This window comes from Cervus elaphus, chromosome 10 (genome assembly GCF_910594005.1).
Source record: "Cervus elaphus chromosome 10, mCerEla1.1, whole genome shotgun sequence".
NCBI lineage: Eukaryota > Metazoa > Chordata > Mammalia > Artiodactyla > Cervidae > Cervus > Cervus elaphus.
The window spans coordinates 35363935-35471223 of record NC_057824.1 but is presented as its reverse complement, the minus strand read 5'-3'; the positions used below and the strand labels follow the sequence as shown (position 1 = coordinate 35471223).

Sequence of the window (107289 nt, the reverse complement as noted above, 5' to 3'; positions counted from 1 at the left end):
TCTGGGATTTCAGTTCCCTAATCAGGGATTGAACCCATGTCTCCTGCATTGCAAGGCAGATTTTTAACCACTGGACCACCAGGGAAGTCCCTGTTCAATTACATCTTAACAAAGCATTTTTAAAAGTCGTTTTCACCATTTTTCTCTATTTTTAATTTCAATTTTGTTATATTTTATAGTATGTACAGTTCTTCTATAAGGACAGGAGTTATGTATATAATTATCAATAATTTTACATATATTTGAGGGTGCATATTCAAAAACTTCCTCGCTGAGAGAACTGTATGATCACAGATGCGTGGGGGCCTGACTGGTTGAAGCCAGGGTTAAACCCAGCTACGGTGGCAAAGCCGTGACTTTTAGCCGCTACACTCTACTGCCCCCTGCTGTACGTGGGTGCTTTAGCCACCCTTAAGCCTCTCCAGGATTCTTGCCTGGAGAGCTCCGCGGACAGAGAAGCCTGGCGGGCTGCAGTCCATGGGATCGCAAAGAGTCGGACACGACTAAGCGACTAGCCTAGTTACCAAGAGTCAATGACCAGGAAAGATGACTCCAGGGGCAAAGAGTTTTTATCAAAACTCTGTATCTATAACCAAACTCTTCTAAATCACACAGACACACACATACATGTGCATGTGCACATACACACAAACATCTACAGTGCGTACATGTATACACACATACACATATACACATATACACACACATACACATATACACACATACACGTATACACACTCACACATATACACAAATACACATATACACACACACACATACACATATATACACATGTATACACACATACACATGTACACACTCACACATATATACACATGTATATGCACAAACACATATACACACATACACATATACACACATACACACTCACACGTACACATATATACACACATACACATATACACACATACATATATATATACACATACACACTCACACATACACATATATACACATGTATACACACATACACATGTACACACTCACACATATATACACATGTATATGCACAAACACATATACACACTCACACATATATACACATACACACTCACACATACACAGATATACACATGTATACACACATACACATATACACACTCACACAAATACATATATACATAAGTATACGCACATACACAAATACACATCACACATATACATATTTACACACATGTACCCACACACACATATACACACTCACACATATGCATATATGCACACATATACACACACATACACACTTACACATATACATATACACACACATATATGTACATACTCATTATACACACTCACACACACACACATATATACAAATGTATATGCACACACACATATACACACTCACACATATACATATTTACACACATGTACCCACATATATATATATACACACTCGCACATATATGTATATACACACGTATATGCACATGCACGTATACACACACATACACATATATACACACACAAAACCCTCATACATATATCCATGCATACACATATACACCCATACACACACACATACACACAACAAGAAGCAGTTCCAGATCTCTCTGCCACACCAGCCTCAAGGGAGATAAAAGAGGAACTATTCAAAGGCATGAATAAGAAAAAACAAAAGTGAAATAATCTTGCCAAAGTCTGAGCTTCAAAACACTTCCACTGGGAGGATGGGGGTGGAGGGGGGTCTCGGGCTCCTCTCGGGGCCAGCCCCCTTCCTTCTTTCTCAGGGCAACTCAAAGGCTGAAAACCCAGCCTCTCATCAGGCAAGGGGGCAAGAAAAGGTAACTATGAAAAGCAATCCTATAGGTGCTTGAAAAGGAGACCTGCGGTGAGGGAAGGAAAGAAATAGGTGAAGGAGAGAAAGAGATACAAACTCACAGATGCAAAATAAGTGAGTCCCGGGTATGAAATGTACAGTGTGTGGATTATAGTCAAGAACTATGTCATATCCTCTGTGTGGCCAGCACACCTCACCCTCAGTGTCTTTACCATTGTCGTGTTGTTCACCACTTTCCCTTCTCATTCCTCTCAGTTCCAGTCCTGATGGGCTGGAAGGACTTACTCAGCGGTGTTCGTTTCCTCTTCAGGAGCCAGCTTGAACCATGTGGATCCATCAACACCTCCAGAATCAAGTTATTTATTTCAACCAGCATCTGACCTGCCTCACTTTTCCAAAGTGCTAGAAGTCAGTAGGATCCAGAATGATATCTCAGGACACCCCAAAATTTAGAAAACACAAGTAAATAGGAGGACCAAAATTACTACAGCAGCAGCTTAAAATCAAATGATGGACTCCTTCCTAAAGTAGCATTTTCCAACCCCAAAGCAAGATTCCCTGATCCAAACGTCTCAACTCATGTTGCTGTGGCCAGCCAGGGGGAAAGTCTATAGGCAAAGGAGATAGAAGCAAGAAAGCAGAGGAGAAGCTTTCTTGCTTTCTTAGCTTTGCCAAGAAGCCGACTGTCCTAATGTATCCACCTCTGATTTTAAATTCATGGGGGAAATCCCCCATTAAGTGGTTAATCCCTTCTTCTTCTGAGTGTGAGGTGGAAAGAAAATCTACTATTCATGGCGTGTATCATCTCTGCGAGCCTGTGACATCTTACACACTTACCATGGTTCTTGAACCCTAGTGTGCCTCAGAATTATCAGGAGGGTTTGCTAAAACACAGATTGCTGGGCCCCACCCTCAGAATTTCTCTTTTTAAATTATTTATTTTTTTACTTTTGGCTATGCTAGGTCTTTGTTGTTGTGCACTGGCTTTCTCTAGTTGTAGCTAGAGGTGGCTCGGGCTTCTCACTGCGGTGGCGTCTCTTGTTGTGGAGCATGGGCTCTAAGAGCACAGGCTTCCGTAGTTGTGGCACACAGGCTTAGTTGCTCTGTGGCATGTGGGATCTTCCCGGACCAGGGATCGAACCCATGTCCCCTGCATTAGCAGGTGGATTCTTATCCACTGGACCACCAGGGAAGTTCCCAGAATTTCTGATTCAATAGGTCTGGTTGGGGGAGGGGTGGCAAGAATTGATCATTGTGACATGTTTCCAGATTCTGTACTAGAGACAAGACCCAGGAGACAAATTAGTTTGCAAGAGTTGAAGTAGCTCAGTGGGTCAGGAATCCACCTGCAGTGCAGGAGACCCCAGATCAATTCCTGGGTCAGGAAGACCCCTTGGAGAAGAGATAGGCTATCCACTCCAGTATACTTGGGCTTCCCCAGTGGCTCAGACTGTAAAGAATTTGCCTGCAGTGAGGGTGACCTGGGTTCAATCCCTGAGTTGGGAAGATCCCCTGGAGGAGGGCATGGCAACCCACTCCAGTATTCTTGCCTGCAGAATCCCATGGACAGAGGAGCCTGGTGGGCTACAGTCCACGGGGTCATAAAGAGTCAGACACGACTAAGTGACTAAGCACCAACACAGCCCACTCGAGCTGGGAGCTTGCCCTCAAAAAGTGGTACTACTCCCAAAGACTGAACATCCAGGGAATCTTAGGTAGGGTCCACCAGAAGCAGAGCTAAGAGAAGGGGGTCGCTGAGGGAATCTCGTGAAGGGAAACCTGTCAGGGAGTGAGAAAGAGGGTAAGGCTTGAGAAGAGGCGAAGCAAAGATGTGGTCTGTTGGTGGGGAGTGGCGGAGCATGAGTAATACTGCAGAATGGTCCCTCCTTGAGGCCAGGAGGGCAATGGAGAGCGGAGGGGTGGGGTGACTTTCTGGAGATGCAGCTCCCAGGAGCCCAGAGCGATGTTTTGCAGAAGGAAGACAGCTGTGATCTCTAAACAGCCACCACTTGCTGCTTTGGGGAAGCAGCGGTGGGACATCACAGTGTCTGATACACAAGACAACATCCCCTGACCCCACAAGCAGATACTGCTCAGCCGCATGGGTGCTCAACAAACCTTGAGCGGAGACTGCAAAGTTTTGTTTTTTGCTGGGAATGCGGTTTTCTTTTACAATACTATTAGATTTTCTTAAGGAAATTAAACAAAACTACTGTGAATGAGACCCATCACACTTTGACCGTAAGAGTGTAGATCCAGCTTTTCTATTTGTTTTTAACTTTTTATTGAAGTATCAGCAGCGGTGTGCTGATAAAATTTTAACAACCGGCTCTCTAAATGTAGTTCTGACGTGTACCTTGGTTGATACTCTTGTTTACACGGACAAGGAAGAGGGAAATGAAACAGCAAAGACCTGTTTCGAAACGTCACTCAGTCTTCTTTGCTGAATCAGATAACACACTTCAAATAGGAAGAATATTTCCTTGATTTCTTTTGCACTATTCACAGATGCAGAACAGCTTCAAATTTAACATGCTTTGAGAACATTTTCTTTCTAGGCAATCAACAGAACAATAAAGCAAGCCCTGGTTTATAGCATCTGCTGATTTCCATGGTGTAAATACTCCCGCTATGATGATTAGAAGCTGCTAATGTGATGTTCATGGTAGTGGAACTGGGTCGCTTCGATGCGGGTAGCAACCATTATGTAGTAGTTCCACCATACACATACCAAAGTTGTAAATAATCTCAAGGGCAGAGAGAAGAGTAGAATAGTTAGGAAGTGATGAGTTCTGAGTATTTATTATATTTGTCAAAAAATGTATATTTCATTGTAAGTTAATATAATTTCATTTTTTACAATGGCTGTGATTAACTGACGACTCTCAAAACTCTGGAAAATGTAACAGTCTGCTCTCATGAACAGGCTCCAGCACACCTATGAAATACACACAAAGAAAGAACACAGAGCATGATCAGATCTCCAGAAGACTCCCTCGGCCCTCCTTGTCACCTCTGGACTCCTTCCCCCAGAACCCTCGGTGGATCACCAACATACCCCGACTCTCAACCACTGGATCTGTTTGCTTGCTTTGTAGGTTATTGTTTCTGTTCAGTTGCTAAATCATGTCTGACTCTTTGCGACCCCATGGACTGCAGCATGCCAGATTTCCCTGTCCTTGAATATCTCCTGGAGTTTGCTCAAACTCATGTCCATCGAGTCAGAGATGCCATCCAACCATTTCATCCTCTGTCGTCCCCTTCCCCTCCTGCCTTCAATCTTTCCCAGCATCAAGGTCTTTTCTAATGAGTCTGCTCTTCACATCAGGTGGCCAAAGTATTGGAGCTTCAACTTCAGCATCAATTCATTTCAACTTCCAATGAATATTCCGGATTGATTTCCTTTAGGATTGATTGCTTTGATCTCCTTGCAGTCCAAGGGACTCTCAAGAATCTTCTCCAGCACCACAGTTTGAAAGCATCAATTCTTTGGCGCTCAGCCTTCTTTATGGTCCAACTCTCATATCCATACAAGACTACAGGAAAAACAATAGCTAAGACTATAGGGACCTTTGTTGGCAAAGAAATGTCTCTGATTTTTAAAACGCTGTCTAGGTTTGTCATAGCTTTTCTTCCAAGGAGCAAACATCTTTTAATTTCATGGCTGCAGTCACCATCTGCAGTGATTTTGGAGCCCAAGAAAAGAAAGTCTGTCACTGTTTCCACTGCAGGTTACACCAGTGGAATTGTAAACCTGCAGTTTGAAGTGTTACCACTAGAGGACTCTTGTGAGGCCCAAACAGAATGCCCTGCCTGCAGGACTTCGAAAGCTCCTTCCAACCTAGTCCCCTGGCGCTTACTCACCTCTCTCCACTAAAAGCATCTTCTGCTACTCACAACCCAAGGTGGGAGGAAATAGAGAAACAACTGAGTGATAAATCTGAGCATTGGTAAGTCTCTGGAGGACATCTGGGGCCACAGATATCCCAGGGGAGATGTAGGGACCAAGTTCTGGCCAAGGAGTCCCAAATAGGGCTTTGTCTTCGAGCCCTAGTGTGGTCTGCTCGTGAGCCAGCGGGCAAATGAATGAGGACTGCTTCCTCCCGGGTCCTCACTGAGCCAGCTGACCCGGTGAACCTGTGGAAAAGCACGTCGAGAGAATAGGGGAAAGGAAGTGTAACAGGGTTCAAGCTCACAGCGAGTGGGACAAAGCTAGGTTTGAATCACTGCCTCTTCACTCACCAGGTTTGTAAGCTTGGGTAGATTTTACTTCACCTCTCTGAAACCTAGTTTGCTCATCTACAGAACAGGAACAAGAAAACCCTCCTAGCTGCTTAGTTGACGGAGTAGTATATATGAAGCAACGGGAGGGTCATGTATTTTTTCAGAAGTACTATTTTCAGTATCAGAATGAAAAGGAGACTCCTGTTTTGTTTGTGAAGGTTATGCACAGAACTGACAAGTGTGGAAATATGGGGATTAAAACTGCTCTGAATAATATACAAGCAGCTATTTCATTTGTGCACGGAGTTAAATGCACATTAAAATGTATACACACATTCCACATATATACATCTACTTTTCCATAAAAGGGATAGATACATATTTTTCAGTTCAGTTCAGTTCAGTCACTCAGTCATGTCCAACCCTTTGTGACCCCATGAATCACTGCACGCCAGGCCTCCCTGTCCATCACCAATTCCCAGAGTCTACGCAAACCCATGTCCATCGAGTCGGTGATGCCATCCAGCCATCTCATCCTCTGTCGTCCCCTTCTTCTCCTGCCCCCAATCCTTCCCAGCATTAGGGTCTTTTCCAATGAGTCAAATCTTCGCATGAGGTGGCCAAAGTGTTGGAGCTTAAGCTTCAACATCAGTCCTTCCAATGAACACCCAGGACTGATCTCCTTTGGGATGGACTGGTTGGATCTTCTTGCAGTCCAAGGGACTCTCAAGAGTCTTCTCCAACACCCCAGTTCAAAAGCATCAGTTCTTCGGTGCTCAGCTTTCTTCACCATCCAGCTCTCACATCCATACATGACTACTGGAAAAACCATAGCCTTGACTAGACGGACCTTTGTTGGCAAACTAATGTCTCTGCTTTTAAATATGCTATCTAGGTTGGTCATAACTTTCCTTCCAAGGAGTGAGCGTCTTTTAATTTCATGGCTGCAATCACCATCTGCAGTGATTCTGGAGCCCAAAAAAGTAAAGTCTGACACTGTTTCCACTGTTTCCCCATCTATTTCTCATGAAGTGATGGGACCAGATGCCATGATCTTAGTTTTCTGAATGTTGAGCTTTAAGCCAACTTTTTCACTCTCCTCTTTCACTTTCATCAAAAGGCTTTTTAGTTCCTCTTCACTTTCTGCCATAAGGGTGGTGTCGTCTGCATGGTTTTACCTCTTTCTTAGTATAACATATCATCTCTAGCATACCGCATAATCCTTGTTAGCAAACCAGTGTATTGCATTCTGTGTTATTATCCATATTCATATAAGATAATTTACATATATATACCTATATATGGCTTTACAAAAATAGGTTCCTCTAATGCTCTTTCTGCACCTTTCTATTCTTTCTTTTTTGAGACTTTTTATTTTGTATTGGAGTAAAGCCAATTAACAATATTGAGATAGATTCAAGGGGACAGCAAAGAGACTCGGCCATACATATACATGTATCCATTCTCCCCCAAACTCCCCTCCCATCCAGGCTGCCACATAACCTTGAGCAGTTTCCTATGTTATACAGTAGATCCTTGTTGGTTATCCATTTTAAATATAGCAGTGTGTACATGTCGGTCCCAAACTCCCTAACTAACCTTTCCACCCCCCCACCATCTTGCTATTCTTAATACAACTCATAAAAATCTTTCTGAGTTAATAAATACACTCTCCTATTTTTAATGGTTGCATAATACTCCAAAGTACAGATGTTCTGTAACTAGGTCAGCTATACCTCAGTTAAAGGCTACCTGCTTTGCTTCTATACTTTGTACTGAGGACAGTGCTCCAATAAGCCCCCTTTTACTGCTACCATCATAAAGCTTTTAAACTATATTTTAAAATAATTTTATATAAAGATCTTTTGTTTTTATGGGAAAGATCCTGAGAGTGGGTTTTTCAGGTCAAGGGGATTATGCAATTCTTATTTTAAACAATTGTCTCCAGATTGCATCCCAAAAAAGTCTGTTACAATTTATATTTCCGCCAATGCCATATGAGAGCATGTTCTTCTCCAAATGCCTGGCAGCAGTCAGCTTTGCCTTCTTATTTTTGTTTGTTTGAGGATTTTCTTTTTATTGTGGACATTTTCAAACATCTTGAAACCAAATAAAATAGCATAATGAGCCCCCCAAATATTCACAACTCAGCTTCAGCAATTATCAACATTCTGCCATTACTATAGCTTTCTTTATAATTTTTGCAAATTTATGGACATAAAGTGATATACTTGCTACTTTTTAAAAATCTTGTTTTTGCATTTCTCTAACTGCTAGTGTTTCTGAGCACATTTTTCACATGTTTGGAGTGCATCTTATGTAAGTGCCTATTCATTGCATTTGTATATTTCTTGGTTGTTTTTTTCTTGTCAATGTATAGGAGCAGTTTGTATTATAGATGTTAATCTTTGTATTCTGTGCTGCCAATATTTTTGATGTTTGTTTACAATATCTTTTGCCCTTCTAAGGATTTTAAATTTTTTATATATTTTAAGTGTATGTTTTGTTTTCTTTTACAGCATTTATATTTTCTATATCACAAAAGAAACTTACCCACCACCACTACCAAATGTAAGCCGGTACAACCACTTTGGAAAGTTGTTTGGCAGAATCTATTGAAGATGAACATTTATATATCCTATGACCTAGAAGTTTGTTCCTAAGTATCTACACAACAGAAATGCGTAGATGTGGTCACTCAAAGATGTGTGCAAGAATATTCATAGCACTTCATCATAGCCAAAAACCCATAGGGGGAAAAAGTGGTAATGTTGGTCAACATTAGAATAGACAAATAAATTGTGGTATGTTCATAAAATGTAACACTATACAGCAATGAGAATGAACTACAACTGCACTTGATGACATGGACAATCTCACAAAAGTAGTATCGAAAAAGAAACCAGGGAATTCCCTGGCAGTCCAGAGATTAGTATTCCTAGCTTCCACTGCAGGGGGACTGGGTTCAATCCCTGGTCAGAGAACCAAGATCCTGCAAGCCGTGCAGCATGGCCAAAAAAAAGAAAAGGAAAAGAAACCAGACATAGAAGAGAATATATGGTATGATTCCCCTTATATAAACATCAAAAATAAGAAAACTAATTTATGGTGTTAGAAGTCAGGGGAGAGGTTAGTCTTAGAATGGGGTTTAAGGAACTTCGTGGTGTGCTGGTCAGAGTCTGTTTCTGGATCTGTGTATGGGTTTAACAGATGTGTTAACTTTATGACCTATGACTTGCATACTTTTCTCTAAGTATGAAGTATTTCAGTAGAAAGTTGACAAGATCCACTTGAAAACCTGCACATAGATCTTTACAGCAGCTTTATTCATAATTGCCAAGACTTGCAAACAACCAAGATGTCCTTCCGTGGGTAAGTGGACAAATAAACTGTGGCATATCTAGACAAAGAATGTTATTCAACCCTAAAAATAAATGAGCTATCAAACCATAAGAAGATGTAAGGAAACTTAAATGCATATTATTAAGTGAGAAAAGTCTATCTGAAAATGCTACATACTGTATGATTCCAACTATATGACATTCTGGAAAAAACAAAACTATGGAGACAGTAAAAATATCAGCAGTTGCCAGGGATTGTGGGGAGGTGAGAGAGAAATGAATAGGTGGAGCATAGAAGACTTTTAGGGCAGTGAAAATATACTATAACGGTGGACACATATCACTATCCATTTGTCCAAGCTCATAGAATATATAACATAAGCATCAACTCTGAACTGTGGACTTTGAGTGATAATAATGTTTCAGTGTAGGTTCATCGCTTTTACCATTTTAGTGGGGGATGTTAATAATGGGAACAGCTATACAATTGAAGTGTAAGAGGTATATGGGAAATCTCTGGACTTTCTATTCAATTTTGCTATTAACCTAAAACTGCTCTAAAAAATAAAATCTATTTTTCAAAAAAGAGTGAAAAAGATTTACTCTCTTCCTGATGGATAACTATGCCATGGCATTTAGTAAATTTTCCAATGAATTAAAATATTATCTTTATCATTTATTAAATTCTCACATATGCTGATATATATTTCTGGATTCTCTATTTGATCCCATTGACATATTTTTGTATTTGTCAATTCTTGTGCTGATATTCGGAGAAGGCAATGGCAACCCACTCCAGCACTCTTGCCCGGAAAATCCCATAGGCAAAGGAGCCTGGTGGGCTGCAGTCCATGGGGTCGTGAAGAGTAGGACACGACTGAAGAGACTTAGCAGCAGCAGCAGTGCTGATAATGTATTGATAACTCAAGTTTTACAGTATGTAAAATTTCTGATATCTGGTAAGACAAGCCCCCTTCTCATTACTCTTCATTGCCACACTTCTCTTGACTATTCTCAGGCATTATTCTTATATATAATCTCTATTTTAGTCCAGTTTTAAAGACCATGAAATAGATTTAATATAGCAATAATAGAATTTCATTATACTTACAATTTAATTTAGAGAATGGATATTTTAATCATTTTAAGTCTTCCCATACAGCCATATCTTTTTATTTATTTACATTTTATTTTATAGCCTTCTTAAGATTTTACAGTTTTCATACAGGTACTGTACCTTTCTAGTTAAATTTATTCCTAAGGACTTCCTTCTTACTGCTATCATGATTGGAATATTTTTCCCATTACTAATCCTGTTTCTCCATTCTTTTGCTAGAATGGAGGAAGGCTATTGGTTTATGTATGTGTCCAGAAGCAGAGCACAAACCGAGGTGTGGTGAATGAATGTTCCCTTTGTTCCAGGTGGAAGAAATTCATTTCCATCTGGCTTTTCCCAGCTTTTCTCCAGGATGGGTTTAAATTCCGTAGAGCTGACACAGTGCTGGGAAGCAGAGGGCTATGAATCCTTGTCCCAGCCGCCATCCCCTTGCGTCCTGTCTCTTGTCCTTACTGGTCTGTGCTGCACTGTCTGTCTTCTCTTTCTGAAGAGTCTTTCCCCCTCCTTCTCTGTCTCTCTCCCTCTTGCTCCCTCAGGTGTTTAGAAAACTCCCCCCCTTCACCTCCATATCGGGCTTCCCAGGTGGTTCAGTGGTAAAGAATCCACCTGCCAATGCAGGAGACGTAGGAGACGCGTGTTCAATCCCTGGGTCAGGAAGATCTCCTGGAGGAGGAAATGGTAACCCACTCCAGTATTCTTGCCTGGAAAATTCCATGGACAGAGGAGCCTAGCAGTCTACAGTCCATGGGGTCACAAAGAGTCAGACACTACTGAGCACACACACGCCCACACCTCCATATCACACTAGGCGGTGGGAACCTCCCTAGCGCCCCCTCTGCTCAGACACAGCACGCAGCATTTCTATCCAGGAAGTAAGACCCAGATCCCCTTGCACTTGGATCCCACGTGTCTACGTGGGGGCCTGTCCTTGAGTGAAGGGGCTACAGAGTGGTCCCCCTTTCCCAGGGACTGCGGCATCTTCTCATCCCTTGCTCCTCCTTGCTCTTCGTGTCTGGAGACTCTGCTGCACTCTCATTATTCATTCTCTTAAATCTAGGTTCATGCTACGAGTTACAAAAATACTCAAAAGGTAAAAGAAGCTTCTTTTTCTCTCTTTCTGCTTCCATATCCCTTCTCTGAGGCAATAGAGTCAGAACAGCCTCATTCAAATAGGCAAAGGGCTGTCAGGGGAAAAAGAAGCTCTGGTGGGGAAAACACTGTTAATATTTCAACACAGTACCCACCAGACACATAGGCACAGGGGAAAAAGTACTGGGGGAAATGAAACAGAATGTTAACAGAGATGCTGTGCTTCCGAGAGGTGAAAACATGAATGAGTTTTCTAATTCAGATATTTTTCACAATTTTGCTAAGTTTGGTGAATGTGTTACTTATATCATCACATACACAAACTACCTAAACCAGTTCACTTGTTTGTATTCTATGTAAATCAAATTTATCGCATGAGAAAATCCCACGAACCCAAGCATAATTAAGAAACACAATGAATATTTTAAAACTGATGTACAGAGTACAAAATATAAAGCATAAAGGCAGGCTCATTCACTGGCTCAGTAGCTTGGGTTGGTTTCTAGAATGACAAACAGTCACTTTTGTTATGACGTTAAGTTTATTATGCTGATTTGGGGGTCTTGGACCAACTAAGCATGAGGGAGTAACCAAGTGAACCAAAGGCTTCATGATGTACTTATTTCTAAAAGAAGTTTTGCACCATCAGGCAGTCGGGTTTTCCAAAGCTAACCATATTGATGGTTAGAGGATGTCTTAGATCTGGTAGGTTTTTAAAAACAAAGCCAGAGACAGGAATTCTTGCTCAAGTGCTGGGGATGGGAAAACTATATGAGAAGGCAGTGACAGATTTCCATGGGATTTCCCAGGCAAGAATATTGGAGTGGGTTGCCATTTCCTTTTCCAGGGGATCTTTTCGACCCAGGGATCCAACCCACATCTCCTGCATTGCAGGTGGATTCTTTACTCCTGAGTCAACAGGGAGGTCCATCTAACGCTTAGAATCGTTAAGTATTGTGAAAACAGGGACTTTATCTTTCCTGCTTCCCAGGCTGAGATTACATATTTAATTTAATTAATTTAACGTCATAAATATTTATTGAACGAGTAATTGATCTGTATTTCATCATCTCTCAGTAGAGGCCTCTAGCATAGTAACAAACCGCACAAGCTCTGAGGTCAGACGTCTGAGTTAGAATCCGAATTCGCAGCCTCAGTTTTTACCTTGGAAGTGCCGTGAAGAGTCAGTGAGTTAATGACGGATGTAAAAGCACTTAGTACAATACTTGGCGGGTGGGCAATTCTCCTTAAGGGCCTCCGTGGGGAAAATGCCTTTCCCAGGAAAGCTCGGAGCCATCCCTCGCGAGGTGTCCGGGGGACGCGGGTGTGAGTGCGATGGGAAGGGCAGGGGAAGGAGGGGAACAGCCGCTGAGGTTGCGCCCCGGCCCCGAGCGCCCAGCTGGCCCAGCCTGGGGCGGAGTCTCCTCCGGGCGGGCGGGCCGGGCGGTTCCCCGGAGGCACCGAGGGACCGGGCCAGCCGTGCGGCCGCCGTCTGCGCGGGCTATGGCGAGCGCGGCCCGGGGGTCCGGCCCGTGGCCCCCGCTCCTGCTTCAGCTCGCGGCGCTCCTCGGGACGCTCAGGCCCCAGGTGAGAAGCGGGCGGCCGCGGAGCCTCCAAGCTCGGGTCGGGGGCTCAGGCGTCCAGGGGTGCGGCGGGGCCACAGGGGGCGCCTCGCCCTCCCCCGGGTCCGGGTGGCCCCAAGTCAGCCCCTGCCGGAGGAAACCTCCTCGTCTGGGGGAGTTGCCAGTTGCCCCACGAGCTGCAGAGGAGACCCAGCACCCCGTCCCTTCTGCGGCATGGGGGTGTGGGTCCAGGAAACAGCCCGAGGGAGGGGGCCCTCGCTTTCCTGACGGGCCTCTTAAAACTTCTGGAACCCGGCTTCCTTGGAACTTTAAAGGTCCCCTGTGGAGACGTGCGCCCACAAACCCATTTTTACAGACAAGTTTAGGCGGATCGCAGCGCTCCCCCTTACCAGTGACTGGACCCCGAATTTACAACTTCTGGGAGAAGTAAGCTGGACCTATGGGAATCTGGTTCGACCGTGCCCAGAGCGGAAAAGTCCAGAAATGCAGTGAGAGGGAAAAGCCAGGACTACAATCCCCGAGTCTAACCTATAACCCCCAGAACAGTTACTGGGCTTCCAGAGGCAACTGTTCCCAAGTGGCTCAGCCGGTAAGGAATCTGCCTGCAACCGGGGAGACCCAGGTTTGAACCCTGGGTCAGGAAGATCCCCTGGAGAAGGGAATGGCAGCCCACTCTGGTCTTTTTGCTGGGAGAATTCCATGGATAAAGGATCCTGGCAGGCATGGGGTCGCAAAGAATCAGACACCACTGAGCGACTCACACACACACACACACACACACAGGCAACTACAGTTCATGGAGTAGCAAAGAGTCAGACCACTGAGCGACTCTCTCACACACACACACACACACACACAGGCAACTACAGTTCATGGAGTAGCAAAGAGTCAGACACCACTGAGCGACTCACACACACACACACACACACACACACACACACAGAGGCAACTGCTCCTTCCACCCCAGGGCCACTTCCAGCTTGGAACCCACCCCACGGCTGCCATCTAGGAATGTGAGCATAGTGTGGCCAGATTGGGTGTTTCCAGGGGAAAAAAATGAGAAAAAAAGCTAGAAACGACAAAAATTAGAAATCTTGACTTTTTGAGTCAAATCTTGACTTTTTCACTTTTTAAGTGAAATATTTCCAGTTGTTAGAAACTGGTAGCTAACTGTAGACAAAATTTTAAACCCACTGATGGTCAAACAAAACTCGACTGTGGACTCAGTCTGCAGCTTCTTGCCCAGGACAGTCTCCCTCCTGCCATGTCGCAGATCACAAAACAGGGTGGGAAAAGAGGCTCAGAGGCAGCTTCCTGACTCGACTCCAAAACCATTGGCTTGTCCCCAAACCTGAGGGTCTGGGGCAGGATGTGGCCTTTGCAGAGGTGCGGCGGGGCCACCCGGATGTTAGAGTTCCTGCTGGGAGCTCAGCTCCACCCTGTTTGCTCAAGGAAGGGCTGGAGCAGGTGAGTTAGCCCAGCGGGGGCCAGACGCTAGGGCAGCGCCAGCCTCCCTGCCGTGGCCACCCCCAGCCTTGGTCCAGGGGGCCCCCTGGAGGCTGGCACCAAAAGTAGCTGGGCCGGTTTGGGGCGGGGGCGCAGGGGGGTGGGGGGTGGAGGGGGGTGGGACGGGCGGGCAGAATGGGTCATCCCCAGAGAGGCAGACAGGGACGCAAAGGAGAAAGGTACCAGGGGCTGGAACCAGAGAGACGGTGGTTCAAGTCCCAGTCCTGCCGTTTATCTGTGTGGCTTTTGGCTAATTACCTAACCTTTCTGAGCCTTAGTCTCCTTCACCTACACAGTGGTAATAATAATAGAACCGCTTCTGGACTTCTGTGGTGGTCCAGTGCTGACGACTCTGTGCTCCCAATGCAGGGGCCCGGGGTTCGATCCCTGATCAGAGAACTAGATCCTGCGTGCCAAACCAAGAGCCCTCAAGTGAAAATGAACGTGTTAGTCCCTCATGTCCAACTCTTTGCGACCCCATGGACTATAATCCTCCAGGCTCCTCTGTCTGTGGAATTCTCCAGGCAAGAATACTAGAGTGGGTTGCCATTTCCTCCTCCAGGAGATCCTCCTGACCCAGGGATTGAGTCTGGGTCTCCTGCATTGTAGGCAGATTCTCTTCTGTCTGAGCCACCAGGGAAGTGCTCATGCTGCGACTAAAATCCAGCTCAGCCAAATAAAATTTTTAATAAAAGCATCAGTCTCTTAGGGAGGCTGTAAGAGTCACTGATGTCCTTTTGTAAAGGAGCCAGGCCCCCAACTCCCACTGTCACCCCTCTCTAGGGTCTTGGAGATCAGGGGGTGGAACCAAGAACTTTCCTAATCATCCAACCTTCTTTCTGTTTCCCTCTGGGGGACAGCGAGTCCCTGCCTGGAACAAAGGCTAGGGTGGTCCCAGGCCTCTCAGAGGAGGTGGCTTTGTTTCCACTGCAGGTTCAGAGCTTCACTCCAGAGAACCTCCTGTTTGTGTCCACCCTGGATGGAAGTCTCCACGCACTGAGCAAGCAGACAGGAGACTTGAAGTGGACGCTGAAAGATGGTAAAGAAGGGCTGTCACTCCTCTCTCCTTGGACCTCGAGCTTGGGGAGGTCACCTCAGGATAAGAACATGGGGTCTAGAATCCAATATGCAGGTGTCTTCAGGCAGCGTTACCACTTACCCAGACTGTGTGGCCTTGGAAAAGTCACTTCGCATCTCTGAGCCTCAATGTCCTCACCTGTAAAATGGGGCCAAGGGTGACGACCCTACCTACAGGAGAGGTACTGCATTATGCTCATGACAAAATGCTTGCCTGGTGTCTGGCACACGGTAAGCACCAATGTGAGGTATGCCTTTCAACGGAGAGTCTGGAGGGGATGCTCACGGCCGTGTCCTTGTCCCTGCAGATCCCATCATCCAGGGGCCAATGTACGTCACAGAGTAAGTGGACTGGGCTCTCTCAAGGCACAGACAGCTGGGAGATGGGGAAGCAGGGTTGCCTGGAGGGGCAGGTGGGCTGGAAGGAAGGGAAGAGATTTGGGTCTGGAGCTCTGCGGTGCCTCCTGTGGGGGGTGGGTTCCTACTGGCAGGGGAGTTGGAGGGAAGGGGCCCTCTTGGAATCAGGCAGCGTGCACCAACCTTCCCCCATTCCTCTGCCCCACAGGACAGTCTTTCTCTCAGACCCAGCTGATGGCAGCCTGTACATCTTGGGGACCCAGAAACAACAAGGATTAATGGTGTGTTTCACACAGTGCTTGGATGGGCGAGGGTCAGGGCTTCTGTTAGCCAGGGCACGGAGGGGGCTGTCGGGCCAGAATCTGAGTGTCCTGCGGAGGATGAAGTCTGAGAGCCCTAGGGCAAGGCTGTTTGGGGGGCCTGGCAATGTTGGGGATGGGGGTGACTCTGGCTGTATCTGTAGAGCAGGCTGACTCTCCGGTCTCTGAGAGTGCCAGGAGCTTCTCCAGGGGCTCTGAGGGTTTTTAGGGGAAACCTATGTATTAGTTGTTGTTTAGTTGCTGTCATGTCCTACTCTTTGCAACACCATGGACTGCAGCCCACCAGGCTCCTCTGTCCTTGGGATTCTCCAGGCAAGAATACTGGAGTGGGTTGCCAAGCCCTCCTCCAGGGGATCCTCCCTACCCAGGGGTCGAACCTGCGTTTCCTACATTGGCCAGTGGATTGTTTACTGCTGGAGAACCCATGTATCAGTTACCTTTTGCTAATAACACATCACCCCAAAACTCAAACTTCAAATGCAGACAATTTATTTAACTCACAATTTCGTGGGATGACGACTTAGGCTGGACTCAGCTGGGTGGTCTTGCTCAAGCATCTGTGGTCAGCTGTCGGTCAGCTGGCTCTTTTTCTGAAAGCTGGTTGGTAGTTGGCTGGCTTTTGACAGGGGCCAGTGGGCCAGGGGTCTCTCATCTTTAAGCAGACAAGCCTGGACTTGTTTACATGGTATCAGCAAGGGAATCAGAAGCAGCAGGAGGGGGCAAGGCCAGGGCCTGAGCAGTTTTCAAGTTTTGCTTATTCTCTTATCCCTTGGTATCCACAGAGGACCAGTTCCAGGTCAAGCTCCCATCACCAAAATCAGAGGGTGCTCAAATCCTTTATGTAAAATGGCACAGTATTTGCATATAACCTAAAGGTATCCTCCCATATACTTTAAACCATCTTAGATTACTTATAAGACCTAATACAATGTAAATGTCATGTAAGTAGTTGCCAGGTGTGTAGCAAAGTCAAGTTTTGCTTTTTGGAACTTTCTGCAGCTTTTTTTTTCCCCCCAAAAAAATATTTTCAATCTGCAGTTGGTTGAATCTGTGGGTTCGGAACCCCTAGGTAGGGAGGCCGCCTGTAACACATTCGCTAATGTCTCACCAGCCAAAGCTGGTCATATGGCCAAGAGCAGAGGCCGGAAGTGTCAGAGCTCTGACTGTGCCATGGGAGGCCTGCCAGGACGGGCTTACTCTGTGATTAGGAAACTGAATTGATAAGAAATGTTGGTGTGCCCATGGTGTGTCCTACAGGCAGGCCCCAGCAAACAGACAGCACACTCCTACTGGAGAGCTGAGGATGTTTTATTAATGGGGTTACTTACAAAGATGGGCCTGTTGTTGTTTAGTCATGTCTGACTCTTTGCGACCCCATGGGCTGCAGCATGCCAGGCCTCTCTGTCCCTCACCATCTCTCCGAAACATCTCCCGAAGCTTGCCCAAATAATATTGGAGTGAGTTGCCATGCCCTTTTCCAAGAGATCTTCCCAACCCAGAGATAGAATCCAGGTCTCCCTCATAGCAGGTGGATTCTTTACCATCTGAGCCACCAGAGAAGTCCAAGAATCTCGAGTGGGTAGCCTACCCCTTCTCCAGGGGAATTTCCCGACCTAAAAATTGAACCAGCATCTCCTGCATTGCAAGCGGATTCTTCACCAGCTGAGCTACCCAGGGGGCCGAGGGTAGGAGACCAGAAGGCAGGGTGCCGAGTCCTATGGCCCGTACCGTGGGGTGCTATTTATCAGCTCTAAGCCAATGGGGGAAGCAGTTGTCACTACCTGGAGCTGGGAGGGGTTTGGGGAGAGGACCACGTGCCAGGAGGCCTTTGGGGGAGAGGCACAGCCAGCCCACGATGACTCTGGGAGAGGAGCCCAGGGAACCCTCTCCCTGTCCCTGCCCCTTCCCTGATCCCCGCCCCACTGGAAGCCAGAGCACAGGGCGCCCATTGATGGAATCCACACCGTATGTCTCCCGGGAGAGAGGCAGAGAGCAGACCGCCTGTTCATCCAGCTCCGGGTCCACCATCAGGTCTTATGGGGCAGGTGTGGCTGTCGGTGACATCACTCCCCATGCCTCTAGGATAAAGTCCAGTCGCCCCAACCAAGCACATCAGAGCCGGCTCACTCCTGCAGCCTCTTCACTCACCCACGGGCACCTAGATGCACACACACGTGCACACACTCACACTGATTGATTTCTTGAATATGCCAGCTCTGGGGCTTCACCCAGATTTTCCCCAAAGGGTTCCAGACTGCCTGGGTTCCTGCTCGCTGTAGTCACAGCACACACATCCTCGTGGATCCACAGGGCTTGCTCTCTTGCTCACACCGTGTGACCCATGTGGGTCCTCGGGGGCTCTGTCCACTATGGTCTCCTGCAGACCCAAGCTGTCAGATGCTCCGTCTCAACCCAAGCTTCTCCCACACCGAAGAGAGTGGAAAATGACATGGTTTCTTCTGCGCCCTCCCTTTGGCTAAAGTGGGTTTCATGGCTGTGCCCACTTTAAGCAGGAAAAGACGGGTAATCTCACCAGGAGCCCAGAAGGAGAACCAGACTATTTGTGAAACATGCTCCCCCTCCCCAAGCTGGTTCCTATTCATCCCCCCAAGCCCAATTTAAAATCCAAACTCCTTCCCAACCTGTGATCTTGCCTCCAGCTTGCCTCCACTTCCGTCTGCCCTTCTCCATCCCCACTCCCAGTGCACTGGCTGTTCCTCAAACTTGCCACTTGGGCTCGCAGGTAGGTGTCCCTGCCGGTGGTCTCAGCATTCTGTCCCTCTGCCCTCCACGTGCTCCTGAGCCTCACTACTCGCTTGGCTGGAGTTCTCACTCTCTAACCTCGCTATGTGAAACAGCATCTCTAGTCACCCTCTATCCTAGTTTTCTGAGTTTGTTTTAATAACAGTTACCACTCCCTGGTATTGTCGTTTATGTGTTTTTGTTTATTATCACACACACCAGAAATGTAACTCTGTACAGATAGGCACTTGGGCCCCAGCACCCAGCTAGTAATAGGTGAAATGACTGAATGAATGAATGAACTACTGAACGTCTTCCTCCAGTCCTTCCGTCCCTCACACCTGCATCAGGTCCCCTCAGCGTCCGTGCTCTCCCATCACAGCACTAACCTTACACGCCAACTATAGGTGTATTGCCTTCTTTTGTCGTCCGTCCTGACTCAGTCCATGTTTGTGCCTGGGGCACTGTCTTCTAAGAGCTCTGTATGTGGAGTGTGGGGATTTTTTTCACTTTGATATAATTTCAAACCTAAGGAAAACATGCAAGGATAGTACAGAGCAATTCTTTATTCCCTTTACCCAGCCACATCAATTTTTTTAACGTCTTATCACTTTCACTTTATTATTTTCTCTTAGTAGATAGATATAGACAGATAATATTACATGTGTGTATATATATATATATATATACACACACACACGTATATAAAGGGCTTCCCTGGTAGCTCATTTGGTAAAGAATCTGCCTGCAATGCAGATCCCGGTTTGATTTCTGGGTCAGGAAGACCAGCTGGAGAAAGGACAGGCTACCCACTCCTGTATTCTTGGGCTTCCCTTGTGGCTCAGCTAGTAAAGAATCCGCCTTCAATGTGGGAGACCTGGGTTCAATCCCTGGGTTGGGAAGATCCCCTGGAGAAGGGAAAGGCTACCCACTCCAGTATGCTGGCCTGGAGAAGTCCATGGACTATCCATGGGTTCGCAAAAGTCGGACATGACTGAGTGACTTTCACTTTCATATATATAAAATTCATATTATTCTATCTTAATAGATATAGACAGATAATACTATAGATATATAGTTTATAGATATAGATAGACACTATTACATGTGTATATATAAAATTTCTTTTTCTGAACTCTTTGAGAAAGAGTTGCAGACATTCTGCCTCTTTATTCCTAAAGCATCATTGTGTATTCCTAAACAAGGACTTTCTCCTACACAACCTGAGTGTAAATTATCAAAATCAGGAGATTTAACATTGATGCAATAGTGTCATCTAACCCACAGTCCATATTAATTTTTCATTTGTAAAAGACTTTACTTACTTAATCATTTGTTTTTGGTTGTGTGGCAAGTGGGGCTACTCTCTGGCTGCATCTCACAGGCTCCAGAGCACTCAGGCTCAGCTGTTACAGGGCACGGGCTTAGCTACTGTGGAGCATGTGGGATCTTCCCAGACCAGGGATCAAACTCATATCCTTTGCATTGGCAGGTGGATTCTTAACCACTGGACTGCCAGAGAAGTCCCGTATTAATTTTGTCAAGTGTCCCAATGGTGTGCTTTATAGTTTTCAGTCCAGAACTTGAACCAAGACCACCCCTTGCACCTGGTCCTCATGTCTCTTGAAAGTGAAAGTGTCAGTCGCTAAGTCGTGTCCGACTCTTTGCAGCCCCATGCACTGTAGCCCGCCAGCTCTTCTGTCCGTGGGATTTCCCAGGCAAGAATATTGAAGTGGGTTGCCATGCCCTTCTCTGGGGGATCTTCCTGACCCAGCGATCAAACCCAGGTCTCCTGCATTGCAGGCAGATTCTCTACCCTCTGAGCCATCAGGGAAGCCAGCCATGTCTCCTGGGTGTCACTTAATCTGGCACAGTTTTCCAGCATCTCTGAGGCTGTCATGGCCATTGAAATTTTCAAGTCTCAGCAAGTGTTTCTGAGGTTATTAGTTCAGGAGCGCATGATCAGGTGGCATCTTGGTGCTGGGGGTGGGATTTTCTGCAGCTCCTTCGGAGATCGTGTAGCAGAGTGGTTAAGTGTTTGGGTTCTGGAAGCTGACTCTGCTACCTACAGCTGTGTGACATTAGCCAAGTTACTCAGCCTCTCGGGAAATGGATATGATCATTGTTGTGCCCAGAAAATAGGTTACATGTGTTTCTCTGCTCCTCCCGCTCCCCAGAGGCTGCCCTTCACCATCCCTGAGCTGGTTCACGCCTCCCCGTGTCGCAGCTCTGATGGCGTCTTCTACACAGGTAAGCACCCCTCCAGTCCCGTTGGGCCAGCGGGGCACAGCGCGGACAGGCTGCATGCCCTCTCCGGCTCACCTAGAGAGCGGGCACCCTTCCCACCTCCACAGGCCGGAAGCAGGATGCCTGGTTTGTGGTGGACCCTGAGTCAGGGAAGACGCAGATGACGCTGACCACAGAGCGACCCTCTACCCCCCGCCTCTACATCGGCCGGACACGTGAGTCAGACCCCAGCTGCTCCCCAAGCTCTGGAAAGCCCCTGCTTTGGCTCTGCCCAGGCCTGGCAATTGCTCTCCATGCCGAGTTCAGGCCAGTCAATCACTCTGCCAGTCGACAAACATGTCACTGAGCACTGAACAAGGAGCCAGGGGCACGGCAGTAACGAAACAGACCTGGTTTCGGCTGCAGTGATGCTCACAGAGTCTGGCCTCCAGGCTGGGTGCTCAGGAAGCCCCTGCCTCCACAAAATGATGTCCCCCGGGTGGGGGTGGAGGAGTGTCACGTGGGCATTCCTGGCAACCCTGCTTCTGGGTGTCCCCAGAGTACACGGTCACCATGCACGACCCCAGGACCCCGGCCCTGCGCTGGAACACCACCTTCCGCCGCTACTCCGCACCCCCCGTGGATGGCTCGCCTGGTAAATGTGAGTGTCCCCCTGCCCTGGCCCCACTTTAGAGCAAGGTCCCCAACTCAAGGAACCCTGAGTGGCATCCACGACCAAGCCCCACCACATTCAGGCCCATCTGACCCCCTGGGGGACCCCACATACTGAACGATGCCCCCTTGATGGACTGCCTAAGTCACCCACTCAACACGCAGCCTGACCCTCCGGTACCCTGAGAAGCTCTTAGCATCTTGACTCCTTCACACATCCCATGAGCCCAGCCAGGTCACCCCGGGTGCTCCCCAGACCCCAAGTGACCCCAAGCAACCCCCGCACACCTGAGCAGTCCCCGTGTGTCCCAACTGACCCCCAGTGTTGAAGGATCCCTGAGAGATGACCCTGAGTGACCGTCCCCAGAGTCACCACCCCGCCTTGACACAATGACTGCCCTTCCGTGTGTGGGTATGCTTCCTAAAACTGTACAAATGATAGATTTTTAATTTTGGGTAATATAATATTACAAAGAAATTGCTTTTCTTCTGTTATTGTTCGGCTCAGTCATCTTCATGTATGCTTAATCCATAGTAGTCACTGGTGTTATTTCATTTCCTTCTGTTTTTTGGGGTTTTTTTTCTTCATTTCCCTTAGTATATCAATATCTTTGTTACTGGTTTCTAAGAACTCATTTATGACTAAGGGTGTCAAACATTTGTCATGCAGTGCAAATGAAACACGGTATTTTATTGTCATCAGTTTACTCTGGCATGCAGTATTTTGGTTGTGTATTAAAATATAATCATGTTGTGTTTAAAAAAGTAATAGTAACTGCCCTACCTGAATGCCTGAATGACCCCGAAGGTGCCCTAGGCCACTCTCAGACCGTGACTCCACCATTCCACCTGAGAACTCACACAGGCGACCCTGACACATCACAGCTGACACCCACAAGGCCCCTAACTGAGCCCCCTTCACATTAAATGACTCCCATGTTACCCACGTGTCCAGACCACCCTGACTGACCAACAGCCAGACCATGACTGACTCCCCCACATCCTAAGTGACAAGGACTGATTCACACACCGGAGTTCCTTTGGATGACTCCAGCTCACCCCTACATCTTACACAACTGTCCCGTTGAGCCTGATCAAAGCGACCCAGTGAACGTCCCATGTCCTGATAACCCTGCAGGTGATCTCTCCCAACCTCCACACACGTGAGGGGCCCTGCGGACAGCCTGCCCTCAAAGCAGCTTCCCCACCCCAAGATGCTCCAAAGTGCCTCAGGGCAGGACACCCTGACCACACCTCTGCAACCATCTTTCCCGGCAGACGTGAGCTACCTGGCATCCTGTGGGATGGGCCTGCTGCTGACCGTGGACCCAGGAAGCGGGGCGGTGCTGTGGACGCAGGACTTGGGCGTCCCCGTGGTGGGCATCTACGCATGGCACCAAGAGAACCTGCGCCAGCTACCCCACCTCACACTGGCTCGAGACACCCTGCACTTCCTCGCCCTCCGCTGGGGCCACATCCGGCTGCCAGCCTCAGGCCCCCGGGACACAGCCACCCACTTCTCCGCCTTAGACACCCAGCTGCTGTAAGTACCCATGTCTGCGGGCCGGGGAGGAGCTTCTGGAAGCCCAGGTGTAGCCCAGGTCCAATGGGCAGGTGTGATGTCCAACCATGATACAACAGTACAGCTGAACCAAGGATCACAATATTTCAAACAGTTTGGTAAATAAGCAGTGCTCTGCATGCCCACCATGTGCTCCCAGGACCCCTGGATGGCCTCACCGTTCAGCAACTGATAGGGTAAAATCTGGCCAGGGAAGGGCCTCCATATCTCCACCGCAGTGCTTCAGCTGGCATCTGTTCTGATTGGTAGGTACTATGTGTTTATTGGGGCTTTCCCGGTGGCTCAGTGGTAAAGAATTTGCCTGCAATGCAGGAGATGCGGGAGATGCGAGTTCCATCCCTGGGTTGGGAAGATCCCCTGGAGGAGGGCATAGCAACACACTCCAGTATTCTTGCCTGGAGATTCCCATGGACAGAGGGGTCTGGTGGGCTACAGTCTACAGCATTGCAAAGAGTTGAACACGCGTGAAGGGACTAAGCACAAAGGCACATGTGTTTATTGATTTTTAAAAACCTTAAAAATGACCCTTCCTTGTAACACTGAATACCTTAGTGTCCCCATCTTGGGGAGCCAGGAGACAGACTGGGAAAACCAGGGATTATCCATTCATTCAGTTGGTTCTCCAAATATTAATTGAGCACTTGCTACATAGCAATCACTTGCTAGACTCTGGGAGTACAGTAATATAGCCAGTGTTCCGACCTACAGAAATCTCAGAATCTAGTGCAAGAGACGGGTATGTAAAGAGGTAATCATGATATGGTATGACAAGGGATGAGATAAGAGGAGTATAGTGTATCATGGGAATGTATAAAAGGGCACCTAAATCAAGACTGGGGGCAGGAGCCAATCATAGAAAGTTTCCTAGAGGAAGGGACATACAAATTGAAACCAAAAGGGTGAAGAGAAAACAAGAGACAGATCATGGCAACCAGGAAACAGAGTCAGTTAGCAAAACAAGGCTGGGGCACAGCTCTGGAGCAGAGAATAAGGTCTGAGGCTGTTAAACAGGGATCTTATCAGATCATTTGAAGGGTTTAGGGTAATGTTAAGGAGAAGCCATTGGAATATTTTAGATAAAGAAGTGATTTGATCATATTTTCATTTCAGAAAGATAACTGGCTATAGTGTAAAGAGTGTCTTAGTCTTGTGGGGAGGAAGCAGGCACAGAACATTGCATTAGTTCAGGCAAAAGATGAAGACACTCTGGACTAGGACAGAAACACTGGAGATGGAAATAAGTGGAGGCTAACAGTCAAGGCTATGGTTTTTCCAGTGGTCATGTATGGATGTGAGAGTTGGATGGTGAAGAAAGCTGAATGCTGAAAAATTGATGATTTTGAACTGTGGTGTTGGAGAAGACTCTTGAGAGTCCCTTGGACTGCAAGGAGATCCAACCAGTCCATCCTAAAGGAGATCAGTCCTGGGTGTTCATTGGAAGGACTGATGCTAAAGCTGAAACTCCAGTACTTTGGCCACCTCATGCGAAGATTTGACTCATTGGAAAAGACCCTGATGCTGGGAGGGATTGGGGGCAGGAGGAGAAGGGGACGACAGAGGATGAGATGGCTGGATGGCATCACTGACTCGATGGACATGAGTTTGAGTAAACTCCGGGAGTTGGTGATGGACAGGGAGGCCTGGCGTGCTGCAATTCGTGGGGTCACAAAGAGTCAGACACAACTGAGCGACTGAACTGAACTGAACTGAACTGAACAGACATAAGAGGAAAAGACAGTATTTGGTGATTAGAAAGTTTGATGATTGTGAGCAAAGAGTCACCAATTGTCCTCAGGTTTTAGAAGCACATGAGTGCTGTTGTTTTCAAAGGTAGGGCACACTGGAGGAGGAATTAGGGGAGGAGGAATAGAAGGAAAAAGAGGGGAAGAGGAAGAGAAGCAGGTAAGGAATGAGGTGATGAGTTCATATTTAGAAAACTGAGCTCCTGGAAGAGGTCTGGGCTAGAAATAGATTTAGAAGCAATGACTATAGAATTTGTATCATTAGCTTTTGCTATATAACCAATCACTCCCAAAATTTAGGATTTCAGAATGAACAGTCCTTATTTTTCAAGATTCTGTGGGTCAGCTGAGTGGTCTTCTGGTCTGGGCAGCCAGCCGGTGGCTTGGCTGAGCCTGGACAATCTAGAAGACTTCACTCACCTATCTCATAGTTAGTGGACTATTTGGCCTATGGGGTATCAATAAGGTCTCTCATACCCCCACACAGTAACCTGGTTTTCCTCTTGTGGTAGCCTCGGGGTTCCAAAGAACCCCATGAGAAGGCAAGCCCCAATGCACAAACATTTCTCAAGCCTCTGATTGTCTCATGTGGTATCATCTCATTGGCCAATGCAAGTCACGTGACCCAGGCCAGAGTAAGTGTGGGCGGGGACAATATAAGCACACCAGTACTATGGGACTGAACCCGCCCACCACCATCACTCATTCTCCCCTTTCCTCTCCCCCACTAGGATGACGCTGTATGTGGGAAAGGATGAAGCTGGCTTCTATGTCTCTAAGGCACTGGTTCACACCGGGGTGGCCCTAGTGGTGAGAAGGGGCCTCTGGGGGGCTGGAAAGAGGGGATGAAGCAGGAGAGAAGCCCCCCGCCACCGCTCATGACTCCCCATCTTCTGCCACAGCCTCGTGGACTGACGCTGGCCCCCACCGACGGCCCCACCACAGAGGAGGTGACACTGCAAGTCTCAGGAGAGCGAGAGGGCTCACCGAGCACTGCTGTGAGATACCCGTCAGGCAGCGTGGCCCTCCCCAGCCAGTGGCTTCTCATTGGTGAGACCCCTTCCACCCAGACTGGAGGGACCTGTGAACCCAGCTTCTGAGCTAGCAGGCTGAGGCCACCTCCAGCCCACTGACCCTGCCCCTGCCCCTTAGGACACCACGAGCCACCCCCGGTCCTGCACACCACCATGCTGAGAGTCCATCCCACCCCAGGGAGTGGGGCTTCTGGGACCAGACCCTCAGAAAGCATCCAGGCTCCAACTCTCTTCTTGGAGGTCAGTGCTTGATGGGCAGAGGGCCTGTGGGGAGATGCCACAGGCGTGGGCAGCCCTTGGACCTTTTCCTTAGGCTTCTAGGCATAACATTTGAGGTGGGTCAACTGACCTCACAATTTCTCAGAAGAAACACTTCTTTTGTTGTTATTGCCAGAAAAAGTGTTCCAAGTGTCAAAAAGGTACTGGCTATCTAAATTGTGAAACATGGGTCACGGTTTTCTTTATTCTTCAGTTTAGAGGTGGCAAAAGATTTATCAAGTGAGAAAATGAAAATGGAAAAGCTATAAAAGTATGCCCTCCTGGGAGAGGACTGGACAAGAGTCACTAATAGTTCAAGGTTAGAAGGAACAGACATGCTCTCTTCTCAAAATGACATAATTCTCAAATCTGCTTGCTCATCAGAATCACCTAGGAGCCCACTCCAACCTCACTGAATTCAGAATCTCTGGAGGTAGATATTTGTATTTTTTGGTGAAGTCCAAGAGTATCAGGTTTTTTAGTGACACCCCAGGTCTCCTGGGGCACCACGATTTCCGGGCACCACGGAGAGTGCCAGGCTTACCATCATGTAGCCCACTCACTCTCCACCCTTTCAAGCTAAGCCCAGCCCTGTACTACATGATGAAGAGGGGTTAGGGGTTCCATAGCAGGAGAGGCTGCTGAGAGTGAAAGCCCCTTGGTCCTCAGCTCCTGAGCCTGAGCCGGGAGGAAACTCCGAACCTGGAGCTACATCCTGAAAAGAAAACCTCAGAGCTCTATCCAGGCCTGGGACCCCAAGACTTGCTGGCAGCCAGTCTCACTGCTCTCTTCCTAGGAGGATGGATTCTCTTCCTAATGAGGCAGGTAAGCCCATCACCTCTGACCTCAGGTACATCTTACAGTCTTCCCAGAGGGACTCTGCTCCTCTCCAAGACCACTTAGCGAGTTTCTCCCTCACCCAGGTCCAGTTCTGTCCCCTGCCTTCCTCTTAGCAGCTCCCAGGGCCCTCGATACTGTGCTCTTTATGCCAATGCTCCAGGGACTGGCCATCTCAGGCACAGCCTCTGGGCCCATCATGGGGCAGGGCTGGCCAGCGAGAGCCGAGCCCTCATAGGTCCCCATGTTTCAGCAGCAGCAGCAGTTGGCAGAGAAGCAGCAGCACCAGGCCCCCCTGGCACCTGCAGGCCCTTCTCACATCTCTCAGGATGCTCAGCCCCAGCCCTCCAACACCACCCTTCAGAGCCAGAAGAGGCTTCAGAGTCCCCCAGAGCAAGGCCAGCCACTGGAAGACCCTGAAGGTGAGCTCACGTGAACAAGAAAGGACAGCATCAGGGACAGAAAAGAGAGAAGCAGGTTTAGCTCTAAAATCAGATTATTGGAAGGCCCTATAGTGGGACTGCTGTTGTTCAGTTGCCAAGTTGTGTCGACTCTTTTGTGACCCCTTGGATTGTAGCCCACCAGGCTCCTCTGTCCATGGGATTCCCCAGGCAACAATGCCAGAGTGGGTTGCCCATTTCCTTCTCCAGGGGGTCTTTCCGACCAGGGATCCAACCCACGTCTCCTGCCTTGGCAGGTGGATTCTTTACCACGAAGCCACCAGGGAAGCCAATCCTAAATGAGTTAATAGGAGATAACTTTGAATAGTGCCTGCTGTGTAGTTGAGCCCTCTAGAAATGTTTGCCATCATTTTTACTGTTGTCATTATGTTCAGGGACCCTGGATACAGATAGAACTGGTATAGATCTAAGTCCACTAACTGTTAATTTTGATAAATTGCTTGACTCCTCTGAGCTTCAGTTTTCTCATCTGTCAAGTGGGAATGATAACACCTACTCCATTACATCACCTCATATGACAGGTTTACCATCACCACGATTATTAAATCTTGCCAAGCTGATGTTATTAATATGTGTTAAAATAATGTCATATTTTGTAATAATAATAATAGTAAATTACCTAGGTACCCTTTGGTTCCTTTTCTCTTTAGGGCTTTTTATTTTTTAAACATTTTCCCTCTCTTCTCTCAATTTCATCCTATAAAGAAGCCCTTTCAAGCTTCCTCTGGAATCTGTGGGATGCCCCAGGGGAACTTCGTGTGCTTTTATTGGTCAGTTCAGGCTACTTTCCTGCTTCTTTGGCACTGCTCAAGCTGCTGCCTTCTACCTTGGAGCTACTCTGCTGCATCGCTAACTCAGCCTGAAGTCCGCCCCACATTTGGTGGGATGCTCCCATGCTGCTTCCAAAGTTGCCCCTGTGTTCGCCACCCCTCCCCCACCCAGTGCTGAGAGGAAAGCAGCTTCCTTCCTGGGGGGCAGCTCCTGTAGAAAGCCCCCCACGGCAGAGTTGCCTGAGCCCTGAAGGTTGCAGTTCCGGTCACCTTACTGGCTCTGGGTGGTTCCACATAACACTCACCCCATTGCACCCTGAAACACTCCTCCTTGGACCTTCTGACTCAAGCCGAGTCTTTCCCCAGAGGACCCAGACTCCACATCGTTCCAGTTGGTTCTTGTCAAAAAACCTTGCTGTCCCTCCCCCCATCATCCCGAAGTTGTCCCTCACCACCACGGTCTACTAGACCCAGTTACTGACGGGATGGAATTCCTTCCCCCAGACATCATCTCAGTCCCCTCGTGGGTCTGTAGATACCACTAACCCACAGAGGAAGAGAAAACAGGATGTTGAATTCCAACCCTGGTTCATCCAGGCCCCCCTGTTACATTAAATACCTAAAGTTCTTTACTCACTGTGAGAAAACAATCAAAGTAATATCAGTGCTTCAGGACAAGAATCCAAGGAAATAAAATACCCAGCTGGAGCGTGGTCGTTTTGTGACAAAACTCAGTGGTAACAATCTCTATATAGTATTGAGTTCCCTCTGCACTTTAAAAGAAACCTTTCTATTTCTTTACTTTCTTTAAAGTTTTAGTAAGCTTTCCTTTGGTTTTTTCATAACTTCTAGGAAAGCATGGAAAAGACTGGTAATTATTAAGTGCCGTGATGAATGCTGTGATGGGGATGGGAGGATTCAGGGAGCTGTAGGAACATAGAGGAGGGTCATGGAGCTCCAATGTGGGGACATGTGAAGTGTCCTCAAAGTGAAGTCTAGGCTGTGATCCCAAAGAGAAGAAGGAATTACCCAGGCGAACAGGGCGGAGTGGAGCAGGAGCCTTCCAGGTGGCCCCAAGAGCACAGGTGAAGGTTCAGAGATGCGAGAAAGCCGGGTGCACATCCTGAAAGCTGAAAGGAGGGTTGCGCACTCATGCTCACAGGGGGGTCAGGTGAATAAAGCAAAGAAGCGAAGCAGTCACATAGGAGAGAGAATAGGGAGTGGTGGGGCCTGTGGCAAACCGGAGGACGGGTGCTCGGGCTGAGCCTGCCTTGCTTGCTGCTGCAATCTGGACCCAGAGCTTGACCCAGGAATTACCTGTTGAGTTAGTGACTGACACTGGCCACCAGAGATTCCTAAACAGCGCTCTCAACTCAATAAATGTATGCAGAGTGAATATGTGCTGAGCAGGTGTGAGGGACAGACGGAGTTAATGGCTGGGACTTGCCCATCCAATATGCAGCAATTTGGAGTCCAGTGTATTGAAATCTTTCATTCAGGGAGAGTCAAATAAACACATGTGGCAGATGGCAGGAAAGCTTCGAAAACCACTCTCCAAAAAAGCCCTCTACACCTGTGGCAGCCCCTAACGTGTTCTCAGGACCTCTATGTCAGGAACTCTGACTTTGGAATCCTTGGTCCTCCTCTTGGTGCAGGGAAAGGAATGTTCCTCAGGACCTTTTCATGGTTCACAAAATCTGCAGTGGAATTCTGCCCCACTCTCATGTAACCTCTACAAACGCATCTACATGTGCTTGGCAGAGTGTCCTCTAAGACTACTAGCCACATGGTACATTCAGCAGCAAGTGGGCACAATCAAGCCTGAACCAGCTAAAACTGAGAGCTAACATTTATATAGCACTTACTGTACACTGGGTCCTGTTGTAAATATTGTGCATGTATGAACTCATATTCATGAGGTGGATAATACTATCATTATGCTGATTTTATGGAAGAGGAAATTGAAGGCAGAAAGGTTCATGACACTCCCACCCCAGACTCACAAAGCCAGTAAGTAGCAGCTCGGGAACTCAAAAGCAGGTCAACTTTGGGATGGTATCTCTGTTTGAATTTTGGCAATGCCCATGAAGTAGGTAACCGGCTTGAATGGTTTCCCAACCCGTGTAAAAGAAGCAACACAGTGCATCACATATTCCTGGGGATCTCAGAGGCGATTCTGACCATACATCACTTCCCCACCATATGATGACTTTTAATTCCTTTAGAACTCCTCCTGTGTTTGTTGCTTGTCTGTTATCATCATATAGAAGGCTGAGCAAATGATGGTGAATATGTGTGTGCAGGCCGAGCCTCCTGATTCATTATTTCTGCATTCAAGAACTTCATGGCCGGAAGTCTGGCTTCCCTCCCAACACTGAGGGTCCTCCTGAATCTAGAGTTAGTTCTGAATCTAACCCAGAAAGCACGTAGTGAGTGTTCACCTCACGTGGAGGGCATCCAGGCAGGGGAGGCAGACATGCAAAAAGACAGGAAACCAGAACCAAGCGAGTGGTACAGAGTGGTACAAAAGAGGAGCCGGAAGAGCTCAGGGACCCTCAGCTGGAGCCAGCTGAGCAGGGTTTGTTCAAACAGGCTTTCCGACAACACTGCCCCTGCTTTCTGAGCTGCCGGAGAGACAGGCCCAGCTTACTGGTGTGTGATGTGCTTCCAGCAAGCCTCAGGACCACACTCCTGAGAGTCCAGGGTATACACATTTCACTTACTGCTTGCATTTCATCAGCAGAGAGTGTTTAAGCAAATAACCTAGAGCAGTGCTGAGCTTAATACTTAATACTTTGCTCACAGATCCCTGATGCTGATTTTCTTTGCTTTTCCTAGAGCCGATTAGAGAGACTAAAGCTGGCAGCTCTTCCTAGGGAGAGTGTTCTCAGGGCCACGGAAGGGCACACAGCTCTAGGGGCACCAGATACACTTAGCTGTGTGCATGGGGCCCCCTGGAGCTGAGCAGGAGCCTGCCCCATGCCTGGGTCATTGTGAGGGGTCTCTCCCAGGTGACCCAAAAGGAAGAGCAGTAACTGCCCAATTCCTCCACTCACCTGAGCCAATCCCATCCACCCCTTTAAAAAAAAAATTATTTTTGGCTGTGCTGGGTCTTCATTGCTTCTGAGGCCTTCCTCTAGTTGCTGCAAGCAGGGGGCTACCTCTCTAGTTGCAGTGCACAGGCTTTTCATTGCTGTGGCTTCTCTTCTTGCAGAGCACAAGCTCTAGGTGTATGGGCTCCATAGTTGCAGAGCGTGAGCTTACTTGTCCTGGGGCATGTGGAATCTTCCCAAACTAGGGATCAAACCCACCTCCCCTGCACTAGGCAGGCGGAATCTTAACCGCTGGACCACCAGGAAAATCCAACCCCACCCTTCGTAACAGGAAGCCAAGGCCTTCTGGGGGCTCCCTGCTGCCCTGGAACTAATTCTAGACAGTTCAGCATCCACATGCCCACCGCTCCCCGCCCCCCTCGATCCCCGCCCAGGACAGTCTTTTCTGCCACAGCCTTCACCTTCATCATGCTTCTGGCTGCCAAAATTCACTTTCCTATTTGAATCTAATACCTCAGTCGAAAGGGTTTATATATTAGTAACTGATGGAGGTGGGGAAAGGAAAGAAACCTGGGCAGAAAATGCCAGAAGAGGGAAAATGATGAAAGAGGACAGCAGAATAGACCTCGTCCCCACCCTTTTTTCCATTAATCCTCACAGTAATATTATGCAGGATCCTTGACATAGTCCCACTTTACAGATGAGAAAACCGGGGCACCGCGGTTAGGTCACTTGCCTGGAGTAAGCAGTAGCCTGAGGCAATGGGCCCTGTCTGGCACCCGGCGGGGCATGGAAGCGGGAGGCCGGAGAAAGACCGAGGTTGGGGGGGTGGGTCTGGACTGGGCGGGGTGGCGGCTGTGGGCAGAGTCCCCCTGAGACCCCCGCTCCTCTCCCCCAGCCGAGCAGCTCACCGTGGTGGGGAAGATCTCCTTCAACCCCAAGGATGTCCTGGGCCGCGGGGCCAGTGGGACTTTTGTCTTCCGGTGAGTGGCAGCCAGGAGCTGGGCTGAGGTGGCCACTGTCCCTTGGAGAGCCCCACTCTAAAGAACCCCAAGGCGGGCGTGGATCCTAAGGATTCCCTTTCCGTCTGCCCTCTGGATCTCCACCCAGGGGACAGTTTGAGGGGCGGGCGGTGGCGGTCAAGCGGCTCCTCCGTGAGTGCTTCAGCCTGGTCCGGCGGGAGGTGCAGCTGCTGCAGGAGTCGGATAGGCACCCCAACGTGCTCCGCTACTTCTGCACCGAGCGGGGACCCCAGTTCCACTACATCGCCCTGGAGCTCTGCCGGGCCTCGCTGCGGGAGGTGAGGCCTGCGCTCCGGGGTGGGAGCGGGGCCGGGGGTCCGGGGCTGCGGGCTGACGCTCTGCCCCTCACTGCTCCCCAGTACGTGGAACACCCGGAGCCGGACGGCTGGGGCCTGGAGCCCGGGACGGCGCTGCAGCAGCTGATGGCGGGCCTGGCTCACCTGCATTCCTTGCACATAGGTACCGTCGCCTCCCGGCCTCCCTCCGAGCCCCTGCCTGCCCCCCTCAGCCCTCAGCTCTCAGCTCTGCTCTGCTCTCACAGTGCACCGCGACCTGAAGCCGGGCAACGTCCTCATTGCGGGGCCCGACAGCCAGGGCCTGGGCAGAGTGGTCCTCTCAGACTTCGGCCTCTGCAAGAAGCTGCCCGCCGGCCGCTGCAGCTTCAGCCTCCGCTCGGGCATCCCGGGCACAGAAGGCTGGATGGCGCCCGAGCTCCTGCAGGTCCCGCCTCCGGACAGCCCTGTGAGTCCTGCCGCCCCAGGCTGCAGGCAGGCCTCCCCGCCCAGGGTCTCTGCTGCCTGGGCTCTGGATCACCCGCTCTGTGGCCTTCAGTGACTCCTCCTGGCCTGTTTCTTCGTCTGTAAAGTGGGGATAACGCCTCCCTTTTTCCCCTAGGGCAATGGTTCTCAACCAGGGGAGACTTTTGCCATCACTGGGCAATGTCTGGAGACATTGTGGATCGTCCCACTTGGCGGGGAAAGGGAAGTTGCTGCTGCCACCTGGGGGCAGAGGCCAGGGATGCTTGTGAGACACCCAATGCGCAGGACGGTCCTACAGGACCGAGAATTATCTGGTCCAAAATGTCAAGTCCTGAGGTTAAGAAGCACTGAGCTAGAAAATGGTTTTCATCTCTACTGTGCTGTAGTCACTGAGGAGCTTGAAGAAATTCAGGTGCCCAGGCCCTATACCCAGTAACTGACCCCCAGTGACTTTACTGTGAAGCCAGAGTGGAGAGCCACCCAGATTGGAGGGTTTGGGGGAGCATCAGATGAGCTAATGGTTTTCCCAGGTGGCGCTAGTGGGAAAGAACCTGCCTGCCAATGCTGGAGACTTAAGAGATGCAGGTTCAATCCCTGGGTCGGGAAGAACCCCCTGGAGGAAGAACTGGTAATTCACTCCAGTAGTCTTGCCTGGAGAATCCCACAGACAGAGGAACCTGACAGGCATTGCAAAGAGTTGGACACGACTGAAGTGATTTAGCCCACACACACACACACACGAGCTAATGTAACTGTCATAGAGCAGTTTCTGACCTCCGGAGGCACTTGGAGACCCAGGATCATAGATTTTTGAGTCAGTGTTCAGAGGGAAGTCGTAGGCATGGATGAGAGTAACACACAAAGAGACCAGAGTCACCCCCACTCCTGAAGTTGAGAGCTAGAAGTGGCAATGTGGAGGCCGAAGAACCAGGGCGCTCATGTTAGGAGCCTGTGTGGGTTTTAAATTTTTAAATTTGCAGCCACCATTTTAACTTCTGGGTTAAAGTCTAGATTTCTGGATTCTTTCACAAAATCAAAAGCTCTGCCACCCTAGAAAGTCCCCTGTAGGCAACCAGCTGCAGCTGAGTTGCCAGTGGCCACCTATGGACAGGGCTGGTACCAGATCACAGTCCCCAATGCTGCCTTATTGCCTCACGCCCAGCCAGTTTCACTCGAATGTGTCAGCATCACCCACCAGACCTGGAGGAATAACGCATGGAGAACCTAAACTAGAGGCTCAGTGGGGGCAAAGACTCTGGATGAAAACCACGCATCCCTTTCACCAGTGCAGAGGGGAGGGAATGTAGGGTCATGAAGATGCCTCTTGGGAAGCATCCTTGAGTTCTAGCCTGAACCAAATCCCGGGCTGCCGCCCCAGCCCCAGGCAGGGTGCAGCCAGGCAGACTTCCTGGAGCAGAGCCCTCCTCCTCATCTCTGTCCCTCTGGCCCTCAGACCAGCGCAGTGGACATCTTCTCTGCAGGCTGTGTGTTCTACTATGTACTTTCCGGTGGCAGCCACCCCTTTGGAGAGAGTCTTTATCGTCAGGCAAACATCCTTGCGGGGGCTCCCCGTCTGGCTCACCTGGAGGAAGAGGCCCACGGTGAGGGGGACCTGGGCTGGCAGAGGAGGGGGGTAAGCAAGGCAGAGGCTGGCGGGGCTTGAAACCACTCCTCCCTCTCGCCCCTGCAGACAAGGTCGTCGCCCGGAGCCTGGTGGAGGCCATGCTCAGCCCCCTGCCGCAGGCTCGCCCCGCCGCTCGCCAGGTGCTGGCCCACCCCTTCTTCTGGAGCAGAGCCAAGCAGCTCCAGTTCTTCCAGGTCAGTTGGAAATCTGGAGAGAGGCCGCAGGGAGTTTGGGTTCTGAGCAACAAGGGAAGCCAGATTGGCTGCAGGAAGGAGACTCATCTATGTGTTCCAGGCAGCCCAGCTCCTTGATCTAAACCAAGGCAGAGCCCAGACTCCCACACGCTGCCCTCGCGGCCCTGCACGGTCTCCTCAGCACCGCTTTCCAGGCCCAGCTGCCCCTGGTGTGAGGACATACACCATGCCTTTCAGCCCTAGTTGTCGCTCATGCTGTTCCCATGCCCAGACAGCGCATTCCATTTCTGTGACCTTGAGTCACTGAGCCTGTTTGCATGTCTGTAAAATGGGGAAAACAGCAGCTCTGTCACAGGTTGGATTAGCCCCTGCATAGCAGAGAAGCTCCACTCAACAGGAGGCAACAATCCTTTACCCTGAGCCAGGCAGCTCTGGCTGCTGCACGCCCCCAGCCGTTGGACCCTCCTGGCCTGTGGCCTCCAATCCCTGTCAGGAGGCTCAGAAGCTCTGTGGGTCCTAGGATGTCAGCGACTGGCTGGAGAAGGAGCCTGAGCAGGGGCCCCTGGTGACAGCGCTCGAGGCGGGAGGCTCCGAGGTGGTCCGGAGTGACTGGCACAAGCACATCTCAGTGCCGCTGCAGACAGGTAGAGGCCAGATTCGGGGGGCCCGGGAGGCCGAAGGGACGCCCCAGCAGGGACGGCTGTGCCAATGCCTTCCCTGCCCACAGATCTGAGAAGGTTCCGGTCGTACAAGGGGACATCGGTGCGAGACCTGCTCCGTGCTGTGAGGAACAAGGTGTGTTCCGGGGCTCGGGAGGGGCCTGGCCAGTGGGGAGGCCTGAGGCCTGGCCCGGCTGAGCCCCAGCTCTCTGCTCCGACCCCCCAGAAGCACCACTACAGGGAGCTCCCGGAGGAGGTCCGGCAGACGCTGGGCACTGTCCCGGACAGCTTCGTCCAGTATTTCACCAACCGCTTCCCGCGGCTGCTGCTACACACGCACGGCGCCATGAGGAGCTGTGCCTCCGAGAGCCTCTTCCTGCCTTACTATCCGCCGCCCACAGGGGTCGGGGGGCCGAGCCCGGGGGCAGCGGGGAGCTGAGCCTTCCCGGGTCGACAGACCAGCAGAGGCCAGGCCGCTGGGGCCACTGGAGCAAAGGCGTGCACGCCTCAGGGAACACAAGAAGGAAAGGAAGATTCACGTATGTTTAATGTGTATAAAGGCAAGGACAGTCCTGAATTCAACAGCCACATTCTGTACAATTCATACGGTGGGCCTGAGGGCAAGGGGCGAGACCACAGAACCCACACCGAACATGTACAAAAATAACTTACACAGCAGCTCCCACCTGCAGGGAGGATGAAGCTCTCGCCCCGGCCCCCAGGGCTGGGGGACACACTATGAAACAGCACCACGGTGCTAACCAGCGTGGGCCAAGGTGCTAGTTGCGGGAGGAGGGCGTCAGTCCAGGGGGTCGGGGCTATGAGGAGGCCTTGAGGCGGTTGGCGGCCGAGCGCGAACTCAGTAGCTTGTCCACCATGGCGCGGGCGTAGCGCAGCCGGCTGGCCAGCTCCTTGGAGCAGCCGTACTCCTCCAGGAGGCTCAGGCGGTACGTGCGGAAGTCCCGCTTCTCGTCGATGTAGGTCACGGCGGCCATCAGTGGGCACAGGATGAGTTTGGTGTGGTCCTGTGAGGGAGAGGGCGAGAAGATGGACAGAGGGGATTATTGGTGATTGAAGACCCAGCTGCTACTGTGTGTTGGCAGGAGTAGAGGGAAGATGGGTCAGCTGACGGGAGGGGGACACATTTCATTTCTTTCTACTGCTGCTGCCAAGGATGGGTCCATGTCCCCCACTCTCCACCCAACTCCATGGGCCAGCAGAGAGGCACAGACACCCCACCCCAACCTTCCAGGGCCCGCTCACCTGGAAGAAGTTGATCTGCACACAGCCATTACTGAGGTGCAGGATGATGGCGCTGCGGGTGCGGAACCAGGTCCGCAGGTAGGGGAGCCGGGCCAGCTCGTCACCTTCCCGAGGCGTGATGTTGGCTCCCGCCTTCAGCAAGTGCTCGCTCATGTAGTTTCGGAAGTACTTCAGGAGGGTGATCTGGTTGGCGGGTGAGAGAGGGAGTCCGGAGTTAGAGCCTGTCCCCAGGCACAGCCCTCACCCCGGCGACACAGGGCCACGCGGGCCAGCCCGCACTCACCTTCTTTACCAAGGAGGTGGGGTGGGAGCTCACGGTGAGGTAGGACTCCGCGCCGTCCCGCTCGATGTACTGCAGGCTGTCGCCGTCACTGTAGAGGATGAGGCGCGTGGAGTCGTTGAAGAGCACCCCCACGCTGTTGTCACACAGCTGATACCCTGGTGGGAGGTAGAAGGAGACCTCAGAAAGGGGGAGTGAGGAGCAGGGAGGGCACTGGGGGCTGGAACTAGGAGGCCTGGGATGGAGACAGAAGAGTGTTGAGGGAAGCGAACCCAAGAGTCAACATAAGCAAGTGCCTGTAACAACTCAGAGGGTCATGAGCTACCCACCCACCTGGGAGAAACCTACCGAGGCCGTACTTGTCCGAATAGTCCACCCACTTGCTGACCCAGAAGATGGGGATGCAGGCAGGGTCCTCGGCCTCCTCTGGGACAGAAACAGACAAGACAACCAGTCAGGACCAGCCTCTTCCCCTCTGATCCGCTCGGGTGGCCCACACCAGGGAACTCGGTCCAGCGGCCTGGGGCCCCAGAGGAGACCAGAGTCGGGCCTCTGCCATCAAGCAGCTTAGACAGGCAGCACTGAGGCAGAAAGTCAGTGCAGCATGCCGAGTCTACTTGTGCGTCCAGCTGACCCATGCATCAAAGGCCCACTGTGTGCCAGGCGCCATCACAGGCACAGTGAACAAAGACAAAACCCACTTCCTGGAGGCTGCATACTGGCTCCAGGGCTAGAGACCAATCAAAATAAATATGCACAGAATATGTAAGTTACTTGTAACTATCATGGTGAGAATCACTGAGTTTTGAGTGATTAAAAAATTGTAAGAGAAGCTAATTTCAGATGTATGAAAATGTGATGTTCTGCACATGCAATAATCCCCTCTTTTAAATACAATAAACCAGTGTGGAAACTTTATGTTAGATGGGAAGTGTTGTGGAAAACATAAGGCAGGTAAGGGGGAGAAGAAATGCTACGAGTCAGGGGCAGGGAGATGCTCACAGAGGTAACGCTGGTGGAAGCACGTGAAGGGGTGAGTGTGAGCCATGCAGGGATCTGGATGAAGCACGTGCTGGGGGAAGGCAACGGTGTGAGCAAACGCCCTGAAGCTGCAGCATGCCTAGGTCTGTTATTTCCACTGTCTTGAGGCCACAGAGGAATTCCCTGAGCAGAAGAGACAGTGTGTGCAGAAGCACACAGGCAGCATATGGGGCTGCTGAAAGGTGCGGCCCTTGCGGAGACAGAACAGATGAGTCACAAAAGGAAAGGAGAGGCCTGACCATGGAGGGCCTGAGCCAGCAGGCCAACTTCCCTGGGCTGTAATGGACAGGAAACGGGAGAAGGAAAGGCACTGTGGAGCCGGGGGCCTGAGGCCTCCCTGCCCACTCCCGGTGCCCTGGCCCGGTGCCCACCTTGCCTCACCAGCCCCCGTTCTGAGGGCTTGGAGGCGTTGACACTGTGCAGCTGCTGCAACATGTCGCCGAGGTGGCAGTCGACGGGCTCACTGGCCTCTCGCACCACTGGTTCCTCTTTCTCCCGGGGACGTTCGGGCATGGGGTTCTCCATGCCTGTAAAGAGAGAACGGTCATTAGTTGGGCACAAAGGCTGCAGGATTTGAGGGCCCAGGACCCCTGACCACAGCTCGGGAAGCTCTTTGAAGGAGCTGCCCTGCTCATGTGACAGCAGCTGAACTCACTCGCTGATACCTCCAGAGCCAGGCCAGGCCCTGTAGACAGGCTTCACGGCCACACACAGACATAACGCTTTAGACACTCAGGCCTCTGACGCAATGCTGGGCCCTGCTGGGCACCTCTGGTCTTGAGCAGCTTGGAGCTGCCTGGTTTCAATCTAAGAATTAAAAGCATCTTCTGTATCCAGGAAAATGGGAGGGCTCAGTAAATTGCAACCCATAAGATGGCCTAACAGACATTTAATGAAAACATAAGAGGTTTTCCCCCTAAAATCTGCTTTATGTACTTATATGTGACTGAAATCTAAAAAGATACACCCTGAAATTTTAAGACTAAGTATATTTGGGTGGTGGAATTATGGATATTTTTATTGCCTTTTATGCTTAAAAGTTTAATTCTTTCATGTGCTAGCTCCCCTTGTATAATACGAAATTCTTACAATATTTAAAGATCTGAATTTTCAATTAAAAATATCTGTGCTATGATAGAGACTTCAGTTTGAAAGAATAGAATATTTGAGACTTGCTTTAAAAACTCTAGCAAGAGAATTCCCTGGCAGTTTAGTGGTTAGGACAAATTCTTTCACTGCCGTGGGTACAGTACCTAGTTGGGGAACTAAGACCCCACAAACCACAGGGCAGAGCAAACAAAACAAAACCTCCCCCCAAAAAATCTAGCAAAAAGAAGAGGAAGAAGGTGGAAAAGATAAAAACAAATATAGGCAGATGATGATAATTTATTATTAAAAACAGATGAGGAAAAATGGGGATTTATGTATTCCCCCAAAAGTTCACTCTACTTCTGGGTTTTAAAAAATGCTTTATATCTAAAATTAAAAAAAAAAAAGCAATCCTTTAAAATAACAACATTACCTTATAGCTCTAAGAATAAATATCCATGAGTCCATACCAACCAAATAAATGAATGGGAGAGAAGTGACAGTTCTTCCTTACAGAAGAATTTTGATTAATAGATTTAGAGGGAACAAGAAAAGGGGAAAAATCACCATTAGAATACCACCATGCATCCACCATGGATGTTAACATCAGTGAGCTAAAGTCTGAGAAGCAGTATTTTCTCAGAAAAGCTCCCCACAGGGTATAAATTAATCACCGAAGGGAAAACAGTAACTATGCAGTGGAGGCACCCACTTAACCAAGTGATCGCCAATCAAAGGAAGTATTAATATAACCAGAGAAAATAGCCAAAAGAAAAAGGTAATCCTTAAAACAGCAGTGTCATAACTGAAACAAATGAACTTAAAGTTGTGCTATATCCACACAGAGAAATAAAGTATTTCAAGTGGCTTTTCTTGGGTTTTTGTTTGTTTGGTGAAATATAGTCTAAGGACAAAAAGAACTGCATGCATGGAAATAAACATAGTTTCATAACATACTTTATATATGTTGAAAATTCATGTATACAGTGTAAGCAAACAAGGTTTTCATTGTAAGAGAAACATAAAATTAAAGTAAAAATCCTATAATATTAAATTAGACACTTACAGATTACCAAAAGAAAATTAAAGTAGTAATTTCACAGTGGAGAAAAACACTGCTATAAGACAAGTTTGCATCAATTTCAATTTCCTGAACTTGATAACTGTGTCCTGTGTTGTGGTTATGTAAAAGAATTGCTTTTAGGAAACATACACTGAAGTACTAAGTAATAAAGGCCAGAATGTGTAAAACTTACTATCATATTGTTTGGGACAAAAACAATACACTCACACACATAATGAGAGATAAAGTAAATGTAGAAAAATGTTAATTGTGGAGAAAAGAGGGTACAAGATATAGGAGGATTTTGTCTATTCTTATACTTTTCATATTTTAAAATAATATCAAAATAAAACATTCAAAAATGTGAATCAGAAATAGCATAAATATAAGGTCACCCCCCACCCCAGTTATGTATTTTCAAATACTCCTCTCTGAAGAGACCTAGAAACAGTGGCAACCCAAGCAATGAGATGTGGTTTTGTAAGAAAATGTTCATCCTTTTAGAGAGATGTGTACAGAAGTTCCTGGGGGTAAAATGGCAAGATGTCTGGAATTAACTTCAAAAATACTTCAAAGGAACAAACAAGGAGTGATGAAGCAAACATCACCAATCTTAGTAAGTGTTGAATCTGGTGGCAATGTGGGGGTCCCACATACATTGTGCTCTGTGTATTTGAAACTTCTCAACATTTTTTCCAATGAACCATGCGGGGCGATATTAGTGATTTTTTAAAAAATGTTAAGAATTGTTCAGGCATGGCATTTAGCCACTCTCTTTTTTCAGGACATGATAGGTCTGATTCACTCATGGTAAGGTCTGTCTTTCCCGACAGAGCTATGGGGAAAGGCATTTGCCACATGAGGATGGGGACCATGGACTCAAAGACTGGGGCCTGTCCGACTGCACACCTGAGCTTTGGGGACCAGCCATTCATACACTGAGGCAGGCAAGACCATCTACCCACACTCTGGTTTACCTTTATTGAGGACGGTGAGAGGCTTCCGGTTGCTGGGGTCCAGGCTACTGGGAGCGATGGAAAACCTCGGTGGAATGGTGAGGCAGGTGATGGGGAGGCGGGCAGGGATATAGCCAGAAGTGAAAAACTCATCATTGAGCAGCTCGTGAATGGTTGGGCGGGCAGTGGGATCTGGCTGAAGCATCTTCTTGATGAGGGAGGTGGCCACGGGGTTGATGTGCTGGAGGGGAGAGGGGGAATCATAAGCAGGATATGACACGGGACCTGGGTACTGCACCACCACCCCCCCCCCCCCCGACCTGGCCTCAAATACATGTTCGGTGGCTCTAAATGTGCCAAGTTTCCACTGGCAGCTTTACTAAGTTGACAAGTTGCTCACCACTACAACAGCACTTGAAAACACAGGCTTGAAAGTCACAAAGACCTGGTTTAAGTCCCACTTCTGTCCCTTAACACCAGCTATGACAACTAACCCAACTTTTTGGGCCTTTGCATCTTCATCTATAAAGTGGAGACACAGCACCAAGCTTGGAGCCCTGGTAAGGAGATCCAACCCAGGGTAGGTCAAATGCACAGTAAAGCCTAGCATCAACTATGTACTTACTATGTACCAGCAAAATACTGTTAAGCACTTCATGTAGATGAACTCACTTAACCTTCACAGAAACACCCAAGGAGTGAAGATCTCTAGTACCATTCCACTTTTGCAGATGAGGAAACAGGCACAGAGAAGTGAAGTGCCTAAGATACATCCTGAGTGAGTGGTGGAGTCAGCACCCACACCGAGACAGAGTTAGCTGCAACACCCACACTCGGAACCACTCTGCTCTGCTGTAACTGACCCTCTGTAACAGATTCAGCCCATCTGTTCTGATGGAGATAGGACTCTTGGCTTCACATAAGACAAAGACACCAAACTGGGAAGCAGCTGTGTGCCAGACTGCTGCAGACGATCCCTCTCAATGCACTCTTGCTGGTGGTTGCAAAAGCACACCACTTTGCCTTCACGGTGGTTCGAGATTCCATGAGCACTCACTGTGCGCAAGGTGCTCTAGGGCAGGGACTCCAGCTCAGAAGACTCAGGCCATTTGTCCATTGTGATCTGGCTAAAAAGTGGCAGAGCCCATCTGAACCAAGACAGTCCACTGCCAGGATAGGCAGCACTTCTCTGTCTGCCCCCATGCCTGCTGTCTCTCTCTGTGTTTTACATGTCTTTTGGGTTATCTGCCCAACTGTTGAGGGCCTACAAACTCTCATCCCAAGAAAAACTGTTTCTGTGCACATACGTCAGACTCTGTATGCAATTTCAGACAGGACCCTCTAAAGCTCTTACGCTTACCCTAGGGGTGGCATTGACCCGTCTCTGTCCCCACAATATGGCTGGGCTCAGTAAATCGCTTGGTGGGGGAGGGAATTAAATAAAACAAATCTAAACTTAAAGTGGTTTTAGTCACCTTAGGAATACTGTATTCATTGTTCTTGATCCGGAGGTAGGTCTCTTTTAGGCAAGAGGTCTCAAAAGGTGGCTTGCCCACTAACAAGGTATACCTGTAAGCACAAGGAGGAATTTGGCTCAAGGTTCCCAACCAAAACCCAGATGCAGGGAGGAATCCTCTCAGGGCCAGAAAGGAAGTCAGACATCTTTTGGGCATTCACTGTGACTCTGGGGTCCCAGAGGACAATTTACAAGTTCACTAAGTAGCCCCAGGAGCCACAACATTGGCAGGGAGGAGCCCTCAGTAGAACACAAGTGATGAGACTGGGTTCTAATGGATCAGTGACTTTTCAGCTATAGCCTGTGGTGATCTAGGGGCCAGAGGCTGCCAGCTAACACAGAACAGGTCCAAGCAGGGGCCACTTGCTCCTTCAGAGGCAGCTCCACAGTTAACAGTTCTGTACTTCAGGCTGCAAGTTTTCATTTGGGAAATTCCAATGCAAAGAAGTAGAAAAGCCATTTCTAACTCTCCAGTACCCAGGGAAACAACGAAAGGGGCAACATCTGAACAGGCCCAACTCTCTGCCTACCACCCACCTGACGGCCTTGACCCAGACAGACCACAAGACCTCCTCCCGCCAGCACCACTCCTGGCCTAATTCTTCCCACCTAATGCTGCTTTTTAGATCAGTGGTTCTAACACTTTATTGTGCATGGAAATCACTCAAGGGTCTTAAAATCCAGATTGTGATCCAGTTAGCCTGGGTCCTGAGATTCTGCGTTTGTACCAAGTTCCTAGGTGATGCTGCTGTTGGTCTGCCATACTTTGAATAGCAAGGGATTAGAGCAAGTTTGTGGAGACATTCCCTCCCTCATTCCCTGAACCCACAGCCCAGGTTCCAGGAATCCTGCAGGATATACCAATGCAGCAATGAGGCTTCCTTTGGAGGCCATCTGTCCTCTGGAGCAGCCTTTCCAAAGGCGGAAAGGTCTGCAGGATAAAGTCTGCTGGGTGAGAGGTCCAGAAAGCCCCTTGCTGAGACTGGTGGGTCCTGAGACAACTCCCAACTTACATGATGCACCCAATGGACCATACGTCCACCTCGAAACTGTGCCCTTTCTTGCTCAGCACCTCAGGAGCTATGTAATTAGGAGTCCCGCACAGGGTCTTCTTCCGTTCCCCGTCATACTCCACTTTGGTTGCCAGTCCAAAATCCCCTGGGACAGAGGGAGGAAGAGGGAGGCTCAGACACCAGCTTCTGTCGTCTGTCAATGCAGACAGCTGGCTCAGATGTAACCATCAAGAACCAGGGTCACGTGACCTCTCAAAGCCTCTAGTCCTGGTGTACAGCAAGGCCCTCCCAGGAATCCTCCCACCATGCTGGCCCCAAGGAGGGGCCTCCCAGAGACCCTCCTCACCCTTCCCCTCAGAAAGGAGGGGTTCACTTCTAAAGGCGAATTGACAGGGATAGCAAAACTCAAATGCCTTCAGGGATTAAGCAAGTAAAATGTCAAGATGGCTACTTGGCAAGTTTGCGAGGAAGTGATGCGGAGGGGTGGGGGCTGCGGCAAACCACAGGACATCGGAAGGGATCAGCTGCTGTTCAGTACAGCAAAGAGCTGCCCTGAGGGAATGCCACTCCTATACTGTTGCAGCTCTCGAGTGTTTAAAAGGAGCTCCAAATTCAAAATTTTACATCAAGGTTCTCAGTTTAAAAAACTGAAAATGAGGGGCTTCCGTGATGGCTCAGTGGTAAAGAATTCACCTGCCAATGCCAGAGAAACAGGTTCCATTCCTGGTCCGTGAGGATCGCACATGCCACAGAGCAAATAAGCCCACGTGCCACAACTACTGAACCTGTGCTCCAGAGCCCTGGAGCCCCAACTGCTGAAGCCTGCGCTCCACAAGAGAAGCCACCGTAACGAGAAACCCGCACACTGCAAGGAAGAGTAGCCCCCACTCACCACAACTAGAGAAAAGCATGCAGCAGCGGAGACCCAATGCAGCCAAAAATAAGTAAATAAAAAAGATATTTTAAAAAAGTGAAAACAAATTCAAATTCTTAAAAAAAAAAAAAATAGAAGAACACACTCCCCCAAAGTGCATCTGCAGACAAGACATTGGCTTGTAGCTCTTTAAGTTTCTGTCCTAGAGAGAGGATTCTAGAGGCAATCAACAGCCCAGACTTCCTACCATCCTCTTCCTCCCTCCCTCCTCTCCTTCCAAATTTCCTCTCCCCAGCCTCACCTCCCAGCTCCTCCTCATTCCCACTGCGCGTCAAGTGCCCCTGCAGTCCCAGCTCCTTACCTATTTTCACCTCCAGATCCTCGTTCAGGAAGAGATTGCCCAGCTTGAGGTCTCTGTGAATAACGCGGTTTCCGTGCAGGTACTGGCAGCCCAGGACGATCTGCCGCAGGTAGTAGCGGGCCTCGGGCTCCGTGAGTGCTTTCCTCCGCTTGTGCAGCTCCAGGAGAGACTGGGAGCAGGAGGGAAGGAGAAGTGGGAGTCGGTACTCAGACCCAAGGCAGGGAGGGGCTGTCATTAGGTAAAGGCAGTCAGGACCCTACTACCTATTTCTTCTCCAGGACAACTGCGATCCAGACTCTCCCCCAAGCCAGGCCACAACAGTTCATTGCATCCCTATCCCACTGGCTCCCTCCCAAGTCCCTTACCTGGGACCCCTCTTTCAGCCCACTCTGGAAGCTCAGAGTCCCCAGTATCCCGGTCCCGGAACTCTCGGCAGCAACAGATCCCTTTCCTGCCCCTCCCCTCTCCCGGAAGCTCCGAAGTCTGGCTCCAACTACCCTCTGCCTGACCCAACCTCACTCCGGAAAGTGAGGGTCCGCAATACGCCTTACCTAGCAGCTCCGGAAGCCCTGGCGTCCATAAGCAAGGTTCTCCCGCACCTCCCCCAATCCACCCAACTGCTAGCGTCCAGAAGCCTCCTTCCCTAAAGGGCCCAAGTGCCAAGAACCTCTCTCCCCAAGACTTTCTCCATTTCCAGTTCCAGGTTCCCAGCAACTCTTCCCTAGCAGCTCTGAGCCCCCGGGCGCCCCTTCCCCTGCAGCTCCGCTTCCCGGCGCCCCAACCCCTCCCCCAGGGCAGCTCCAGTTCCCCAGCAGCAACACTCACCCTCCGGCGGCAGAGCTCCAACACCACGAACACGAAGTCGTTGTCCTCGAAAAAGCCGTGGAAGCCGACGACGTGTTGGTGAGCGAGGCTGCGGTGAATGGATATCTCCATGGACATCTTCTCCTTTTGGTGCGGTTTGAGCAACAGCGACTTAGGCACGATCTTGCCCGCGAACACCTCCTTAGTGTCCGCATCCGAGATCTCAAAGCACTTGGCAAAGCCACCCTTCCCCAGAAAGCGACCCCGTAGATAGCGCCGCCGGCTGCGCGGGTCGACTAGGACCTCCGGGATCTCTTTCGCCGGCGGGGCAGCCGCCGGAGCCCCGGGAGCTGCAACTCCGGGCGCTTTCCCTGGGTCGGCTGGTGCCCGCGCCAGCTTCCCTGCAGTTGCCGCCGCACTCATGTTCCCGGAGTTGCTCAGCGGACCTAGCAGGGTCCAGGCAGAGGCTTGGCACGGCTCTGCCTCTCCTCGAATTCAAACGCGGCGCCGGGAACGTTACAAGAGCCTACGCGCTACTGATTGGCCGCGGGGATTTAAAATCCAAACCCGCCCGCCGCGCGGCACTCTGGGAGCGCTCTGCACTGCGGCCGCCTTTAAACACTCACCCAGGCCCTAGGGGGAGCTTGATTGACAGGGATCGCGGACGGAAGACACGTGGGATGCCTGGGAAACCATAGCTGGTGGGAGGTTGCTGAGACCCAGCCCCAGGAGAGGGGGAGTTCAGAGTTTCTCCCTTCTCGGCGGCAAGGGAAGCTCCTGCAGTTCGCGAGCACCTCCTCCGGGAAACTTCTCCTAGCACCTTCCTCCACCCCCACCCCGCCTTCTAGATTATAAACTCTGAGAACAGAAACCTGGCATGAGAGACAACATGGGAGAGCCCTAATATCCGCTTCAGAAGTCACCAACTCTCTTCCAAATCACCCCATAAACTAAAATCGAAGTATAAAGAGGATGCTTGCCAAGCAAACGCATCTTCCAGACAAACCCCCTCCTCTTCTCCTTCAAATAACAGTAGGGGCCACCAGCATCACTAACACCTGGGAGCTTGTTAGAAAGACAAAGCTTCAGGCCTCAACGCAGATCCCACCCCCCCCCCCCGCCCCCCAATTCAGAATCCACCCAGTGATTCCCACACATAATGAAGTTTGAGAAGCACAGTAGCAGAACCCCACCACCCCCGTCAGGGTCATTCTGCAAGAAAATTGTCTGGCTGGCTCAGCTGCTCTATTTCCCAGTGCCTAAAATAGTGGACCCTCAATTGTTTTATAAGAGGGAAAAATGACAGGTTGGCAGAATGCCTGGCAAACTGGTAAGCCAAGGTCAAATTTGGCCTGCAGAGGTGTTTTGTTTGGTCTTTCACTTTTTAAAATTTGGATTCATATACAGGACTGAAAAATCAAGAGAGCTCACATAAAAATTCAGCTCTGTGGCTTTTCCTTAAGAAAAAACTATTAGCTGTCGCAACTCTATGCTTAACATACCTTCCCAGTTTGTCAGCGTTCCCTGCTAACCCTCCTTTGTCCCTTTGCTGGTCTGGCTTCCATAGATACTTAAGTGGCAACCCTGAGAATCACTCAAGTTATAAGCCCAGCATCCTATGATGTCTTTGCTAGGACTCAGCTAAAGTCGGTCATATCACAGTTATCTCTTTACATAACTCCCAATAAACTGAGAGGCAATGAAGACATCCTTCCTACCCCATGTCCCAAGCCCTCAGCACAATGCCTGGCAAAAAGGAGTGGCTAAAATGCTTTATAAATAAAAGGAAGTTGTTTTTTTAAATTATTATTTTTTAATCCCTGTGGTGTGTAATATTGTTTTATCTTCTTATAAAGTTGAATCTATGTACCAAAAAAGTATACACCTGTTAATTGGACAGCTCAGTGAATTTTCACAAAATGAGTACACCTCATGTAAACAGCACCCAGACTGAGAAAGAGTACATGACCAACAACCCCAGAAGTCCCCCCTGTGCCCTGTGTTGGGGGGCCCCAAGACCATCCCCCCACAGGACTCAGCATATAGTCCTACTCATAGATGGCTAGGATTTGTTACAGTGAAAGGTTATGAAGTAAAATCAGCCAAGGGAAAGGTGCATAGAGCAAAATCCAGAGGAAACCAGGCACAAGCTTCCCAGAGTCTTCTCCCAGTGGAGTCAGTCACACAGGACACAATTCCTCCAGCAATGAGTTTGACAACATGTGTGAAATGTTATCTACCAGAGAAGCTCATTAGAGACTCCAGCCCAGGGCTTTTCTGGGGCTTGGTCACATAGGCACCCTCTGCCTGTAACACACCAAAATTCCACATTCCTGGGAGGAAAGCAGGCATGCAGCATAAACCACACTGTTTACACAGTTTAAGTTCAGTAAGCAACTCCTATCATTTAGGGAATGATGAGAACTCTCCTGAAATTCAAGAACCCAGATGCCAGCTAAGGGCCAATCTTCTAGCTGATGGCACTGGGAGCTTTCCTTCAGGAAAAGGGGAAAGTTTCCAGAATCGTTCTGAGAAATGAAGATCATAAATGCTCTCCCTACCCCCCAAAGCTCCCTGGGTGCCAGGCTTTTGATCAGCAATACTAACCTGACATTTTTTCAATAATCTTTTATTCTCATCCAGGCCTTTCATCCAGAAGGGCTGTGTGTAAGGGACATGGGAATAATTTTGCATATAAATATTTTAATATAATTTAACCAGAAAGATATTCAGGAATTGATCAGGATATGTTATGGGCTGAACTGTGTTTTCCCCAAATTATATGCTGAAGTCCTAACATCTAGTACAGAATGTGACTGTATTTGGCGATATGGCCTTCAAAGAGGTGATTAAAGTAAAATGGGTGGGCCCTATCCAATATGACTGGTGTTCTTATAAGAGATTAAGATACAGACACTCAGACAGAGGGGCAACCATGTGAAGATACAGTGAGAAGGCTGCCAGCTGCAGGCCTAGGACACAGGCCTTAGGAGAAACGTGTCAACTGCTTGCTCTTAGACTTCTAGCCTCTAGGACTGTGAGAAAATACATTTCTATTTTTTAAGCCATCCAGTCTGTGCTATTTTGTTACTGCAGCCCTAGCACACTAATAGATGAAGTTCTGAATGTAAAAATTTTCATAGTGAGTTTATATAACCTTCCACCCCTTTTCCCCCCTGAGACAGCCTAGAAAAGATCAGTCCTTTTCCAGAGACAGCTACACTGGAGTAGTCACTCTAACCTTACAGGGTGTGTGTACAGAGGGGAAAGTGAGGAGGAGGAATAAGCCTATCAACCTGCGGTGGTAAGTTGCAGCTCACCCAGGAGGCTGAGCACACAAATCAAAAGCATCGAGCCACCCCCAGGGAAGGCCCAGAATCTGATATGTCAAAAGCAGGAGGCGGCTGGCGGTCAGAGTCCCTGTGATGTGTCCTCCTCCAACTTGCAGGTTTTGGCAGGGATCACAAGTCAGGATGCAATCAGTCTCTGCATTACATAAAAGAGCTGATCAGCAGCTTGATTTTAGACGGTCCCATCAAAGAATGGCTCTTTCCTGTGGGCATTTGTATGTGACCCAGTTGGTACAGCCAGCATCCACAGTGTATGCTGGCATCATTTGGAGCTCCACAGAGGGGCCCTAAATCTCCAGTGGTCCCAGAGTCTGACTGAGGTCTGTTCACGGAGCCTGGGTCTGCTTCCAGTTCAGCACTGCTCCTTGGGAAGCGGAAAGAGTGCACTGACAGCTAGAGTCAGGTTTCAGCTTAGAGTGAGGTCCAGGCAAGTAGGGTCAACGCATTTGGGATTCCAATCAAGCCGGGTACTTTTCTTCAGCAGTAGCAAAGGCGTGCTGCAACGCCAGACAGACAGTACCCCTTCTGTCAGTCTCAAGAGTCCAAACTGACCCACTCAAAAACACACCCATCAGACTGGACAATCATCAGCCTCTAAGGGTCAGACATCTGATTTCAACAAGGACCAATGAGAAACTTAACTAACTGCTTTTTCAAAATCCAAATGTGTATTTCTATTCAGAGTGCCTCTCTTCTTCTGTTGTCACCCTCATTCCAGAGGTTCCAACAGACACAAATCTTAGCAAAACTCATCAGGTATGGAGACTTGTTCTGGTTCTAAAATCCAAAGAATTTAAATTCCTACCTACCTATGGATAGGAAAAGCAAGGAAGCTATACCCCACCAATACCTTCTTAATTTAAATTTTGCATGTTTGAGATGGCTCCACTAGCATTTATGAAATTACAAGCATGTAACATTTTAAATCAATTTTATTATAGCTCCAGATACAATGGCCACAAAATACAAAGCCATTTTTTAAAAACTTCCCTTTTTTTCTCATTGCAAATTTACTCAAACCCCTAGTAGTAAATTCAGCATTTACAGGGTTATCATCACAGGCCAGCAGTGTTCACTCTTTCCTACACAGGCCCCCTTTCAGTAATAACCCCGCCAAGGGTATCCACTATCATACATTTTTAAGCAACAGATTCAACCAATTAAAAAAAAATTAGGGAATTCCCTGGCGGTCCAATGACTGGGACTCCTAGCCTTCACTGCCAAGGGCACAGGTTCAGTCACTGGTCAGGGAACTAGGATCCCTCAAGCCTCAGGACATGGTCAAAAAAATTTTTTTTTTAATTTAAAAAGTTAAGACTGTTTTTCATTCATACATTCAAAGGCCGGTTGAGCACCCATTGCATGTATGTTTTATTTATTTCATTCAGGAACACTTACTAAAAAAATTATGAAGCATTGGAGAAACTTGAATTCTCTTTCAGCCATCCTTTAACAGCTGTTTTCATACTCCCTTCTAGTCCTTATCAACATGGAGTTTCGAATTTATATAGCTGCAACTGTGTCATGTTAATCAATCTATCTGCATGGTATCAGTAATAGTAACACTATCGGTGAGCCTTTATGGACTTACTATATTCCAGGCATGGGGCTAAGAGCTTTATAGAGATGATTTCATTTAATCCACACGAAGACCCTAGGAGAAAAGGATTACTTTTCCCACTTAAAGATAAGGAAAGGAGCACTTGTACATCAGGTTACTTGCCTAAGGTCATGTAGCCAGGAGGTAGCAAGCTTGAATTCCAACTCAGTTCTGCTGACTCCAAAGCACACCTGTTTGCACACTGCCTCTCAGGGCCTTGTTGTTCTGGCAAGAACCAAATCCCAGGGCTTCCCTGGTGACTCAGTGGTAAAGAATCTGCCTGCCAATGCATGAGACACGGATTCATCCCCTGGTCCATGAAGATCCCACATGCGGCAGAGCAACTAAGCTTGTGTACCAAAGCTACTGAGCCTGCGCTCTTAAAGCCCAGGAGCCACAGCTACTGAGCACGTGTGCCCTGGAGACCATGCTCTGCAACAAGAGAAGTCACGGAAACAAGAAGCCTGAGCACTGCAACAAAGAGTAGATACCCTGCTCTTCACAACTAGAGAAAAGCCCGCGTGCAGTAACAGATACAGCACAGCCAAAAATAAATAAATAAAATTATTTTAAAAAAAGAACCAAATCCCAGACTCCTTTGGTTCACTTGCTCACTCACTCACTCATTCGCTCCTACCAAAAAGCAATATGACATGTTGGTTAAACTCACTGTCTGAAGAAACCCTGGGTTCAAATGCCATGTGATTTCAGTAAGTGACTGAACCTCTCTCTGCCTCAACTTCCAGGTCTATAAAACAGGGATGGTTACGGTGCCCTTCTCCTAGGATTCTATCTAGGAGAAGACATGCCTATCTCCTAAGGTTTTCGTGCAGAAATTCTAAGAGGAATCTCTTGGAATAATGTTGTTATTATTACTGAAATAAAAAGAACCTGCACCTAATCCCAGGGAGCGCAGAGTCTCTGACAGGACTCTCCAGTCCCTGGGCCTCTCGAATTCCCACACTTGCCCCTCTCCTCTGGTCATACTGTTTCCTCAGCCTCTTGCTACTTCCACAGAAAACCAGAAAGTCCAACCAGCAGAAAGGAAAGGCTGAGATGAACGTAGCTAGAGAAAAGATGGAAGGGCCAAGAAAACCCACACGGGCTTCAGACTTAAGATGAAAGTCAGAGAGGAGTGAACTCCATTCCTGTGTCTCTTTCTTGAATGATTTTCATATGCACAACCATCTACCTGATATCCAATGGCCTTGGAGGTACAGAACAAGCTGTTCAGTCTCCTTGGGGAAGTAGGATGTCCTGGGCCACCTCCTCTCACTTCAGGATCCAGGTCAGAGTGCATAATGAGAACAGGTGTGGCCAACATGCAGCAGAAACTTCAGGAAAGCAAGGGACTAACCAACAGAGCAGCGGGTGCAGTCCTCAGGCTAAGTGCTTTGCTACATAAAACATGGACTTTGCAGCCAGATAAGACTTGGTTTTGACTCCACCTCAGCCATTTATTAGCTATGTGACATTGGGCAAATTTACCTAACCTCTCTTAAGATTGGCCTCTTTGACACTGTATGATGGGTTATAAAAATCCCTACATTTTTTGACAGTTGGGAGGAGTAAAAGTTTTCTAATAAGTGCCTGACACCCCACAGATGCAAAGCAAGGAAGGGTGCTTTCTTTGTGATGAAGGGAAAGATGATAGGGAAAGATGGTCTTAATTTCACTTTAAATTTAAAAAATATATAGGCACCTTATACTATAAAGGGTTCACTTCCTAATAATAGTGTAAGATATACATAAGAGACCGGGGTTCGATCACCAGGTCAGTAAGATTATCCCCCAGAGGAGGGGTCAGCAACCCACTCCAGTATTCTTGCCTGGAGAATCGATGGACAGAGGAGCCTGGCAGGCTACAGTCCATGGAGTCACAAAGAGTCAGACACAACTGAAGTGACTTAGCATGCTTACATGCATACATAATAGTATGATACACCCATATACTATAAGATGTATCATTTCTAATAATACTAGTTATAACTACCATTTACTGAGTGCTCACCCTGAGTCCCTACACATGCGTCACATGTATGAATGCATTTAATCATAATAACCCCTATGAATCTTCCCCATTTTAAGGATGAGAAATGTGAGTTTCCACAAGGTGAGATAACTTGCCCAAATTCACATGGCTAGAGAACAGCAGGGCTGGGATTCAATCTGCTGCCCCCAACACCCACACTTCACCACTGTGGTGACCCCCAAGAACAGCCCCTCAGGCCTCCACTGGAGAACTGTTCTGTTTACCAAGCTAAGCCGTAAGACCCCTACAGGCAGGGACTGGCTCTGTCTTATTCTTCACTAGGCCAGCGCCTGGCACTCAGTTGCGACTCAGTGAGTATTTGTTAAATGAATAAATGAGGGCTGCAGCGTGTAGTCAGGCACCACCCCCCCATCCCACTCCTATCCCTAAAGAGCAGCAAAAGCACCAAAGCACAGCCCATCACTGGGGCTCTAGAAGCATTTCCGTGATCATGGACTTATGGGAACTGGTCCAAGCTGGCAGGACATTTTGCCAACACTTGTTTTGAAATAACCACGCCTCTGAACACACTGTTCTAACATTGCCGTTGCCATTACAGGGGACTTACAGCCCTACAGCAGCTATCACCAGGAGACCAGCCAGCTTGACGTGACCACCCAGAGCAACCACCCAGCTTTGTTAGATGCAATCTGTCCTGGCAAATGGCTGAGGGCGAGTCAGAACGAGACTGGAGCTCCATGCTCTGGACACCCTGTGGGCTCACCAGCCAGCTCCAGACACCAAGGAAAGCTTCCCGAGCCACCAACATCCCTGCGTTAAAGATGAGAAATTTCCAAGGATGTGGAAAGAGGAGCAATGTTTGTCTGATTCATTTCCAAGTCTGTTATCACCCAGATGGGCCGAAGTGACTAAGAAAGTAACTGTGGTCTCAGCTCTGAGTGAGGCTCATGCAGAAGTGACTAACTCAGAACCCACCACAGACCCCAGCAAACCACAAGGGCCCTGTGCAGCCATGTGAAACAGAATTGGCCAACAGGAGGCTCATAAGTCAATCATTCAACCTTGTTCCCTGTACCCAGGATCCTGCAACATAAGACTTATCTGGGGTGGGGTGGGGACCAGAGGTAGGGGGACTCAAATCCAGGTAATCACCCCGTGAAGTATGTGCTGGAAAACCACAGGCTCACGCCTGACTCCTCAGGAGTTCACAGCTAGTGTGGGTTCAGACAAGAGCACAGGCATGTAACCAGAATTCTACCTAGACTCGGAAAAGGGCCCCTTCGTAAGGTGCACGGGGAAGCGGTTTCTGGCAGAAGTGCGTACGCGCTCAGTCGCTAAGTCATGTCCTACTCTTGCAACCCCATGGACTGTAGCCTGCCAGGCTCCTCTGTCCGTGGGGTTTTCCAGGCAAGAATACTGGAGTGGGTTGTCATTTCCTCCTCTAGGGGATCTTCCTGACCCAGAGATCAAACCCGCATCTCATGCATTGGCAGGCGGATTCTTTACCACTGAGCCACCTGGGAAGCCCCTCCAGGCAGAGCAGCGTCCTCCAAATGGCTCTTTCTTGAACACTCCACTTTGGCTAAGCAACTGTGCCCCCAGTCCAGGCCCAGATACCCCTCAGGAGGTACTTCCCAAGACCAAGAGTAATGAGAGACTGGACAGGAGGTAAGGCTGGGCAAGAAAGAAATCCGGAGAAGGGGAAAAGGTCTGAACTAGACACCTCAGAATCTTTCCTGCCCAGCACCCATGCATCTCCTGTTCTGGTAAAATACAGCCACCAGGCACCAGCTCCCAATCCCTGTGGGTACATGCCCCAGGCCCGGCCAATCAGTGAATTCCACCTTCCTGGCCACAGTGGTTACTTGCAGCTGGACACTTCCATCCTGGACCAGTGATAGTCAGGTCCATGGGCTTATTGGAGGAGGAGAGCTCTTTCTACCAATAACTGGAGCTGCAGGGTCACATTGTGAAGCTGGAGAGTGAAGCCAACTCAAAGGAAAGCAGAGTCAAGAGCTGAAGAGAGTCAGGTCCCTGGTGACCCGGTGAGTTCTGAGTCCTGGGATCCAGCTGGATGGCAGCTCTAGACTTGGCCTCATCAGCTAAATGAGCCAATAATCCCCTCTCTGCCCTAAGCCAAATGGAAAGCGTCCCAACCCAGGACTCTTCCACCTGCTCGCTCTTCTGGGAGTATTCGGAGGACAAAGAGACTTTTTTCTCTGGGGTTAAAAAAGTAATTGTCTGGTGACAGATTTTCCCTGGGGTGAGAGCCACCATGGAGACAGAATCCAGCTGGCTTTTCCTAGGACACACACGACTGTCAACACCTTTCAAGCAGTATCAGTCCATAATTAAAAACGCACTTACTATTTATGGTAGCTAGTGTTTTGTCTTGCCAGCACCTTGTTTTGGAAATACGCTTTGCTGTTTCTCTGTAATGGTGAGGACGGTGGTGGGTGGGAGGAGGTCATGACCCAGATGGGGTTAATTATAGGGCCATACACCCTTGGCCACAGGGGGCTCACGAGAGCCCAATGAGAAACTTTCTTTGGAATTGTCCAAATTAGAACTGGAGGAAATAAACCTTTCTTTCAGGGCCACCAAGCTGGGAGGATGCATGTCTGGGGTTGTCAGCTGCCACGTGCCGTAATGCGTGGAGGAAGACCATGTGCAGCAGAAGAAAAGGAACCAACACACAGGCCTGTAGAGTCTGGTGCTGACTCTCAAGGTCCACTCTCTCCCTCTCCTTCCTACTACCGGAACCTTTTTCCTCCGAGTTTTGGCTGCCCAGCTAGACACTAAATTTATAGCCTCCTCTGCAGTTACATGCGGTCATGTGACAGGAGAGTTGGAGCCGGGGTGCCTGATGACATTGTGGAGCCCAGCCACCTACCTCCGCTAGACCAGTTGCCTATCCCTGCGCTGTGAGGTCAGTGAAATCACCTTCTCTCTCATATCCAAATAGTCTTCTGTATTTTGATGGTTTCTTTGTTACCACAGTGCAGTCTATACATCCACTAATGTAAAGATACAAAAGCAAAGTGCCCTGTATCTCTGGATAGGGTTGTCCCTACAATGATAGCGTATCACTTACAGAGTGCTTCTAAGTACCAGGAATTGCCCCTACTGTTTACATATAGTAAATGCTATAGTTAATCCATTAAATGAGGTAGTAAAAACCTTAGTTAATCCATTCCAACTCCATGGATCCCCACTGTTACATCCTATGATCCCCATTGTACAGCCTATGATGTGAAGGCACAGAGAGATTAAGTAACTCACCCAGGGTTCACACTGCATTGCTTCTCAAGCTAGTCCTTTCCATAATTTGTTGTGTAAGCCAATGAAACCCCTTTTTTTGCTTAAATTGGTTCAAGCTGGATTTCTGCCACTTGCAACAAAGCATTCAAATTAGATTTTTGTCTAATCTAGTTTGTATATTCTTTTATAGCTTGCTAACTTATGCTACAGAACTGTAAGACACTATTTAAAGGCTGCAAGCAGGACAATTCTTGCAAGAAACCAGCTCCCATTTAACTAGTCAGAACACAGTTGTAGCTACAACAGGGCCCAGAGCCAGGAGACCATCTTCTCAGAGGGGGCACTAGGCTTCCTGCCTGTGGCAGACACTGCCAGATGGGTCAATAATACCCAGTCCCAACCCTCTTTTCTGTGCCTGCCTGAAATGCGTTCTGTGCAGCAAAGGCTGGCCAAATGATTCCATCTAGGGCAATGAAAGGTACTGGGCTTCCCTGATAGCTCAGTTGGTAAAGAATCTGCCTGCAATGCAGGAGACCCTGGTTCGATTCCTGGGTCAGGAAGATCCCCTGGAGAAGGGAAAGGCTACCCACTCTAGTATTCTGGCCTGGAGAATTCCACGGACTGTATAGTCCATGGGGTCGCAAAGAGCTGGACACAACTGAGCGATTTTTACTTTCACTTACAAAAGGTATTAGAACATGGAAGGATTCCTGCATAATGATTAAAAGTCTGAGCTCTAGGGTCAGAATGCCTAAATTCACCACTGTAGATGTAGAAATTTGGACAATTTATCTCTGCTCCTTAGGGAGAAAAACTGGACCTATCTCATATATACTGTGAGGATTAAAGGCGTCAATAAAGGTAAAGAACTCAAAAGAGGGAGATTTCCTGGATGGTCCAGTGGCTAAGACTCCAAGCTTCCAATGCACAGTGCCTCAGGTCAATCCCTGGTCAGGGAAATACTAGATCCCACATGCCACAACTGAGAGTTCACATGCCGCAACTAAAAACCACACATGCTTCAATGAAGACAGAAGATCCCGCATGCGTGCTGCAATTAAGACCCCGCAGAGCCAAAAAAAAAAGAACTCAGAAGAGTACTTGGTACATGGTAAACAACATATGTGTTAACAATTGCTATTTTTATCACCTGTATGTGCCAAAATGGAACAACCTCTAAGATATATTGTTAAATAAAAGGAGAAAGATGTGGGATAGCACATCCATATGACTGCAGAGGCTAGTGTGTACGTGTGTATCTGTCCATGTCAAGAACAGACTAACAGTATGACAGACTGAAAATTATTCTGAGTGGTTGCCCATGGGAAGGAGCATAGGACTGGATTCTGGATTGGCAAAATCTATTATGTTGTATGTCCTTTCTTTAGTAACTGGATAGGATTTTTGGAATTGTGTACTCAAATTACTTGGGCTTCCCTAGTGGCTCAGCAATAAGGAATCCACCTGCAGTGCAGGAGACGTGGGTTCGATCCCTGGGTCAGGAAGAGAAGGAAGGTCCGTTGAAGAAGGAATTAGTAACCCCCTCCAGTATTCTTGCCTGAGAAATCCCATGGACAAGAGGAGCCTGGTGGGGCAGTCCATGGGGCTGCAAAAGAGTTGGGCATGACTTAGCAACTTAACGACAACAGCTGAAATTACCTAAAGATTTTTAAAAAGCTCAGGAAAATGTTTATTTATTTCCCACTTTCTCTTAATTTTGGTTGTTCATCAACAAAACGGATAGTCAAAAAATCATGTCAGTTATAAAATAAGTAAATAAAAGAAGAAAACAGACAGTTAGTCACATCAAGTGACTAACTTTTGGAGGTATTCAAACACACTCTGGAAGGGAATCTATTGGACACGTCCTGGAAGATTTCTCTAGGGAGCAAGAGGTTAGCCAAGGGCACATCTAAGCTTTGTCAACTCCAAGATCCTCCTTTTTGGTGGTCCAAAAAGAGAAGGAAGCTGGGGTATACAGCTCCCCAAACAGCTGCAACCATCAGAGACTGCTGGCATGAGACAGGATGCACTGGACTGTCCCATCTCACCGGGGCAGAGCTGAAGAGCATGGGCTGCGGAGCCAAACACTCGAGTGTGACTCCTTCACCATGCCCAATACACCAAGTTATCTAACATGTTTGAGTTTTTATCCTCACCAGTAAAGTGGCGATAATGTCCAGCTTATAGGGCTGGTGTGAGCTCTAAGCAGGCAAGTGACTATAAAGCCTGTAGGAGGACACTGGGAACACAGTGAGGTGCCCAAGGAAGACAGGTCGCCATTGCTGGAGGTGGACAGTGATCATCTTCAAATGACTTGTTTCATGTGTCACGCCTTTAATGTACAAACATAAAAAATAATAAACCAGAAAGCAGTTTTACATTGAACTAGCAAAGATGACTACATACAGTTCTTTTTGCAAACCCCAAACAGATGTTAAGTCAAGACAGTTGCTGCTGGATTCTAACCTCTGAGGCTGAACTGCCCTACCCCATTCACAGCAGCACTAGAGCATCAAGCAAGGCCAACCTTTTCAGGCCTTCACTTCTAAGTCTTCCTACCAGAGCAGAACAGGAAGGGTTGTGCTATTGCCCAGAAGATAAGGACAGCAGTGGCAACTCTGTCTACTCCTCAGGGCTCCATGCCCCCAGAAGGATTTTAAGAGGCCCCCATGTACACATGAGATTGGGCCCAAGCATAGATATTTTGGTCTGAACTGTGAGGTTTATGGCAAATGTAGTGTTGTTTGAATGGTTCCAGGCCAGGGAGCAAGAGTCACAAACGCTACATGTCCAGTGAAATAAGGCATACACTGCTGCCCCTAAACACCATGAGACAAGGAGTGGCTGCCAGTCTAGTCCATCCACATGGGAGACTTAAACCTGGTTCTTTGCAAAAATAAAATCTGGATGCTAAGGGATGCTTTCTGGATGCTTTCACTAAGCTTTTAGTAAAAGCCAATGCCCTAGAATAGAATGCCAATGAGTCTTTAATTATTCACCCTGAATTAAGATGATCAGGTTATTTTGGAAAGAAGAGAAATACTAACCACCCTCTCTTCAGGTTTTAGTAGCCTAGAGGAATCTGGGCTCTGAAAATTGGCAAACAGTTTTTTTGCAGATGACAAGCAGCTGTGGCAACTGGCTAACTGCATGAGCAGCAGGGACACCAACAGTGACCCCTGCGAGTGGCGCTCATTGCGGCAGCTCATGGCCACGGGCCACGCACAACTTCCCTGCTGGGGCGGGGTGCCCTGCTCCATCTGGCTGTCTGCAGGGCCAAGGGGTAGGAGTGCTGGGAACAGATGAGACTGTGCTCCCCACATCATGGTACAGAGTGACAGTGAATAGATACAGTTTAAGCACAGCATTTGGAGACAACCCTCCAGTCATTCTGTTATTAAAGCCCTAAGAGCTTAGAGCCTGGGAGGATTGAGAAATTCTAAAGAACAAAACAAAAAAAAAAAAACAAAAAAGAGGGTGGGAGGTGTCAAAGACACAAGAGCTCTTTGTAGATGCTGTCTGGCGCACTTTGTCCCCAAGTTCATCTTAGAGCTCAAGCGAATTCGAGACACAAGGCAGACATTAGACCTGTGTCAAGGGCAAAAACTTCTGGTAGTAGCTCTTGGTGACGTCAATCATCAGCTCCTGGGTACATTCTGGGAGCTCCCCTGAGAAGAGTCCTGGGGAAAGAAAGACCTGGTCAACCAAAAGGAGCCAGAGGAGGCCCACAGGTAGCTCTGACTTCTGCTGAAACCTCTAGAAGCCTTCTTTCTTTAGCTGCAAATGTCTAAATACTAGGTTTTCCATCTTTGGTGCTAACAGAATATTTCCTGACCATATATTCAAGATACTATGAATCTGTGTGTGTGTGGGGGGGGGGGGGGGGGGCAGGGGAGTGGGGGGAGAGTAATACTGTTCTCAAAATGCAGAAATATATTCCAAGTAAAAGAAGTTAGTACATTCCTGAAGAGTTAAGGCAATTCTGACTACCTCGGAGGCTGTTCCAGGCAAGGATTCATCTGTACCCTGGATTCTGGGTGATGCCTGTAGAGCAAGCCAAGGTGAGCGCTCTTCAGGGGAGAAACCGCCCTGCTATTCATACAATGAAACTGAATCCAAGGCCTGAGCAGCTACAGATACTTGAATCATAGATGGGAGTAGAACAGAAATGCCCAAATAGACAAAAGATGGGGGAAACTTATGAAGAATTGCCAGGAAAGAGGCACTCACACAGCATAGTATTAGTATAAACTCACACAGATGTTTGAAGAGCAATGTAGGAATAACTAGCGTAACTTAAAAGTTCACACCCTGTGACCTGATAATCCAACTTTTAAGAATTTATTCCACAGATAATCTTGCCCAATTGCACAATATAGATACAAAAACATTAATGCAGCAAAGTCTGTAATTATGAAAAACCAATTATAACTTTTTTTGATCCACTATACTAGAGGATGATTAGTTATACCATGGGATATTTATGCAATGCAAACCCTGTAGCCATTAAAAGGAATGAGGTAAATTGCTCCATACTGATAAGAAAAGATGCCCAAGATATACTAAGGAAGCAAGTTTCCTAACAGAATAGAGTGTGATTCTATTTACATATATAAAATCAGTTTCATATTATATACACAAATACATACACATACATAGACACACAAAAACACATATACTCTTGTATACACACAGAGAGAAAACAGGAATGAAAAAATGGTCTTAAAAAAATAACACAACTCTCCTAGGCACCTTTTACAAATATATATTGAATCTGTACAGTATTTAATCTACTAAAAAAAACTTGTACTCAACAATTAAAAATTCAGAAATATCACATAAAAATTCAGATTTTTAGCTCCTCATGAAACAACAGAAGTTCACATAATATCATGCCTGTATTCTTAAACATCTATGATAGGTGATTACTTCAACCATTTACATATTTTGTCTGGCTCCTGTGGGCATCTGAGTTTTTGGTTCCTAACTCAGAATCTTTCTGGATGCCTTGCCTTTCATTCTGGGAGCCTTCCAAAAATATGCTAGTTTTCCTGCCACCCCACGCCTCTTGATTAAAGAGGGTGGTTGTCAACAGTAGTATCTAGATGGTTAGCATTTGTTCGTGAAACTACACAAATAAACATGAGAAGTACCCTGCTAGTGCAAAAAGTACATGACTCTAAATAAAGAGTCTTGGGAGCTCCGTGGTGGTCTAATGGATTTGCTGCTTTCACTGCCCTGGCCCAGGTTCAGTGCCTGGTTGGGGAACTGAGATTACATAAACTGAATAGCCAGATAAAAATAAATAAATAAATAAGGAGTCTTAAGTGTTTGTTAAAGCATCCCCCCTAACCAGCACTGACACCCTGGACAATTCAACTTCTCCAGGCCTCAGTTTCCGCACCTACACAATGATCTCTAAGATCTCTAAGATCCACACACAGAATTTACTGGGATTTCAAACACCTAGAAGTGCTTCCCTGCAATCTGCCATCAGTGCTCAAAGATCATAAGTTGGTTCTAAGGGCCTTGAATAAGTTAAAAGAGATTAAACTATTTCTCCAACAACATACTTCTCACCTCAGATCAGACGCCTGTCTCACAACCACTCAAAACAATTAAGGCTGTTCTGATCTAGCGCTTGCTAAGAACTGTTAAACTGTCTCACAGTGGGAACTTAGTATGGGAGAATTACTAAATGAGTCTCTTCCTTCTCTGCAAATGCAGAGATGCATCAAAGTGCAGAATGGCTCATTTCCTCCCCAAAGAATCTTAGTGGATGGTTTTTGTATCTCTTTGAAATTCATATTCAATGATCTGAGTAATGAGATTTTTTTTTTATATTGGAAAAACAATTAAACCACCCAGTGGTTAGATACCATATACTGTCAAATCTCTCCCTTCATTATCATCTTCCATCTGTGAATCTGTCATGTACCTCTGTATGTTCTATGATGTTTCCACCGGGTAAAACAACAGGTAGAAGAAAAGAGACTGTCTTGAGGTGGGGGTGGGGGAATGTGAGGTTTTCCTTTTCCTTTTGCTTTTTGGTGTTTTCCAAGCTTTCTACAATGAGCATGGATTGCTTCTGTCTCCCCACATTTGTAATCTGCATCTCTTGGGCTCATAAGGACTTTGCCTGTGGGTATTCCCTCGGCCAAGGTCAAATGATAATATATTTGCTTTTCTCGGGTATCCCAGAGCTCTCACTGGTCTTTGGCCATGTTTTATGGTAATTTTTCAGTTAGGGCATTTCTGAGCAGGCAGGAAGTACAAGTTCAAACCCCCAACCACTGTGAGGATAAGGCCATAATCTGGAGAGACTTTCTTTTTCCACCCAGAGCCCAGGCCAAGAGAGACACTCTTCTTTGTATGTTTCCAGTGCTGGGGGCAGATTCAACCTCCATCAACTTTTTAACTGAGGGAAAGCCCTTCAAGAGGATCTCGTTGCCCTGTGTGGATCTGAGGCTTTATCTCTCATCCCAAATGAGCATCAAAGCCTAAACCATACTACTATAGAGATGGCATCACCGAAGCATCCTTGAAAGTCTGGATTTAGTTTCCACTTTGCTTCTGATCCTTAGTAATTTCCTTATGAATCCAATTATGCATGTAAAAAGATACAAGTTATATTTTGAATAGCATTCCTAGGTACTCTGTATCAGGAGACTATTTCAGTTAGCTAGACTAACATACTGGTAAGAGACAGAAAATGCATGCATGACTTTTGTGAAAGAAAATAAACTTGAGTTTTAATAATTAACACCCATGGGTTACCTGGGCAGCCTGAGAAGATGGTGAACGGTGGGACCACAGTTTCTGGGGGTAATACTGTGTTGTCGAGAATTTTGCAACAGTCTTTCAACACACACCGGCGTCCCTGGAATTAAAATCTTGTTAATAGGAAACAGACCAGGAAATGGGAGTAAAAGTTGTCTTGTCTGCTATGTTATTGTTGTTTAGTTTCCAAGTCACGTCTGACTCTTTGCAACCCCATGGACTGTAGCCCGTCAGGTTCCTCTATCCATGGACCTCTCCAGGAAAGAATACTGGAGTAGGTTGCCGTTCCCTTCTCCAGGGGATCTTTCCAACCAGGGGATAGAACCCAGGTCTTCTGCATTGCAGGCAGATTTTTTTACTGTCTGAGCCACCAGGGAAGCCTATAATCATCATGGTCAGGGACAAAAAGGTTGGCCACAATTCCCTACTGCAGGTGGTACCTGACAAGCATGAGGTAGAAACGTGTGTGTGTGTGTGTGTGTTTAAATTTGAAGTGGGAGTTGTACACTAGGGACAGTTCAGGCTATCTTAGGCATTTCACACTATATGAAATCTGATCTTCAAGAATTGTTTAATTTTCTTTGCTTTTACTTAGTGGATATCTGTTGTGCTTGTCTGACATCCATTTCCCTTTCTTCTTGTAACAGAATTTATATTTTCGTTGGATACCACCCCATCCCTATCTCAGTTCATATGGTTCATCTCTCATCCAAACTCTAAACCTCAGGCCTGGCCACAGCCATTGGTTTAGGGAATCAGTGTATGAACCATGATGAATCTCAACGTCAGGGTTTCTGCTGGGACTACTGGGAAAAGAAGCTCTTTCCAGTAAGGATTCTAGAGGATAGGACAGAATCTTGGACCAGCCACTGGTTTCCATCACGAAAGGACCTGTCTGAGAGGCTTCCAGAGGAAAACAAAAACAGGAAGGAGATTAATTCACATGACATCAACTGAGATGTCAGTTGGAGCCATTTGTGTATGAAATTAGGATCTACTTCTGTGACCCTGGTTCATATTAGCCAGTACGTTTGTTTTGCACCTATTAGTTTAAGGTCTGTTTTTTTTTCTTTTTTTTAAAGGTTTATTATTATTATCCTCTTCTTTTTTTTAAGATTTATTTATTTACTCATTTATTTTTTTCTGCACTGGGTCTTTGTTGCTGTGTGTGGGCTTTCTCTAGTTGTGGTGCATGGGCTTCTTATTGCAGTGGGTTCTCTTGTGTTGTGGAGCAAGGGCTCTAGGTACATGGGCTTCAATAGTTGCAGCTCATGACTCTAGAGCACAGGTTCAGTAGTTGTGACCCGTGGGTTTAGCTGCCCTGCAGCATGTGGGATCTTCCCAGACCAGGGATCGAATCCGTGCCTCCTGCATTGGCAGGTGGATTCTTTACCACCGCACCACCAGGGAAGCCTCTGTTTGTTCTTCTGTAAACTCCAACTGGACAAGTCTTGGGAAATTCTTCTGGATATGAAGTTAACAGTCCACTTATTCTGCCACGGGTAAATGGTAGTTATTAGGTAGTCATTCAATTCTGCCAACACCCACAGCATTTTGGGGGCAAGAAATAAGGTTTGGGAGAGTCATGTGTTTCATGACTTAAGGAAAAGGAGACGCTTCTGTATATGGTTAAAGCTATATCTCAGATGCCTTCCGCCTGGCATCTTCCTTCGCAAGAAAAACCACAGATATGCAGATGATACCATTCTAATGGCAGAAAGCGAAGAGGAACTAAAGAGCCTCTTGATGAGGGTGAAGGAGGAGAGTGAAAAACCTAGCCTAAAACCCAAAAATAAAAAACTAAGATCATGGCATCTGGTCCCGATACTTCATGGCAAACAGAAGGGGAAAAGATGGAAGCAGTGACAGATTTCCTCTTCTTGGGCTCTAAAATCATACGGTTGGTGACTGCAGCCATGAAATTAGAAAAAGACTGCTTCTTGGCAGCAAAGCTATAACAAACCTAGACAGTGTGTTTAAAAAGCAAAGACATCACTTTGCTGACAAAGGTCCATATAGTCAAGGCTATGGTCTTTACAGCAGGCATGTACAGATGTGAGAGCTGGACAATAAAGGCAGAGCGCCAAAGAATTGATGCTTTCGAACTGTGGTGCTAGAGAAGACTCTTGAGAGTCCCTTGGAAAGCAAGGAGATCAAACCAGTCAATCTTAAAGGAAATCAATCCTGAATATTCATTGGAAGGACTGGTGCTGAAGCTGAAGTTCCAATATTTCAGCCACCTGATGTGAACAGCTGACTCATTGGAAAAAACCCTGATGCTGGGTAAGATTGAAGGCAGAAAGAGAAGAGGGTGACAGAATATGAGATTGTTGTATGGCATCACCGATTCAGTGGATATGAACTTAGGCAAACTCAGATGGTGAGGGACAGGGAAGCCTGGTGTACGGCAGTCCACAGTGTTGGGAAGAGTCAGACACAACTTGGCAACTGAACAACAATGTGTCTCAGACGACTTGCTGAGTAAATGAAAGTCTTGGTCTTTACCAGTTGCATTTACATCATCCAAGCCTATAGTTCACTTGTATTCTGGTCAGAGTATCAGATAAAACATATTGGGCTGAGGATGTGGAACACATAACAAATACCAAGATAATGCTAACCCATCTAGATCTCAGACTTTACCAAAGAATAGGAAACATACTTTGATTTCGTTGTGTTCAAATTTTCCCCCAATATTAAATACCTAAATTGTATGTACGTCCAAGAGCTCCTGGGTAGATTGCCAAATGAATTTTTTAAAAAGCTTATACCTCTAAGGTCTGAATTTCTTCAGGGGCTAACTAAATTGTCTCCAGCTGGGTGGATAATAGCCAAGTTGGGCAACATCTTTAGGTCAGAAGCAAGTTATGACTGCATATCTTCACTTCTCCTTGGAAAACTCTCTTCCATGAATCACCTGTTATTGGCAATATCAAAAACGGAGCAGATGGCCAGCTCCCCTGATGACTCCCAAATTAACTCAAAGATTCCCTAAGATGCAGAGGCTCCTAAAAACTCAGACCAAGCACATGGGGCACTGAGCAAAAGGAAACAAGGTGCTGCTTATGGCAGGATACACTCACAGACAGGGATCCACAGACAAAGGGCCCTGGAAAAGAAGAGCAGTGGAAATGAGCTTTCCCACTGTGTACCCCCGTTACCAAACAGCCCGAGGGCACCTGCTTGTCTAGTTAGCCATTCTGCCCACTCAGAGAAATGTGCTCATCTGAGTTTCAGAGAAATCTGGGTAAATCCATCAATTCCATAGCAGGAAAATAATAAATGCAGGTACTTCTTAGGCATGAATGAGTTGGCAATAGCTGAGGAGGTAAAGAGCTATAACTGCTTCTTTATTCCTTCCTGGAGAACTTTTTAAGAAGGAGTTAAAAACTACATGTTGCTGGTATTACAGCTACCCTTATCTCCTTTTTTTTTGCTGTTTTCTTTTTTCTTCCTTTTTTTCTTTTTTTTTTTGTGGTTGCACCGCATGGCATGTGGGATCTTAGTTTTCCGACCAGGGATCAAATTCATGCACCCTGCATTGGGAGCGTGGAGTCTTAACCACTGGACTACCAGGAAAGTCCCATATCTCTTTATCTAAGTTATTTAGCAAATTTCTTCCATCCTGTGAAATAGCATGTAAAACCAAGCCTGCCGGGATGCTATTAAGACTAAAGATAAATGTAAACCTCAAGGCATGATAACAGTTGGTTCGTAATGCCTGTTAGGCTTTTCCTGAAGACTTCTGGGCAATTCTGATTAACACTCATACCTTCCTATATCCAAGCAGAAGTTACAGTACTACATGAGATGCTAAAGGAAGGATCCATGTGTCACGGGGACAGCTCGACTCTAAAAGAGTTCCTACTAGCTTTGAGATTCTCAAAGCATCTTTCTCCTTAGAATTTGTAAAGGCTCAGCAAATAAGTGCAGCCAGTACCAAACAATGACAATACCAGGAGTTGACGCACTGAAAAGTAATACAAAAAGCAGACCGCTGATCAATAGGACTAGAACTTCCTAAGCATTGGGAATAGCATTTGGTTATTAACCATTCAGACATCTGGCTCTGGACCTAAAGGACTAGGCTACTATGCTGATGTCTTCACATTACTGAGAGAAATATCAGAAAAATTCATCTGTGGCTTGGAAAGCCTGCTCTAATCAAGCAGTTAGTGAGAAAAGAGGATGGATTTCACCATCTTCTCCCTCTGCTCAACAGCAGGCTGAAACAAAGACATTCTGTCTCTAATACATATTAAGGAACTCCTCCAGAGAATATTTGGCAAAACAACTGCTCCCCTTAATTCCGAGTAACAAGTCAGATTGGAATGTTTTTCTTAGCAATGTGGTTCTCCGCACTGTCCATCTTTGCTGTAGCCTCACGGCTCCTGGAAAGTGACTGCACGGTTTCTGCAGATTTTCTGATACCTTAGGGTCTGAGTCTTATCCAGAGCAGAGAGCTGACTCTGTGTTAACAGGAGCAGCCATTTAAAAACAAGAAAGGGGTCTTGGCTTTTCCCAGAATCTGAGGGACAAATATAAAATGTAGGAAATATTTTCCCTGAAAATTTAGGGAGTTTGGCTCTGATCATTCTCACTCACTAACTGAAATCAACCTCTTCATCTAAGAAATATCAAGAAATTCAGCCTTGGGAAGCTTTGGCTGGGTTAATGTTTGGCATTAACAAACTAATGCCGTGGCGCCTGTGGACCTGTGTCCTACAGGTTCTGCTGAGTGAGGGGCCCAAGAGCACCTGGCAGGTCCGGCATCTTGAACTGTGTGCAGCTCCTTTAATGTCATGTCCTTTGGTGAGTGTGACCCTTACACATACCAATCTCTCCCCTGAAACACTCTCTTTCCTCTTGTCTATGAGCCAATTTTGCTTCACCCTTCAAGATCTCCTCATCCCACTAGACTGTAAGATTCTTAAGGTGAGGTGGCATGCCTATTCATACCACTAGGGTTCAATTTCAAACTCTAGCATTCACTAGCCTTGTGAAATCCCCTAATATCAAAGGTCTTCAGTCTCCTCACCTGAAAATAGGGATAATTACAGTCTATCATTGTTGGATGGCTGTGAGGATTAAATGAAATAATCAAAGGAAAGAGTTTAACATCATATAGAAAAGATTCCATAAAGGTTAGCCATGATTACTAATGCCTAGGAAGAATTCCAAATTTAATAACAATTCTGGTAAACTAGTAGACCAGAAAAAACTTCTACCCTGCTTGATGACAGAAGCAAAGGCCCACTGATGAGAGGGACAAGAGCTCAAAGGGGAGTGAGGCTGCTCAGCCAGCCAAGTCAGCATACTCACAATCACACAATTCTTGCCAACGTGAACGTAAGAGCCAATCTGAGCTGCGTTGACCACACAATCTTCCTCAATAAAGACGTGGTCCCCAATATGTAAAGGAAAAAACGCAACGCTGTAGAAGAAAAAGAAGAGAACAAAGAACAGTCAAGGTGATGTACTTCTGGTCAAGGTTTACAGAACTAAAGATCATAACTGCAACTCCATCTTGTCTTAATACGACTGCTCCTAGCAAGGAAAGAATCCTCACATTTGAGGAATTCTGTAACACTGAAGAAGATGCATGTGACTACTAAGCCGAAATCAGAAATATTAGACTACAGAAATGTGCAAGGAAATAGCAAAAGAGCAAGGGCAAGACCTTCAAAGTTAGAAAAGCTAGCATCAAATAAAAACAAATGAACATTTTGCTCATTCCAGCCTCCTCTGAAAATGCCCACAGATCACATTTTCATTAATCTGCTCTATAATGCTTCAGGGGTCTGATGTAAGGTTCATGGATATAATTCCCAACATGCTGAAAATTTATACATTGTCTGGTTTTACTGGGTGTCTACTATATGCCTGACTCTATGCTAGGAACTGGGGAATACAATGACGAGCAAAAGGGACACGATCCTGTCCATGAAGAGATTACAATCAGGAAAAGAGAGATTAAATAAATGATTAAATAAGTAATTAGTTATAACTGTGATAAGCACTACAGAGGAAAAATAACACATCATGAGGGCATGACAAAGAGACTTTATTCAGACTGGAGGTTTGGTAAAAGCTTAATTGAAAGTGACATTTAAGCCAAGACTTAAGGAGTTAGTAGGGTTTCTCTAGACTTGTGACATCATTCCCATTCTCCAAGACTCCTCAAATGTAACTGACAGTGGTCTGTGATCATACTTCCAAGAAATTTCAGTACCTGGGATGTAAAATATGTGGACTAAAACTAGCACAAATCAGCTGGATACTCACTGGCTCTTTCCAGTCCTGTGTTCTATTTTGTCAGGAATATTTTATCAGAGATGATACCTGTCTTCCACACACGTATAACTTATTTAAATCTTCCTTAATTTATTTGCATTTTTAGTCTAGACCCCTTGGGTAACAATGGATTCCTTAATTTCATCATAGTCTATAGTAGGCTGTCAACTCTTCAATTTTAAACTGAAAATTCAAAACTCTTTACTCTTATCTGGTTCTGGTATTGAGACATACAGGGGAGGAAATCAACATTCACCTTCTATGCATGTGTTGTTATTTACACTTTCACATTTCTGTATTTCTCATGAGGACTACTTTTTAGCTTTTTATATTGGAATATAGCCAATTCACAGTTTTGTGGTAGTTTCAGGTGGACAACAAAGGGACTCCGCCATACACATACATATATCCATTCTTCCCTTAAACTCCCCTCCCATCCAGACTGCCACATGTGGACTATTCTTATTTATACATCCCTCCATTCACTGAAAAGACTGTTCATTTTCAGTCTTCTTCCTGGACCATATCCAGCCCAATAATGCCTTTATCAGGAGGCGGAGTCAACAATTCTAGCAGAGCATCAGTTACTGTATGAAATCATGAAAAGGCTTTCTGGCTCCCCTTCTGAAGAATGAGCACCTTCTGAACTAATGAGCAAATGTTTTCATTCGAATTTAATATGATATACAATGACTCCCTGCTCCAATTCTTGTATGTAATGAAATCCTGGAGTCTAGCATCACTACAAGAAATGCAGACAATTCCTGCATGATATACATCCAAGTATTATTGTCTGAATTAACTGCCCTCTTCTTCCTCCCTAACCATGTTCACACCCCAGGGTCAGCAGTACCCCCGTACATAGTGGCTATCCTGTTGCAGCATTCTATTCTACAGTAGCTGTTTATTCAATCATTTTTACCACAACGTGGCGGTGATTGCTGTTGTTTTAACTGAAGTATAGCTAATTTTATATAAGTTTCAGGCATACAACATAGTAGCTCACAATTTTAGAGGTTTATAAAATATTAGCTATATTCCCTGTGCTGTATAATATATCCTTGTTGCTTATTTATTTTATATGCAGTAGTCTGGACTTAATCCCCACCCCCTATCTCACCCTTCAACCTCCCACTGGTAAACCACTAGATTTTTCTATACATCTGTGAATCTCCCTTTTTTGTTACATTCACTTGTTTATTTTATTTCTAACACTAGGTTTTGAGACCGCATTTTATCCATATTTTATATGCCCAGATTATAACCTAGTGACTGCCATAAAGAAAACACTCAATAAATGATTGTTGAATTATTGGATGGGAAGCAGATGGTGCCATGTGTAGGAGCAAGGAGGGCAAACAGAGAGGGAGGCAAAGGGAACACTACCATATCAAGCATAGTGGGCAGTCTTCCTGCCCTGTCCACAACTTTTCTTTGACAATCCTTATTCCCACTGAGAGATCAGTCAGCCTGACTTGACCATACCCTCTGGGTCAAAGCTGTTTGTAGACTAGGGGTGGGCACCTAACTGAAACTAAGCCAATCAGATTTACTCTAACCAAGATTTTGTTAATAGGACAATTTAAAATCTCCGATTTAAAATCTTCCGCTGGAAGCCTAAATGAAGAAGTGATGTAATTAAAAGGCTGAGGGAGCAAAGTTGGCTCAGTGGGAAGTGGAAAGTGGGGAGATACAGCAGGAAGAAAAAAAGAGGGAAGAAGTACAGAGAGAAGGACAGATAAGAAACTGTCTCAGTGGCAGAGTAGCAGACGGACAGAAGAGTGGTCTTGATTTTGGCGAGCTGTCCAGCTCCAGGTTCCAGTCCCTTGTGAAACCTGGCCCCCTTTTTCTACCCTGAAATTCCATCAAATATGCCTGTATCCGTTTAATCAGAAGCCCTGCCCCCCCGCCGCTGCTTTGGCCAGCTTAAGTGGATTGTCTCTGGCAACTAACCGCCAACTAGACTGACAGCCACCACCGACTGTGCTCATTATGATGTGTTCTCACTAAGTTCCAAACAGAAGTATAGACCTGCTCCTTCTCCCATGACTCAACACATGGATTTCACCACCAGGAGCAGCGTCTCGCCCAAGACTGAAACAAATGATCAACCTACATACCCTTTGCTGAATTTCTTGAACGGTGGCCTTATGACACTCCGACTTTTCACAACACAATGACGTCCAACTCTTACATTTGCCAGATCACCTCGGATAATACAGTCATTCATCACAATTGTCTATAAAACAAAGCAGCACATTTTAAAAATTTATTTTAATTGGAGGATAATCACTTTAACATAAAGTGTCGGTTTCTACTGTACAACAACGTGAATCAGCCGTGAGTATACATATATTCCTTCCCTCTTGAGCCTCCCTGCCACCCTCACAATCGTACTTCTCCAGGCCATCACAGAGCGCCGAGCTGAGCTCCCTGTTATAGAGCAGTTTCCCACTAGCTATCTGTTTTACAGATAGTAGTGCACATATGTCAATGCTACTTTCCCAATTCATCTCACCCTCTCCTTCCCCCATGTCTACAAGTCTGTTCTCTACATCTGCATCTCTATTCCTACCCTGCAAATAGGCTCGTCAGTACCATTTTTCTAAAGTCCATATATATGCATTAATATATGCTATTTGTTTTTCTCTTTCTGACTTACTTCACTCTGTATGACAGAATCTAGGTCCATCCACCTCACTACAACTGACTCAATTTTGCTCCTTTTTATAGCTGAATAATATTCCATTGTATAAATATATATACCACAAATTCTTTATCCATTCATCTGTTGATGGACATCTAGGTTGCTTCCATGTCCTGGCTATTGTAAACAGTGCTACAATGAAAACTGGGATACATGTGTCTTTTTGAATTACGGTTTTCTCAAGGTACACGCCCAAGTGGGATTGCTGGGTCATATGACAGTTTTATTCCTAACTTTTTTTTTTTTTTTTAAGCAGACAAGAACGTCCTAAATTGTTTATTAGATTAAGAACTTTACAAACATTACGTATATTAGCGGCAGCGGTGGAGCTGGAGAGTATTGCGCCTTCTCCAAGCTGCACGACGAGAGCCACCGATAGTGTGGTGGAACTTGTGGCCCTTGCCCAGGCCGCGGCTCTTTCTGCCTGCAGACGTCAGCCCCGCATCTCCCTGTGCTTGTGGACTGGTTTGGTGATCCACTGGGTGTCAGGGTTTCTTCTGATAGCTTTATGGAATGGATCAATGAGGATAACCTCAAAGAATTTGTATGTAGAATCTTCACCAACCCAGTAGGAATTCAGGACCCTCAGGGCCCCACAGTGGCGGCCAGCGCGCTCCTCCGCAACCGACTGCAGGCTTCAAGCAAACTTGAGCTGGTTGACACCATGGTGGACAGGCTTGCCGTAGGTGGCACCCTTAGGAACGGGGTGTTTGCGGCCCCCGCGGCGCACACGGATCCGGTATATGACATAGCCTTGCTTGGCCTTGTAGCCCAGCCTGCGCGCCTTGTCGGGCCTGGTGGGGCGAGGGGCGCGGTGCAGCGCCGAGAGCTGGCGGTACTGCCAGCAGCGCACCCGCAGCAGGAAGCGCATCACGTCTGACTGCTTCTTCCTCCACAGCTCCTGGATGTACTTGTAGGCGCCCATGTCGGCTCACCCTGATGGCTGCCGCCTGACGGAAAGGCTATTCCTAACTTTTAAAGGAACCTCCATGTTGTTCTCCATAGTGGCTGTATCATTTTATTTTCCCACCAAAGAGGGAGTCCTTTCTCCCACATCCTTTCCAACATTTATTGTTTGTAGATTTTTGGATGATGGCCATTCTGACTGGTGTGAGGTGATACTTCAACGTTGTTTTGATTTGCAGTTCTCTAATAATGAGTGGTTTGCTTGGAGACAAGAATAGAGATCATTCTGTTGTTACTGAGACTGCCTCCGAGTACTGCATTTCAGACTCTTTTGTTGACTGTGAGGGGGTAATCCATTTCTTCTAAGGAATTCTTGCCCCTAATAGTAGATATAATGGTCATCTGAATTAAATTTGCCAATTCCTATTCATTTTAGTTCAGTGATTCCTAAAATGTCAGTGTTCACTCTTGCCATCTCCCGCTTGACCAATTTACCTTGATTCATGGACCTAACATTTCAAGTTCCTATGCAAAATTATTCTTTACAGCACTGGACTTCACTTTCAGCACCAGACCCATCCACGTCTTAGCGCTGTTTCCACTTTGGCCCAGCCCCTTCATTCTTTATAGAGCTGTTCCACTGCTCTTCTCTAGTAGCATATTGGACATCTACCAATCTGGGGAGCTCATCTCCTGGTGTCATGTCTTTTTGCCTTTTCATTGTGTGTATATTCAGCATCACAGTAATCCAAGTCTATGCCCCAATCACTAACGCCAAAGAAGCTGAAGTTGAACAGTTCTATGAAGATCTACAATATTTTCTAGAACTAACACCAAAAAAGATGTCCTTTTCATTATAGAGGACTGGAATGCAAAAGTAGGAAGCCAAGAGATACCTGGAGTAACAGGCAAGTTTGGCCTTGTAATACAAAATGAAGCAGGGCAACGGTTAACAGAGTTTTGCCAAGAGAATGCACTGCTCATAGCAAACACCCTCTTCCAACAATACAAGAGACGACTCTACACATGGACATCACCAGATGATGGTCAATACCGAAGTCAGACTGATTATATACTCTTTGCAGCCGAAGATGGAGAAGCTCTGTACAGTCAGCAAAAACAAGACCTGGAGCTGACTGTGGCTCGGATCATCAGCTCCTTACTCAAAATTCAGGCTCAGGTTGAAGAAAACAGGGAAAACCACCAGGCCATTCAGGTATGACCTTTATCAAATTCCTTATGATTATACAGTGAAGGTGATGAATAGATTCAAAGGATTAGATCTGATAAACAGAGTGCCTGAAGAACTCCTGGAGTCAAGGTTTCCCTCCTGGAGGGTCAAATTCAGGAGGAAGGGAGTTGGATCCGGCTGGGGCACTCCATCTGGGGGGGCATCGAGCACCTCGATCCCTCCCCCAGCCGGGAATTCCTCAGGGCGACCTCGGGTGGGGGCGAGGGGGTGGCGGCGGGGCGTCAGGCCGGCCGGGGGTTGAAGGGATCGGCGGTGGGGCCGGCAGGGGTCGGTGTGCGGCAGGGGAGGATGGATGGAGGTTTGTAACACTGTACAGGAGGTGGTGACCAAAACCATCCCCAAGAAAAAGAAATGCAAGAAGGCAAAGTGGTTGTCTGAGGAGGTCTTACAAATAGCTGAGAAAGAAGAGATGCAAAAGGCAGAGGAGAAAAGGAAAAATATACCCAACTGAAGGCAAAGTTCTCGAAAATAGCAAGGAGAGATAAGAAAGCCTTCTTAAGTGAACAATGCAAAGAAACAGAGGAAAACAATAGAATGAGAAAGACTAGAGCTCTCTTCAAGAAAACTGGAGATAACAATGGAACGTTTCCTGGAAAGATGGGCACAATAAACAACAGAAATGGCAAAGACCTAACAAAAGCAGAAGAGATTAAGAACAGGGGGCAAGAATACACAGAAGAATTGTACAAAAAAGGCCTTAGTGACCTGGATAATCATGATAGTGTGGTCACTCACCTAGAGCCAAACATCCTGGAGTGTGAAGTCAAGTGGGCCTTAGGAAGCATTAACTACCAACAAAGCTAGTGGAGGTGATGGAATTCCAGTTGAGCTATTTAAAATTCTAAAAGATGATGCTGTTAAAGTACTACACTCAATATGTTCGTAAATTTGGAAACCTCAGCAGTGGCCACAGGACTGGAAAAGGTCCGTTTCATTCCAATCTCAAAGAAAGGCAAACCCAAAGAAAGTTCAAATTACCACACAATTGCATTCATTTTCACACGTCAGCAAGATTAGGCTCAAAATCCTTCAAGTTAGGCTTCAGCAGCATGCAAACCGAGAACTTCCAGATGTACAAGCTGGATTTAGAAAACACAGAAGAACCAGAGATCAAATTTTCAACATTCGTGGCTCATAGAAAAAGCAAGGGAATTCCAAAGAGCACCTACTTCTGCTTTATTGAGTACACTAAAGCCTTTGACTGTGTGGATCACAACAAACTCTGGAAAATTCTTCAAGAGATGGGAATACCAGACCACCTTACCTGCCTCCTGAGAAACCTGCATATAGGTCAAGAAGCAATAGTTGGATCCGGACATGGAACAACGGTCTGGTTCCAAAGTGGGAAAGGAGTACGTAAAGGCTATATACTGTCACCCTGCTTATTTAACTTATATGCAGAGTACATCATGCAAAATGCCAGGTTGGACTACTCACAAGCTGGAATCAAGATTGCTGGGAGTACAGATATGCAGTTGATACCACTTTAATGGTAGAAAACGAAGAGAAACTAAAGCACCTCTTGATGAAGGTGAAAGAGGAGTGCAAAAGCTGGCTTAAAACTCAACATTTAAAAAAAGAAGATCATAGCATCTGGTCCCATCACTTCATGGCAAATAGATAGGGGAAAAAGTGGCTTGGGCTCCAAAATTACTGTGGATAGTGAAACTAAAAGACACTAGCTCCCTGGAAGAAAATCTATGACAAACCTAGACAGTGTATTAAAACCTAGACAGTCAACATTATGAGGGCTTAAATTTTAACTAGGTCTCATTTGCTTATTTTTGTTTTTATTTCCATTACTCTAGGAGGGGGGTCAAAGAGGAAACAAAGCCTAGTCTATGGCTCAGATCATCAGTTTCTCACAGCAAAATTCAGGCTTAAACTAAAGAGAGCAGGGAAAACCACTAGGCCAGCCAGGTATGACTTAAATCAAATCCCCTATGAATATGCAGTGGAGGTGACAAATAGAGTCAAGGGATTAGATCTAGGAAACAGTGTGCCTGAAGGACTATGGACAGAGGTCCATAATATTGCACAGGAGGCAGCAAACAAAACCATCCCAAAGAAAAAAAAAAGCAAGAAGGCAAAGAGGTTGTCTGAGGAGGCTTAACAAATAGCTGAAGAAAGAAGTGAAAAGCAAGGGAGAAAGGGAAAGGTACATCCAATTAAACACAGAGTTCCAAAGAACAACAAGGAGAGACAAGAAGGCCTTCTTCAATGAACAGTGCATAAAAATAAGAGGAAAACAACTGAAGGGGAAAGACTAGCGATCTCCTCAGGAAAATCAGAAATATCAAGGGAACATTTTGCCCAAAGACAGGCACAATAAAGGACAGAAATGGTAGAGACCTAGTAGACGCTGAAGAGATCAAGAACAGATGAAAAGAATACACGGAAGAACTGTACAAAAAAGATCTTAATGAACCTGATAACTACGATGGTGTGCTCAGTCACCCAGAGCCAGATATTCTAGAGTGTGAAGTCAAGCGGGCCTTAGGAAGCACTGCTGTTAATAAAGCTGTGGATGTGACGGAATTCCAGTAGGGCTATTCAAAACCCTAAAGGATGATGATACCAAAGTGTTGCACTCAATATGTCAGCAAATCTGGAAGACCCAGCAATGGCCACAGGACTGGAAAAGGTCAATCCTCATCCCATTTCCCAAGAAGGCTAGTACTAAAGAATGTTCTAACTATTGGACAATTGCACTCATCTCCCACAATAGTAAGGTCATACTTAATATCGTGCCTGCTAGGTTTCAGCATCATGTGAACCAAGAACTTCCAGATGTTCAAACTGGGTTTAGAAAAGGCAAAGGAACCAGAGATCAAATTGCCAACACTCACTGGATCATAGAGAAAGCAAGGGAATTCCAGAAAAACATCCACCTCTGTTTCATCAACTACGCTAAAGCTTTTAACTGCGGATCATAACAAACTGTGGAAAGCATGGGAATACCAAACCATCTTACCTGTACACAGGTAAGAGAGAAATGAGAAATCTGTACATGAGAAATGTCATGAGAAAATCTTTACACAGGTCAAGGAGCAACAGTTAGAACCCGATAAGGAACAAGGATTGGTTCAGGATTGAGAAATGAGTACGACAGGGCTGTCTGCTGTCACCCTGTTACTTTAACCTATACGCTGAACACATCATGAGAAATGCTGGGTTGGATGAGTAACAAGCTGGAAATAAGACTGTTGAGAGAAAAAACAACCTCAGACATGTGGATGATACCACTCTAACGGCAGAAAGTGAAAAGGAACTAAAGAGCCTCTTGATGAGGGTGAAGGAGGAAAGTGAAAGAGCTGGCTTAAAGTTAAATATTAAAAAAAAAAAACAACTAAAATCATGGCATCTGGTCCCATTACTGCCTGACAAACAGAAGGTGAAAAGGTGGAAGTAGTGACAGATTTCCTCTTCTTGGGCTCCAAAATCACTGCGGATGGTGACTGGAATCAGAAGACGATTGCTTCTCAGCAGGAAAGCTATGACAAACCTAGACAGTGTGTTGAAAAGCAGAGACATTACTCTGCCAGCAAAGGTCCGTATAGTCAAGGCTATGGTCTTTTGCAGTGGTCACGTATGGATGTGAGAGCTGGACTGTAAAGAAGGCAGAGCACCAAAGAATTGATGCCTTTGAACTGTGGTGCTGAAGAAGACTTCTGAGAGTCCCCTGGATAGCAAGGAGACCAAACCAGTCAATCTTAAGGGAAATCAACCTTAAATACTCATTGGAAGGACTGATGCCGAAGCTAAAGCTTCAGTATTTTGGCCACCTGATGCGAACAGCTGACTCACTGGAAAAGTCCCTGATGCTGGGAAAGATTGAAGGCAGGAGAAGAGGGTATCAGAGGATGAGATGACTGGATTGCATCACCGATGCAATGGTCATGAAATTGGGCAAACTTCAGGAGATGGTGAGGGACAGGGGGACCTGGCGTGCTACAGTCCATGGGGGGTTGCAAAGAGTCAAACACAACGGGGTGACTGAACTACCACCACCACCACCACTGGTCTGCTAGGGAATTCCTCTCTTGGTTTTAAAAGCTATCTTCTTTAAAAAAAAAAAAAAAAAGCTGTATCTTCAACCTTAGAGAGATGTCTATTTCTAGTACATAATTCTTTCATCTAAGATTTTTAATTTACTTCAGTCATTGTTTTCTGCTTGTGTGTCCATCTACAATCAGAGAAAATGACTTCTTTTTCTTTTAGAAGAAAAGAGAATATCAAGAGTTCTGAGTATCTGGTAATGGCTGTTATTGTTTCATTGTGTTGTAAATAAAGACAACAATCTTAATTTGGAAATAAAATCCATATAAGTCCCTCAGTCAGCCTAAATTACATTCGCACTGAAGAAGCAAACACAAAAAAACATAAGAAGGAAATGATATCACAGATGGTCAAAGAGATTTAGCAAGAGGAATTCAAATTCTGGTTCCTATCGCAGAAGAATGGATCTAAAGAGAAGTCAGATGAAAAATAGGAGCAACAGGGTGTTAACACGAAAGGAAGTGCCTTAAAAGACCTTAGAGGGAGGAAAATAGTGCTAAAGCAGAGCTCACTGAACTCAACAAGGACAAGGCAGAGGTGGCAAGTTGGAGGTCTAAGGGTTGCACCTAGAAACCATTTTGTTTAGCCCTTCAGTCATTTTTATCATTTAAGTTAGAGGCTATTTAAATAGAAGGGTATTTTACATTTTTAAAAAAATCCAGACTTCCAGTTTGGGATATTTAGACGCTCTGGAAGTATACGTCTGCATTCCCATGTGGCAACAACAATCCACTTGAGCCGAGCTAGCTCCTGTATTCTCCAATTCACCAGGCCCCACCACTCTCTCTGGTTTATACCAGTCCTCTTTACTCACATAAACCCTGTTTCTCCCTGCAGGCACTGTGACTCCTGATATAAGGGCTTAGGAAAACAGAAATGTCAAAGTTCTGAAAGGGACAGGGGCTGGGAAAAAACAAAACAAAACAGATTGTTCATACTAACAAAAAGCTGGAAACAAAATAACTATCCACCCATAGAAGAGGGGATAAATGGAATTGTACACAACAGTGAAAATGCATAAATCACAATGAATCTTAGAAACAAGAGTTGAGAACATGTTACTTAGTAAGTGTAATGTATGTCTCCTATTGTCATCATTATAATAATTGAGTGTAATAATAGTAAGTCACAGAAAACCAAGTAAAGCTGAACAAAATATATTATTTAGAAGTACATATGAATATGGTGGGGCTTCCCAGGTGGTGCTAGTGGTAAAGAACCCAGCTGCCAATGCAGGAGACATAAGAGATGCAGGTTTGATCCCTGGGTCAGGAAGATCCCGTGGAGGGATCACTCTGTATTCTTGCCTGGAAAATCCCAAGGACAGAGGAGCCAGGTGTGCTACAGTCCATAACGTCACAAAGAGTTGGACATGACTGACTAAAACAGTCCATAGTGTCACAAAGAGTTGGACACAGCTAAAGTGACCTAGCACGCATGCATGCATGTTTATGGTAAAAAAAAGTTTTTGAAAAATAAAGAATTTATAAGACAAAAAATTCAAAATAGCGCTATCCTCTTAGAAGGAGGGAAGAAATAAGAGAGAAACTTCAGGTTGTACTGTGTTATTATGCATTGATTATGTTCCAGTTATTCAGCTGGGTGGTGGGTTCATGGTGTTGATGCACTTTTTTTATGCTTCATAACATATATATTGCACATCAGTCTCCTGTATGCACCAAGTATTGCCAAATAAAACACCTTTCAAAAAAGAAATAGAAGATCCCAGATAACCAAATCAATCTTGAAAGGAAGATTCATATTTCCTGATTACAAAATCTTCTACAAGGCTACAGTAATGATTAAGTACAGATGATTTCCTATAAGGATGACTAGACCATTCAATGGGAAAGAACAATCTCTTCAACAAACGGTGCTGGGACAAGTAAATTTCCACATACCTAAGAATTAATTAAATAGGATCCCAACTTCATATCATATGCAAAAAATATTAATTAAGTTTAATTCAAACAAATTAGCCTAAAATGAATTGATGAACATTTCAATAAAAGTGTTAAAATCATAAAACTCTTAGAAGAAACCACAGGAGTAAATCTTCATGATCCTGGGTCTGGTAAGGATTTTTAGATATATGACATCAAAAACTTAAGCAACAAAAGAAAAAATAGATAAACTGGACTTCATCAAAATTAAAAACTCTTGTGCATCAAAGAACATTATCAAAAAAGTAAAGACAACCTACAGAAAGGCAGAAAATATTTGCAATCATAAATCTGACAAAGATTTAATATCAAGAATATATAAAGAAATACAACTCAACAACAAAAAGGCAACACAGTTTTAAAATGGTCAAAGGACTGAATAGACTTTTGCCCTCAGATGTGCAAATGGCCAATCAGATGAAAGATGCACATCATTAGACATTGCTGCTGCTGCTGCTAAGTCACTTCAGTCGTGTTCGACTCTGTGTGACCCCACAGACGTCAGCCCACCAGGCTCCCCTGTCCCCAGGATTCTCCAGGCAAGAACACTGGAGTGGGTTGCCATTTCCTTCTCCAGTGTGTGAAAGTGAAAAGTGAAAGTGAAGTCGCTCAGTCCAACTCTTAGCGACCCCATGGACCACAGCCTATCAGGCGCCTCCATCCATGGGATTTTCCAGGCAAGAGTACTGGAGTGGGGTGCCATTGCCTTCTCCGTATTAGACATTAAGGATATGCAAATCACACTACTGCATACAAAGATAACTAATAAGAGCCTACTGTATAGCACAGGGAACTCTATTCAGTGCTCTGTAACAACCTATACAGGAAAGGAGTCTAGAAGAGAATGGATATATGTATACGCATGGCTGATTCACTTTGATGTACAGCATAAATTAATACAACATTGCAAATCAATGATACTCCAATAAAAAAATCAATTTAAAAAAACACAATTGAATACCTTTCATACTCACATCCAAAAAAAAAAACAGAGAAAATAACATGTTTGTGAGGATGTGGAGAAATTGGTACTCTCTTGCATGGCCATGGGAATGTAAAATGGTGCAACTTGACAGTTCTTCAGAAAGCTAAAAAATGGAACTACCATATGACCCAGCCACTTCACCTCTAGGTATATACAAAATAACTGGAAACAGCAACTCAAATAGATCTTTGCATGCCAATGTTCATGGCAGCATTACTCACAAAAGCAGAATGGTAGAAACAATCCAAACGTTCATCAACAGATGAATAGATAAAATGTACACAGACACAATGGAATACTATTCAGTCATCAAAGGAATAAAATTCTTATACATGCTAAAACATGGATGCGTCTTTAAAATATAGTACTAGGTACAATAAGCCAGCCCAAAGAATGACAAGTATTATATAACTCCACTTAAATGACATATCTAGAATAGGCACATTCATAGAGACAAAGTGGACTGAGGTTACCAGGGCCTGGGAGAAGGGAATAGGAGCTGTTCCTTACAGAGTTTTGGTTTGGGTGATGAAAAAATTCTGGAAATAGATATAGTGGTGATGACTGCACAACACTGTGACTAATTAATGTCAATGAATTGTATACTTAAAACTCTACATACTTGCTAATGAGTCAGATGGAGTTAATTCAATTTTCTAATTTGGTGCAGAAACAGTATATCTATAATTATTATAGTTAACCACCAAACTATATTTCCATTAAATCTCATGGTATGATGGGGTAATAGAGACAGTAATTGTGTCTCTACTGAAAATATCTGTGACCTTTTGACTACAGTGAAATTATTTTACTTCTAGAAGTTAGAGATTTAATATTTCAAGGAAAACTGAGTGTTCCTAATGGCAGGAAGAAACTATGGATTTCAGTTTTTGTCAAGCTCAAATATACCTTGATATTTTCTCTGATTCTTAAGTGTTCTAAGCCTTTCACATTCCATTTTTTCAAAAGGGTCTCATATTTCAGTTATCCTTCCCAACTCTCATATTAATTTTAAGAGTTTTGGTTAATAATGAACCATTAATTAGTAAATGGATAATTATATCAGTATCACTTCAGTTTTTACACTAAAATACCATGTTGCCTATTTATGTTTTGTGTCCTGTAATGTAGAACACACTACAATACTATATAATAATTTCAGTTCCGGGTGCCATTGTATTTTGTTTCTGGAATAACAGGAAGAAGGCTTTCTGCTGCCTCCCTTCACTGAATCTTTTTTTGTATCCAATAAATCTAATTTGGAGAATTCTTTTTAAAACAGAACTTTAGGATGTACATCAACAAACAGGAGACATGGTGACATTTCATCTGCCTTGCTTATTTGATAATGAGTGGAAAGAAAGCAGAAATATGCATCTTGGAGCTGACTCTGTCCCTTACCTTGCCATTAAGAACAATATTCTGACTTCCACACAATACAGACTGGCGACTAACTTTGTTCCCAGATGCCTGAAAGAAAAGAGAGGTGAGCAAAATGAGTGGATTCTAGGCTCCAAATTCCCACCAAGAAAGCTCATATTGCAGAGAACAGGACTTGAGATGGGTGAGGTCTGCAATGGGATGAGTCCAGAATGTAAAAAAAGCAAGGATGAATCAGGAAACTAGGGATTCAAGGATCAGATCCAGGAGTTGTATGTGATACATACATAGGCTAGCAGCAGCAGACATGAATTGAGTCTCATTTCCATACTTCAGTTTTACAGACCTAAAACCAGGATAGTGACTTTACCAATATCACAGAGTTGTGAGAATTCAATGAAAAAATAAGAGTAATGCTGATTGAGCACTAAACCCGTTTCGAGCAATTTACATATATCATGTATTGACTATTAAAAAAAACTAATAACAGTCTTCAGCACATAGTAATAAATCTCCACACATTAGTTTAACAAAAAAAAAAAAATTTTTTTTTTTTACAAGGCCTGAAGCCCAGAGCTGTAATCATTATCAGAATGAATGAGACTTGTCCTGCTTTCTGGAAGGCATTTTATCTCTACGAGGAAATCAGAAGTAACTAAAAAAGCCTAAACTGGCCATGCAAGGACTAAATAACAAAACCAGACTATACATGAACTCTCATTAGGTAATCTCGGACTAAACGCCGAAAGGACCAGGGGTGGGGCAGAGACAGGATGGAGGCCTCAGAGAACGCAGGCTTGGAGAGGGGAGGGCAGATGTCTGGCCACGCGCACCGTTTCGATGTACTCCGACTTGTTGTAGAGCAGCTCGCCCAACTCCATGACCACCAACTCCCAAGCGCGGCTCTGGCTCCTGTCAAAGTCTGTCCGCCGGTCTTTCTGACTGAACTCAGGCAACTTCCGGCGGCTCCACCACTTCCGCTCTGCGCGGCCGGGGCTATCATCCATAGTTCGGTTCTCCGCTAGGCGGCCTCACTCCATTGCTCTGCCGTCTCCGGCTGCGCGTGCGCAGGCCGAGCGGCGGCTGTGATTGGCCAGGTTTGCTGGCGCGCCCGTCCGGCGTGGGCTATCTGGCCTTGTGCTGTGGGGATCCCGGGGTCCTCAAACCTTCGCGGGGTGCCTTGAGGCCCAGGGCCAGCCGGGCTGTTTTTGTCCGCAGGCCTGGGGCCAGCGACGAATGCTCTTTTTTGTTGGCCGCCAGCCAGATGGAAGAGCCTCCTGGGAAAACCCTCAGCTGTGAAGAGAAGGAAAAGGTGCCGGGGATGCGGGAAGGGTTGACTCCGATTTTGACCCCCATCCCAGGATTTTAGGCTTGTCTTTGCTTCCTTCGACCGTCCAAGGGCGGCAGTGACCCCTAACCTGCACTTTTCTCTGGATTGAGGGGACACAGGAAGTGAAAGTGTGGGAGAGCGCGGTGCTCCCTTGGTGGCGTTTAAAGAACAAATTTTCTTTACAGCAGAAGTGCAAAAGTACAAAATGTAAAACTGTAGATAAAGCTAAGGTCCCCTTTGACATCTTCCCCACTCCACCCTGCACACTGTCAGTTTTGGCTTCTCCCATCCCACCCGTTAAGTAAATCTCTCAACTATCTGGACTTCAGATATTTTTTATGTGCAAGTCGGACGGGTGGTGGAGGTGTGGAGGGGCGTGTTTGTATTCTCTAATCACCAAAGAGTAATTATATATTTTGGGGGAAGGTGAATGTTCATAAATGGTATGATCTAGATGGTTCTGCAACTTCCGTTTTGCTTCTCCGTGTTTAAAGTCCACGTTAATTCGTCTTTGCTCCTGCTTCTGCTCAGTCGCTTCTGTCGTGTCCGACTCTTTGCGACCCCCTGGACTGTAGCCCTGGAGTCTCCTCTGTCCATGGAAATTTTCTGGCAATAATACTGGAGTAGGTTGCCATGCCCTCCTTCAGGAGATCTTCCCAACGGAGGGATGGAACCTGCGTCATGTTTACTTACCTTTTTTAAAATTATTTTTTAAATTCTGTATAGTATCCTACAAATGGAAGTGGCATCTTTTCTTTATATGTTTCTCTGCTGAGAGCCTTTTGTTTGCAGGTTTTGATTCTACGACAGTGCTGCTCTGACTGTCCTTATACATGCCACCTTGTGCTTGTTCCAGCAGACGTTGTGGTTTTCACAAAATATTTATTTATTTGGAGGCCCCCCTCTTAGTTGTGGCACATGGGATCTTCTATCTTCCTTGGGGCATGTAGGATCTAGTTACCTGACCCGGGATGGAACCCAGCCGGATGCATCGGGATGGCAAAGTCTTAGCCACTGAGCCACCAGGGAACTGACTGGGGTTGTTAACTTGAAGGTATCTTGCACTGGCTCTTCCAAGCATGGTGCTAAAACTCTTCATTCACCGTAACTCATCAGTCCTCTCATCCCAGCCTGCCTTGCAGTGGTGGTGGAAAAGTTCACTTACAAATCAACAAGGTAATTCTCAGATGTTGATAAGGGTGGTGATAAGCTGTGAGAAGAGGTTACGAGCACAGATCCTACAGCCAGACTGCATGGTTTGAGTCATGCTGGTTTTAAATTGTGTTGTCTTGGACAAATTGCTTTCCCTCTGATCTTTCCAAAACTAGCTCTTTGCTCCATCAGGTCGGAGCTCATGTGGTATTCCTCAGAAATGCCTCCCTGGCCACTGTCTCTAAAGTAGTCCATTCTCCTGTATCCCGGACACCTCCCAACACTCTGTTTATCTAGGTATTGATTACCACATGAAGTCATCTTATCTGTTTGTTTCCTTACTTACTATGTGTATCCCTCATTGTATGTAAGCTGCCTAGAGCAGTGGCCTTGACCCCTCTGTAGATGTAGCACCTGGAACTATAACTGACATAGTGGGCATCAGTTAGTGTTCTTGGTACTGGAGATGCCTGGATGAATAACTGACTCATAAGTTGAATGATTGTCTGAGGATGATAGCCCCTGCTACCTTCAAGGATCTCCCAGTGAGGTAGGAGGAAACAGAGAAGTAGACAGTCTGTATAGTAAGTACTGTGATAAAGCAAGCACAGAGGAGAGGTGGAATCCTAACTTGGATTTGGAGGAGGACTTAGTTTAGAAACTTGCCTAGAAGTTTCCCTCAGGGAAATAAAAATCTAAGCCGAGGTTTGAGGAATTAGTAGGAATTAGCAAAGTAAGTTGGGGAGAGTTGCTCCAGGTGATAAGAACAAGTTATGCAGAGATGCATTAGAGAACTTGATGTCTTGTGAGAACTGAAAGGAGAGTGAAGCAGTGCCACTTCCTCCCCACCTCCAGCTGAGAGACCTGCTGACCTCTGCACCCTGGTGTCTAACAGGCCGTGCATCCCTTCTCTCTAATGCCTTCTTTCCACCTGCTCAGTTTTGTTTGGTATTTTTCCTCTTCCAGTTGAAAGAAAAATTAGCATTCCTGAAAAGGGAATACACCAAGACATTGGCCCGCCTTCAAGTAAGTAAAATCACATTCTCTCAAACTGCTGTTAATGCCACAAAGTATATAAAGACAGCTCTTTATTTAAGCTGTTAACAAAAATTTATTTCTTTTTCATAAAGTTGTTTTTTTGAGCTGCTTCTGTTTTCTCTAGCGTGCCCAAAGAGCCGAGAAGTTTAAAAATTCTATTAGGAGAACAGTGGAAGAACAAGATTCCTCACTCCAGCAGGAAGTTTCAACACAGCTAACCCACACAGGTAAAGCTAGCCCATTCTCTTATGCTTTCTTGATTACTCATTTCCCACGTAAATCTGCCTGTGGTTCTTTTTTTAAATATATATATTTGGCTCGATTTGGCTGCGTCGAGTCTTAGTTGTGGCATGCGGGATTTTCGTTGGGGCACGCAGGCTTAGTTGTCCCCTGTCGTGGGGGATCTTAGTTCCCTGACCAGGGAGCGAACCCCCATCCTCTGCCTTGGAAGGCAGGTTCTTAACCACTGGGCCACCAGGGAAATCCCCTGGCTATGGTTCTTTTTCTCACAATCAGAAGATAAGGAGTAACAGTAGACTCTTTAAAGTCTACAATTCATTGCTTCTTTATATAACCATCATCAAGATTGTGTAACCATCATCACTGTCTTAATTCTAGAACATTTTCACCACCTCAGAGAGAAACCCTGTATCCATCCTACCTTTAACCCCTGGACAACTACCAATCTGCTTTTTGTCTCTGTGGATTTTCCTATTCTGGACACTTCATATAGATGGAACCATACAATACGTGGCCTTTTGTGACTGTCTTCTTTCATTTGGCATAATGTTTTTAACCTTTATTTATCCATCTATACATTCATCTAAGCGTGCATCAGTACTCCCCTCCTTTTGCAGCTGAATAATATTTCATTCCCCTTCATGGATCACAGCCTTGTCATGGTGAAGGGGCTTGTGTAACTCAGTGAAGCTCTGAGCCATAATATAATATGATATGATATAATTTGTATATCTATTCATTAGTTAATGAACCCTTGGGTTATTTCTACTTTTTTGGCTGTTATAAATCTTGGCTTTTATGCTGCTATGAAGATTCATGTACAAGTTGTCTCTGTGGACATATATTTTCAGTTCTCTCCATATGTACCTAGGAGTGAAATTTCTGGGTCATATGATAATTCTGTGTTTAATTTTGAGGAACCACCCAACTGTTTTCTACAGTAACTTCACCATTTTACTTTCCTACCACAATGCACAAGAATTTCAATCTCTCCACATCCTTGTTAATACTTGTGATTTTCTATTTTTAAAATTATAACTGTTCTGATAGATATGAAGTGGTATCTAATTGTGGTTTTGATTTGCATTTCCTAGTGACTAATGATATTGAACATCTTTTCGTGTGTTTGTATATCTTCTTTGGAGAAATATCTGTTTTTATTAGGTTATTTGTCTTTTTATTGATGAGTTGTAAGTGTTCTTCATGTATTCTAGCTATTGGACCCTTATCAGATACATGATTTGTAAATATTTCCTCTCATTCTGTGAGCAAGAAACTATACTTTATTTGGATTGCTTATTTAGTTGCTCTTTTTCTCTATTTTAACTTTTAGAAATTATATTTATTGCTTAAATATGGAAAGATGGTTTTTTTAGTTAAGTGTTTATATGTGCACAAAGATGAAAGTCTGGCTGAAAATACTTTAATAAAAAACAATGGTCATTTCTCATGTTAAAAGTCAGCTAATTTATAATCATAAAATCAGAAGCTAATGAAATAGAAAAGTGGTATGAAAATTACTTGAGCCCAAAAGGGGGCATGAAGTAAAAAATCAGGTGAGAGATGGGGGAAATGGGGATATGTTGGTCAAAGAGTCAAGAGTTACAATTATGCAGAATGAATAAGTCCTAGAGAGCTAATGTATGGCGTGGTGACAGTAGTTAATAATACTATATTATATACTTGAAATTTGCTAAGAGAACCGACCTTAAGTCTTCTCATCACACACAAAAAAATCATAGCTATATGAAGTGATGGATATGTTAGCTTGATTGTGCCACCGTTTCACAATGTATACATATATCAAAACATCACTTTAACTATGTGCAATGTTTACCTTTCAGTTGTAGTTCAGTAAAGTTTGAAAGAAGAAAAAACTAAGAAAAGACGATTACAATAAAGAATAATCTTTTTTTAATATTTACAATTTATTTGGCTGCACCGGGTCTTAGTTGCAGCATGTGGGATCTTTAATTGCAGCATATGGGATCTAGTTTGCTGACCAGGGATGAAACCTGGGCCACCTCCATTGGGAGCACAGACTCTTAGCCACTGGACCACCAGGGAAGTCCCAAGAATAGATAATTGTTTAGTTTGAAAATCATTTTTCCAGCACAATTCCATTTTTGTTACATTTACTTAATATTACTATAGTTCGTGAGATTATTAAAAACTTACTTTGATCTGCCTAAATGATATACCATTGACTCTCTTTTAAATAAATGTTTAGTAATATTTATATGTAATATTTAAAAATAAATATGGGGTAGTTTTTGTTTCATTTTAAAAATATTAACTATATAATTTTTCTTCTTCAGAACCTAAAAATATAGTATCTCCTCGTGACACGTTGCAAATCAGTATCCATGTTGATGAAGAAACTGGAGAAAAGACACCCAGCTCACTTGACATTGAACCTGGGTCGTTTAGCTCTGGACGCGTCTCAGTGGAAGGATCACGCATACAAGGATTAGATTATAATCAGGAACATTTTCCTTTCAGGGTCAATGGCCCTGATGCTAAGAAAAGGCAGAGTAAGCTGCTGGGGAGAAGAAAGAAAGAGGAGAGAACATGTATTTCACAGGAGAGAGAATCTCTCTCTGACACTGATTCGCTCATACTCTCTGGAAAAAGACTAAAGGAACAGGAAGAAATCAATAGAGAGAATCCTAGAATACCTGTAACTGAACTAAGAACTTACCCCCTTTCAAGTCCTAAGTCTGCCATTCCAAATTCTCCAGCACCAGTTACAGAAACTAATGTAGGGAGTGTATTAATTCTACCAAGCACCAAACCACAGAGAGATGTTGATGCCCTCCTTAGAGGAAATGATTTCCCCAAGGTGACTACTCTTCCTCTGCCTACGCTATCAGACAGCAGTAGTGGTCAGCGCCTCGAACACAAGCATCCTAGAAGTAACTGCAAACTTACTACTCACAGCTTAAGAAACATTAGCTCTGCTTCACCTGTAAACTTAGAGGTAGAGAAGAAAAAAATGACTGTCTCTACAGATAACCCAGAGGTAAACAAAGCTGGACATACAAGTAGCCAGGCAGCTAGAAGTCCTAACTTAGAGGCAGATAATTCACATTTTATAAATGAACTCACTTGTGATAACTTAGTGGAAAATGAAAACCGAAACTTAAAAGAACAAAATCACACAGAGATGTCTCTTAAATCTCCCAGTGATGTTCTCGGTGGTAGAAATGAAAGTCTTCTGGAGAAAGAAGTTCTAAGTCAGTCTAAGAATCTTAGCCTGGAAGTAATTTCTCCTGTTTCTACAGAAGATCGGATACGTTCTTGCACGGTGCTTGAAGGCCTTCTCTTTCCTGCAGAGTATTACGTTAGGACAACACGGCGCATGTCAAGTTGCCAGAGGAAAGTAGCACTGGATGCTGTAATTCAGAGTCATTTAGGTGTCAGAAAAAAAGGCTGTAAAAATAAGAGGACGGAATCTGCTAAAAAAGTAAACGTTTCCAACGAAAAAAATAAGCAAAGTGAAATTAAGGTGTCTGGCACACAGGCAGAACAACCAAGTTCAAGAAGTCCTCAGAAACTTCTCTCATTAACTGAAGTCAGCTCTTCCACTGGCTCCACAGAAGATGACTTTTCTAGGAAGACAGTTACCAAGCCATCAGGTAGAAAATGCAGAGGAAAAAGAAAGTCAGCGTGCACCTCTCCGTTAGATCACCATGAACTACTTTTGCCAACTTCTGGTACATCAGGTGTTAATAAGTCCAAGAAAGAAATTGCCTTGCACAAAGATCAGAATGAAAAGGCAGTTATTCACAGTAAGAAGAGAGTTAAAGGTAAATCGAGATGTGGTTGTTGGTGGTGGCTGGTGAGGGTGGTAGCTAACACTATATGCGCATCACTTTCTAAATGTTATATAGATACTAACTCACTGAATCATCACGCCAACTGTACATGAGGCAGAATCTGTTTTTTTATTACTTACTTATATCTTTGGCAGTACATGGAATCTTTTTTAGTTGCAGCATGTGGGATCTAGTTCCTTGACCAGGGGTTGAAACCAGGCACCCTGCTTTGGGAGTGCAGAGTTTTAGCCACTAGACCACTAGAGAAGTTCCCAGAATATATTTTTATCCTCACTTTACAGATGAGGAATCGAAGGCCAGGTGATCAAAGTGTCTTTAAAGCCACAGGGTCAAGATTCACATCTGGCTGCATGGTGTCAGAGTTCACAAATATGGTTGAAAAAGTTGACACTGAGAGGGAAAATGTATTGGATGTTTACCTAAAATTAGTGTTTATTCAACTACAATACAGTCTTTTGTCCATGGGGAGAAATGACTAATACAGGGAAGTATATTTGAAATGAAATCCATGTCAGAGTAAGAATCCACTGACAAACTCCCTTAGGAATGACTGTAATAAAATGCAACACGTCTGAGCTACTTTGGGAGGTAAACTATCTAATAGTGTTTCTGAGGTTCATGGGACACAAGATTTTGGAGGATATCAAGTGACAAGTTATAACTTAAACTTCTTTATTCATTTACTCGGGAGTTGTACCTGATAAACTGAGCACAAAATCTAGATAATTCACTCCAGTTCTGTGTGAGAGCTCAGCAGACTTTCTATAAAGGGCCAAATAGAAGATACAGTCTCTGTGCTCAGTCATAGCTATTCAAGTGTAATGTGGAAGTAACCATACACAATGTGTAAATGTGACTGTGTCTCAATAAAACTTTGTTTACAAAAACAGGCAGCCAGCTGCTCTGTACCATTGGACAGGCTTTGACTTATGAGCCACAATTTATTAATTAATTTAAATAAAAATAATAATCATGGGGACTCCACTGGTGGTCCGTTAGCTAAGACTCCATATTCCCTGGTCAGGGAACTAGATCCCACATGTAAACTTAAAAGAGTTCACATGCTGCAACTAAGACCCAGTGCAGCCAAACAAATAAATTTAAAATATTTTTAAAAAATAATAATCATGACTTTTTTAATCATCATTTTTTATGCCAACAAGAAAGGAATTGGAAAGCAGGACAATCTAGTAATAAGCTTGAAATGTTGTTTTGTATACTTTGAAATAATCTACTGTGATTTCAGTAACCTACAGGTACATACAAAATTTTTTTTTCTTGAGGTGACCTTCATATAACATAGTTAACCATTTTAAGTTAAGTGAACAATTCAGTGGCATTTAGTTACATTCACAGTGTTTTATCACCATGACCCCTATGTAGTTCCAAAACATTTTCATCATCCCAAAGGGAAACCCCATACCTGTTAAGCAGTTTCTCCCCATTTTCTTGACAGTCCTTGGCAACTACTAATCTGTTCTGTCTCTGTGGATTTACTTATTTTGGGTATTTTATATTAATGGAAGTATGTAAGATGTGACCTTTCGTGTCTGGCTGCTTTCCCTTACTTAGCTAGTTTTCGAGATTCATCCACATTGTAGCACATATCAGCATTTCATTCATTTTCATGGCTGAGTAATATTCCATTGTATACATGTAGCACAGCTCTCATCCATTTATAAGGTATTGGATGTAGCTGCATTTTGAATGATACAGAATTCCTGTTGCTCGAAGTCTAATAACTTAATCTTTGTTTGAAAAGGGGACTGTGTTTTCTTCAGTGAGAAGAGCCAGCATGTTGTAGACTGTACTCTGATAGCCTGTTGGAATGACAGTTGTGGATCAGAAGGGACTTTAGAGATTCTTAACCCAGCTGCCTCAGAAGGGACAAGGGGAAATAAAGTGAATTTGGCTTGCCCAGGATAACATAGCGAACCAGTGGCAGAGCTGGCACCAGACTGGTCCCAGCCAGCGCTGTCAGCACCACACGGGGATTGGTCCTGCGGAGGGAGAGGGAGAGCTGCTCATTATGCACTAGCCTATGTCTGATTGTTGAACTGTCCACAGAAGTTTTAGAGCCCTGGGTGGGAAAACACTGCATGATGTTCGGGTTTAGAAACTCACTGTCTGGTGGGAATTGGTGAGGATCTGTTTTTGTTGTTGCTTTCTGTTTTAGGGAAGGAAGGTCATTGTCAAAGAGAAGGCTCCCTTTCTTGCAGTGATTACGCTTATTTCTCTTCGGAAGATGATGCTTTCAGTGCTCCATTTCATAGGAGCGAAATGCTAAGTTTAAAGCATCTGTCGTCTTTTCTCAAAATCACAGACTTTCAGTTACCTGACGAAGACTTTGGGTCTCTTAAGCTTGAAAAACTGAAGTCCTGCTCAGAAAAGCTGATGGAGCCTTCTGGATCAAAAGTACATGGAGAGGGGCATCTTAAAGGGGAAAGTTATATTGTTGTGGAGGAACCAAGCCCTAAACAAAGCAATATAGAAAAGGAGGACGTGGAAGAGGAACTAATTATTCTACCAGGAAAGGCACATTCTAAAATGCAAAGCCAAAGAAGCCAGCCTCGGAGAAAGGACCTTTCTTCATCCATTTTACTTTTCACTCCTTTGAATACTGTTGCCTCTGATGATAATGACAGACTGACGGCAGACCTGTGCTCACCTGCTTTCCCCATATTAGGCGCTACTCCAGCTTTTGGCTCCCAAGCCCACAGAGAAAAGGTCTCTGCAGAGGTGGTCGGACAAACCTGCTCTCTACCCCATCTTTCTCACTTCAAAGCCACAGTCAGCTTGGCTAGCAGTCGTAAACAATGCGACAGCTGGAGCAGCCCCCTGAAATTAGATAGCGGCCAGCATGTGGCCGGAAGAGCAGGACATCCTTCCTGTGACCCTGGCTCTGGTCCCCAAGCAACAACTCTGCCCACCGAGTCTTTGACCTACGAAGCAAGTCAGCTCCAGGAATCACCGAGACATTCCGCTGAGCAGGTACAGACTGCATTCTTCATGAAGTTTTCTCTGAAGGAATGAAGTGTCTTAGTGAACATGGACTCAGTTCCTCAGTGTTTTAAAATGTTTTACCATGTTTCTTTGATATGACTTCGCTGTAAATATTAAGTTCATTCTGGGGAAATTAGGATTAATTAAAATATGTGTATTTTTAAGGGATGCTGTTCTCTTTGTTATTCATGAAGCAGTTGCGTTTGGAGCTTCGCTGCTTTTACAGAAAATAAAACATAGGAAATAGTTTGAAGAATGAGTGATACAGACAGGTACCATATATAATGTATATATTAATGATGTGGTTTTTGTCTCCACAGACTGAAATAGCAGAGGTTCCTGCTTGGGATAGCTTAAACCCAGGCACCCTACAGCTGGTTTCAAAGTTAAAGGTCAGAAGACTTATCTCTTGTGTCTTACATGCAAAAAATGCAATGAACTGGTTGGAAAATTCAGAAAAATTTGATCCTTGATAAAATAAATTGAGAAAATCATTTAAATTCTCCTTTGCAATGTTTACCTGTTATATGTATTCTGAGATCTTCTGAAGAAGTTTTTATGTCAAGCTATTGCCAAGAAAAACTGAAGCTAGGGAGCTCAACTTTGTATCTATGTTTAAATCAGGCATTTTGACAGAGAGGGTTTATTCATGACTCTCCTACCCAAATAATATAGTATTTCTAGAAGAATCACTTACTTTATAAGAAAATGGGTAACAGTTCTTGATTATAACATAGTGAATGGTTAATATTCATAGGCTGTGTGATATATATGGTTCCGAGAAACATAAATAATATTCTGGTAAATCCTGTGAAGTGAATTGGACCCGTGTCCTGGTGAGCTTTTTATACTTGAAATAGGACGGTACAGAGCAGGGGTCTTCAGTCTTACTACTGTTAACATTTGGGGCTGGATTATTCTCTGTTGCTGGGGACAGGCCTGTGCACTGTATGGCATTTAGCAACAGCCGTGGTCCCTACTCGTCACACCCCCTCCCCAGATGACAGCAGTGTCTCCAGATATTGCTAACTGTCCCCCCGGGGGAGGGTTGCAAAATCACCACCCCTAATTGAGAACAACTGGTGTAGACAAAAAGAGATTTAAATCCACATAAACTGTTTCTCCAGATCACTGGCTATGTGACCTGGCACAAATTGTTTAGCCTCTGAGTCCCAGGTTCCTTTTCTGTAAAAGATACACTTATATTGTTTTGAAGCTATTCTTAAATCAGTTTTAATAACAGTTTCTTAAAGGAATCAGCCATTTGATTCATTTTCAAATTTGTAGGTAAAAAGTCACTTATTCTCATAGTTTTTTGGTCTGTGTATGTGCAGTTACGCCTCTCTCTTCTCACTCCCCATTTCTAAAAGTTTTTTGTTTTTTTTTTTTTTTTTATTTACTTTATTTTTGACTGTGCTGGGTCTTTGTTGCTATGCACAGGCTTTTCTATAGTTGCACTGAGCAGGGGCTACTCTCTAGTTGCGGGGCGTGGGCTCTCATTGTAGTGACTTTTCTTATTGTGGAGCCTGGGCTGTAGGGTTCATGGGCTTAGTTGACCTGCAGCATGTGGGATCTTCCCAGACCAGGGATCAAACTGGTGTCCCTTGCATTGCAAGATGGATTCTTAACCAATGGACCACCAGGGAAGCCCTCTGAACGCATTTTTTACCTTCATCAAACTTAAGAGGTTTGTCCATTCTGTAAGTCTTCACGAAAACCTAGTTTTTTGTTGTGTTGATTGTTAATTTAGTTTTTGGTTTCCTCTTTCATTTTTTTCCCTGTTTTTATTGTTCGTAAGTCCTTCTGTTTTTCATTGCGCTTATTTCATTGTTCTTTTACTAACTTCTTGAGCTGCTTGCTTTATTTTTATCTGTATGAATTTTTTATAAATATTAATACCTTTATAATTATAGGAGTTTTTTTAAGTACTGCTTTGGGCACCACATTCTGCATCTTCATTTAGAAATAGTATGTTGTTTCAGTTTTATTCTGTCTTTAACCTATGGGTGTTTCATGAGAATGTTTCATTTCCAAAGGTTCTTAAGGAACTAACGTTTCAATTAGTTCTTATGGTCTTAGGGTCTGTTGTGATGGTTAAATCCGAATCTGTTCCAGTCTGGAGCTACCCGTTGTAAAATCTCTCATTGTGAGTGTGTATGGGCAATTTTTGTAGTTACATAAGACCCACAAGTCTCTTTTGACCTGCATGAAAGTTTAATTACATTCAGTTGGTATTTCATCTAATCCTTGTAATCCATCACTTTTCATGTTTATTCTGCCCCCAGGAACCCCTTTAACGTCGTTGTTGTTGCTATTCTGTGTCAGAATCCTTCAGGTTCTTGTTCTGTGGATGTGAGTGCCACGTGGTGGGAAATAGCTGGTTTCAAAGAGCCGTGTATCGTAACTGCTTGTGAATACGTCGTTTCTCTTTGGAAACCTCTGGATGCTTGGCAGTGGGAAAAAATTTATTCCTGGCACTTCACAGAGGTAAATCAGAATCTTATAGCTGAAAGAGATCTTTGCAATCATTTGCATGAAAATACAGATGGGCAGCTTACCAAAAATAGAGGGTCTGTGACTATGCGAGACAGAGCAGAGAAATGATGTTTTTCCCCCCAGTATTTAATTATGAAAATTTCCAAATATATGGGAAAGTGATATAGGGAGCACCCATATGCCCAGCATTTAGATTCTAGAGTTAATACCATGCTTTATCATATGTTTATCCAGAGGTGGATTTTTACGTTGTACCTGCTGGAGAATCTTGAAATTTCCTGTCTATTCTGACTTCTAAACTTGCTGATACCTCTCATCAAAATGTTATTTCTGTTTTTTTTCTAGCCGTAGTTTCTTCTGTCCTTGTCTACCTTTGTATGTATTTTTCATGGTTGCAGTCTGAGTATGCTTAAAATTGTTAAGTTGCCTTTTCTTGCTATATAAATATGTTTGCTTGTTTCTACATATTCTTCCTACTTATTTGTTTATTTTGAATTTTATTTTTCCAGCTTTATTGAGGTATAATTGACAAATGTAATATATTTAAAGTGCATAGTGTGATGATTTGATGTACATACACACTGTGAAAGGGTTTCCATAATCAAGTTAATCAGCATATCACCTCACAGTTTCCCTTTTTCCTTGGTGAGAATGCTTAAGATCGACTGTCTTAGCAAATTTCATTCTTGTTCTCCAGTAGACCCACAGCCGGTAGCAGTGTGTTTGGCAGAGTGCTGCTCATAAATATTTGTTCAGTGCATAAGCTTGTCTTAAATGGTTGCATGTTGTTCCATTCGTCCACATACCAGAATTTAATTATTCTCCCATCACTAGAAGCATTTATTATGTTAAATAAATGCCACAGTAAACACTATCATGCACATAGCTTATTTGAGTTTACATCTTATAAAAAGAGGATGTTTGCTGAACTTTTTCACAGTTCCTCAAGTGTTTGAAACTAGGTACGGTGACATTAGAAAGAAATGTGACAAATTTTGGAAAGTTTAGATTAATTAAAAATGAAATAACCAAATATAATTTTGGGCTACTTTGTTTTATTTAGGTTCCGGTATTACAGATAGTTGTAGTGCCTGATGTTTGCAATCTTGTGTGTGTGGCTTTGGGAAATTTGGAAATCAGAGAAATCAGGTAAATAATTCTCAAGGCGTGGTTTTTTTTTCTTTACCTGGATCTTTGTCATCTTGTTTTGAGTTTAAATTATAACCTAGACTTGAGTCTTGAAAGAATCTAAATTTAGGTCCAAAGAGAGATTCATTTTGAAAAAAAAGCTATCAATAGAGTGACATCCCTGACTAAAATTTCCTTTTAAAGTTTGAGCCTAGTCTTCTCATATTAAAGGCTTGCTCCTGACTGCTCTGCATTTTTCCTTATATTTGGTTTAGGGCACTCTTTTGTTCTCCCGATGGTAAAAGTGAAAAGCAAGTGCTCCTGAGTTCTGGAAATATCAAAGCTGTGCTTGGCCTGGCAAAGAGGAGGCTCGTCAGTAGCAGTGGGACTCTTTGTGATCAGCAAGTCGAAATTACGACATTTGGCGAAGATGGAGGGTAAGAAAAGCGTTGGTTGATTTTACTGTTAGATCAAAAATGATTTCATCACAGGGCTTCAGAGGAAGTTGAATCAGTAGCATCTTGTTTTCTCTGCCGTATGTGTAGCGCAACAGGGTCTGCCTCTGTCCTGGGCTGTCACAGAGCAGTGTCGGGAGGCGGAGCCGGCCGTGGCAGGGAAGAGGGTGGTGGAGCCGAGAGGCCCAGCAAGCATACAAACATGCATTTCTAACTCTGAACTCTTTCTCAGCCTCTGGACCTGCATGCCTGTTTGTTAGATATCTCATGGATACCTCAAAGTGAACATGCTAAAAACAGAACTCAGAGCATCTTCTATGTTTGTCGTATACTCATTACACTTTATTGGATTTATCTCTTTCCTAATAACAGAGGGCATGAACCTTGTTTGTCTTCTTTATCCATGACCTGTTGCAGTAAAATTGTTCATTTACTAAGTCATGTCCAACTCTTTGTGACTGCATGGACTGCGTTGAAATAAAACAGGCAAGAAATAAATAATCATTTGCTTAAATTAGGAAAATGTTAGTGGAGATGGGGAGAAAGAGTGGATTTGAGAGAGATGAGATAATAAAGTCATTAGGACTGGGTGATTGAGTAAATAGAGAGGAAAGAGATAAGGATAAAGTCCAAGTTTCAGGGTTGCTCACCTGGGTAGGTGGTGGAACAGTTAGTTGAGATAGCAGTGCTGAAAGAAACAGGTTTAAAGAGAGAGCTGGTAAGTTTAATTTTGGATATGATGAATCTGAGGTGCCTACAATATATCCAGGTAGATAATATGAAAGTATATGTTCACTGTAGAATGTTTAGAATACACGTTTTCTGGGTGAATTTTTTTTTTTTGTCGTTAGGTTACTGTCTATTATGCATTGTTCAATAACATGCAGAAGGCTGCTTAGAAACTGCTTTGGTAGAAAAGGTTTGATTTTTAATACTGTTTTTAATGCAGAAGCAAAGAAAAACAGCTTTTGATGCCCCCTGAAGAGACCATACTAACTTTTGCCGAGGTTCAAGGAATGCAGGAAGCTCTGCTTGGTACCACTATAATGAACAACATTGTTATTTGGTAAGCTTCCCCTTGAGAGCCCTATTTTTCTCATCTGTAGTATCAGGATATACCTCTTAATTTCACAGGGTTATTAAGATTTAATAAGAAGCTCTGTAAATATGATTGTGTAATTATTTGGTTACTGTCAGATGCTATATACTTATCTTAACGAGAACATCATATTAATTCAAATAGTCCAAGCAAACTACTTTAAGTGAAATTTTATTGTTGTCAAAAATGTACTCTTTCTGGTTAATGGCTGAGTAGCTTTCTGAGATTAACTCTTCTGCTTCAAATACCTATGAATTCTGTGCAAAAGATAGAAAAGAACTATCTGAAAGCACTAAAGAGGGAGAAAAAAATATATACTGGAGGAAGCTCAGTACGTGGAGGAAGGAAATGTCACTGGGCAAGTTTCCTGTTCGAAGGTGAGGCACACGTGGTTACAGGAAACCTTCTGTCCTGCTGCCTTAAAGGACCAAAGGATAGAAATCAAGGAGACTGCAGCAGCTAGAAAGCAAGAAAGAAAAATCCCAAAAAATAGACAGCCAGAGAAGGAGCCCTGAACTCTGGTTAAATGTCTGGCTGACCTTTAAACTCCATACATGCATTGTTCAGTAATATGTAGAAGGGCTGCTTAGAAACTGCTTTGGTAGAAAAGGCTTGATTTTTAATACTGTTTTTAATGCAGAAGCAAAGAAAAGGTAAAGCAAAGAGAACTGAACTGGGTTTTCAGCATTTAGAATTTGAGTTTAGCCAATTTAACTGTTGACTAGAGTTAAAAACAAAATCAGTATTCTTCAGAGGAGCAGAATGCAGAGTTTATATGATGTGTCATTGTGTCTAGAATACAGTCCAAAATTACTGGATGTCTAAAACTTGTTTGATTAGATGATTCAAATGAACAAATTTGTGATAGGGAAATGACAGTTGAAAGAGTCCCCAGCCACCTCTTTCCTGACCACAGGGGAGAGCCACACCAGGCCTTTTCACTTGAAGGTTAATTTGTGGTAGGAGAAGAGGCTGATTTTTTTTCTCAGAAGACTCTCCATTAATTATTCCCTTGAGGCCAGAATGGGTCTTGGTGAGAGAAAGTTATGAGTGTCATTCCTACAAGCCTATTCTGCATTGTTCAACCCTGACCCTCTAGGAATAAACTAGGCAAGTGTGGCCCCTGAAAGAAACTTTGTCCCCTCCCCGCCAGGGAGCCTCTGGAGTTTGACCCTGACCTAATCTACCAGGTTTCCACTTCTGGCACTTGCCTTGGGGTTTCTGCACATAGGTCTTATTTCAGACAACGTTCTTTGTAAACGTTGTCTTTTCTGTTCTTTTTGCTATTTCTGTAGCCTGGCCCTTCATTGTTTGACTCCTGAACTATTAATATAATCTAGTGATTAGTCTCAATACTCAACCTCCATATTATATGTTATACTATCACTTTATAAATACTCATGCGCCCATCCCTCCTCCCCCCCCCCAAATAAAACCTTCAGTGGGGTCCATGTTTGCTTTCTCCACCTTCCATTTCCCTAATGTTTCATTACAAAAGTTCTTTTCCAGCTGTTGCCTACTCTTTCCCTTTTTTCATTACATCCTTCAGTTTCCCTCTTTTTCTAATAATAGCCTGTTGGCATTTTGTAGATAAAGGATCAGAGTGCAATTCGAGGCTGGGAAAGGACTATTCTTAGAGCTTCTAAGTATCAGTTTAAGTTCTATGTTTAAGGGGGAATATTCAGCCCCACAGTTGCCTTAAGTTCTGTTGCAACGCCTCAGTGCTTCCCTAGTGGTCCAGTGGTTAAGACTCTGGGATTCCATTGCAGGAGGTGTGGGTTCTATCTCTGATTGGGAACTAAGATCCCACATGCCATGTGGCATGGCCGAAAAACTGAGGGTTTCTCATAAGTGGAGTCATGTGGTGGAACAGGTGATCAGTGTCACATATCCTCAATAGAACTAAGGAGTGGTTCCAACAAACTTTTTTCTTTATATTCACCCTCTTCTGTCTTCCTTTTTCAATTTTTTATTCCATCTCAGTCTTCTCTCTCTATTATCTTAGTCTAGCTCTAGTATTAACATATTATAGAGAGATAATTATAAGTCTATTTTAGGTGTAGTTTCTCTCCTAACCAGATTTGGTTTCCTGACCATTGACTTACATGGAAAATTTAGACATAACAAGAAGCGTGATAAAATTGTCATGATACAGCTATGCCACGTGCCTAATTTCAGTAGAAGTGAAATGAGATCCTGGAAAACTTTTCCCCTAGAATTTGAAAAGATTTATCCCTGATGGCATAGCAGGTTCAATCTAAAGCTAAACTATCAAATTACACTATTGGCAAAGTTAATCTGTAGTTCTGTTTTTAGCTAAATCGGTGGCTAATCAAAACTAAGGTCCTGTGTCCCTTAGTTTTTCCCTTGGTCACCTCCTAAAGGATGCTGTGATACATAAGAGAATATTATGTGAAAACCAGTTTGTTGGAAGAATGATATGAGCTTATTTATTTTTGGTGTCCAAGGAACTTAAAAACTGGTCAGCTCCTGAAAAAGATGCACATCGATGATTCCTACCAAGCTTCAGTCTGTCACAAAGCTTACTCTGAAATGGTAAGTCATGACCTGCTGGGACCACTCCGTGTCTAGTCTGTGTGTTTCGGTGGGTCTCACTGAATGAGGGTGATAACTTTGTAAGTCATAGTTACTAGGCCCTCTCTCTGGTACCTGTTTTTTTCAAAATTGGATAGCACTGCTTGCTCTTTCTTGAAATTTATGAGTGTGTATTAGTGATGGTACAATATGACTGGGTAAAATTTCTGACTGTATGACTTAAGGGCAAACCTTGATTTCTAGACTGTACCTAGAAACGATATGCTGATTTTCAGATTTGGCTCCCAACCACATTGCCATAAATGATTTGTGATGTGAATGCATCCCCTTAGGAAGGGTGAGTAAAGCGTCCTAGACATGTTTTTCTCTCAGGCTTCAGCATTCCTGTATAGAAACAAACACAGCTTCTTAGGCGCTGTGTCAGTAGACTTGGCTTACAGTCTGGTTTTAACATCTGAACAGGCTGAAGGTACTTGTCCAGGAGTCAGAGGTAACTGCCTGAGTAACAGAGATTGCTGAGCCACAAGCAGAGGCGCAAGCAGCCGGCTCAGCGCTGAGCGGAGACTGACTTGCCCAGCGCAGTGGCAGCCCTGCGTTCACCAGCACCCGCAGGCTCTGAACACGAAGGGGGCATCTCTCCCTAGGCCAGCGACTTCTGTGGAGATGAACTCAGCAGTTGTGTGATCTTAGATAACCTATCACATCATCTTGGGGCTAACTTTCTTTATTCTAAAATAAGAGGGTTAAGTTCATCTCTGGAATGATTAAGTATACCTACTAAGCATTTAAATAATTTTACATTTTTGTTATTACATTGATACCTATTTGATATTAAAACATTTAATGCAGAAATGTGTGATATAGGAAGTAAAATGTCACCATGAAGCCAACCTCCAGAAATAATAGCCAATAGTTCAGTGTAGGAATCGGCAAACTTTTTCTGCGACGGGCCAGATAGTAAATATTTTCCGTTTTGCAGGCCATGTGGTCTCTGTCACAACGCTTCTACCACTACAGCCCCAGATCAGCCAGAGGTAACATGTAAACAAATCATGTGACTCTGTGCCAATAAAACTTTTTGGACAATAAAGCTTTCTGAAACTTGAGTTTCATATATAATTTTCATGTGACACAAAATGTTCTTCCTTTTTTCTAAGTATTTCAAAATGCAGAAACCATACTTAGCTCATGAACCATATGAAGATAAGCATTGAGCCGGATTTGACCTGTAGGCCAGTTTGCCAACCCCTAGTTAAGTATATAGCATTTCACATTTTTTGACTTTCAGTTGTTTTTTTAACAACCAACGAATTATAATGGTAATTAATTTCCTTATAAGAATTCAGTCATTACAGAAATGTATGAATTAGAAATGAATGTTACTAATCCTAAGATGGCTCAGTAATTAATTTTTCCCATTTTACCCCTGAAATAATTACTTTCAGCAATATACATGTGTGTTTATACATATGTGTGACATATATATTTTCATACACAAATATGTTATTATTAGAACATGTAATTTTTTTTTCTTTTTTTTTTTTTGAGAACATGTAATTTTAAAGTCGTGGGAGGTCTGTAACACATTTTCCCACAGAAACAACCATAGGTGATGGTGCCTTTTTTGGATCATTTTTAGTCTATAAATAAACAGGCTATTGCAAACTGGCCTGAAAATCCTGTCACCACTGAAAAGATTGTTTTTATGGGAAAATGTGTTCCAAATTTTCAAAAACCAACTTAGAGGTGAACATTTCTGGTTTGAAGACTCCGTCCAGGTGTTTCTATGTCCTCATTTCTTAACGCCAGCATTTCCCCAAGTGGATGGCATGGATGTCAGTAGGCTCTAAAGTTGAGGAAGCCGATAAGTCAGCTCGATTCACACCTGCAAAGACTGTCTGTAAAGTCGTGGGGAGCCCTGTGCCGGAGAAGCCCAGAGTCCAGCTCCGTGGTCCCCTCAGAGGTTCTGCCTGAAAAAGAGTGATCCAGGGACTAAACCCTCGAGACTTAAGAGTCTGTTGGCCGTTCCTATGATTCTGTGGTTTTGTCTCTGCCAACGCTTTCTTTTCCCCCCACATACTCTTGGTGATTTATTTGGTCATTAATTTTTCTCCTACATCAGGGCCTCCTGTTTGTTGTTCTGAGCCACCCTTGCGCCAAAGAGAACGAGTTATTGGGAAGCCCTGTGTTTCAGCTGATTGTGATTAACCCAAAGACAGCCCTGAGTATGGGTGCGATGCTCTACTGCCTTCCTCACGGGCAAGCTGGAAGGCAAGTGTGTGACTGCCGTTCAATGAGTGTGACATTGTGAGAAACATCTGTACAAATGTAGAAACCAAATATTTTTCTGTGACTGATGTGAATGGAAACAAATACTACAGATCATGGTAAAGAATACTAAGAAGTAGGTTGAAGTGTGAAGTTTACTAGATCTGAGTCAAACTTCAGATTCCCTCCATCCTATGATTGCCCAGCAGTATGGCACCAGATAGGTATTTTATGTATAGTCAAGCCTTGTTTTTCCCCACACCAATTAATATTGGTGTAATTATATTCAGAGTAATTAATATTCTCTGCAAGAAACTTATCATTTATGTTCTTTCCATAAAAGTTAAATTAAGGAAGTTTTAAATGCACTTAAGAAGATCTCTTAGACTCCCCTGGTGGTACAGTGGATAGGAATCCACCTGCCCATACAGAAGACCCAGGTTCAATCTGGGACAATTCCACATGCTGTGGGGCAATGAAGCCTTGCTGCCACTACTGAGCCCACTGCCTAGAGCCTGTGCTCTGCAACAAGCAAAGCCCCGCAATAAGAAACTCACACACCACTCACTATTGAGTAGCCCCTGCTTGCCGCAACTGGAGAGAGCCTGCGTGTAGCAACAGAAAGACCCAGTGCAGCCAAAAATAAAGAAATAATTTTAAAAAAAAAGAAGATATATGTACTTTGAAATACTGACTGTACCTCCATCATGTAGGCAGTTGACATTTATCTTTTGATAAAATATTTTATCTGTTGATTGATGAGATCTGTTTACCAATGCCACAGTTACTGGCATCCCAACAGTTTTCTGAGCTATCTAAAGCTTGAAGTAGTGCTAGTATTCTTAGGTGAACCAAGCAACATTGAAGGTATCATTTCTAAATACTGCTTTTATTAATGTTTGAGAATAGACCTAGTATAGGTCTATTAAACCTAATAGAACAGGATCACAAAGTTTAGCTTTAATAACTCTCAAGGGTAAGCAACCTTGATGGTTACAACGTGTATTTCTCCTTCCTTGGGTCTTGTCCTAAGCTTGCTAGGTGATGCATGTTCTAAAAGTCCGTCTTCTTGTGTGTATAGCCAGCTGTGGCATTTCTGCAAGTGTTCTTAGCGCAACAAGAACCTCAGAACTCTCATCTATAATATGTGCTTGCATAAAACTTGTTTTCTTGAATATAAAGAAAGAAGCATAGTCATTGGTCCAGTAATTGAAGTTACATGGAACAACTAGATCAAGCATTTCTTTTGTCCCTTTTCAAACCTATTTAGCAAATCTTGAAAGCCTATTTGGTGCCAGTCCTGTAGGAAGCACTACTGTTCCTAATCTCATGGAAGTTAGAAAATCATGAGCTCAGGTGTTTGAGCACAAGTCACCGTTCTCCTTGTTTGCTTGGCCCCATAGTAAATCCTTCTCTGCTCAAAAAAGAAAAGAAAAACAAATTTTTTTGCTGTTTGGTGGACATAATGCCAGGAGGCTTGCACTGTTTGGGATGGAAGGGCACTTTAATTCACAGTGGAGGATTGGGGAGAGACTGTCAAGGAAAACATTATGGATTTTCAAAAGATGAGCTACGGACAGCTACACAAAGTTGAGTGCAAAAAAACAAAGTTGGGTGTGAGCCAGGGATAAAATATATCACCTGGTACACTCAGAATATTCACTTAGACTTGACTGTGTACCAGGCTCTCTACAAGGCACTGGTGATGTGGCAGTGAGGAATAATTAATTTTTATTAAGGATTTCGTAAATCACTGTGGACGATGACTGCAGCCATGAAATTAAAAGGCGCTTACTCTTTGGAAGAAAAGCTATGATAAACCTAGACAGCATATTAAAAAGCAGAGACATTACTTTGCCGACAAAGGTCTATCTAGTGAAAACTGTGGTTTTTCCAGTACTCATGTATGGATGTGGACCATAAAGAAGGCTGAGTGCCACAGAATTGATGCTTTCAAACTGTGGTACTGGAGAAGACTCTTGAGAGTCCCTTGGACTGCAAGGAGATCAAACCAGTCAATCGTAAAGGAAATCAGTCCTGAATATTCATTGGAAGGACTGATGCTGAAGCTGAAGCTCCAATACTTTGGCCTCCTGAGGCAAAGAGCTGACTCATTAGAAAAGAACCTGATGCTGGGAGAGACTGAGGGCAGGAGGAGAAGGGGACAAAAGAGGACAAGATGGTTGGATGGCATCACCAACTCAATGAACGTGAGTTTGAGCAAGCTCCAGGAGATGGTGAAGGACTGGGAAACCTGGCGTGCTGCAGTCCATGGGGTGTCAAAGAGTCGAACACAACTGAGCGACTGAACAACAAAGCATTTCTTATGTGTTAGGTACTGCACTAAGCTTTTTATATCAACTGTTTTATTAAACTTCAAAGCAGTCCTATGAAGTAGATACTCATAGCATCTATCTCTATTTTACTGATGAAGTTAAATAACTTGCCAGGGTCACACATCTCTTACTTTGTTGGAATTCAAACCCCAGTACCATCCCTGATGGTCTAGTGGTTAGAATTTGGCACTCTTTCAAACCCTGGTAGCTGACTGCAGAGCCCCATCTTAAGACAACCAGATTTGTTTCATGATGTTTACATTTTCTGTGGGACAGACAGCCCCCAAATATGGAAACAAGAGAATCTCACATTCATATTCTCACAGATACAGAAGCAAACAATCTCACATTGCTGTGAAGGTAAAAAGAAGGTGCTGCGATAGACAGGGAGCAGAGTGTATGTGTGTGTGCACACTCAGATTGCTGAATAGGTGTGACTTTTCTATGCGGATGACAGGCCTGAACAATGACCAAAATCCAGGCAGGCTATGCCCTGGGGTTAGACCTGTCAAGGAGAGGGACAAGCAAAAGCAAAGACACCAAGGTGAGGCCAAGCTCGGCTGGTTTGACGAGTGGGAAGCAGGCCACAGTGAGCTGGTGTGAGGAGATACAAAGGTGCATCAAAGAGACAGGCAGCGCCTCTAGTACTCATAGCCAGCAGTCCTAGGATTGCATGCGGACACATTCGTGTTCCCACATGTCTTTGTTCTTGTTGCTCTAGAGACCATGGTTTTGGCCTGTTTTTGTTTTGATGGTTTTTGTTTGTTTGTTTTTGGTATGTAATTTGAATTGTCACTTCTCTGCTTGCTGCTAGGTTCCTGGAAGGCGACGTGAAAGACCACTTGGCAGCAGCAGTATTGACTTCTGGAAGCATTGCCGTTTGGGACTTACTCCTGGGTCACTGCACTGCTCTCCTTCCCCCTGTCTCTGGCCAGAATTGGTCTTTTGTTAAATGGTCAGGTACAGATTCTCATTTGTTGGCTGGACAAAAAGATGGAAATATATTTGTATACCGCTACTAAAAAGTTAGGGTAACCTGGAAAACACAGTGTTCTGGGTATTTTTGGTCTCTTAGTACTCTTTGAAGTGGCTACTTTAAAGGAGCAACTATTTGAAAGGGTTTTAAAACACTTACTTACCTGTGTTCATTCTGACAGTGTTCTGATGGTGGGGGCACTACTGATCTTGAATGCGCATTTGTACTTACTTTGGGAGAGAGGGTATATAAGTGGATTTTTGTGATTCCTCCCATTTGCACATTTCCTTTTAAAGGTATATGTACATAAAGCTTGAAATGTTAATAAATATTTATTTTGATACATCCTGTTTGGCATATTTTTTCCTGTCCTGTAAAGATGATTTTCAGGAAGAAGAACTAATTCTTTTACAGCTAGAATGTTCAGTCAGCAATGCTTATTACACAGTAGATCTCGGTTAACTCAATGTACTGATAGGCAGTATACTTTGGTTTCTCACTACGCTAAGTCTTCGTTGCCGCACACGGGTTTTCTCTAGTTGTGGCAA

The 107289-nt window shown here is 45.1% G+C and overlaps 4 protein-coding genes, 1 long non-coding RNA gene and 1 pseudogene across 9 annotated transcripts; 3 read left to right on the top strand and 3 right to left on the bottom strand.

Moving 5' to 3' along the window:
• The first annotated feature begins 12999 nt into the window (after window positions 1–12999).
• ERN2 (endoplasmic reticulum to nucleus signaling 2) lies at window positions 13000–36491 on the top strand. Of its 3 annotated transcripts, XM_043914526.1 has the most exons (23): window positions 13000–13162; window positions 15598–15703; window positions 16050–16083; window positions 16307–16379; window positions 21338–21410; window positions 21515–21622; window positions 21946–22047; window positions 23337–23601; window positions 26114–26192; window positions 26285–26432; window positions 26535–26656; window positions 27344–27499; window positions 27628–27630; window positions 27762–27933; window positions 32694–32778; window positions 32906–33095; window positions 33177–33276; window positions 33359–33558; window positions 35029–35176; window positions 35266–35393; window positions 35914–36037; window positions 36121–36188; window positions 36279–36491. In XM_043914526.1, exons 1-23 carry the CDS (start codon window positions 13079–13081, stop codon window positions 36489–36491), a joined length of 2781 nt encoding a protein of 926 aa, XP_043770461.1. In that variant the 5' UTR covers window positions 13000–13078. The 3 variants fall into 3 exon arrangements, with proteins under 3 accessions (XP_043770461.1, XP_043770463.1, XP_043770462.1); XM_043914528.1 differs by lacking the exon at window positions 27628–27630 and having other exon boundaries at window positions 27765–27933; XM_043914527.1 differs by lacking the exon at window positions 27628–27630.
• A 90-nt stretch (window positions 36492–36581) lies between these two features.
• Window positions 36582–47397, bottom strand: PLK1 (polo like kinase 1). The gene is made up of 10 exons (XM_043914529.1): window positions 46334–47397; window positions 45509–45677; window positions 44274–44418; window positions 43220–43313; window positions 41766–41985; window positions 39008–39163; window positions 37944–38021; window positions 37599–37753; window positions 37316–37498; window positions 36582–37077 (listed from the first exon to the last, which is right to left on the bottom strand). The coding sequence occupies exons 1-10, from the start codon at window positions 46733–46735 to the stop codon at window positions 36871–36873; spliced, it is 1809 nt and encodes a 602-aa protein (XP_043770464.1). The 5' UTR covers window positions 46736–47397; the 3' UTR covers window positions 36582–36870.
• Window positions 47398–55186: 7789 nt separating this feature from the next.
• LOC122701523 lies at window positions 55187–57452 on the top strand. The gene is made up of 4 exons (XR_006343091.1): window positions 55187–55300; window positions 55851–55983; window positions 56078–56184; window positions 57322–57452. It is a non-coding gene; the product is annotated as an uncharacterized LOC122701523 (long non-coding RNA).
• Window positions 57453–58833: 1381 nt separating this feature from the next.
• Window positions 58834–83807, bottom strand: DCTN5 (dynactin subunit 5). Its single transcript, XM_043914530.1, has 6 exons — window positions 83659–83807; window positions 82847–82915; window positions 71714–71832; window positions 68622–68733; window positions 63297–63399; window positions 58834–60199 (listed from the first exon to the last, which is right to left on the bottom strand). The coding sequence occupies exons 1-6, from the start codon at window positions 83704–83706 to the stop codon at window positions 60102–60104; spliced, it is 549 nt and encodes a 182-aa protein (XP_043770465.1). The 5' UTR covers window positions 83707–83807; the 3' UTR covers window positions 58834–60101.
• On the bottom strand, window positions 72561–73282 carry LOC122701521 (annotated as a pseudogene). The gene has a single exon (XR_006343090.1). The product of XR_006343090.1 is annotated as a 60S ribosomal protein L15-like (transcript).
• A 116-nt stretch (window positions 83808–83923) lies between the features above and the next one.
• On the top strand, window positions 83924–107086 carry PALB2 (partner and localizer of BRCA2). 2 transcript variants are annotated; one of them, XM_043914523.1, is made up of 13 exons: window positions 83924–84137; window positions 86274–86333; window positions 86470–86572; window positions 88904–90394; window positions 92601–93415; window positions 93748–93819; window positions 95753–95914; window positions 96987–97072; window positions 97327–97488; window positions 98456–98572; window positions 101074–101161; window positions 103284–103432; window positions 106580–107086. In XM_043914523.1, the coding sequence occupies exons 1-13, from the start codon at window positions 84090–84092 to the stop codon at window positions 106785–106787; spliced, it is 3561 nt and encodes a 1186-aa protein (XP_043770458.1). In that variant the 5' UTR covers window positions 83924–84089; the 3' UTR covers window positions 106788–107086. The 2 variants fall into 2 exon arrangements, with proteins under 2 accessions (XP_043770458.1, XP_043770459.1); XM_043914524.1 differs by lacking the exon at window positions 83924–84137 and adding an exon at window positions 85272–85331.
• The last annotated feature ends 203 nt before the right edge of the window (window positions 107087–107289 follow it).

Excerpts from the sequence above, each read along its gene's own strand:
- PLK1 (XM_043914529.1), bottom strand. The coding sequence starts at position 46,735 with ATGAGTGCGGCGGCAACTGCAGGGAAGCTGGCGCGGGCACCAGCCGAC. Across the intron at positions 44,419-45,508 it reads GGATCTGGAGGTGAAAATAG|GGGATTTTGGACTGGCAACC; the intron begins GTAAGGAGCTGG and ends CCTCTGTCCCAG. Across the intron at positions 37,499-37,598 it reads CCACCTCCTTGGTAAAGAAG|ATCACCCTCCTGAAGTACTT; the intron begins GTGAGTGCGGGC and ends CCCGCCAACCAG.
- DCTN5 (XM_043914530.1), bottom strand. The coding sequence starts at position 83,706 with ATGGAGTTGGGCGAGCTGCTCTACAACAAGTCGGAGTACATCGAAACG. Across the intron at positions 68,734-71,713 it reads TTCAAGAAATTCAGCAAAGG|CGTTGCGTTTTTTCCTTTAC; the intron begins GTATGTAGGTTG and ends TTTCTTCTACAG. Across the intron at positions 60,200-63,296 it reads CATCTTCTCAGGCTGCCCAG|GACTCTTCTCAGGGGAGCTC; the intron begins GTAACCCATGGG and ends TTCTTTCCCCAG.
- ERN2 (XM_043914526.1), top strand. The coding sequence starts at position 13,079 with ATGGCGAGCGCGGCCCGGGGGTCCGGCCCGTGGCCCCCGCTCCTGCTT. Across the intron at positions 15,704-16,049 it reads GAAGTGGACGCTGAAAGATG|ATCCCATCATCCAGGGGCCA; the intron begins GTAAAGAAGGGC and ends TTGTCCCTGCAG. Across the intron at positions 21,623-21,945 it reads CCTCTACATCGGCCGGACAC|AGTACACGGTCACCATGCAC; the intron begins GTGAGTCAGACC and ends GGGTGTCCCCAG.
- PALB2 (XM_043914523.1), top strand. The coding sequence starts at position 84,090 with ATGGAAGAGCCTCCTGGGAAAACCCTCAGCTGTGAAGAGAAGGAAAAG. Across the intron at positions 98,573-101,073 it reads ATGAACAACATTGTTATTTG|GAACTTAAAAACTGGTCAGC; the intron begins GTAAGCTTCCCC and ends TTGGTGTCCAAG. Across the intron at positions 101,162-103,283 it reads ACAAAGCTTACTCTGAAATG|GGCCTCCTGTTTGTTGTTCT; the intron begins GTAAGTCATGAC and ends CTCCTACATCAG.